Here is a 144179-nt window from a genome sequence, read left to right on the forward strand (position 1 = left end):
ATTGCTTGGCAACATGCCACACGGGCAGCCATGTGGTCGTCCGTCAGTATTCGTGGCACCCACCTGGATGACACTTTTCGCATTTTCAGGTCGTCATGCAGGATTGTGGGCACAGAACCCACAGAAATGCTAACTCTGGAGGCGATCTGTTCAACAGTCATTCGGCGATCCCCCAAAACAATTCTCTCCACTTTCTCGATCATGTCGTCAGACAGGCTTGCGCGAGCCCGAGGTTGTTTCGGTTTGTTGTCACACGATGTTCTGCCTTCATTAAACTGTCGCACCCACGAACGCACTTTCAACACATCCATAACTCCATCACCACATGTCTCCTTCAACTGTCGATGAATTTCAATTGGTTTCACACCACGCAAATTCAGAAAACGAATGATTGCACGCTGTTAAAGTAAGGAAAACGTCGCCATTTTAAGTATTTAAAACAGTTCTCATTCTCCCCGCTGGCGGTAAAATTCCATCTGCTGTACAGTGCTGCCATCTCTGGGATGTATTGACAATGAACGCGGCCTCATTTTAAAACAATGCGCATGTTTCTATCTCTTTCCAGTCCGGAGAAAAAAAATCGGAGGCCTTAGAACTTAAATGCACCTCGTAGGTAAGGTTTACCAATTTCTTCCTTTACATTAGACAAGACCTTGCTGAATATCTTACTACCAGAGCAGGAAACTCCATTCTGAACTCTGGGCAAGGAGGCAAAGTTTAAAATGAAAAGTATATTTGTTTGACTAAGTGACTATGTATATCACAGTTCTGTTAAAACAAAAACCATTAAGGATTAAAAGTAATCAGAAGTGAGTGTAAGTCTTCCAAGGTCCTTGAAAAGGTTTCTGAAAGGTAATGCAAGGTTTAAAACCTATGATAAATAACCCTTTCATGAAAAGCACATTAGGAAAGTCCACAGAAATTAGTTACCCGGTATCCCATTGAAAAGATATAACAGTATCTTCGAATTGTATCAAACTGGTTTTCAGTGTTTCTGAATTACTGAAGACTAGACAGTTTACTCACTAAGAAAAGGAGAGAGAAGCCAGTTATTAAGAAACAAACGTTGTGATCAGTACAACCATGCGTTTGCACATGTGCATGTGTTTTTAGGAGAGCTGGTTTTACATTTATTAACTTCAGTTATTTTGCATTACTGTTGCTTATGAATAAAACAAAACTTGAACATAGCAACCAGGCTGTCTTGAAAGATTAATTCAGCTGTGATGGTACTGCCAGTGGAATATTAACTGTAAGAAAATCAGCCTTTTTCATTAAAGACTACAGAGTTATTCACAAGTACCTCCAAGTAGAAGACTGTGTGAAAACTACAAGACAAAATAAACACACTTCTCTGGATACAACACATCTCCTAGTTTTTAACTCGCATTACAGGTGTTCAGTATGGGCACAATTTATGATGTGGCTTACATCAATAAGAGCATAAGAGCACATGCATGTAATTCACTCAATTCACTGCTATCTACTTGGTGCTACTTAGTGGTCGATATGCAAGCACAACTAATTCAATATGACAATATGGAGCAGATGACTTGTCTACATGGTATGATATCCCTGCTCCCTGATGGTGCACTCTGCAACATCACCACAGCTTGTATTATGAATTGAAACTTGGAGAGGTGTACCATTCAATTTCTGGTCAATACTTCCATTCAGGAGATGCCCTCGGAAGATAAGATGTGGTTAGCAATTTTGAATCAAAATCAGAGATTGTTACAGAATAAAGAAATACTGTATCTTAGTTACAATCAGTTCAACTGTTGCATACAGATGTACTCAAATCAATAACAATAAACATTTTGAATTGTTTCTTTAGGGAAAGAAGGAAAATAATTTATTGTTTTTACTAGTCTCTTTGTCATATAATATAACATTTTAATTCCAACAGATAAGTAAAATGATCATAAAACAATATCTCACAGCTCAAATAAGACAGCAGCAAACCTCACTGATGTTTGACCTTTTGATAACTATTTGTAGATTCACAATTTTTTTGTGATGCACTTCTTGCCTGGCATATTTTGCTTCATTTCATGCAGAGTCCTGACATGAAATTTGTTTGTGCAGATGGTGATGGCATGAGGTGAGTGTGTGTGTGTGTGTGTGTGTGTGTGTGTGTGTGTGTGTGTAAAAACATCCTTTGAGTTTTTTTTTTTTTTCATTCCTAAATACCTCTCCTAGCATTAAATAAATCAGAACGCCATCATTTTCATTGGACCATTGCTGCTGTTCCTAAAATGCCTGCTTTCATACTTATTTTGAATGCAGGAATACAGATAATGAATGATCTTTTACAACACTATCTTTTCTTTCACTTCCAAAAAGTTTATTTGCAGCATGTTGGTTTCTCTCTGCCTGCAGCAAGATTGCCAGGATTCAAAATCTTATGCTACACACAACTCAATATATGAGAATAACTGATAAAGTATAAATTTCAAAGGTCTACTACATTCATTATAGCAACTCCATAAATGCTATGCAACATTGCAATGTGCACTCCTCAATTTAACTTTCTTGAACGTGACGTTAAAATACGCTGAAATCAAATGTTAACTGAATAGTATTGCGAACATGTTTAACAATCAATAAATTAATAGTTTTAAAAATTATTATGTGAAGAAAAACAAAGTTTGTCAGACATTATTCTGCAGTTGAAAAAGGAATGGATAATGATTAGTTACTGAAATAGTGAAAGACAAATGTGCAAAACACATATTTTCCTTCACTTTTGAAATATATCCATTGTTAAAATCATGACTGTGGCTCTTCAAGTGCAGATTTTTGTATTGGTGGCACATAATTTGGTGACAAAGCTTTTCCTCTGTGACTAAACACATAAAATGAAGGTATATTTCTCAGAGTTTCCCAAGATTTATTCTCCAGATCAACTGTGGCTCTTATTTCCTTGAAGTCTCCAGCTATATGTAAGACACCATATAATGTCACAAAGAGACTCACAATTCCTTGTATCATTATCTGAAAAAAGACAGAAAAAGTCTGCTGTAATTTAAAATTGTCTACACTTTACATATGTAAATGGAATATAAGGCATTAACATTATACAAGTAAACTATAAAATGTCCTATATACAGAGTTTTTTTACAAGACACCGTACTATGATAACAAAACATGGAGAGTTCCTTGCAAAAGAGGCAGCCAAGTTTAATATGAAGTTTAACACAGAATAAAGAATCCAACTGCAATACGAATCTAAAGTTGAAATTTACATCAGAACTAAAATTGATGGAAGTACTTGAAGCATGTTCAGTTGTTTATATCATTACTCCAAATCAAATAAATATTTCCCAACAGAGGTTTCAAAGTGAAAACTTTGATATCTCCTGAAAAAAACAGTGAACTTCACCACCCCTTTGTGGACAAGCATGCAGAGGTGAGGTTTTTAACTCTCTTAATAAATCCTAGACAAATGTTGTTATATTATATACATAAATTAAAACATAGCTAAAAATCACACTCACTAACTTCTATAAAGGGCGTTCAAAAAGAAACGAGCCGGAGGCATAATTACAGAAATCAGTACCTGTATGTTAGAAGTACTGACCCTGGCTGTTGAGAGACCTGTCCCACTGTGACATAAGATGGTGAACAGCTGTCTCATAAAATTCCCGGGGCTGCGATGTTAACTAGTTCCACACGTACAGCAGGATGTCGTCGTCCTTTTTAAGGGGACTACAAATGGCCTAATCACAGGAAGAGAGGCCCGGATGTATGGAGGTTGGCCGAGAACCTCCCATCTGAATTTCTGCAGGAGTGCCGCAACTGTGTTGGCCCTATGAGGCTTGGCACTGTCGTGGAGCAGAATGACCCCGTGGGTGAGACTGCCTGGTCATTTTGATTTGATCGCTTGGCAAAGGGCGGTCAAGGTTTGCGAGTAACGCTGGCTATTCACTGTTGCCCCGTGCTGCAGGAAGTGAATCAGAAGGGGGGCATTTTGGTCAAAGAAGAACGTCAGCAAAGGGGAAAACGATTCACCTTGGACAACGTCCAGTTGTACGTGTGGAACTGGTTAACATCACAGCCCCAGGAATTTTATGAGACAGCCATTCACTGTCTTGTGTCACAGTGGGACAAGTGTCTCAACAGCCAGGGTCAATACTTCTAACATACACGTACTGGTTTCTGTAATTATGCCTCTGGCTCGTTTCTTTTCGAAAGCCCCTTATATCTTCACTCTCTTGCACCAGAGTTAAACTGTTTTCATTGTGGGTCCTGAAGACCAAGGAGAGAAGGTGGCTAGGGAGTTTAACTGCATGATCAGTGAGAGTCTCACACTCTAATGCCTCTTGTAGTGGTAAGTTCACAGAGCACACTGTTATCCTTAGTGGCACATAAATGTTAACAGCCACTGTTTTAGACTTTCATACCAAGGGACGGCTGAGAAATAGTATGTCACTTTAAAAAACATAATCATCCCACACTTGGCATTGTTCTGACATAGTCATAGTCAGCGGAGGGTGTAACTCCTTAGTGCAAGAGCATAAGTTTACAAACTGAGTCCTCCAAACACAATCACAGAGGTCTTTGTTGTCCACAAGCCATCTTCACAACGCATTACACCAAAAGGGAACTGTATCTCATGATACGGAAAAATAAAAATTTCTTTAGGCAAATCAAAAATTTATTTCTCAACATATTCTTCACTCTGTTCAATGTATTTGTTCCAATGCGATTTCTTCCCCCCCCCCCCCCCCCCCTCTCTCTCTCTCTCTCTCTCTCTCTCTCTCTCTCTCACACACACACACACACACACACACACACACACACACACACACACACACACACACAATGTAAATTTATTGTGAACTCCGCATAATCTGTCCTTACAGCAAAGATAATCTCTTCACTAAGTGAAAATCTCATCCTTCTAAGCAATTTTATGAGATTCGGAAAAACTGAATTTATGTGGAGCCAAAACTGGGTAAAAGACTGGGTAGGGAACAGTTCAGTTCTAGATGGTATACAGTGTGGTTAAAGCCTTTTGGGTCAAATTGAAGCAATTGGTAGTGGGTCCACAACTTATTATATTGAGACAGGTAAGAAGTGGTCAAAAATGCATATTTACTTGTGTTAGAGACATACACAGCAAACATCGCATAACAGCAATGTAGCTCATAGTAACTGTTCAAAGTGACAAATGGCAATGACGCATGAAGTTCTGCCACACTCTCTCAAATCCCTGGTGTCTGTTGTACAAGGAGACAGGCAGCTTGCACCCTAGCAAGTAGGTCTTCATCCTTTTCTACTGAGGTTTCATGCACCAATATCTTGATGTAAACCCAGAGGAAAAAGTCCAGAGTTGTGAGATTCAGTGACTGTCTTGGTCATGAGACAAGATCTCCCCTTCCAATCCAGCTATGAGGGTACATGTCATGCTCGTGGACATAAACACTGAAACTGGCCAATGCACCTTCATGCTGAAACCACATCCTTTAGTGAACAACAAGGAATACAGTTTCCAAGAACCGTTGCAGCACATCCCACAGAAACACCAAGTAATGTGGATTAGTCAAACAGGCAGCAAATAAGGTCCTATTAGGTGATCTTGGACAATGTCCGTCCATACACTGACAGACAATTGTTTCTGGTGGCCACCAATGTGGGTGGCATGGGTATTGTTTTCACTTCAGACATGTCTGCTGAAAACACTATCATAGGTGAATGAGACCTTGCTTGTGAACAATACAAACTGTTACAAAGTTCAGCACTATAGCAGTACAGTGGATAATCCATTGACAGACATGAATGTGGGGTTCAAAATCCTTTGATACCAGTGCTTGCACATGTTCTTTATGATAGGGGTGTTCCAACAGTACTCTTCACACTATAACCCTTCACTGGCAGCTTGATGGCTGCTTATTTCTGGGTAGCTGAAAACATGATTCAACAACATTTCCTCAAAATCTGGTGTTCTCACATTTTCTTGGCGGGATCCTTGACCGGTTCTATGTGGTTGAATGACTCCTCTTGTAGGCTGGTATCCATGGAGATAAACTTCTTCCAATTAGGACAGGCCTGTTTGGAAAACATTCTCTGTACATTTGTGCCACTTTGTGGGCACTACATCTTGCTGCACCATACTTCCCAAATGCATGTCTACCACCTCATGTGACAAGTAAGCCTGCCACCTCATGTGACAAGTAACATTGCACTGTACACACCAACACACCATGGACACATCACAAGCTGTCTCATGAGATGGACAGCTGACACTAGGAATAGTGTTGTGCATGCAACAGAGGTTAAAGCACTGGTGTGATGCATGTGGTCATAACATGACACATGTGCTATGATCTAAGTTGTGTACAGTATGTCTGTTTGCTGGTCAGTGCTGTATACTGTTTTATAACCTGCTGCCTTTTGCAGTATACAACAGACATCCAGAATCTTTGTGAGAGTGCAGTGGAACTGCAAGCGCTGTTGCAGTACATCCGCAGACTGGTGGTTATTGCTTTGAACAATTACTATGTGCTACCTTGTTTCTTGCAGTGTACACTGTTTACATCCATAACACAATAAATATGCATTTCTGACCACTGGTCTCCTATCTCAATATAATCCTTTATAGTCCCACTACCTGCTGTTTCGATTTGACGCAAAAGGTTTGAGAGACATGTATTTTTGCCATTGAACCAAAACACAAGATGTGAGAAAGCAGTGAAAGAACAGTTTTTTGTACACATGTATTGGAAACTTCTGCTTCAATTCATATGCCAACAGTTCAATTATCTTGGATAATGAGAGAGACAGTCACTTTTCTACACTTGCCTATGCAGTCAACCACAATGATATACTTTGAGAAAGAAAGAGAGTTAGTCAACACTACATTTCATATCAACACAACTGCATTTGCCATTTTTGCTGAAGTTTCATATACATAAACACATTGTTTTGACTTTAATTGTGTCTCCAAAGTGTAATGGTGGATTCACATTTTGTCTACTGACCCATAAGAATATCAGGGGACACTGCATAATACTTAAGATCTACATCATGTTTACAAACTCAAAGTTGAAAAGTTCTTCCATGTACATCTGTGATGTCAATCAACAAATATGCCATCCATCACAACCTCAGCTCCTTCATTCAGAATACTGTGTGCATTATTGTGTGATATGCATACTTCCTCAAACATTCACAAGTCTAAATTTGATGATGTTCAAGAGACATTCCAATCAGAAGTCCAGATTATGTTTAATCTGTAGTCCCCCCCCCCCCCCCCCCAATGTCCCTCTCCTGTTTTCCTCCTTACTTCCACCATTTCCTGGACATCCACCTTCTGTTATGCTTCCCAAACATGGTGGATAACATACTGTGGCTGGTTCCTGCACTCCTACTAAAAGAATCTATACCCTACATTTTCAAACCATTACCTGAAGACTATCTATCTAAAAAACGTGAACTACTTTCCTGCACCAGCTCTAAACACTTCCTGTACCTTTATCATATAGCAATCATCTTTTTTTTGTTAATGACAACTTTCTCTGCACCAGCTAAATGTAATAACTGTGGTCCTGCTAGCACTTAAAACTACCTCACCCAGTGATTGACTGATTCCAACTGTTGCCACTTCCTTCCTACTAATCAAGAGTGAACTACACCCAATAACTCACTATCCTGGGAACACAAACACCTATTCCAAAATCTTCAGAGCTCATCTACAAAACTCTTCTTCATTAACTATAACCTTAAAACTGGTCCAGATTCAGTAATGAAATATTTATGATCTGCATTTAAGTCACACACATCCCACTTCCCCACCTTATTCTTCCAGAATGTCAACACTCTCTCTCCCAAACATTTCACCTGGTCCTCAACTTCATAAGAATCTCTGATCTCTGTTCACACAAAAGCCACTAATCCCAACAATGTCATCATTTCAACAGTTCCACAGAAAAACATCTCTCTCATACAGCCTGACCGCCTACCGCTGCCACATCTTCAGTCATGAGTAGCACTCTTCCAGTATCCCAAAGAGCTTACAAAGTCCTGTGCAGATCAACATTACCTCCTCATCTAGTCGAGAAACCCATCTTCCTAGCCTAACCCCACCCCCTCCAACTTCTTCATTTTACAGCAGCACTTATGCCCAATATTCTCCATACCAGTTATTCCATGATGTCTTAGTGCATGAAGTCCATAATTGCAGATCCAGTTTCAAAATGATGTAGAAAGAGAATCACTGCTCAGAAAGACATTTAATTTGAACAGCATATTATTGAGCTGTGTGGTTGTTCACTCCACCCGTGGACTGTATAAGCTGCTGGCTCCTTCAAGCTGACCTAAGTTGGGGGATTGCCTCTTCAGTCGTTCTGGGTTTCGGTAACATCTCTGTGGTATTTTGGTTCGATTCGGCCACATTGAGTTGTGGGCCTTAGTTTCTGCCTGTTCTCTTTGAACCCCTGGAAGCCTGGCTTTTCCAAATTAACTGTGGTTTTACAGGCTCACTGTGCTGTTTCGCACTGGACTTTTATTTATCTCCTGTGTGTATTTATTGAAACTACTTCTCAACCAGTGGTATGGAACTGGCCATTAACACACTCCTTATTGCGTTCTAGTCTAGCTGGTGTGAGGGCCACGTCTTGTAGAAGATGCCACCGATCTTATGGGGTGGAAGGACACCAAGACCTGTGACAACCAAGGGATGGTGGCTCAGCAGTTGGCTCACTGAATCAAGAGTTAAGTGAAGCATTATACGTAGTTAAAGGCTTGCCTTGATGTACCTTGGCCAGAGCTCTAAAATTTGTCCTTCTCCTTTTCTCAAATCATTAAGATTTTAATCATTTTCTTCTTGTTTAACTGAAATTTGTAAGATTTTGTTAAGTATGGTGGCAATCATACACGCGAGGGCGTTTGAAAAGTCCATGCAAATATAACAACTACTTACACGTTTGGGGTAAACCTTTTTTATTTTTCGACATCGTTTCCTTTTAGCCTTACACACTTCATCCAACGCTGTTCTAATTTGTTGATCCCTTACGAATAATAGGAATTGTCCAAGTCTGCAAAATAGCTATTAGTTGCTGCAATTACCACCTCGTTTGAATAAAATCTTTGTCCCACCAGCCATTTCTTCAAATTGGGGAACAAATAGTAGTCCGAGGGACCCAAGTCTGGAGAATAGGGGGGGATGTGAAAAGAGTTGAAATCCTATTTCCAATAATTTTGCGACCACAACTGCTGAGGTGCATGCTGGTGCATTGTCGTGATGGAAAAGAACTTTTTTGCAGTCCAATAGCCGGCGTTTTTCTTGCAGCTCGGTTTTCAAATGGTCCAATATTGATGAATAATATGCACCTGTAATAGTTTTATCCTTTTCCAGATAGTCGATGAGGATTATCCCTTACGAATCCCAAAAGACCGTCACCATAACCTTTCCGGCTGAAGCAATGGTCTTCACCTTTTTTAGTGCAGATTCTCCCTTGGCAACCCATTGTTTAGATTGCTGTTTGGTCTCAGAGTATCGTAATGTAGCCGTGTTTCATCCACAGTGACGAAACGACACTTAAAGTCCTGCAGATTCTTCCTGAACAGCCGCAAACCATCCTTGCAACACTTCACACGATTCCATTTTTGGTCAAGTGTGAGCAATCGCGGAACCCATCTTGAACATAGTTTTCTCATGTCCAAATGTTTATGCAAAATATTATGTACCCGTTCATTCGAGATGCCCACAGCACTAGCAATCTCACGCACCTTAACTCTTCCGTCATCCATCACCATATCATGGATTTTATCAATGATTTCTGGAGTCGTAACCTCCACAGGGTGCCCAGAACGTTCAGCATCACTTGTGCCCATATGGCCACTCTGAAAATTTTGAAACCACTTATAAACTGCTCTAATTGAAAGTGCAGAGTCACCGTAATGTTTATCAAGCTTCTCTTTAAGTCTCCTGAGGCGTTTTGCCTTTCATAAAGTAATGTTTAATCACCACACGAAATCCTTTTTTGTCCATTTTTTGACAATCACTCGACTTCCTTGATTTACATGAATGCCAAACACAAAGAAATAGAGCAATATGGCTGGAACATGGTGTGCGTTCTTTCCAAAGATGCTATTAACTAAACATGACCTCGAAACTTGCCGGTGGTGCCATCTCTCAGACTTTGCACGGACTTTTAAAACACCCCTCATAACTGAAGTTTGCTCTGAATGTAAATGTGACCAGTCCCTAAAATAGTTGTTTTCTCTTAAATGGTTGGAACCCTTTTAGAAAAAGTGGTTGCTTTAAATTGCTGAAAAGGTTTAAGTTTCATGGTTAACATTTCTCGTAATAATTGGAGAATTTCATTAAGATTTTAACAGCTTTCTTGTTGTGTTTTTTCCTCTTAAATGTTTGAAACATTTCTTTTTTAAAAGAAAGAAAAAAAGGTTGTTGCTTTAAATTATATTTCTTAAAACCCCAGGGAAATTTTTAACTAAAAAATCTTGGCATGTTTAAATAAAGTGTTTTACTAAAAGGCAAAAGATGTTTTCCCTGAACTTTTCTAGCTGTTCCACATTCCATTGGGCTTACTTTTTTTTTTTTTTAAATTGCTACTGTATTCATTTGGCCATGAAAATTGGCAGCAGTGTGTGGTTTTTATTGCAGGGGAGGGAGGAGATGGGAGGGGGAGTGAGGAGAGGCAAACATTTAAGTATCTTTCACCTTGATTGTTTATATAGTGATGTAATAGTTAAGGTAAACTATTGTTACTTGTACATTTGTGATTTTCAGGCCACAGTTTGCTATGGAGGTGCAGCATTGCCTAGGGCTCAACTTGTTCAAGAAATTTATGAAGCTAAGATTAGCTCTCAAATTGGGGAGGGAAGTGTTACCGATCTTATTGCATGGGTGAGGGTGGCATTGGATAAGCCACTCGTCGTTATCGCAGACTGTTGGTGATGCCCTGGCACATTACACTGCTGTGTTGGCCAGTTTAGAGCCGAGCACTGATTTTCTTGACAGTGCTCCTCCCATTCGTTAACAACTCGCTTGCCTTCAGGCACAGCTTTTCCATTGGGAAAATTGGGTTAGTGATCTTGGCCGTCTTAGGGCGGATGATGAACAAGTCCAAGTTATCTGACAACAGCAGGGTCAAGCGGCCAAATTTTAAGATGTTGTAAATCAGTTTGCCTTAGAGGATGTAGCAAATTCAAGTGGGGACCAGGTTTCTGATATCCAAGTTGGTTTGAATAATCTTGGTCGGGCACTTACTTCGCCTCAGTGTTTTGGTATGAGGAATTTCTGTAAATTACCACACCCTATGGGAATTTTTTTGAGGGAAATTGATAAATTATCCATTGAGTCAAGGAGTACTGTTGAGGAAGTTTTATGGCTTTCGGTTAAATTTGAGCGTCATGCGGATGTGTTGATTTTGCCTCATAATCAGGATCTTCAGTTATTGTACCGGTTAACTAGTGGGACATCAAGTCAAATGTTTGTTGATATTTTGTGCGAGGGAAAAGGGTTGAGGTAGTTACATCAACTGGTGATCAGTTTAAAGCTGTCACTCCATTTGAACAACAATTTGCAGTGTAAGTATTACTGGCGGGTGAAATCAAGTAGTAATGAGACCTTGAGTAAATATATAGAATGGATCTGAATTGCTGTTTTGGCCTTAGAACTGCAACATATTGATAACATATTGTAAAGGATGGTGCCATAGAATCAATCTCAAATCACCTTTGCTAGTAAACCTGCTATCCTTGATCAATTAAGTGCTTCGGATTCAGCATTGAGGCACTTAGTTACGCTGATAACCAGTGGGTTCAGTCATCTTTTGGTTGCTTGGTAGCCAGTGGCTGTTCCGTGCAACCCAAATTCAACAGTGACCCATGACAGCAATCTATGGACTGTTTTTGTTGCCAGCAGGTAGGACATTTTGTTCTTGAGTGTCCGGTTCAGTGTTGTAAGTTGGGAAAGGAGTCTATACATTCCTTTCCCAGGTACTGTCGTCAGACCAGGGGCATTGTGCACGAGCCCTTCCCCTATGTGTTTTCCCACTGGAATCGATAGCTGCTGGACTATCATTGGTGCCTGGAATATTGGTCTTTATGTAAGTTTTCTCCTTTATGAGCTGCTTCTCGGAAATGTCGACCTGCTAGTGGCCATCAGCTGCTTTTAGTGGGTGAGTTTGTGATAAGTTTGAGTATTGAGAACTTTTCCTGGCCAGTTAGTAGTTAAAAATTTGTCTGTTAATTTAATCTTGGGCTGTGATTTTGTATACCACGCTTTATTAATGTTTGATGGTCTACAACGCACTATTTATTTTAAATTTTGTCCTGGATAACAAATTGGTTTAAGCTCACGTAGAATCTCATTGCCGGTATGTTCTGTTTTGCCTGCTAAAGGGACCACTTCTTGTGAGTTTCAATAAGTTTCTGAAAGTGCTCACCAATACGCTTGGCATGACTAATAAAATCCAATACAAAATCAGGTTGATTGATGATGTTCCAGTTCCGCAATCTCCTGACAGTTTATCACATGTCTCCCCCCCCCCCCCCCCCTTTCACCCTCATCAAGATGAAGAGCCTGTGTGCCCTCATAGATGGTATGTTGTGTGCAGGGATTATAAGACCTTCTACTTCCTCCTACACATCACATATGTTCTTGGTACCCAAGGGTAGTAAGGGAGAGTTCTGACTGGTAGTTGATTACAGGTTGGTGAAAGAAAAGGTTATACTGGAGTCTATACCTTTGCATGATATTCATCATTCTGCACATGGTTCTCTGGAGCAAAATATTTCACCATTTTGGACCTGAACCAAGCCTATTACCAAATTCTGCTGTCACAGGAGTCCAAGCACATTACTGCATTCTGTACAGATTGGAATCTCTTTGAATTTAACAAAGTTCCTTTCAGCCTGTCAACAGGAGTGGTTGTTTTATCTATGTCATTGAATCGGGTGCTCGGTGACTTAAAATTTAAGTGTGTATATAACTGCTTGGATGACGATGTTATCTATAGCCCCATCTTTGAGGAGCACTTGTAGCATTTGGAGAGATTTAGCGAAGGAGGATTTACCATGAAACCTGCTAAGGTCAACTTGACGCACTGGCAGATTTCCTTTGTAGGCCATTTAGTTTCTGCCGAAGAGGTTAGGATCAATCAGGAGCATATGAATGATCTCCAAAAATTTCCCCCTCCTGTAAATGAACAGGTATTTTCTAGGTTCACTGGGATGGCCAACTATTTCCACAAATGTGCGCCTAACTTAGCATAATTGAACATCTTGTTTAGGCATTTGTAAACTGCATGTACAAAAGTCACTTTGACTTTAGTATATGGTAGAGCTGCTGTCGATGATAGTTTAAGATCGAAACTGGTAGTAGTATAAATAATATTGTCACAGAGAGCACAGCTTTATGCATTTTTAAATTTGCACAACTGGCCGCCCCTCTTAAAGAATTACACAGGAAAGGAGTTAATTTACCAGGCATCCTTCGAAGCTATTAAGCATGTTGCTAGTAACCCACCCATCCTGGCTATACCAAACTTTGAGTTTCCCTTTGTGGTCCAAACTGATGCCTCTACTTGTGAAGTAACGGCAGTCCCCATATGGGAGCAGGAAAGGGAACATAGACCAGTGGCCTATGCATCTAGAAGGTTATCCAGCAGCACTTAAGTATTCTGTCTAAGAATGGGAGGTGCTAGAGGTGCTTTTCGCTTTAGAAAAGTTTAGCTTTTATCTTGAGCACCACAAATTCTTGCTTGAAACTGACAATCAAGCCCTCAGCTGGGTGCTGGCACACCCACGTAAGACAGGTCATATAGCTCGCTGGGCTGTCCGAATGTCAGCTTTCCAATTAAAGGTGCAGCATATCCATAGCACCTATAATCAGGTTGCTGATGTCTTGAGTCAGATATCTGAGTTTAGGGTTCAGCATTCTGAAAGTATTCAGTCCGGAGGATTGTGTAGGCACGATATTACCCAAAATTCCAGAACTTTTTGGGGACCTCAGGCAAAGAAAGGACAGTGATCCAAGGATTATGGCCATTAAGGATAAGCTATTGAATGGTGAACAGGTGGCTGGTCATCTCATCCATAAAGGCCTAGTTTGTCATGGTGGGGCAAATTCAGGTGGTTTTAGGATCTGTTTGCCCTATCAGCTCGTCCAGTCTGTGTTCCGGTACTTCCATCATATGGTGTTTGGGGGCATATAGGCATCCACAAAACTATCACTAATATTAGGCACCATGTGGTTTGGTCTTCCTTACACAAGGAAGTTCAGTGGATGGTGAATGACTGTGGAGTCTGCAAAAGATCAAAGCCTAATTCTAGCCCTGCTAAAAGTCTTCTCCAATCCAATAGGAAAACTTATCCCATGCATACCGTATTTACTCGAATCTAAGCCGCACTTTTTTTCCGGTTTTTGTAATCCAAAAAACCGCCTGCGGCTTAGAATCGAGTGCAAAGTAATCGGAAGTTCTGAAATATGTTGGTAGGTGCCGCCACAACTAACTTCTGCCGTCGAATATATGTAGCGCTACACAGGCATGCTTTACAGGCACAAAGATAAATACTGGCGCCAAAACCTCTGCGTCAGTAAATAAATTAAAAAAAAAAGATGGAAGACGAGCTTTTTTCTCCAACCCGAATTTCGACCACTGCATTTTCATACATTATCCAACGAAGTAAATACAAATTCCGTATTGTTCAATCTTCGAATGTAGCAGCTTTTCAATGCACTACGAAAATCCGACTGGCAAGACCGTTTGCGATGTTTGTCAGTATGGCCAATTCTACGTTCTGATTTTTTTTCTACCTGTGAGAAGAGATGGTTGCTAATGGGAACTTTTGTGAATTCTGAATCACATGCAGTATTCTCTTCACCATAAGAATAATAAGAATATAAACATTTTGCCATGTATTCTTTCGTGTTTGCTGCTATCTCATTTAACTCCTGTCTGCCTAATAAACTATGAAACTAGAGTGAGACAACACAAACGCGGATGTCATGTTCATATTCGTATTATTCTTATGCCTAATAGTGATACAGTCAGAAATGAAGGGCAATTGACTAGATTTTTAAATCTAAGGTGACTCTAATTTCTGTGCAAAAAATAATGTACTAAAGAGGCGTCTGCAAAGATTTTCAAATGGAGAAAAATTGTCGCTAAACTCTCGTTCAGAACATCTTCTATCATACGCAGTTTATTATTTGGTTCTTGTTGATCATTATCAAAGAAAGCAGCAGTGTAAATAACAACAAATAGCAGTCTCTTACCATTGTTACGCTACTGAGACAATTACTCTCTTTTTTTTTATTGTAAGCGGCGGTAGGACGCACAAAAGCAAACCATGCCGCGAGCGGCGACAGGTCGTGAACATTCATTATCGGAATGCGACAAACAATGCATGACACAGTACAGTAATGCATTTTCAGCTTAGAGTCACGAAAACACCTATAACAAAGAGAACGGCAATTATCAGATCAAAGAAAAATAAGCAATCAATTCAAACCAGACGAAGCACGTGAAAAACGAAGGGTACCCGTATAAATAAGGACGGAGCGCCTGACACATAGCAATGGCTACCTGGTAAAGCTTAACTGCTAAGCTTATGGCTCAAACCAAACTACTGTAGCTGTATCGTCATTCATTCGACCTGAATTGTGTCTCATATTACAATGGACCAACTTTGTTTCGATTTGGAGGTGCGGCCTAAAACTTTTCTCTCCCCTTGAATTTCGAGTCTCAAATTTCAGCTGCGGCTTAGATTTGGGAATTTTTTTTCCTTTATTTCGAGTCTCATTTTTCTGGTGCGGCTTAGATTCGAGTAAATACGGTAAGTGGTTTATCAATTATATTACTCCTTTGCCACACACTCACGATGATAACCAGTATGTGCTCGTGGTAGTGGACACCTTGTCACACTTCTGTTGGTTAATGCCTAGTCATGGGGGTTATGGCCCGTACTACTATTCGACACCTCTTGGGGATAATTTCCATCACTGGCCTGCTCAGGTGTATGGTCAGTAATAATGCTCCAGCCTTTAAATCTAAGGGCTTTTAGAAGATTTTGTTTTGAATAGGTTACCCACCACGTCACAACTATCCCCTATTATCCTCCGCCATCTTTTGTGGAACATGTTAACCTCAAATGAAAGGGGTTCTTATTGCCTTCCACAGTAATTCGCAGAGTACATGGGACCACTTGATGGGGTGGCTTAATTTTGTCTTTAATATGGCCCAACATGAGTCACTGAAGGCTGCCCCCTGCTTCCCTATGTGGGGCTATCAAGTTAATTCACCTCTGGCCAACTTGTGGTCAGTTAAGGATTTTATCCTCTGAGTGTATTGATGCTACAGCACTCCAGGAGAACTGGAGGAAGACATGCCGAAATATTCAGCGAGCCCACCAGAGATCGGCCAAGGGGCATAGAGAGTTTGGGGGCAAGGTAAGTGATCAGGTTTTTGTCCACAATCCCCATGTTAACCAGAAAGAGAGGGGGGCGGGGGGGGGAGGGCTGTTCTAGTAAGTTAGTACCCCAGTTTTTGGGTCTTTTGAGATTGTCCAAGTGTTGGATCCAGTCAACTTTCTTGTGCACAATATTGAATTGGGTAAGCTGTCCAGGGTTCACATCTTCCAGTTTAAGGAAAACTAGCCTCCTCCCCGAACACTCAACACATCAGGAGGGAAGGGAGTTTCTGCAGGTTCCTCCAAATTCCCAGGTTCTGAGACGTTCTGGCTCTAATGGAGGGTCTCACCTCACAGAGACAGCTTGATTTTAGTGACAGCAGTCGCAAGACGATGCAACTGGCAGTAATGGTGGACTGAGCGATTTATGCACAGAAGTGAGGTGGCAGGAGGAGATAGGACATGATCGCAAACAGGAGATGGTCTCATTGTTTTTCAGAACTAGGACAACAGGTGTTGGTGTCTGGTGCAAGGGGATCATCGCCAGTCCTGGTCGTTTTTCCATTACTTAATGACCTTCTTTAATTTCCTTTATTTGGTGGAGTGGCCATAGTGCTGTGATCTGGGACACGCGTTTTGATCCTAGTTAGCAACTTGATTTATGGCTGGGCTGTGTGTTCTTGGAAGAATACACCTGGATAATGTCACCTTGCTGGCAGTTTTTATATTTATCCAAGTGATCTGGAGGCCAACCATGTGTTCTACTGTGGATACATCCCAACATCTTTGGAGTAATGGGTGTGTATCATTAACTCCTACCGTGGACTGTATAAGCCGCTGCCTCCTCCAAGTTGACATAAGTTGGGTGATTACCTGGTTTAAGCTGTTTTAGTTCGATTTGGCTGCATTGAGTTGCGGGCCTTAGTTTCTGCCCATTCCCTTTGAGCCCCTGGCAGCCTTGAATTTCCATAATGGAAATTTACAGAGGCATTGTGCTATTTTGCACTGGACTTGTATTTCTGACTGGGGATTTCAAATTTGTTTTCCTGCTTTTCTCAAATTGTTAAGATTTTAATCATTATCTGCTTGCTTTTCTTTGAAATATTTTATTAAGTATGGTGACAAAAGTACATAATTGAAGCTTGTTTTGAATGTAAATGTGGCCGGCTCCTAAAATGGTTGTTGCTTTAAATTATACATGGTGTACATAAGGTCAGGGAACACTTTCAATTAGTTACTGCACAAGAACCAAACACTGAACACATATCATACATATGTCATTTTGAAGAGAAACCCTGAATGTTTATTTTCATGTATACTGCCACAGCATAGTTTGGTAGTTTGCCGATAGTCAGCTCTAGTCACAAACATGGTGAGTTCAGGTGTGGAGCGAGCTTTCTATGTGTTGGAGTTTAACAAAAACAAGTGTGCTACAGCTGTTCTACGGATGTTTAGAACCAAGTATGGTAAGAAGCCACCAACAAGGAAGGCCATTCACCACTGGCACAACAAATTTGTTACGACAAGTTGCTTGGGCCTGGCAAAAAAAAGAGAAGCGGATGTCCCAATGTGAGTGAAGTGAATGTGCAGCACGTACAAGAGACATTCATAAGGAGTCCAAAGAAATCAGTGCATCGTGCATCCCGTTAACTAGAAATGGCTCCAATGACAATGTGGATAGTTCTAGGACAGAGGCTGTCTATGAAACCATTCAAATTGGAGCTAGTGCAGAAGCTCTATGACTATGAAAAAGACAAGCGTTTTGAGTTTTGTTCGCAGTTGCATCAATTGAATGAGGATGGGGATGGCATTGCTGATCGCTTAATGCCATTTTTCACACTAATGGGAAAGTGAACAGACATAATTGTTGAATCTGGGGTACAAAGCATCCACATGAATGACTTGAATTTGAATGTGATTCCCCAAAGGTAAATGTTTTTGTGCCTTGTCACGTCGAAAACTGTACGGACCGTTCTTCTTCACTGAGAGCACTGTTGCTGGATATTCCAACGTGAACATGTTGTAGCAATGGTCGAGGCCTCAAATGCAAGTGGACTCTCCATTCATCTTTCAGCAGGATGGGGCTCCACCCCATTTTCACTGTGAAATTCGTGAGTACATGAACATGGAGCTGTCACATCGATGGATCGACCTTGGTACAGAAGCGGACAGATGTTTCATGAAATTGCCTCCCTGATCCTCTACCATGTGGTGTAGCAGAGCTCCAGGAGAGAATACAGGAAGCGACTGCCACAGTCAACGATGCCATGCTGGGATGGGTATGGCAAGAATTCAGTTACTGTATTGATATCTGCCGGGTTACTCGTGGTTCAGATATCAAATGTTTGTAAAATAACAAAAAAACTTTGAGAGTTTCTCTTCAAAATGCAATATGTATGGCATCTGTACAATGTTTAGTTCTTGTGCAATAAATAAACGATAGTGCTCCCAAACTTTATGTACACCCCGTATTTCTTAAAACCCCGGGGAAATGTTTAACTGAAAAATCTTGGCTTGTTTAAATAAAGTGTATGACTAAAAGGTGATGCTTTTCCTGAACTTTGCTTAGTCGTTCCATGTTCCATTGGCCTTGCTTTCTAAAAATTGCTATTATACACTCCTGGAAATTGAAATAAGAACACCGTGAATTCATTGTCCCAGGAAGGGGAAACTTTATTGACACATTCCTGGGGTCAGATACATCACATGATCACACTGACAGAACCACAGGCACATAGACACAGGCAACAGAGCATGCACAATGTCGGCACTAGTACAGTGTATATCCACCTTTCGCAGCAATGCAGGCTGCTATTCTCCCATGGAGACGATCGTAGAGATGCTGGATGTAGTCCTGTGGAACGGCTTGCCATGCCATTTCCACCTGGCGCCTCAGTTGGACCAGCGTTCGTGCTGGACGTGCAGACCGCGTGAGACGACGCTTCATCCAGTCCCAAACATGCTCAATGGGGGACAGATCCGGAGATCTTGCTGGCCAGGGTAGTTGACTTACACCTTCTAGAGCACGTTGGGTGGCACGGGATACATGCGGACGTGCATTGTCCTGTTGGAACAGCAAGTTCCCTTGCCAGTCTAGGAATGGTAGAACGATGGGTTTGATGACGGTTTGGATGTACCGTGCACTATTCAGTGTCCCCTCGACGATCACCAGTGGTGTACGGCCAGTGTAGGAGATCGCTCCCCACACCATGATGCCGGGTGTTGGCCCTGTGTGCCTCGGTCGTATGCAGTCCTGATTGTGGCGCTCACCTGCACAGCGCCAAACACGCATACGACCATCATTGGCACCAAGGCAGAAGCGACTCTCATCGCTGAAGACGACACGTCTCCATTCGTCCCTCCATTCACGCCTGTCGCGACACCACTGGAGGCGGGCTGCACGATGTTGGGGCGTGAGCGGAAGACGGCCTAACGGTGTGCGGGGCTGTAGCCCAGCTTCATGGAGACGGTTGCGAATGGTCCTCACCGATACCCCAGGAGCAACAGTGTCCCTAATTTGCTGGGAAGTGGCGGTGCGGTCCCCTACGGCACTGCGTAGGATCCTACGGTCTTGGCGTGCATCCGTGCGTCGCTGCGGCCCGGTCCCAGGTCGACGGGCAAGTGCACCTTCCGCCGACCACTGGCGACAACATCGATGTACTGTGGAGACCTCACACCCCACGTGTTGAGCAATTCGGCGGTACGTCCACCCGGCCTCCCGCATGCCCACTATACGCCCTCACTCAAAGTCCGTCAACTGCACATACGGTTCACGTCCACGCTGTCGCGGCATGCTACCAGTGTTAAAGACTGCGATGGAGCTCCGTATGCCACGGCAAACTGGCTGACACTGACGGCGGCGGTGCACAAATGCTGCGCAGCTAGCGCCATTCGACGGCCAACACCGCGGTTCCTGGTGTGTCCGCTGTGCCGTGCGTGTGATCATTGCTTGTACAGCCCTCTCGCAGTGTCCGGAGCAAGTATGGTGGGTCTGACACACCGGTGTCAATGTGTTCTTTTTTCCATTTCCAGGAGTGTATTTGTTTGGCCACATCAATTATTGACACAGAGGAACGTCACAGAATAAAAGAATTCAGTGATAAATTGACCAATAGATGGCACTGCAAGTGTTAGAATATGCTCCCCATCAGACAAGTGGCACATGGCTCTTCCTCAATTTGCATCTGAGACCTACAACATGACTGTCTCCACGAAGGTTCGCATGGTGCACACGTAAAGCTCTTTTACAAGAACAGCGACTGTGCGTCAAGTAGCTCTGCAGAAGTTGCACGCACTGAAGGGTATGACAAAAGGCACTGATACAATGTCTGCTAAGGGTCTGGAGAAAATGATTACAAAATTCTAAAAGACAGGTTCTTTTGAAGTGCAATGAGCCAGAGGGAGGAAGGTACCTGATCCACCACACGCCAAAGATGTGGCCACAGCATTTCAGGAGAGGTCGAGCAGTGGTGAGCAAACATGCAGTGCACAGGAAATTGCCTGAAAGTTGGATATGTCTGCAAGCATCATGCATAAAATCCTACGAAACATCATACTTTGCTATCTATACAACATCACCCATGTTCAGGCATTGCTTCCAGTTGATTAGCCGGCAAGACAAACATTTCTATGGAATTCCTTGTTCGCATAGAAGTGGACAATGAATGGCCATGGAACATTCTATGGGCAGATGAAGATAATTTCCATCTCCAAGAGCATATCAATCAGCAGACCTGCAGAAAATGGACGTAAATCCACAAACACAATAAACGGTACCACTTCATTCTGTAAAGATGACTGTGTGGTGCAGGTTGACAGCATTGTTTGTTGTAACATTGAATTTTTTCAAGGAGATGAGTCCTGAGGATCCTGTTACCTGTACCACCACTAGTAAACGCAATGAGAGTCTTTTGTGTCTCAACGTCATTCCTATACTTCAACAGCGTGGATGTGTGGGTAGGATCATTTTTATATAAGATGGCGGCCCTCTGCACATTGTACAGCCAGTGAGGTGGCTACTGCAGAGGCATTTCGGAAATGCTACAACTATCGGCTGTTGTTTCTCTACATCTTGGCTGTCCAGGTCACCTGATTTGGCTGTGGGTTTATCTGGAAGATGCTGTGTTCAGTGCTCCAATTACTGATGTACCTGAATTGAGGGCACACATTGTGTAACTGATTCTGAAAGTGACCCTCAAGGCACTCTGATCGGCAGGATAAGGAACACGTCTTGTGCCGGTTCCACAACATTTAGAAAGTGGTGTCATTTTGTTTATGCAGTTTTTAGCCTCAGAACAATAAAAGATGTTTTTTTCCCATCCGCTTTGGTGCTACCTTGCTGCGCTGTGGGTTACCTAACAGCACCACAACTGTTGACTTAAAAGCATTTTTCATTACATGCAGGTCACAGCTACCTAAATTAAGCACCTTTTTATTGAGCTCTTGATTTAAATTTCCTTGACTCACACCGAATGGTTTCCAATTAATAGCTGGGCCATTCATTGAAATCTGAATTAACTCTCGTTAAGTCCAGTTTATTTGTTAAATCATAAAATGTTTTCATAGCATCCTCGGCTGTACTGTGGCCTAAGTAAGCAGAAGATAGATATCGTTTTATCATCCCAATAACGTGTGTGTAAATCCATTTGCTTGGTCTATAAAGATTTATTTAATGCTTTGCTTCATCAAAGCATAATGTGAAACTATACGTATTATTAATTTTATCAAACAGTATGTTCATGAAATATCATGCTACCCCAAAGCTGGCCAAGTATGCACACTTAGTTGGTCCACATGAAAACTGTTTTGCAATGTCACTGTCTGGAAACATTTGCTGAAAAACATTACCGATATCCTTATGAGACTTGCTTGAAAAATTATTAGTCACACATTTTATGGACCAAATTATTTCAGCATCTAACACCAAATTTTTAAAAACTTGTTTTCACAGAGTAGCCACCTATTCTAATGTTAATGTTTTTCTTTTTTTGTTTGGAAACTATAGAGTTGAGGTTTTTTTTGTGTTAAAATGATTTTAAGTTCACAGCAGCTGTCAGTATGGCCGTCATTAACATTATATGTTGAATGTAATTTTCATTAGCTACTGTATGTATATGCAATTTCATGGGAGGAAAGTTAAATTCGGGTAAACATTTAGTATTAAGGTCCTTTCTGAAGGACCATACAGTCCAATAATTTCATCAAATTTCTATAGTAGAGTACAACTTCTCAAATCTGGACTCAGGCTGATGATCACATAGTGCAATTATTACAATGTCCTCTGTACACTGCCGCTGAATTAATAAATTCGATTTCGTACTGTCCATAAGAGAATACAATGAGATTTACAACCCCCCACCGAACATAAATTTTAACGACGCAGTTTGCAGTTTCATTTGCTAGGGGCCCAGTTCTAGCGTCATTTGAACCAGGTGTATTCTTCTTGGCTTTTGGTTGCTGCCAATCGGTCATATTGCGAGCGCCGCTTCGGGGTCAAGCAATTTGTGCCCTCTTTCACAGTTTCCCTGACTCAGAAACTTGGTATCAAATTTTGCCTTTCAAATGCATCCGATGAATCGAACGTACTCACAAAACTGCTTGTTTTGAGGCATAATTTTAGGCGTAGCAAGTTATTAAGTGTGGTGTCGGAAACCGTAACGCATACCTACTGGACAAAGCAATTCTACCGCTGCGGCCATACCTGCGTCTATTGTGACGAAGCAGTGCGTGTCGAAGCTTCCTATATTCTGCTACTTAAAATGCGCGCTAATGCGTTGTTCACATTAGCGGCTTAATAATTGTATCCTGCAATTACTAATGATGGCCGCAATACCATTTCCAGGCTTTTGTCGAGTTTCTTCACTTCTACAAGTGTACTAACAATTATTTCAGGCATGTATGAATGTAGTACAATAACTCCTTTTCATTTAGTCGTAACGCGTAATCAATCACAGAACAACAATCGAAATGAGAAACGCTAATCCCTGCACGTAGCAGAATATTTAGCGTGCTCAGCCACTACATTATTGCCAGCAGGGCGATAGCTGGTACGCCGCCCGAATATTCGTGACGATAGCCGATAATGGCTGGTTACATTTCGTGTATCGTATTATTGTGCGAACCTTCGTGACGATATACGCAGGTGTGGCTCCAGCATTATAAAGGTTTAAAGAAAATAAACCTTACATCTAGCCACGAAGTCATGGTGTTTCAAAGGATTTGAGGGAAAAGCTGTCCGTATACCAATATTAAAACAATTCTTGTTGTATCTCTTAATGTGAATGGTTGAGATATTACAGTGGTGCACGTCTATTGCTTACTAGTTCGTTTACATTCTAGCATTAACGAGAACAATTACAAATAAAGAAAAATATATTTCTATCCAGTCTTTCTATCAGAAACCTGTGGAAAAGAAACTAGCATCTTCCAGAAAGAATACAAATGACCTCTTTAAATATTCAGATTGTCTTATAATAGTGTGACCAGCGTGAAGTACGAGTGCCAGAATAAGAATTGCTTACGCGAACCAGAAACTGTACAGATCGGTATTTTAAATAAAAAAGACGACAATGATTTCACTTACTTTCTGTTTGCTTTGTTCTTCGTAATGTATTTCAAGAATACTTATGAGCAAATGTAAACAAGCTAACACCAACCAAACTATGCGCGATGCCTCGAACGGGATATCTCGATACCCTCGTTGTCTGCGGAAATACCTATGATGTTTATAGTATAACCTATGATGTTTATAGTATCAAATTGAAGTGATATTTTGGGGAATCTTTTTCTAATCTTGAATTATCTGAATCACATAATCGGTGAGCACCAACCAGTACCGGATGTGAGAGGTTTTTCTATATTAATCATTTTTTCACAAACTTATTTTGCTGTAAAGCATTATTCACCATAATCAAATAAATACGTATGGAAAAATGATGGAAAATGTAAAGCTATGTCCACACGATGCCGTTTTCGTCGTGCGCAATGGCAGACGCACGGGGATAAAGGGGCAAACACGAAGTATTATGGAAAGAACGCATGTACATATGGGAGTTCTCGTGTCCACACGTTGCCTCATCGTGCAAAAAAATGGCTCTGAGCACTATGGGACTTAAGCCTCATCGTGCAAACATTGTGCTATGAACCCACTTCTTTGCTTGGGAGCTCTTGCCGCGTTTATTGTGATGAAAAGATGATAAAGAAAAGAAAACACAAAAGGAATAGTAGGTGAATAAGTATCTAAATACCAGAGGTACGAGAAATACGAGGTAATGACAATATTTTGTCTGCAAATTTCAGATGAGGTCACAGCGTGATTTTAGATTTTCTGCTCGGGAAACTGCGGCAATAAGGCTAGCAATAAAATTTCGTTGGTGAGTAAATTGCGACTTAAATACCATTTTGAACTATTTACTTTTTTTTAAGGCATTTCAATGAGCATTCCTTGAAACAGGGAAATATTGATGGGAGGTTCTTAGTCGTTATGTGAAGGTTAATTAACTTTCAATGCCTAATTTGTATTTTGTTTATACAATTTTAATCATGAAAGATGTTACATGGATTAACATCCTAGCACTCGACAAATTTGGGAATTTGATAGACGCCAGAATCCATTACAATGCAGGTCGTATTTTTTTAATTTTGTTTTTCTTTCATCATCATTGTACTTCATTTCAATTTTAGAAGTTTTTTAGGAGCTAAACATACCCCATCACTTCTTTTGTTAAAATGTCAGGCTACCCACATGTTGTGGTTTAAGTCACCATAGCACAAGTGTTTGTCCACAATTTTCATATAAGCCTACACTTTCCTTAAATGTTTGGCTTATTCTTCTCAGTTTTTCTACTTCTAAACTTACAGTGGTGGTGGTGGTGGTGGTGGTGGTGGTGGTGGTGGTGGTGGTTGTTGGGATGTTTAAGGGGGACTAAACAGCTAAGGTCATCAGTCCCCCATTCCAAAAACAGGCGAGACATATATGCACGAAGCAAGTAAAACCCCAAGGGGAAGGAGACTCCCCCCAGGCCCTAAAAGAACACAAATGCGGTAACGAAAACTACAGACACGAAGAGTACAGATGAACACCAGACAAAGAAAACAGAAGAAAAGGAGACGGCCGGAGACTGGTTGACTGGCCACGACTACAAAAAAGGGAAAGAGTCAACCAACCGACTACACACTAAAATCTGCAACCAAATATGAGAGACTCGATGACAAGAGACACACAAAGGGAAAGGAGCTGGACCTCCCTAAATGGAACCATAAAAAGGACTACCACGGATAAAATGTAACACGTCATCAGCCACGGAGGCATTGTCGCTTAAAACCAAAGGCAAAGTGCCCGGGAGATTAAAAGACTGCCGGAGGGTGCGCAGTCGGGGACACTCCAATAAAATGTGGACGACCGTCAGCCGGGACCCACACCGACACAGGGGGGGATCCTCCTGACGCAAAAGATGGCCGTGCGTCAGGTATGTATGGCCGATGCGGAGCCGACACAGGATAACAGAGTCCCTGCGAGAAGACCGCAGGGAGGAGCGCCACACATCGGTCATCTCCTTGACAGCCCGCAGTTTATTAGGCGCTGTCATGCCTCGCCACTCAGCAGACCACATCCCAAGCACCTTACGGCGCAACACCAGCTGCTGATCGCGAGCCGTGAGGCCGATTTCCAAAGCTGGGGCGTCGATCGCCCCTTTGGCCAGCCTGTCGACACGTTCGTTCCCCGGGATGCCAACATGACCTGGCGTCCAAACCAAGACCACCGAACGACCAGAACGGGCAATGGCGGAAACAGACTCCTGAATAGAGGACACCAGAGGAGAAGAGGGATAGCAGCAGTCGATGGCCTGAAGGCTGCTCAGGGAGTCACTGCAGATGACGATGGACCTACCTGAGCAGAAACGCATATGCTCAAGAGCGCGCAATATGGCCACCAGCTCTGCAGTAAAAATACTGCAGCCAGCCGGCAAGGAGCGCTGCTCAACATGGGCTGCGTGAGCAAAAGCGTAGGCAGTGCGACCATCAACCAGGGAACCATCAGCGTAGACAGTCTCACAGTCCGAAAAGGGGGCGAGGAGCGCAAGAAAACGGCGACGGAGGGCCACAGGCGGAACCGAGTCCTTGGGTCCCTGTGCCAAGTCCAGACGGACGGACGGACGGGACAAACACCAGGGAGGCGTAGGTGCACGGACCCGGAAGGGAGGCAGAAGAGGGAATGACCCCAGTTCCGACAGCAGGGACTGGACGCGGACAGCTACGGAAAGCCCAGACCTAGGTCGCCGTTCGGGCAGATGGAGGACCATGGCAGGGAAAAGCAGGCGACGATTTGGATGGCCTGGCGAGCAATGCACGTGGACAGCATAGTCGGCGAGCAGTCGATGGCGGCGAATTCGCAGCGGGGGAACCCCGGTCTCCACCAGTAGACTATCCACGGGGCTTGTACGAAAAGCGCCAGTTGCAAGCCGAACCCCACAGCGGTGTATGGGGTCCAAGAACTTCAACACTGAGGGTGATGCAGACCCATAGGCGAGGCTCCCATAATCAAGCCGGGACTGCACAAGGGCTCTGTACAATCGCAGCAGCGTGCAGCGATCTGCACCCCAAGACGTGTGGCTAAGGCAGCGGAGGGCGTTGAGGTGCCGCCAGCATTTTTGCTTCAGCTGAGTAATATGAGGAACCCATGTGAGCCAGGCATCAAACACGAGTCCCAAGAAGCGGCAAGTGTCCACCACTTCAAGCAGGTGGCCGTCGAGGTAAAGTTCAGGATGAGGGTGGACCGTCCAACGCCTGCAGAAGTGCATAACTCGAGTCTTGGCTGCAGAGAACTGAAAACCATGAGTCAGAGCCCATGATGCTGCCTTGCGAACGGCGACTTGCAAAATGCGTTCGGCGACTCCCATAGTCGTGGAGCTAAATGAGATGCAGAAGTCATCGGCATACAAAGAAGGAGACACCGACGACCCCACGGCTGCAGCCAGACCATTAATGGCCACTAGAAATAAGGAGACGCTCAACACCGAGCCCTGCGGGACCCCATTTTCCTGTATATAAGATGAACTAGAGGCGGCACCGACTTGCACCCGGAAAGAGCGGCGCAATAAAAAGGTTTGAAGAAAAGCCGGGAGCCGACCACGAAGACCCCACTCATACAACGTGGCAAGGATGTGATGCCTCCATGTGGTGTCATACGCCTTCCGCAGATCGAAAAATACAGCAACGAGATGCTGACGTCGGGCAAAGGCCGTACGGATAGCAGATTCCAGCCGCACCAAATTGTCCGTGGCAGACCGGCCCCGACGGAAGCCACCCTGGGATGGAGTGAGGAGACCGCGCGACTCAAGGACCCAACACAAACGCCGCCCCACCATACGTTCGAGCAATTTGCACAAAACGTTGGTGAGGGTAATGGGACGATAGCTGTCCACCGCCAGTGGGTCCGCACCGGGCTTCAAGATGGGGACAATAACACCCTCTCGCCATTGCGACGGGAACACGCCCTCACTCCAAATGTGGTTAAAGATGGTGAGGATGTGTCTCTGGCAGTCCCTGGAGAGATGCTTCAGCATCTGTGCGTGGATGCAGTCCGGTCCTGGTGCTGTATCAGGGCAATCGGCGAGGGCAGCGAGGAATTCCCTCTCGCTGAATGGAGCATTGTATGTTTCAGAACGACGTGTGCGGAACGATAACGGCGTCTGCTCGGCTCGCTCCTTGAGAGTGCGAAAGGCGGGGGGATAAGTTGCAGTCGCAGAGCTCTGAGCAAAGTGCGCAGCAAGGTGTTCAGCAATGGCAGCAGCGTCCATGCAGACAGCGCCATCCAAGGAGATCCCAGGGACACCCATAGGGGTCTGGTGTCCATAAATCCGCCGTATCTGGGACCACACGAGCAAGGGGGAGACACAGGAGCCCAAGGATGAGACATACCGCTCCCAGCATTCCTGCTTACGCCGTGTAATAAGACGACGGGCGAAGGCGCGGAGCCTCTTAAAGGCGATGAGGGTCTCGAGAGATGGGTGCCGCCTATGACGCTGGAGGGCCCGCCTACGGTCGCGAATAGCCTCAGCAATCTGGCGACCACCAGGGTACAGCCTTCCTCCGAGGGAGTCCAGAAGAGCGGGGGATGGCAGCCTCGGCCGCCGAAATGATTGACGTGGTTAAGACACGGACCACCTCGTCAATGTCACCCTGTGGGGGAGACTCAACGGTTGCCGCGGAAGTAAAACTCGGCCAGTCAGCCCTGTGGAGAGCCCAGCGGGGCAGGCGCCCAGAGGAATGACACTGAGGCAGTGACAAATAGATGGGAAAATGGTCACTACCACACAGGTCAGGATGCACTCTCCAGTGGAGGGATGGGACAAGTCCGGGGGTGCAAAGAGAGAGATCGATGGCCGAGAACGAGCCATGGGCCACACTGAAATGCGTGGGAGCACCGGTATTCAAGAGGCTAAGGTCGAGCTGAGCCAACAAATGCTCCACGGCACGACCGCGGTCATCGGAGACAGTCCCACCCCGTAGAGGGTTGTGGGCATTGAAATCGCCCAGCAACAAGAAAGGTGGCGGCAGTTGGGCTATCAGAGCAGCCAGGACATGCTGCGCGACAGCACCATCCGGTGGAAGGTAAATACTGCAGACGGTAATAGCCTGTGGCGTCCACACCCGAACAGCGACAGCCTCTAAAGCTGTTTGTAGAGGTACAAACTCGCTGTGAAGAGAGTTAAGGACATATATGCAGACGCCACCAAACACCCTTTCATAAGCTGCCCGGTTCTTAAAATAACCCCGATAGCCACGGAGGGTGGGGGTTCGCATTGCTGGAAACCAAGTTTCCTGCAGAGCAATGCAAAGGAAAGGATGAAGGCTGATAAGTTGGCGGAGCTCAGCTAGATGGTGGAAGAAACCGCTGCAGTTCCACTGGAGGATGGTATTGGCCATGGATGGGAAAGGCGTGAAGGGACTGGGGAGGCAGATTACGCCTCCTGGGCCCCTGCTGCTACTGAGTCACCACCTGGACAACAGCCATCTATTGCGTCCGATGGACTGGAGAGATCCATGTCCTCAGCGGACGCCAGGATCTCCACCTGATCCTCAGACGCAGAGCTTGTAGGAAGCGGTGGAATGGGTGCCACCGCAATGTCGGTAGCCTTGGGGAGTTTCTTCTTCTTCTGCTTCTCGCGCTGTGCCTTTGGTGGTTCAGGCTGGGAGGGCGGCACTGGGTCAGTCTCGGGGACAGACGATGACCGTGTGTCCCGACGACCAGGGACCGGCGGTTGTTTAAGCCACTTGCGGCTGTCGGCCTTGGTACCAGTCGGAACTTGAGAAGGGAGGTCCCCAAGGGACCCCTTCCTTACGAGAGTAGCTGAAGAAGTCTTACGCTTCTACAGCTGGGAAGGGGGAACTGATGTCCCCGATGGTTGGGGGGGTGTTGCTCCTGAAGTAGATGGAGCAGGAGCAACAGTGGGTTTAGTGCCCCCCACCATCAAGGGGGCAGGTGTGGGACTTCGACTCTGAGAGCTGACTGGAGCGGATGGAACTGTAGCAGGAGTGACAGTTGCGGCATAAGAAGCTGTCATGCGCACTGGATGAAGCCGATCATATTTCCGCTTCGCCTCAGTGTATGTCAGGCGGTCGAGAGTCTTGATTTCCATGATCTTCCATTCCTTCTGCAGAATCGGACAGTCTGGCGAGCAAGGCGGATGGTGCGCACCACAGTTCACTCACACAGATTGGAGGCGGGGCACAGGGATGATCAGGATCACGACAGACGAGGTCAGAAGCACAGCGTGAAGACATATGGCCAAACTTCCAACACTTGAAGCACCGCATCGGGGGAGGGATATATGGCTTGACATCACAACGGTACACCATCACCTTGACCTTCTCAGGTAACGTGTCACCCTCGAAGGCCAAGATGAAGGCACCGGTGGCAACTTGACAATCCCTCGGAGCCCGGTGGACGCGCCGGACGAAATGGACACCTCGGCACTCCAAGTTGGCGCGCAGCTCGTCATCGGACTGTAAAAGGAGATCCCTGTGGAAGATAATGCCCTGGACCATATTCAGACTTTTATGGGGCGTGATAGTGACGGAGACATCCCCCAGCTTAGTACAAGCGAGCAAGGCCCGCGACTGGGCGGAGGATGCCGTTTTTATCAATACCGATCCGGACCGCATCTTGGACAAGCCCTCCACCTCCCCATACTTGTCCTCTAAATGCTCTACAAAGAACTGAGGCTTCACGGATAGAAAAGATTCCCCATCAGCTCTGGTACAGACAAGATATCTGGGCGAATACGTTTCACTGCCCTTCGTTCCTCCCATGGTGTGGCGAGGGAGGGGAACGATTTGGGGTCATAAACGTTACCTTTAAAATGGGCCCTCGAATGCTTAGAGACTGCTGGTGGCTGGCCACCAGCAAGAGAAGATGTGCCACGCTTCATTGCGTGTCATCCACCCTGATGCCACCTACTCCGACCAAGGGCCCTCCCCACGGGCGCCACCCAGCCACAGCAAAGGCCACCTGGCAGGATGGCCATTGCCGGGAGTCCCGATGCCCCAGGGAGATGGGCATCTACTCCTTGGCATACGTGGGGAGTTAACGGCGCAGGCATCAGTAGAGCGATCCCTGTGTTGTCAGGGGGCTACAACCAACAGGGTACATGGCGGCCCCACCACAACGGACTGGCTACCGTGCTGGATCTTAGGTGCAAGAAGGTCCAAGGTCGTCGTCACAGTGAAAAGCAACACTGCAGAGTGCAGTGTGGTAATCGCACCCAGGGACGTATCCTCGCCCAAGAGATGGAAAACGAGCCGGACACCACTGCAACGACGAAAAACCCGGCTAAAGGTGTCAATGCACGACGGATACAGTGCACCATGTAAGGCGCCCTTCCCCAATTGGCTCGCTCTTCAGATTAATTTAGAAAGATGGAGGTCAAACCGGAGAGGGGACCATCACATAAGGCCGAAACAGTTGAGACACCTTTTAGTCGCCTCTTATGACAGGCAGGAATACCGCGGGCCTATTCTAATCCCCGAACCCGCAGGGGGGTAAACTTACAGTATCTTATTCTTTACATAAATATGATCGGAGACCTTTTACATAATACCTGACACTCAAGGCAACAGATCTCGAAGTTTTATTGAAATTATCTTTGGAGGGGGCACTACATATGACTTTCGTCTTGGTGTGTAATCATCTACGAACTTAAGCAAGCTCCCTTTGGAATCCACAGACACTATTGCGCATGATTTGCATCACACCACAACCTCAACACACTACACAGTCAGACTTGGGCCTCGGCTACCTGTCGTATGCTAAAAAGCGCAAAGATTTCCACCGAAGGTGGGTAGCAATGCATTTTGCGCACAGCCAGGAAATTACGCATGCACAAATGCGCATGCATGTAGTTGTGTTGTTGGAAATTTATACAGATTACATTTGATTACAGAAAGAAGGTGCCTTGTACTTTGTGTAATGTTGATGTGTTTCGTTCCCTTCGTGTCATCTGTCCTATATTCCCCATTCTAGCTATTTGCCAAGCTCTGCGATCTAACAATAGTGGGTGTTTGGGATCGTTGAATTACAACAGCCTTAATTTAATTTGCTACAAAAAAGTGCGATATCGCGTCTGACGCTTACCATATATATAATGCTTGCGAACAATACATCCCAGCTTCTGTATGAAAAGAGGTGCGCACATCCGTAGGTTGCTTGAACTTGCCCTTTAACCGTCTGGCCCTTACATCCTATTTCCCCATATAGTATCCACCTGCCTTCTTATTGTAGGCAAATTGCATATGGACGGTAACCTGTTGCTTTCCTCCCTGGCTGTTGTCTCATATATGAACGTTTATTTCCGCAAGTATAATTGTGAGAAAAAGCAATGAATCTTTTAAAAAGGGCTTTTATATAATTTTTAGGGCCTTAAACTTTAAAATGTGGACTTTTTTGGGGCCTCTACAAAGTATTTGTACGCAGCAAACACATTTGGTCCCCGGCTACCTGTCATATGCTAAAAAGATGGATGTAGAGTCTGGACTCCAGCTGAAACATGAATTTTCTGATGAAGATAAATTGGAGAATTGATCCGAAGAAGAAAAAAAATCAGCATCAATGTAAGTCGCTCAAGTGGCTTTGTCACAAGATTAGCCAACTGGTTCTTTCCTTCAGTATGTTCCAACATAATTTCACCATTCAGAAATTTTTCACCAACGCAAGAGTGTCGGGCCTCAACATGTTTTGACTGATGATGATATTCAGGGCTTTTTGCTAATTTTAATGCACTGGCATTGTCAACATAAAGCATTGGTGGTTGTCCCAGAATGTCAACCGATTTGCTTAATAAACAACATAACCAAATTAATTCTCTGTCTCTTTCACTTTCTGAAATAATTTCTGCTTCAGTTGTAAATGTAGCCACAACATTCTGCAGCTGACTTTTCCATGATATTGCACCAGCAGAGCACTTTTCCACAATGCTAGTTGTTGAACGTCTTGTCCGCTTGTCGCCAGCAAAATCAGGATCACGGTAAATTCTCAATTTTTCTTCTCTATCACAGATAATTCCATAATTAAATGTACCTTTCATACACCAAAATATGCATTTCACATGATTTCAATCCTCAGTGGCTGATTTTTTCATAGCTCGAGCAGCCTTATTCACTGCAAAAGTTATATCTTGACGAGCTGCTATAGAGAGATACATAAGACATCCAACTGCCTCATGATAAGGGACAGAGGATAAAACTGTGTCATTGTGATCAGTTTCTCCATATCCAATGGGAGTTGAAATCCTGTTGCATTTGCCACTCAAAAGCATTCCAATATTTGTTGTGTGTGTTTTTCGTGACTTATCAAAATCACTCCATCTTCATTTCACTTTATTTTTATGCCAAGGAAATTTTCAAGGATTCTAAGTATTATATCAAATTCATGTTGTAAAGTGTCCCGAAAAGCTGCAATTTCTTCTTTGTTTCTGCCAACAATTAGACCATCATCAATGTAAATTGCTGTATAAAGTCTATTTCCATTGTATTTACAATAAAACAAACAAGGATCTGACACACCGTTTTGAAAACCCACGTTAATCACAACTCCCATAAAACGTTTGCTCCAGCTGTGCGGTGCTTTCACGAGACACACTCAATATGTAGTATCTCCGGAGCTTTCTGGTTGTTCCATACACATTTCACCTTGAAGTATTCCATTCAAAAGGCCATCTTCACATCAAATTGTTTTAACACCACCTTCTTTGTAGTAGCTACCATTAGCAAAACTTTAATTTTGTCATAACATGCAATAGGACTATATGTGTTTTCATTACCTACTTTCTGCTCCCTGAATACACCCTTTAGCAACTAATCGGGCTTTGAAGAGAGTGTTTCCATCAGCTAAACATCAAATTGTTTTAACACCACCTTCTTTGTAGTAGCTACCATTAGCAAAACTTTAATTTTGTCATAACATGCAATAGGACTATATGTGTTTTCATTACCTACTTTCTGCTCCCTGAATATGTATTCAGGGAGCAGAAAGTACACCCTTTAGCAACTAATCGGGCTTTGAAGAGAGTGTTTCCATCAGCTAATAACTGTAGTCGTAGAACACAGTGATTCTGCAATACTTTGGCATTCGTGGGACATCCAATTAACATCCATGTATTGTTTCTCTTTAGCGCTTCTATTTCTTCATTACTAACTTGTGTCCATTTTTCCTTTTTATTTGACTGCAATACATTAGTGAAACAGCTTGAATCCTTATGTTTGCCAACATTAATTTTTGTTTGCACTTACAGTTTTCTATCCAGTCGGATTTGCTTCATTGTCTTCAATTCTCCAATTTATCTTCATCAGAAAATTCATATGTTTCAGCTGGAGTCCAGACTCTACATCCATCTTTGTCATTGACATACCCAACAAGATGACCAAAAACAGCCTTATCATCAAACCTTGAACAAAAATGTTTGTTTATGTGAACATAGCAACCAGTACAAAAAATTCTGAGGTGATCAAGTTTTCTGGAATACTAAAGAATGGGATACAACATGTTGGCTGTGACCAATGACGTCACAAGTTACCAAATATGATGTATTGCACAGATATAATGACATAGATGAACATTCATAAACAAAGGAATGCAGGACAGAGAACAAAGATGGTGGACATACATCACATACATCCTAATTTTAAATACAATTTTAGATATATCTCTGTTTTGAATCCTAGTATCCTATTCTTCAGTTGACCTATGTAGTTCAACTGAAGAATAGGATACTAGTGCAAAAAAGAAAACAGGGACAAAGTAACATTAGCATGGACTGTATCAGTTAATATATATGAGTTGTATCCAAAACTTCAGTTGATCTATACAGGTCAACTGCAATATGGGATATAAATTTTACGTTATGTTGATTTTTCACTTTTGCTAGCTACAGTATCCTGTTCTTCAGCTAATCTATGTAGATCAACTGAAGTATGAGATACAAAGTTCACACTTGTAACTTTTTTGCTATCACTAGTATTACTGTGATATTTTTCAGGCGATACTATTACTATCGAAGGGACAAGACTGACATGTAAAACGTGTCACCCATAATTCAAACTACCTATATCGGTCAACTGAAGAATAGGATACTAGTGCTAGTGCCGATGCAAAAACCAATGTATGTAACACTGGTGAGCTGTGTCTCAGTTGAACTACAAATGTAATGCCCCGAGCAAGACATAATTTTTCTCACCTTCATTAGCACTAGTATCCTATTCTTCAGTTGACTGATGCAGGTCAGCTGAAGTCTGGGATACAAATTTTACAACTGTCGCTTTTTCTTTTGCCTTTACTAAATTATGACAAGTGATAAAAACTGTACACTAATTTCTAGCCCTATCTTCCAAAAAACACATTCATGAAATTTGTCTGGAACCAAAGACCTTCCAGTTCGATTTAAAATATAGACTGCTGTATTGCAAGCTTCTGCCCACAATCCTCTTGGTAGTTTGCTTGTGTTCAGCATTGAACATGCAGCTTCAACAGTTCTATTTTCACTTTCAGTCAAACAACTTTGTTCAGGAGTATAGGGTGGAGGTATCAGTAATTCTGTTCCCTTATCTATGAGCAATTCGTTAACTCTGTTGCTAGTAAATTCTTTACCTCGATCACATCTGAACTGTTTAACAGCATGGCCTTTGGTTTCCCAAGCTTCTTTTTAAAACTGTTAAGCACATTGTACACTTCTTTTTGTGCTTCAATAAGAAAATTCAGTGAAATTTACTGAAATTGTCTGTTAAACTTATATAACATCAAGCACCTCCTTTGCTCCATTGATATCTACATGGATTAATTCATCAGCAGCTGTGGAACGATTTGCTCGTTGTCTGAATGGTAGTCTATGTCTATGCATCTTTCCTAATGCACAACCATCACAAAATTCATCCTTACAACCTTCTGCAATTATGTTAATTTTTTTTGAGATATTCTTGATGTTTTGTTTATTCTGGTGACCAACTCTTTCATGGTGCATTTGTAATGTTTCAGATGATGTCACGAAGTTCACTTGATTACCTTTTCCTGGCCAAACAACACACATTCAACACATACAGCTCATTTTCCACATAGCCTGTCACGACGATGTTGCCAATGGCTCTTTCCTGAATCCTAACACTTTTGCTGCCAAATGTTATATTGAAGCTGTTACAAGCAGCTGCTCTGGCTGAGAAGAAATGAGTACTTGCATTGGGGACATATGAAACATTTTCCATACTAGCATTGTACCATTTATTTTTTGTCTTATTTCGATAAAGACTGTACCTTGACCACAATGTGTGCACATTTTACCTTGCTTTCCTAATAAAACCACTTCAGGAACATCAAATTCACTGCACAAAATGAAGTACTGATTATTCCAAATGATATGCTTCATAGCACTGCTATCAAAATATCATTTATTTACGTCAATTCAATTTCTACTAGGCAAACCCATGGCGCATGAAATAAATACAGTATTACAACTCACCTTCTGTTCTCACCGCGTGCATCAAGAGCATCCAGTGGACACCCCGCTGCCCACCCCTCTGCCCAGTGACCTAGTAGTTCACATTTACTGCATGGAAATTTTTGTTCTGCTCGCTCTTCCAACATCATCATCTTCCGTGCGTTAGAAATGAACAAATGCAATTATGTCCATTGCATTTTGTTCACGCAATTCAATGGTACAAAGTTTTTCGATAAGTAAGTAGAAACTCTGATTTTCCGCTGGCATTGTCTCCCAGAGATCTTTAAAATTATCATATTCCTTTCTGAGCATAAATAAAATTCAACCGTTTAATATTCTTTTAGACAATTTGTTCTCTTCATGTTTGATTAAATCATTTAGATCTACAAATAACTTCTGCAGCTTAGTCACGTGTGTGCTTCTCTCTCATTGTGTTCAATCCAAAAAAAGTTTTCAATTAACATGTTCAAACATTGAATGCTGCTATGTTCAAATTGGGCATGTAGTTTGTTCCATATTTCTTTAGCATTTTTGCACATCTACACCAGTTCACCAACTGGTTTGCTTAGTACGCTTGCCACAAGACTTGCTGCTTTCGCATCATTCTTTTGCCATTCTGCATATGCAACCTTCTGTTCAATAGTAGAACCCTGAGGCAACACAACAGGTTTGCGCATACCAATAACACTGTCTGAGTTCATATGAATGGAGCACCATAGACATGTACCACTTACATTTTGCCAAATTATCAGGTGCTTCAAGTTTATCAATATTCACTTTATCACCTCCAATTGTACCCATGTTCCTACTGAACATATAGTTTCAACAAAAAATTCTTCTGTCGGCACACACTGGATTGAATCAAATATTTTTCTAAAAAGAACTATTTTGTTCTTTAGATGTGGTCTTGGCCCATAACCTGTTGTAAATTATAAGGTCTGAACAACACAGTTTTAGTTATGAATGGTATGTATTTTTTTCCCTTCTTCAGGATAGAGCTTTACTTTGTAACTTCAATGAACATTATATAAAAACAAAAATATTTCATAACATATCTAGGAATAACACTTTACAGTAAATGCTAAAACTTTTTCCTTTCATCACAACATTAATAAATGTGAACATGACACTTTCAATTTATCCAGTAAAACATGCTATTTAGGCTTAACATTAGTGTTTCTAAAATCACACAAAACAATGTGTTAACATACTGATACTCAGGAGGAATCTTTAAAGTACTTGTCTTTGCTACTTAAGTTCGATTACATAATAAAACTCACATCAAATGGCAAGGTGACAAACTCCTGCTCAGTGATTCGAAGGTATGAACGATCTGAAACAAAGTGCAAGAATACTTATCATTACAAGGTTTTTTTTTTATTATTTCATATACTACAGCTTATCAGAAGCAATACAGAATATTAAACGGAGATATCATAACTTCCTGGCAGATTAAAACTGTGTGCCGGACCGAGACTCTGCAGCGCACTCTCCCCTGCAGAGTGAAAATCTCATTCTGGAGAAATATCATATTTCTTATAATAAATAACTAATTATAAATTCTATATGAGTAATATCTCCTATGCATTACATTATCTCCTTCGTGGCAACACCACTACATCCTTCTTGCTCTATTATACAAAGAGAAAAAAAAGAAAAACATTAAGTATAGTTCACGATACCACATGAAAACAGATGATTACACACACAGCCATCCACTTAACATCAGGATGTTTTACCTGTAGTGCTACAAGTAGTGACAATATGTCATGGAGTGCACTCTGCAAAGCTATGTCATAATACATAGTGACAGCTAGCATCCATAAAGTCTAATTTGAAATTTTCAAGATAGTTAAATTACTGAAGACGTGCTAATTTGGAGACATATCACGCACATATACACAATAAAGTTCTGGTAGAATGTAAATATTTTAGGAGTAAAGGAGACCCCTCATTAAAAATCAGAGGTGTTGAGTCGTCGACACACACATTCTCTCTCTCTCTCTCTCTCTCTCTCTCTCTCTCTCTCTCTCTCCCCCCCCCCCCACCCACCTCTCCCTCCCCAGCAGGTGGACTGGTTTGGATGGGGGTTGCATTGGGTGGGATGGATTGGGGGGGGGATGAAGTGAGGGCAGCCTGTTTACCAAGAGAGAGGGATGCCAGGGGCCTGGGCTAGGCAAGTGATGTGTAGGTATCGGAGCCAATGCTGAAGCTGATGTCGGGATGCAAACTGGGAGATGGTGACAGGGTGGAGGAAGGGGAAATAGTTCAGTGTAGCGTGTGGGTACAATGGGTTACTGAGGATTAAGGCTTGGATGGTTACAGGAGCAAAGGATGTGTTGTAATTATAAGACTCATTTATGTTGTTCGGATGAGCTGGTAGTGGAGGGAAGGACACAAATGGCCTGGGTTGTGGAGCACCTATTAAAATTAAGCATGTTGTGTTCAGGTGCATTTGTGCCACCAGTCGGTCACCTTTGTTATTGGCAACAGTTTGGTGGTGGCCATTCATTCTGGTGGACAGTTGGTTAGTAGTCATACTGACATAAAAAGCTGTGCAATGTTTTCAGCAGAATTGGTATCTGACACGGCTACTTCCACAGTTGGCCTGGCCTATGATGAGGTAGGACAAGCCCATGACAAGCCTGGAGTAAGAAGTGCAGGATGGGTGGATTGGGCAAATGGATGATAGTGGAAATGGCATAGGGATGGAATACGATGTCGTGTAGGTTAATGGGCAACAGAACACCACTTATGGAGGGGTGGGAAGGATCTTGGGTAGAATGTCCCTCATTTCAGGGCATATTTAATCAAAGCCCTGGCTCAAATATGACTCAGTTGCTCCAGTCAAAAGTCACAATGGGTGATACGGGGAATGTGCTGCTTTGTAGCCAATTCTTGGGGATAGTGGGAGGATTAGGAGTGTGTGAGAAAATGGCACAGGAAATTTGTTTGCGGACTAGGTTTGGGAGGGTGGTGCCTGTAAGTGAAGGCTTCATGTGCCCTCCATCAAATTAGGCAAGGAAGTTCTCATTACTAAAGACATGCTATCCACAGGTGGTCAGGCTTTATGGGAGGGATTTTTGGGTGTGGAAGGCATGGCAGCTGTCAAAATACGGGTAATGTTGGTGGTTAGTGGGTTTAATGTGGACAAACCTCCACCACTCTGATGGCTCCATCCACACCAATGTCCACATTAAACCCACTAACCACCAACAGTACCTGCATTTTGACAGCTTCCATCCCTTCCACACTAAAACATCCCTTCATACAGCCTGGCCACCCATAGATGACATACACGCTGTGAAGAGAACTACCTTGCCCCGTATCTGAAGGTTTCACAAAGGCTTCCACAGATGGGCATTATCCTCTAAACCTAGCCCGCAAACAGATTTCCCATGCCGTATCCTCAAACATTCATAATCTTCCCATCACCCACAATAATCGGCTACAAAGGAGCATCTGCCTAGTCTCCCAATATTGTCCTGGATTCGAGCAACTGAACCATATCCTTCATCAAAGCTTTGATTATATATCATCATGCCCTGAAATGAGGGATATCCTAACCAAGGTCCTTCCCAACCCTCCTATCTCCTAAAGTGGTCTTCTGGCACTCACTCAACCCACACAACATCCTAGTCCATCCCTATACCAATCCAACTCCCAGCCCCTTGCCATAAGGGATCATATCCCTATGGAAGACCTGGTGCAAGACTTTGCCAATCCTCCCATCCAGCATTCCTACTCCAGTCATGACATGTGCTACCCCACTAGAGATTGGGCCACCTGTGAAGATAGTCATGTCATAAACTGGTTCTAATGCAAACACCATACAGCTTTTTATGTTGGTATGAATACTAATCAGCTGTCCACCAATATGAATAGCCACTGCCAAACCGTTTCCAATAACAAAAGCTGTCCACCCAGTGGAACAACATGCAACTGAACATAACATACTAAATTTCGATGGCTACTTCGCGACCCAGATCATATGGATCCTTAGCTCCACCATCAGCTTCTCTGAACTACACAGATCGTAGTTATCTTCGCATTAATCTCCAGTAACCCACACCCTCCACCCAACATACTATCAACCCCTCCCAATTCACATTCCCATGTAATCTTTAGTGTGCACCAATCCCCATTGGCTCTGACACCCATGCATCACATACCTACCCTGTGCACCTGCCACTCCGCCATCCCACATTTCTAGCTGGCGAACCAGTTGTCTCCTTCCAAGTTGCTAGCCACCCATTCCCCAACCCAGCCCCTCTCCCTGTTTTTGATTTCTCTCTCCCTTTATCCACCCTAACCGACACAATTCCACCTATCAAAATACAGTACTGGCATTGTGCATCCAAATGGCGCCATGCAGGGCACAGGCATGTATATGCATGCATGCATCTCCTTTTCTGTGTATCTGTACTCTAGTTCAAGTAGGGATTACTCCAAAAAGCAGCAAGTGTTCTTTATTTTCTGCCTTTCAATGAGGGATTTCCTTTAGTATTGAAATACTTACAGAGAGAATAAAGGTTTGTTAATGCTGTTTTCACAAAAAATTATGTTCCACGAAAATTGTTTCTTACTAAGTAGAATATCCTAATTATCTCAGCAATGTGTGTTTCTGTACATTATTATTTTAAATGCTATGTCTGGCAGGGGAAAATTGTCTAATAACCTCTCTCTCTTTTTTTCTTTTTTGAGCTGTAAAGGATTTATTTTCTTGTCTGTTCTCAAGTTAGTCAAATTTGCAATTTCTCATAGACATTTGGTGAATCTGAAGTTCAAGGTGAATTTATTCTGAGCAGATCTTTCAATTATGAAAGTTAAGTGGAGCATACTCACATGAAGAGAGTATTTTCCATGTTTGACTATTATTATTGCATAAAGAGATCCAGAGTGTACAAGGAGCTTGTTCATAAAGTGTATCTACAGTAAATATTTCAAATTATGCTGACAGAATCATCTTTCAACAATTCTATTAAAATATAGCTTCCTGCTGAACCATAAGGTGATAGTGATAAACATGGACTAAAATCTGCAAAGGAATACTCTATATGGGTTTTGTGACTCTTTGTGTAACATTGTACTATCATTGACACATTACAGAACCTATATTATATCACATGATAGAAATGAACTATTGCACCCGTTTTGACTGCCTTTTCAGATAAGTTAACTTTGCCACATTAACTTTCAAATTTGCTGAGACATGTACAGTCAATCATAATTTTCTTCAGTGCAGCATTAAGGATTCATTGGCTCTCATTCTAATCAAATGAATTAAATCTAGTACCATATTGCATACCTTCACATAATTATAGTATGTTTGTTTAGGCACACAACAATGAGGTTTTTAATCTTATCTCACTGGACATATTGCTAGATGATGGCTAACTATTGATATGCTGTACTCCATCTACATCTGGCAGGGTCGTTGTGAATGGGAAACCATAAAGCATCTCTGGCCCGCAGGTAATGCAAGCCCACTAGCCAGCCAATTTAAGATCAAGGGGCTGCTGGCCCAGTTTCACTTTTGTCTGCAAGCCCTGCTAGCTATTCAAGCCTGCCAACTGTTTAATGATATCCTAGAGGACAATGACATTTACCAGAAGTGGTTAACACTATGTTACCAGACAAGTCACATCAGTGCCTGAAATGGGAGAGGGCAATATTGCTATCCAGCAGCCTCAGTTGTATTATGTGCAGAAACTGGCCCCATTTTTGGAACCTTCAGTTATTGATTTTGGACATTTATGCTTTGTTAGCAGAATATACACTCCTGGAAATGGAAAAAAGAACACATTGACACCGGTGTGTCAGACCCACCATACTTGCTCCGGACACTGCGAGAGGGCTGTACAAGCAATGATCACACGCACGGCACAGCGGACACACCAGGAACCGCGGTGTTGGCCGTCGAATGGCGCTAGCTGCGCAGCATTTGTGCACCGCCGCCGTCAGTGTCAGCCAGTTTGCCGTGGCATACGGAGCTCCATCGCAGTCTTTAACACTGGTAGCATGCCGCGACAGCGTGGACGTGCACCGTATGTGCAGTTGACGGACTTTGAGCGAGGGCGTATAGTGGGCATGCGGGAGGCCGGGTGGACGTACCGCCGAATTGCTCAACACGTGGGGCATGAGGTCTCCACAGTACATCGATGTTGTCGCCAGTGGTCGGCGGAAGGTGCACGTGCCCGTCGACCTGGGACCGGACCGCAGCGATGCACGGATGCACGCCAAGACCGTAGGATCCTACGCAGTGCCGTAAGGGACCGCACTGCCACTTCCCAGCAAATTAGGGACACTGTTGCTCCTGGGGTATCGGCGAGGACCATTCGCAACCGTCTCCATGAAGCTGGGCTACGGTCCCGCACACCGTTAGGCCGTCTTCCGCTCACGCCCCAACATCGTGCAGCCCGCCTCCAGTGGTGTCGCGACAGGCGTGAATGGAGGGACGAATGGAGACGTGTCGTCTTCAGCGATGAGAGTCGCTTCTGCCTTGGTGCCAATGATGGTCGTATGCGTGTTTGGCGCCGTGCAGGTGAGCGCCACAATCAGGACTGCATACGACCGAGGCACACAGGGCCAACACCCGGCATCATGGTGTGGGGAGCGATCTCCTACACTGGCCGTACACCACTGGTGATCGTCGAGGGGACACTGAATAGTGCACGGTACATCCAAACCGTCATCAAACCCATCGTTCTACCATTCCTAGACTGGCAAGGGAACTTGCTGTTCCAACAGGACAATGCACGTCCGCATGTATCCCGTGCCACCCAACGTGCTCTAGAAGGTGTAAGTCAACTACCCTGGCCAGCAAGATCTCCGGATCTGTCCCCCATTGAGCATGTTTGGGACTGGATGAAGCGTCGTCTCACGCGGTCTGCACGTCCAGCACGAACGCTGGTCCAACTGAGGCGCCAGGTGGAAATGGCATGGCAAGCCGTTCCACAGGACTACATCCAGCATCTCTACGATCGTCTCCATGGGAGAATAGCAGCCTGCATTGCTGCGAAAGGTGGATATACACTGTACTAGTGCCGACATTGTGCATGCTCTGTTGCCTGTGTCTATGTGCCTGTGGTTCTGTCAGTGTGATCATGTGATGTATCTGACCCCAGGAATGTGTCAATAAAGTTTCCCCTTCCTGGGACAATGAATTCACGGTGTTCTTATTTCAATTTCCAGGAGTGTATTTCTACTAAAATGCATAAGGTTGCAGCTCCACCAGAATTTTTGTAACAGCATAAATTAGACTTGGTAAGCTATGCAGCAGAGCTTCAAAGAAGGAATTAGAAGTGTAGATTTGTGTGTGCTTTTGGCATGTTGTATGCAAAAAGTTTAAATGAAGATGTCAATTGTTATCTCGCTTGTAATAGAGGTCAGATCCATAGTTACCAGAGGTATTGCATATAATTTGTGCTTCATTTTTGGTTACTGTCAAGCAGTCCTGACTGCTTCACTTCACACCACTGAAACAGCTCTCACTGGCTGAGAAGTCAAAGAAAATCTTAGTCTTATAAACACATTTGGCCTTTACCAGTATACGAGGTTACTGTCCTAGATCACAAGTGCACCTGTTATTTTCCAAGGGATGTTTAGAATAGCTTATAGCATATATACCCCCATTTTGACAACTGCCTTGATGACATCCTGGTTATAGGCAGTACAAAAAAAGAACATCTACACAATCCAAGTCAGGTATTCACTGGTATGTCTGAAAAGCATCTCAAGTGCAATTTTTCTAAATGTTTCCAGAATGAGATTTTCACTCTGCAGCGGAGTGTGCGCTGATATGAAACTTCCTGGCAGATTAAAACTGTGTGCCCGACCGAGACTCGAACTCAGGACCTTTGCCTTTCGCGGGCAAGTGCTCTACCAACTGAGCTACCGAAGCACGACTCACGCCCGGTCTCACAGCTTTAATTCTGCCAGTATCTCGCCTCCTACCTTCCAAACTTTACAGAAGCTCTCCTGCGAGGAGAGCTTCTGTAAAGTTTGGAAGGTAGGAGACGAGATACTGGCAGAAGTAAAGCTGTGAGACCGGGCGTGAGTCGTGTTTCTAAATGTTGATTTTTTCAATCTTCTGTCACTTATCTACAATATGTCCTTAGTAAAGAAGGGTTATAGCCCACAGAGGGCTATGTCAAGGAGATCAAAGATACACTTTCCCAGATCTGTAAGGATCTCCAGATGTTTCTCGGGAAGATTACCTATTATGCCAGTCTTGTAGAAGATTCCATAGCTTATCTTTTATCGTTTGAATTAGTTGCAGTGAAAGTGCTTTCATTTTCAATGGTCCACATTTCTAACTTTGGAAACTTGCCTACAGTCTGCCCATTGTTTAATAATGTATCAGCCTCAGTTACAAATGGATGCCTCTCATCATGACATCAGAGTCAGCCCATCCTGTAAGTTTCAAAGTGCCTACAGCATTTGTTTCCAAATACAGCTGAAGACCCTGTTGAATAATAGTCAGATGTTGGATCACCTGACTGTGAATAGAATCATGACCCAGGGCCATATCATAAGATGAGGCAACAGTCTGGACCAATCCCCAGAATGCTTCATTATCCAGGCGGTCCCAGGAGGATCGGTCAATATTCAGAGAACCACACCTTAAGAGCTATGAGCACTTTTTCATCTTTGCTACTATGAAACACATCTGTTCTAATGAACTAGTGCTCATAGCTCTTAAGGTATGCTTTTTGGAGCTTATGTTTACTACACTTTTTAGCTTCAAATGATGACTCCTGTCACATCTCTGAACACTGACCAATTATACTGGAGACCCAGTATAATTCAGCATGCCAAGGTGAAAAGGAGAGTGAGACTCTTCAAGTTTTCACTTACACATCTGGAAGGCAGCCACATAAGAAGAGGACATCAAGGCCATCACAAGGTGGGTAACAAGGTGTTCAGCAAGAGCCAAGCTGTCAGTACAAAGACCACCTCGAAGAAAGATACCTGGCACTGTTCTGGATTATTGGCTGCCCAGAAGACTACAGAGTTTGGCCCACACCTGGGATGAGGAGGCATACATTCTCTAGAAGGAGGCATAGTGCTCCCATCATCCCTTGTTACTGTATTCAATTAGATGGCAAGCCTTAGCATGAAGTAGCTTAAAAGAGGTAAGGTTGGTTTGCAAAGGATTTCACTTGAAATGTTGTAGGCCTCTTCAATTATCTTGAACAGCTATTACAATGTTTCTGGTCCACCATGGCACTGGTTGGTGATGGAGGGGACCTGTAGAAAGTAGCCATCTTAGGTTGTTTGCAAATGATGCTGTCATTTATTGTCTAGTAAACTCATTAGAAGATCAAAGCAAACTGCAAAACAATTTAGAAAAGATACCTGTGTGGTGCAAAAATTGGCAATTGATCCTAAGTAATGAAAAGTGTGCAGTCACCCACATGAATGCTAAAAGGAATCCATTAAACTTAAGTTACATGGTAAATCAGTCAAATCTAAAGGCTGTAAATTCAACTAAATACCTAACAATTACAGTTATGAATAATTTAAATTGGAAACACACACAAAATGTTGTGGGGAGGGCAAGTCAGAGACTGCAATTTACTGACAGAGCACTTAGAAAATGTAACAGGTCTGCTAAAGAGACTGCCTACACTACACTTGACTGTCCTCTTTTGGAGTACTGCTGTGCATTCTGGGATCCGTACCAGACAGGGTTAATGACATATATTGAGACAGTTCAAAGAAGAGCAGCGTGTTTTGTATTATCACGAAACAGGGGAGAGAGTGCCACACTGACATGATGTAGAATTTGGCATGGACATTATTAAAAAAATGCGTTTTATGTTGTGTCGTAATCTTCTCATGAAATTTCAATCACGAACTTTCTCCTCCAAATGTGAAAATATTTTCTTGACACCAACTTACATAGGGAGAAATGATCATCATAATGAAATAAGGTAAATAAGAGCTCAAAAGGAAAGACATAGGTGTTTGTTTTCCCACACACTATTCGATATTGGAATAATAGATAATTATTGTGCAGGTGGTTTGATGAACCCTCTGCCAGGCACTTAAGTGTGATTTGCACAGTATCAATGTAGATGTAGAAAGGGGAATAGCAGGTCCACTGACATAGGTGATTGTGTCAAGTCATCTTGCAATCTGACAGAGAGAGGGAGAGAGAGTGTAAAGGTAACAGCAGAGGCGTACAACTGCCAGTTGGCTTCAAAGCATCTACTGTGATAGTCAGCCCATCTGGCAGTGGCAAGGAAGAAAGAGGCCCACATCACCAGAGAGTGGTCATTGTCACAAACTGCGCCATGTAGTGAGCACTGTAGAGGAACTATGAGATTAAGGAAAGAGACTGTTAGGTCAATAGCTGAAAATGTGCCTTGGCTGACACTGAAATGGGTAGAGGTGTTAGGGGTATCATCATTGAGGAGACACAGAGCACGGTCAGTAAGAAGCCGATAAATTGGAAGGCCAGTGATACTCCCCACCTCCTACCCTCCGACAGGGAGTGGTGCACACTTAAATACCCAAGTAGCAGAAAAAGAGAGAGAGGGGGAGGGGGGAGGGAGTTGTTGGGCTAAGGTGGTCAGCACAGTGTAAGTAAGTGGCCTGCTTGGAGCAAATAGTGATTGCTGAAGTCATTTGCATCTGCACCTCTATTGTTTCCAAGGGGAATCCACTCACTGATGACATCTGTGTGAACCAATTTATATACTCCTCCAAATGCCCTCTTGGGGCCAACACAGTTCTGACAGAATTTCTGATAACTATAGAACATTGATGAAAAAGGCGTTTTTTGTTGTGGCGGAATCTTCTCATGAAATTTCAATCACGAACTTTCTCCTCCAAATTCGAAAATATTTTCTTGACACCAACTTACATAGGGAGAAATGATCATCATAATGAAATAAGGTAATTAAGAGCTCACAAGGAAAGAAATAGGTGTTCGTTTTTCCCACACACTGTTCGATATTGGAATAATAGAGAATTATTGTGCAGGTGGTTTGATGAACCATCTGCCAGGTACTTAAGTGTGATTTGCACAGTATCAATGTAGATGTAGAAAGAGGAATAGCAGTTCCACTGACACGTGTGTGTGTGTGTATGTCAAGAGTCATCTTGCAATCTGACAGAGAGAGGCCAGCACTGTTCTGACAGAATTTCTGATAACTATAGAACATTGATGAATGGTCATCACTGAAGCACATTTCTTGTAGAAAAACACAAATTGCAGAAGGGGAAAAAATAAGGTGCTGTAGTTATGGCATGTGACAGTAATATCCATTATAGTTTCACTGAATGATAACATTATACGTATCAAACTTAGGTGTGAAGAAGGACCAGTCATGCCCCAGGATCAGTGCCTGTAACCGATGGGAATGGAACCACATAAATAAGCATTGGTTCAAAGTCTGACTGCATCAACGGAGGCTGGGGGTGGGGGTTGGATGTGTCCCCTCCACTGTCATCAGAGTAGCCTTGTCCTGATTCTCATTCTCCTCCTCCTCGTCCTCCACAGCCTTTGGCGATCTGGATTCTTGTGAGGGCCCATCCATGCTGAGTGTGGGGACGGATGAAGAGCAGGCAGCCTTGACAACACAGGCCACAGTTCCTTCGGCCATCGGCTGGTGTCAGTCCTCGAATCCAGGGAGAGGTTGGCCCCAAGAGGGTGCGGTCACTGGTACACACTGGAGGAGGAAGCTGCTTCTGACTAGTTCAGAAATTTAAACTTTTTTCCTGCATCTGGTTTGTAAATGGGTGGATTTACCTAATTTTGGGGTGCTGAATACACTGGTAAAATCAGTTTTTCTCTATGATGTCACATTTCCTAGATACACAGCAGAATAAAAAACGGTAATAGCGAAAACTGACACAATTATGTCAAACAAAAACACACATTCAGAACATTAGAAATCAATACTATTTTGTATGTACATACGGGCATGATGCCAAGAAAATGTCCAAATTAGTTCAGAGGATATTTTCACCTTTAATCGTCTTTGGTTTTTGAAAAATTTGACGACAGAGCTCTTCTTTTGTTTGCAGTTTCATCACTCTCCCTAACAAGACCCCAGAAGTAGTCACCCATCATCAAAGGTTTCTAATAACCATGGTAAGAATGTCTTGTTGAAAGCATACACCATGCTCATCACTTACGGCTCCCAAATTTTCCAGGAAGAAATCAAGGTGAGAATGCAAAAAGTGAATTTTAAGCAACATTCTACACCCCATGCTCTTATAGTTGTCCATGAGATCATTCACAATGGTTACATAGTTTTTGTCTTTTCTATTACCCAAAAAGCCATTCACAATTGCTCTAAAAGAAGACCAAGCAACTAATTGGATAGCTGTGAATTTGGTATCAAAGGTTGGATTTTTCAGCAATTTTCTTATTAGTGGTCCAACAAATATACCTTCTTTCAACTTTGCCTCACTTAACTTGGAAAACTTTTCTTTTAAGTGATTGAAGACCTCACCTTCTTTATCCAGAGCTTTTACGAAGTTTTTGATAAGGCCCAACTTGATATGAACGGGAGCCAAAATGATTTTATCGGGCTCAACCAATGGGGTATTGTTCACATTTATGTTTCCAGGAACATATGACTTCCTTGTAGGCGATTCTTTGATTGTACGGTGGTTCTTGGTGTCATGGCTGCCCAAAGGCACAAAAAGCAGCAGTATTTCATGAATCCAGTCTGTAAACCTGTAAGGAGTGCAACAACTTTTAAATCACAGCAAAGCTGCCATTCGTGATCCTTATATTTGATTGTCTGTAGCAGCAAAGACATGATTTCATAAGTTTATTCCACATCTACTGCGTAAGCCAAAGGTACCGATGGAAATTCATTGCCATTATGCAGTAGTACTGCTTTCAAGCTGGTTTTACTGGAGTCAACAAATAGCCACCACTCCTATGGATTATGTTGTGCTCCTAGCTGCATCATCAGACCATTGACATCTCTACATACACACAGAGAATTCTGCATATCGAAATACTGAGCGAAGGAAGCACCTCTTGATCTGAAACAGGAAATTTTTGTCCCTGGAGCTAGAAGGTTCCATTGTTGCAGTCTCAACCCCAAAGTTCAGCTTGCTGTTTCAAAAGTTTTAGATCACAAACCAAATTGTTCAATTCCTTTTGATTAAAGAGCTGAGGAGAAGTGTCATGATACTGAGGGCAGTACTCTTCTATATGTTCAATACTTTCTGATTCACTTGACATGGTGTGTGGTTCTGTGGCTTTCAAGTTACAGACAGGAACAGGCAACCCCTCATCATGGGGCACAGGCAAATGCACTGAAGATATATTTGGATACTTTATTTTATGTCTAGTTTTGCCTGACTGTCCCGAAATATTTTTAAGACAGACATAACAGTCTGAATGATGGTCTTTAGGCTCACACCACACCATCAGAACAGCAAATGGCATGGCTCGGCGTTTTCCTTTCAATCACTTGGTTAAGGTTGTAGTACAGGTTACACAGGCAATATGAGGTGCAAAATTTTTATATTCATCACCAACAGGACAATCAAAATACAATTTATATGCCTTATTAACCAAACCAGTGGTTGTTTTTCTTTGGGCTTTTGGAGTGAATTTCCCACACACACAACAAAAGTTGTCAGTGTGGTTTAGACAACAATGAGATTTACTAGTTGCCATTTTTATTAGTGTAAGTTTTAAACACAAAAAGTTTCCACTATCTTTCACAGGAAACACTCTCTGAGGATTTCTTTCACACCACTGGATTACCACACCAACCATTTACAGACGATTTGTAGATCTTCTAGCTCTCCTCTGCAAATCAAAAACAAACATTAAACATCAAAACAGAAGAACAGCAAAAAGCAAAATACTGAATATGAAAAATAAAAAAAAACCTTTAAACACTCAAAAATGGCATGTGCTAGAACATTTTGAAAGGTATATTCGGATTCTACACACCAAAATACATACTAGTTGATGTATCACATCCCAGATGCAAAATGGCTGTTGACTAATGTAATTGGTCATCATTTGAGCACGATGTGACTGTTCACATTTTCCTCATGCCTCAGTGTATGACAGGCAGTTCAATCAATTTATATTCCTGTATTTTCTTTTCTTTCTTGAAGACTGGACAAAATGATGAATGTCGATGATGACTATCTGTGTAAATGACACACACAAAGGTGGTTATTCACAAGAGCTACCTTAGTGGAGAGATCGTCCACAGTGTCCACATTTTGGGCCCAACATGCAGCATATGATGGAAGTGTACGCATAGGAAGCACCTCATGGGTGATGAGACTTAAGTGTTCACATCATGCCTGTATATCATGTCCAACAGGACATTTCCTTCAAACACCAAGATAAAGGTGCCTGTATCTGGTCCATTATCCTTGGAACTTTTTTGGATGTGTCGAGCAACATGTATGCCACTCGAGATTAGCCCATAGCTCATCGTCTGTCTGGGGCACAAGGCTTCTGAAAGATGATTCCATGGACCATACTCAAAATTTTGTGCTAGGCAATGGTCACTGGTATGTCACCTAGATAGCTACATGCCTGAAGATCTGTAGATTGTGCAGCAGAGGTGGCTTTAATCAATAGTGATCCATGGTATATTTTTCCCAAAGACTCAGCTTCTCCACCTTTATCTTCAATATGTTCCACAAAAAATAACAACTTTGTCACAGTCAAGGTACTCCAGCAGTTTGAGTACATACTTAGTATTGGATAAATTGCTACACTCCCAAGTATCTGTCTTGTCCCTCTTTCTATAGGGTAGCCAGGGTAGGGAAAGCAGTGGTGTCATAAGAGTCTGCAATGAAATGTCTAGACCTATCTGACGAGTGGCCAGGATCAGATGATCAATGTTTTAGTGTAATTTGATACATTTCTGTACAAAACATCTGGTGGGGAGCTAGCTGCTCAGGCATCAGAAGTGTGATCCCTGTGTTGTCGGGGGCTCATCTGAAAGGGTACAACACCCCAATGATGAGTTTTTTAAAGTATTTTTGATAGAATTTGATGACAATATCCCCATAAAGAAATACGAAATAACTGAAAAAGGCTTCAAAATTAAGGCTCCAAATAAACAAAATCCATGGTATACTGAACAGCTGAGAAATTTCAAAAATCACGAGTTATATTGTTGTACAACATATTTCACAGTCTGAAGACTGACAATGCCAGATTAGCCTATGTTGATGCAGGAATGAGTATAAAAAAGCCATCACTGAAGGGGGGGAAAAAACCAAAAAACACACACACAAAATTGCAGCAGTATTAAGAATTCCACTAATAGTTGCACAGCCAAATGGAAACTAATAAACAGAGTTGTAAAAGATGCAAGAAACAAAAATATTAATATCTGTCCCCAAAAATTCAATTATTTTTTATTAAATCAGTTGAAGACATGGGAAATGCTGTTATAAACCCAATATCAATTCATTAGTTTCACAGATGTGAAAATTACCGAACTATCAGTTTAATAAGTCACAGCTGCAAAATACTAACGCGAATTCTTTACAGACGAATGGAAAAACTGGTAGAAGCCGACCTCGGGGAAGATCAGTTTGGATTCCGTAGAAATGTTGGAACACGTGAGGCAATACTGACCTTACGACTTATCTTGGAAGAAAGATTAAGAAAAGGCAAACCTACGTTTCTAGCATTTGTAGACTTAGAGAAAGCTTTTGACAATGTTAACTGGAATACTCTCTTTCAAATTCTGAAGGTGGCAGGGGTAAAATACAGGGAGCGAAAGGCTATTTACAGTTTGTACAGAAACCAGATGGCAGTTATAAGAGTCGAGGGGCATGAAAGGGAAGCAGTGGTTGGGGAAGGAGTAAGACAGGGTTGTAGCCTCTCCCCGATGTTATTCAATCTGTATATTGAGCAAGCAGTAAAGGAAACAAAAGAAAAATTCGGAGTAGGTATTAAAATTCATGGAGAAGAAGTAAAAACTTTGAGGTTCGCCGATTACATTGTAATTCTGTCAGAGACAGCAAAGGACTTGGAAGAGCAGTTGAACGGAATGGATGGTGTCTTGAAAGGAGGATATAAGATGAACATCAACAAAAGCAAAACGAGGATAATGGAATGTAGTCAAATTAAGTCGGGTGATGCTGAGGGAATTAGATTAGGAAATGAGACACTTAAAGTAGTAAAGGAGTTTTGCTATTTAGGGAGTAAAATAACCGATGATGGTCGAAGTAGAGAGGATATAAAATGTAGACTGGCAATGGCAAGGAAAGCGTTTCTCAAGAAGAGGAATTTGTTAACATCGAGTATAGATTTAAGTGTCAGGAAGTCGTTTCTGAAAGTATTTGTATGGAGTGTAGCCATGTATGGAAGTGAAACATGGACAATAAATAGTTTGGACAAGAAGAGAATAGAAGCTTTCGAAATGTGGTGCTACAGAAGAATGCTGAAGATAAGGTGGGTAGATCACGTAACTAATGAGGAGGTATTGAATAGGATTGGGGAGAAGAGAAGTTTGTGGCACAACTTGACTAGAAGAAGGGATCGGTTGGTAGGACATGTTTTTAGGCATCAAGGGATCACAAATTTAGTACTGGAGGGCAGTGTGGAGGGTAAAAATCGTAGAGGGAGACCAAGAGATGAATACACTAAGCAGATTCAGAAGGATGTAGGTTGCAGTAGATACTGGGAGATGAAGAAGCTTGCACAGGATAGAGTAGCATGGAGAGCTGCATCAAACCAGTCTCAGGACTGAAGACCACAACAACAACAACAGTTTCACTTTCAAAAAAAATTATATTCCCAGCTTTCTCTAAAGTATTGATTGACTGATTAATTGAGAGGGTTTATGTGACCAAATGGCGAGGTCAGCAGTCCCACAATTCCAAAGTGACTCACAGAAGAAAGATTGTCTGCTAAAAGTGGACAGATCAACCCAGGGGGGTCAAATTATAAAATAGTGGTCATTGATCACACACAGTAAAGGCATAAAAGGTGAGACCAAATCTAAAAACTGGAAAAAAGGGGGCAGTCATGGGGTCACAGACCAAGAGGACCGTAAAAGAAGTCCCAACCACAACCAACCTGCCCCTGCTCCAAGATTAAATTAGAACCTTATATCCGGAAATAAAAACCACTTTCACGGAGGATACTGAGGGCCAGTTCAAGCATCCATGGATTGTCTAATTTTAAATTTAAGGTATCGGGAAGACCATACTTAACAAAAAGGGCCGAAAGAAGGGGACATTCCACCAATATGTGAGATATCGTCAGTCTGGCTCCACAATCACATTGTGGGTGTGGGTCATTACGTAAGAGGAAACAATGGGTAAGCCGAGTGTGACCATTGTGTAAACAGCATAAAACAGTGGACTCCTTCTGAGAGGAGCGGAAGGAAGAGCACTAAACTGCAGTAGACTCCTTGATTGTGCGGAGTTTATTACTATGAGCAGTAGCACTCCAGATGGCATTCCAATTTTGGGCAAAGAGAGATTTGACATTTGATGCCTGCAACTGGAATCATGAAAGGAAATTGGGGGGGGGGGGGGGGGCAGTGGTAAATATCTGCTTCTCAAACCAAACGGTCAGCCAATTCATTCCGTGGCATGCCTACATCCCTTGGGACCCAGAGAAAGATGAGTGACTGAACAGGAGGCATGCGCTAGGGCAGAGAGGTCGTGGATAGCAGACACCAAAGGGCGACAAGAGTAGCATCGGTCAATAGCCTACAGGCTGCTCATGCAGTCTGAACAAATTAAAACACTGTGGAGGGAGGCCTGAGAAACAAAAAGGAGGGCCCTGGCTAGAAGCTCTGCTGTGAACACACTACATGATCCTGGCAATAAATGGAGTTTGAAGCCAGTAGGAAATGTGAAAGCATATCCCACCTTATGGACTGTCTTAGAACCATCAGTGTAAAAGATGGTGGCACCCTGGAACTCTGCAAGGATGGCTCATACAAGACATCAGTAAACAATAGGACTGACAGAGATCGTAGGACCCTGGAACAGATCGGTCCTAATCTGTGGTCTAGGCACCATCCAAGGGGCGCGGGGGTGGGGGTTGGGGGGTGGGGTGGGTGGGGTTATGGGAGGAAAGACACGGGGTGCAGTTCAGTGAGTGAAGATGGAGATCCCGACAGGGGGAAGTGAGACACATATCAATCAGAAATCCCACCCACGGGCGGGTGCTAGGATGAAGACACCCCTCACTGGCACAGAGCACAGGGTACACAGCATGGTCAGAGAATTGGTGAATGGCGATTGCGTAAGAAACAAGGAGTTGGCTCCGTCTGATGTGTAGAGGGGGAATCCCTGCTTCTGTGACGAGACTATCAACAGGGCTAGTGCAAAAGGCACAAACAGCCAGATGCACCTCACAATGATGGACAGGGTGGAGGAGTTTCAAAGTGGAAGGAGCTGCTGAACCATAAACGTGACTACCATAATCTAGTCTGTACAAGACCAGAGCACGGTAAATATGGAGAAGAGTTAAACAGTCTGCACCCCAAGATGTGTGGGCCAGGAGGCGGAGAGCATTAAGCTTCCACATAAATATAGTCTTTAGGTGGCGAATGTGGGGCAGCCACGTCAGCTTGTTCTCAAAAATAAGGCCCCAGAAACAGGACTGTGCTACAACATCAAGGACCTGGTTGCCTAAATAAAGTTATGGGTCGGGGTGTACTGTGGGTCGACGACAGAAATGCATAACCCGCATTTTGGAGGGAGATAACTAGAAGCCATGGGCGGTGACGCACGCAGAGGCCCGGCGGATGGCACCTTGGAGCTGGTGCTCAGCAGATCCTACCGAGTAAGAGCAGCACCAGATGCAAAAATCTTCAACGTACAATGCCAGGGTAACCAGAGGCCCAACAGAGGTCACAAGCCCATTGATGGCAATGAGGAAAAGTGTGACACTTAGCACAGAAACCTGTGGGATACCATTCTCCTGAATCTGAGGGGTGCTGAGTGAAGTGCCAACTCTAACCCGGAAGAGCCAGTGGGATAGAAACTTGCACATAAAAATCAGAAGGGGACCCCAGAAGCACCAGTCATGGAAGATAACTAAAACGTGATGGTGCCAAGCCATGTCACACACCTTATGTTGGTCAAAGAAGACCACAACAAGGTGCTGGCAATGAGTAAAAGCCTGTTCGATGGCTGATTCCATGAGTAAATTGTCAGTTGGAGATCACCCTGTCCGGAAGCCACACTGATACAGAGAAAAAGGCCCTGAGATTCGAGTACCCAACATAATCTGAAGCTGATCATCCTTTCGAGCAGTTTACAAATTACATTCGTCAGGCTAACTGGGTGGTAGCTGTCTAGAGACATTGGGTTTTTCCTGGGCTTAAGGTCAGGGATAATTACAATGTCTCGCCATTATGACAGAAAAGCACCTGTGAGCCAAATGTGACTGAAGATTTGAGGACCTGTTGCCTCTGGGGAATGTCCAAGTCTTGGATCATATGGTTGTGGAAGAAATCCAGGCCTGAAGTGTCGAAATCATGGTGTGGTTCCAAAGTTTGCTATGGTTGTGCATCATATTAATTTTCCTGCCGCCAATCGCATCAAGCAACGTGCTGGTATAGCTCTTGTTCGCGAAAGGATCCACTATATCGCCATCAATTAGATTTTGTTTCTAAGGAATTATTTCAGCTTCATTTAACGATGGTGTCTAATGTTTCTGAATTTTCTTGGGATTGGATGGACTGTGCCTCTTGGTCGCAGTCTGACTGGGAATTTCAATCTGTAACTGCTCGTCATTCGGCGAAGTTTGAACGTTTCCTTAGCTCAGTGTCTAATTCTAATTCTCGACGTTCTGTGATCAACCTCTTGATCACAGAGAGAAAAAGTTTGACAACGCAGCTTTGTGCTGGGGAAAGGTTTGAACTTCGCACCGACGCCTAAGAGTTTGCCGGTCATTGATTTTATTAGTTCTTATCAAACAGGCTGTTTATAAACTACCTTCCGAGGCTGCGGAAGAGGTTAGGAGGGAAGCTTGTTGTGTGTTGACTGGGGCCCGTCCATCCAAGTGTAACATTACAGCAGCTGAGGCGGATTTACGTTAACTTAGAATGGATCCTGATATTGTTATTTTACCTGCGGACAAGGGAAACGCCACCGTTTTGTTGAACAAGCACGATTACATTCAAAAGATGCAGTGTCTACTTTCTGATTCGGCATATCGCAAAATCAGTGCTGACCCTACTAAGTGTGTTGAGAGAAAGACAAATAACCTCCTGAAGAAAAGTTCTTTGTCACAGGAGACTATCAAGAGTCTTAATTCTTACTGTGCTGTACCACCTAGATTATATGGCCTTCCTAAGGTCCATAAAGAGGCTGTCCCGTTGAGGCCTATTGTTTCTAATATTGGTGTTCCGACATATCGTGTAGCTAAACATCTTGCTAGTTTGTTGAGCCCACTAGTAGGTAGGTGTGAACACCACATTAAGAACTCTGCAGATTTCTTACGTCGATTGCAGGGATTGCATTTGAATGACTCTGATATTTTAGTCAGTTTTGATGCGGTTTCTCTTTTCACTCGCGTTCCTCTCTCCGATTCATTGCAGCTAATTGAGGTTAAGTTTGGTGTCGAGTTAACAAATTTGTTTCGACATGTGCTGACTTCCACTTAATTTTTATTCAATGGTCAGTACTACGAACAGACTGATGGAGTTGCAATGGGAAGCCCGTTGTCACCTATTGTGGCCAATTTGTTTATGGAGGACTTTGAGGAACGTGCATTGGAGTCAGCGACCCTGAAACCTGCGTGTTTTTTTCAGATATGTAGACGATACTTTTGTTGTTTGGCCTCATGGTAGTGAGAATTTAAACCGGTTTTTGGAACATCTGAATTCAATCCACCCGAAAATTCAGTTCACTGTGGAGGTGGAAAAGAATGGATGCCTTCCCTTCCTTGATGTGTTGGTCAAAAGGAAGACTGATGGTACGTTGGGACATTCTGTTTATAGGAAGCCCACCCACACTGACTTGTATCTGTGAGCTGACAGTTGTCACCATCCACCTCAGCGTGAAGGAGTACTTCGCACCTTGGTTCACAGGGCCCACGTTATCTCAGACCCTGAAAGTTTGGCAGCTGAGCTATAACATCTCGAAGTCACCTTTCGTCAGAATGGTTATAGTGAGAGGCATATCAAACGTGCGTTGCGCCATCGGCCTTCTGTTCAATGGGTGAGTGATGACAGCAACGAAGTGGCATCTAAGTCTACGGCCTTTTTGCCTTACGCAGGAAGCATTTCCAACAGGATTGGCCATATTTTGCAGAAATATGATGTGAAATGTGTTTTTCGACCACCTTCTAAGATTAAGGCCCTGTTGGCGTCTGTAAAAGATGATCTTGGTTTGCATAAGGCTGGGGTCTATTGTATTCCTTGCAGTTGTGGCATGTCATATATTGGTCAGACAATCAAGACTGTGGAAGACCGGTGTACTGAACATAAGCGTCACACACGCTTACAACAGCCGAGCAAATCTGCTATTGCAGAACATTGCCTTGACACCGGTCATCCTACAGAATACAACAACACGGAGATTTTGGCTTGCACGACCAGCTATTGGGATAGTCTTATTAAGGAAGCTGTTGAAATCAGACTATCAAGCAACCTTATTAACAGAGATGGTGGATTTTGTTTAAATGCTGCTTGGAATCCGGGTCTGTCTCTCATCAAAAAACAGAGGGACAGAATTACTGCTACCTCACTTGTTGATTAATAGTAACTATCGATATTTCTGATGTTGGTTATCTTTGTTTGTGTTGACACATGTTCTGTTGTGGTGTCTTTCTTGTTTCTCCTCTGTGAACCGAGGTATTAAATTTGCTTGAACATTTCTTCTTCCTTGCATTTGTGCCTTGAGAATGGCAGGGTGTGCTCCTGTCGAAATATCGGCGGTGTTCGACGACATCACCTGGCAGCAAACCCATAAGTTATTTGTACAGCTGTAATTTTTCCCGAGGGCTTGCAGCTTTATTGTGTGGTTAAATGATGATGGCATCTTCTCAGGTAAAATATTCTGGACGTAAAATACACACCCAGTTGGATCTCCGGGCAGAGGACGTCGTTATCAGGAGAAAGAAAAGTGGCGTTCTACACATCGGAGCGTGGAATGTCAGATCCCTTAAACCAACAGATAGGTTAGAAAATTTAAAAAGGGAAATGGATAGGTTAAAGTTAGATTTAGTGGAAATCAGTGAAGTTCAGTGGCAGGAGGAACAAGACTTCTGGTCAGGTGAATACAGGTTTATAAATACAAAATTAAATAAGGGTAATGCTGGAGTAGGTTTAATAATGGAAAAAAAAATGGAGTGCAAGGAAGCTACGATGAACAGCATAGTGAACACATTATTGTAGCAAAGATAGACATGAAGCCCACACCACCCACTGTGGCACAAGTTTATATGACAACTAGCTCTGCAGATGAAGAGATTGATGAAATGTATGATGAGATAAAAGAAATTATTCAGATAGTGAAGGGAGGCGAAAATTTAATAGTCATGGGTAACTGGAATTTGATAGTAGGAAAAGGAAGAGAAGGGGATCAGGAATGAAAGAGGAAATCACCTGGTGGAATTTTGCACAGAGCGTAACTTAATCATATCTAACACCTGGTTCAAGAATCATGAAAGAAGGTTGTACACATGGAAGAGGCCTGGAGACTGGAAGGTTTCAGATAGATTATATAATGATAAGATAGAGATTTAGGAACCAGGTTTTAAACTGTAAGACATTTCCAGGGACAGGTGTGGACTGACCACTATCTACTGGTTATGAACAGTAGATTAAAACTGAAGAAACTGCAAAAAGGTGGGAATTTAAGGAGATGGGACCTGGATAAACTCAAAGAACCAAAGCTTGTAGGGAGTTACAGAAAGAGCTTTAGGGAATGATTGACAAGAATGGGGGAAAGAAGAAGAATGGGTAGCTTTAAGAGATGAAATAGTGAAGGCAGCAGAGGATCAAGTAGGTAAAAACACGAGTGATAGTAGAAATCCTTGGGTAACAGAAGAAATACTGAATTTAATTGATGAAAGGAGAAAACATAAAAAATGCAGTAAATGAAGCAGGTCAAAAGGAACACAAACATCTCAAAAATGAGATTGATAGGATGTGCAAAACGGCTAAGCAGGGATGACTAGAGAACAAATGTAAGGATGTAGAGGCATATATCACTAGTGGTAAGATAGATACTGCCTACACGAAAATTATAGAGACCTTTGGAGAGAAGAGAAACACTTGTATGAAAATCAAGAGCTCAGATGGAAAAACGGTTCTAAGCAAAGAAGGCAAAGCAGAAAGATGGAAGGAGTATATAGAGGGTCTATATAAGGGCGATGTACTTGAGGACAGTATTAGGGAAATGGAAGAGGATGAAGATGAAGATGAAAATGGAGATATGATACTGCGTGAAGAATTTGACAAGGCACTGAAAGACCTAAGTCTAAACAAGGCCCCGGCAGTAGCCAACATTCCATTAGAACTACTGATAGCCTTGGGAGAGTAAGCCCTGACAAAACTCTACCATCTGGTGAGCAAGATGTACGAGACATGCGAAATACCCTCAGACTTCAAGAAGAATATAATAATTCCAATTACAAAGAAAGCAGGTGTTGACAGATGTGAAAATTACCAAACTATCAGTTTAATAAGTCACGGCTGCAAAATACTAACATGAATTCTTTACAGACGAATGGAATAACTAGTACAAGCCGACCTCGGGGGAGATCAGCTGGGCTGTAACACTTGAGGCAATACTGACCCTACGACTAATCTTAGAACATAGATTAAGGTGAGGTAAACCTACATTTCTGGCATTTGGAGACTTAGAGAAAGCTTTTTACAATGTTGACTGGAATACTCTCTTCCAAATTTTGAAGGTAGCAGGAGTCAAATACAGGGGGTGAAAGGCTATTTACAATTTGTTCAGAAACCAGATGGCAGTAATAAGAATCGAGGGGCATGAAAGGGAAGCAGTGGTTGGGAAGGGAGTGAGACAGGGTTGTAGCCTATCCCCGATTTTATTCATCTGTATATTGAGCAAGCAGTAAAGGAAACAAAATAAAAATTCGGAGTAAGAATTAAAACCCATGGAGAAGAGATAAAACTTTGAGGTTTGCGAATGACATTGTAATTCTGTCAGAGGCAGTGAACGACCTGGAAGAGCAGTGGAACAGAATGGACAGTGTCTTGAAAGGACATAAGATGAACATCAACACTAGCAAAATAAGGATAATGGAAAGTGGTCGAATTAAATCCGATGATGCTGAGGGAATTAGATTAGGAAATGAGACACTTAAAAGTAGTAGATGAGTTTTGCTATTTGGGGAGCAAAATAACTGGTGATGTTGGAAGTAGAGAGGATATAAAATGTAGACTGGCAATGGCAAGGAAAGCGTTTCTGAAGAAGAGAAATGTGCTAACATCAAATATAGACTTAAGTGTTAGGAAGTCGTTTCTGAAAGTTTTTGTATGGAGTGCAGCCATGTATGGAAGTGACACATGGACAATAAACAGTTTAGACAAGAAGAGAACATAAGCTTTCGAAATGTGGTGCTAGAGAAGAGTGCTGGAGATTAGATGGATAGATAATGTAACTAATGAGAAGATAATGAACAGAATTGGGGAGAAGAGGAATTTGTGGTATAACTTGATGGAATTTGTGGCACAACTTAACTAGAAGAAGGGATCAGTTGGTAGGACATGTTCTGAGGCATCAAGGGATCACCAGTTTAGTATTGGAGGGCAGTGTGGAAGGTAAAAATTGTAGAGGGAGACTGAGAGATGAATACACTAGGCAGATTCAGAAGGATGCAGGTTGCAGTAGGTACATGGAGAGGATAGAGTAGCATGGAGAGCTGCACCAAACCAGTCTCTGGACTGGAGACCACAACACAAACAACACACAACACACGAAGCAACAGATGCATTTATACTCCATACCATCACTTAACAGCTTGAAATCACGTAACAGCTATGAACTCAGGGGGAAAAAATTATCTAATAAGCTTTCACAAGCTCTACAAAATTTACCAGAATGAGCATTCAACAAACACTACACGACTAGTTAGTAGCCCACTTATTTTATGACATAAAGGAATTTAGCAACTCGCCCATTTAGGATCAGACAGACGTAACTACATTTTTGCCACTTTTGAGTTGTTGGTACCATAAGGTACAAGAAATCAAGACCTATGTCACAATCAAACAAGCATAACTCTATCTTATGTGGTTTCCATTTTAGTTGTTAACATATCTACATTTCACAAAAAATAGTAAGAATCAAACAGACGGAAGAGCTGATCCGTCTTTAGACTACTGGACGCAGTGTTAATTTGTGAAACGGAACAGCTCTTATGTTTCTCTGATCCTAACAGAACTGTTAGAAGTTGCTTTTCCTGCTGCTTCTCTTTAGCAGCATTGTCGCTGTCACTGTGTGACAACAATGAAATGCTACTTCCTGGAAAGAAAGATAAATATTGTTGCAGTTGTGAATGGGTTTACAAGAAAGTAGGAGCGCTATGGAATACAGAGGAAGAAGGATGGGTCAAATGTGCCTCAAGAAGAAACAGAATTTAATGGAATTTCAATAGAAACTGTTTCTTAGAGTATATATTTCGGTAGTAAGTACTATTATTATTATTATTATTATCTTTTTTTTCCTCAGACTTAAGTCTGGTTAAAAATGGAACGTGACGCGGACCTCGGTCAAGCGTGACTTCCTTGTAACTGTATGGTATATGTTATATTGCATTTAGGAACTTTCGGGTCATTGAACATGTATCAATAATTACAGATTTTTGTAGTTGTATATATATGTTTGGATGTAGCTGTATTGCATTGATGTACTGGTGGATATTGTGAGGTATGACTCCTGTAGTTGATAATATAATTGGTATAATGTTGACTTTATCCTGATGCCACATGTCCTTGACTTCCTCAGCCAGTTGGATGTATTTTTCAATTTTTTCTCCTGTTTTCTTCTGTATATTTGTTGTGTTGGGTATGGATATTTCAATTAGTTGTGTTAATTTCTTCTTTTTATTGGTGAGTATGATGTCAGGTTTGTTATGTGGTGTTGTTTTATCTGTTATAATCGTTCTGTTCCAGTATAATTTGTATTCATCATTCTCCAGTACATTTTGTGGTGTGTACTTGTATGTGGGAACGTGTTGTTTTATTAGTTTATGTTTTATGGCAAGTTGTTGATGTATTATTTTTGCTACATTGTCATGTCTTCTGGGGTATTCTGTATTTGCTAGTATTGTACATCCGCTTGTGATGTGATCTACTGTTTCTATTTGTTGTTTGCAAAGTCTGCATTTATCTGTTGTGGTATTGGGATCTTTAATAATATGCTTGATGTAATATCTGGTGTTTATTGTTTGATCCTGTATTGCAATCATGAATCCTTCCGTCTCACTGTATATATTGCCTTTTCTTAGCCATGTGTTGGATGCGTCTTGATCTATGTGTGGCTGTGTTAGATGATATGGGTGCTTGCCATGTAGTGTTTTCTTTTTCCAATTTACTTTCTTTGTATCTGTTGATGTTATGTGATCTAAAGGGTTGTAGAAGTGGTTATGAAATTGCAATGGTGTAGCTGATGTATTTATATGAGTGATTGCTTTGTGTATTTTGCTAGTTTCTGCTCGTTCTAGAAAGAATTTTCTTAAATTGTCTACCTGTCCATAATGTAGGTTTTTTATATCTATAAATCCCCTTCCACCTTCCTTTCTGCTTAATGTGAATCTTTCTGTTGCTGAATGTATGTGATGTATTCTATATTTGTGGCATTGTGATCGTGTAAGTGTATTGAGTGCTTCTAGGTCTGTGTCACTCCATTTCACTACTCCAAATGAGTAGGTCAATACTGGTATAGCATAAGTATTTATAGCTTTTGTCTTGTTTCTTGCTGTCAATTCTGTTTTCAGTATTTTTGTTAGTCTTTGTCTATATTTTTCTTTTAGTTCTTCTTTAATATTTGTATTATCTATTCCTATTTTTTGTCTGTATCCTAGATATTTATAGGTATCTGTTTTTTCCATCGCTTCTATGCAGTCGCTGTGGTTATCCAATATGTAATCTTCTTGTTTAGTGTGTTTTCCCTTGACTATGCTATTTTTCTTACATTTGTATGTTCCAAAAGCCATATTTATATCATTGCTGAATACTTCTGTTATCTTTAGTAATTGGTTGAGTTGTTGATTTGTTGCTGCCAGTAGTTTTAGATCATCCATGTATAGCAAATGTGTGATTTTGTGTGGGTATGTTCCAGTAATATTGTATCCATAATTTGTATTATTTAGCATGTTGGATAGTGGGTTCAGAGCAAGACAGAACCAGAAAGGACTTAATGAGTCTCCTTGGTATATTCCACGCTTAATCTGTATTGGCTGTGATGTGATGTTATCTGAATTTGTTTGGATATTAAGTGTGGTTTTCCAGTTTTTCATTACTATGTTTAGAAACTGTATCAATTTAGGATCTACTTTGTATATTTCCAATATCTGTAGTAACCATGAGTGGGGTACACTATCAAAGGCTTTTTGGTAATCAGTAGGGACCTTTTTGTTTAGTTTTAGCTTGATATGTCACCTCTGTATCTATTATCAGTTGCTCTTTACATCCTCGTGCTCCTTTGCAGCAGCCTTTTTGTTCTTCATTTATAATTTTGTTCTGTGTTGTATGTGTCATTAATTTCTGTGTGATGACTGAAGTTAATATTTTGTATATTGTTGGTAGGCATGTTATGGGGCGATATTTAGCTGGGTTTGCTGTGTCTGCTTGATCTTTAGGTTTCAGATAAGTTATTCCTTGTGTAAGCGTATCAGGGACTGTGTATGGGTCTGCAATGTAACTGTTAAATAATTTAGTTAGATGTGAATGCGTTGAGGTGAACTTCTTTAGCCAGTAATTTGCTATTTTATCATTTCCAGGGGCTTTCCAATTGTGTGTAGAATTAATTGCTCGGGTGACTTCATGTTGCAAAATTATCACTTCAGGCATTTGTGGTATCATCTTGTATGTGTCTGTTTCTGCTTGTATCCACCGTGCATGCCTGTTATGTTGTACCGGGTTTGACCATATGTTGCTCCAGAAGTGTTCCATGTCTGTTATGTTTGGTGGATTGTCTATTTTAATGTGTGTGTTATCTATTGTCTGGTAAAATCTCTTTTGGTTTGTGATGAATGTCTGGTTTTGTTTCCTTCTATTTTCACTTTTTTTGTATCTTCTAAGTCGTTTGGCCAATGCTTGCAATTTCTGCTTTTTTTCATCTAATTGCTCTATTGCTTCTTGTTGTGAGATTTTACCTAACCTTTTTCGTTTTTTGTCTGATATTTCATTTCTTATAAATTGTGTTAGCTGTCCGATGTCTTTTCTCAGTTTTTCTATTCTGATCTGTAGCCTGTGTTGCCATGCTGGTTTTGTGGGTTTCTTCTGTGTGTTGGTTGGTTCTGATCTCTGCCTAGTGTGTATATTTAGTGTAGTGAGTGCTCCTACATAAACCAGTAGTTGTAACTCTTCCATAGTTGTGTTTTCATTTATTTTGTTGTGTATGATTGTGTTGATAGTTGTCATTGTTGTTTCGACTTGTGGGTTATTTGGTGGTCTATGCAAGAATGGTCTAATGTCTGTATTTGTGTCTTTGTATTCTATATATGTCAGCTGAAATTTTTCTTCTATATCTAACATGTGTGTCACTTCGTGTTCTATTTGTGCTTGTTCTGGTGGCTGTCTTAAGATGTCGTTTTCCTCTGATTGTTTAATTGACGCGTTTTGTTCTTTGTTTGTTTTCTCTGGGATGATTGAGTCCGTTACTGTATTTTCTTCTTCTGATTGTACATTATTTTGTTCTAGTATTTGTTGTACTTATTGTTTGATGTTTTCTAATTCTGGCTGGGGTATCCTGTTATTTTTGATTGTTACACGGATCTGATCAGCTAGTCGTTGTTCTGTTAAAAATTTTAATTTTCATTCTGGGTATCTGGTAATAAATGTTGTGTATACTTGTGATCTGTATCCAGTTGTGTTGGTTCCTAGGTTTGTTGCTTGGTAATAACAGAACATGAGGTGTCGATTAACTTCATCTGACCATCTCATCCTCTGTCTTTGTTTTCCTTCTAGGATGGTTGCAGGAAGCATATCCTGCAAAACACCTCTATTTGGATTTAAATCATTTTCCAGTTGGCTAGCAGTGTCGTTACCATTGTGGGTGGATATAGGGTTCAAGCGTCGTCCCCGACCATGACGGCACTTGTCCGAGGCTTCTTTAGTTCTGTCCTGAACCAAGTAATCACACTAAAAGGGGGGTTAGCCCTATTAGTGGTTTGTTCTTTTCGTCGCCTTTTACGACTGGCAGAACATACCGGAGGCCTATTCTTTTCCCGGGCCTCCACGGGGATTATTATTATTATTATTATTATTATTATTATTATTATTATTATTATTACTACTACTATTATTATTACAGCTGTTGTCATTATTATTATTATTGCTATTACTGCTGTTGTCATTATTATTATTATTATTATTATTATTATTATTATTATTGATAATATTCATAACTGAGGAAAAACGTGATGTGGAGATGGTCAGGACATTCATTGGTTCAGATAAAGATGATGATCCTTCTAATGAACTGGACAACACTACAGATTCTGGCGAGTAGCCAAATAATTACTAGACACTATAGCAATTCCAGTTAATTTTCTTTTCCCATCCTCTGAATACCAGTCATGTTATTGTTACAGACAGCAGTACTGAACATGGAACATCTCCTGTACAGAATGTCACAAAAACTGATGAGGATGCAACTAATGCACAAGTAAATCATCACCATCAGGAAGGGGAAACTGCAGATGACAATACTGGTACTGAGAATAGTAACAAAACAAAAAAATGAAAAAGGGTAGCGGATAAAGAGGAATGGAAAACGAAATCAAAGAAAACTCAAACGACAGCATGGTAGGGCATATATTTCTATGAAGAATTCCAAAGTTCTGCAAGAAATGTGAAGCCAAAAGATTGCTCTAAATGTCCACGACAGTGCATCAGTAAGTTTACTGAGCAAGACAGACAAAATATCCATTGAGCCTATTGGGGTCTTGGGTCAGTTGAGCTACGAAGGCAGTACCTAAACAAGTTAGTGGAACAAGAAGAGAAACGAAGTGTGAGGACAAAATTGGATAACTCACGAAGGAAGAGGACCAAGAAATTCTATCTCAAGATATTTGACATTTCTAAAACCTTTGTAAGAAATACTATTAAAAAAAAAAAGAGAGATGACCATCATGTAATTGAGAAAGAGCAAAGAGGATGTCATGAGCCAGGTATAAAGAGATCCGAAGAAAGTAAAGAGGCTATAAGGAAACACAGTAAGTGTTTTTCTACCCTTCCTTCTCATTACAAGAGGAAAGAGTGTATAGCAGATTATTTACCTGCTGATGAGTATTAAGATAATGTATGAGTTACATCAGGAACAACACTGTGAGGAAGGACAGATAAACAAGAAATTATGGCTGTATAGGAAGATATTCACAAAGGAATTTAATCTGAAATTCCACAGGCGATGAAAAGATATGTGTGATAAATGTTTAAAGTTTTCACACCTTTCAACTGAGAAAAAGGAAGGCAAAGATTTTAAAAGGGATCAGGAAGAGCACCTGTAAAGGAAAGAAATGGCACAGGAATTTAAGAACATTAAGAAAGAAAGTGCCAGAATTTGACTTACAAGTTGTGCTTTGCTGCCCTAAAGTGAATGCAAAGGCAGTATTCTATAAAAGAATGCTCTCCGTGTGCAAACTCACAGTTCTTAATGTAGGAGACAACAAAACTGACTGCTAAATGTGGGACGAGATAACAGCAAAAAGGGGGTCCATAGAGATGGCTTCATATTTGTGGTATTTTTTGAAAAATCATGCATAAGGATAACCAATAACCTTGTTTTCTGATACATGTGGGGGCCAGAACAGGAATGCCAACAAGAGCACTAGGTTTTTGCATGCAGTAAATACAATGGACATTCCAACTATCGACCAATGCTTTTTTGAGCCAGGACACACACAAATGGAAGTAGAATCAGTGCATGCGAGCATCAAAAGATAAAGTAAACATGTGGATGTTTTCAATCCCACTGGCTGGTATACAATTGTAAGAATGACTTCCAACAAGTACAGAGTAACAGAAATGGACAACACTCAAATTTTAGATTTCAACCAGCTTCAGAAAAAAATATTCAGAATAGGAAAACTGCTGAGAATGGACAAACTGTAAAATAGCTTAAGATTCTTTGGATGCAATATAGAAAAGATCAGTCTGACATGTTTTTCAAACTTTCCAACGATGATCTTGACTTTCAAGTTTTGCACACAAAGAAATGACCTGGCCTACGAAATTCTTCGAATTCAGGACCTGAAGACAATACTCTGTGCCTAGCATATGAGAGTCCTCTCTGCACAAGTAAAGAAAAGAGAAAAGATCTTTTAGATTTATGTAACAAGGGTATTATACCTCCCAGGTATCACACATTATATCAAGGACTCAATGCTGCTAATGATTCAGAAAAATGAGGAAAACATGGAAGAATCACAGGAATAGACTTCATGTTTATTTTCTGATTTTGTCTCCTTTATTATTGTTGCTAGTTCATCACCTTAGCTATTTCATGTAAACCACTAATTTTGGTTCATTTAAATGTCTGTGTTGTATTATTTTTGAAACAGTATTCCATGAACAGAAAAACAGGTCTGAGGGAACACTGTGTTTTGTTAAAATGATTTTTCTTATGTTTGTTATGTCAAGATTAGAAAACAAGAATATCATTTCTGTTACCTATAAATTATTATTATTGTTGTTGTTGTTGTTGTTGTTGTTGTTGTGGTCTTCAGTCCTGAGACTGGTTTGATGCAGCTCTCCATGCTACTCTATCCTGTGCAAGCTTCTTCATCTCCCAGTACCTACTGCAACCTACATCCTTCTGAATCTGCTAAGTGTATTCATCTCTTGGTCTCCCTCTACGATTTTTACCCTCCACGCTGCCCTCCAATGCTAAATTTGTGAACCCTTGATGCCTCAGAATATGTCCAACCAACCGATTCTGTCTTCTAGTCAAGTTGTGCCACAAACTCCTCTTCTCCCCAATTCTGTTCAATACTTCTTCATTAGTTATGTGATCTACCCATCTAATCTTCATCATTCTTCTGTAGCACCACATTTCGTAAGCTTCTATTCTCTTCTTGTCCAAACTATTTATCGTTCATGTTTCACTTCCATACATGGCCACACTCCACACAAATACTTTCATAAACGACATCCTGACACTTAAATCTATACTCGATGTTAACAAATTTATCTTCTTCAGAAACGCTTTTCTTGACATTGCCAGTCTACATTTTATATCTTCTCTACTTCGACCATCATCAGTTTTTTTTTTCTCCCCAAATAGCAAAACTCATCTACTACTTTTAGTGTCTCATTTCCTAATCTAATTCCCTCAGCATCACTGGACTTAATTCGACTACATTCCATTATCCTCGTTTTGCTTTTGTTGATGTTCATCTTATATCCTTCTTTCAAGACACCATCCATTCCATTCAACTGCTCTTCCATGTCCTTTGCTGTCTCTGACAGAATTACAATGTCATCGGCGAACCTCAAAGTTTTTATTTCTTCTCCATGGATTTTAATACCTACTCCGAATTTTTCTTTTGTTTCCTTTACTGCTTGCTCAATATACAGATTGAATAACATCAGGGAGAGGCTACAACCCTGTCTCACTCCCTTCCCAACCACTGCTTCTCTTTCATGCCCCTCGACTCTTATAACTGCCATCTGTTTTCTATATAAATTGTAAATAGCTTTTCACTCCCTGTATTTTACCCCTGCCACCTTCAGAATTTGAAAGCGAGTATTCCAGTCAACTTTGTCAAAAGCTTTCTCTAAGTCTACAAATGCTAGGAACGTAGGTTTGCCTTTCCTTAATCTATATTCTAAGATAAGTTGTAGGGTCAGTATTGCCACATGTGTTCCAACATTTCTACGGAATCCAAATTATTCATTCTAGTTCAATGATACTGCAGAAAAATAATGCAAAGTGAAAATAATAATGGCTTTTATGTATTCTCCATCATAAACTGTTCATAAACATCCTGGAAAACAGTTCTGTTGCTTATAGTTCTCATTGAAAGCACTAACACACATTCCCATAACTCGTTCCGCATGAATTGTATTTATAAATATATTAATAACACAACTGCAGTAATCTTTAATATGATATTATCGCTAAAAGCTGTATATTATTTGTTTGGCATTTATATGTTATACAGCACCAGCCATTTATAAGTTAAGGATCGGACAAATGTAACTGCATGCATAATTTCATTAAATATTTCATTAGTGTCAATCGAGTGACTAAAATATGTAACACCTAGTAGAAAACAACAGTCAATGAAGTATACTTCTTATTTACCATAGAAAGGTTTGTGAAAAGCTATTAGTAAATACTCAGTTTTTCAGACAAAACTTTCAAATCGAATTATCTCAAAACACTGTTTTTGTAGTTATGTTTCTTTGATCCTAAATGGGTGAACTGTAACATGAAACTGTAATGTTAATAACTAGCTTGTTGCTTCTTTCAATTATCAACTGTATTATGTTATGTGTGTGATGTCTATCACCCCTAATGTCTTTGGGTCATGCTCGGTACATTATAGTGACAGTCAGAGGTGGTCAAGAGGACCTGCCTTGCTCACAGTTTTTATGACACTCGCAAAATGGAACACTGGCCCTATAGAGCTTGAACCTGAGACTTGGATATTTTTGTGACCAGCTAGGGTGTGACGAGCTGGGAATTGAGAATCTTATGGTTCCCTAAATGTGTCAGGGCTGCACTACAAGTCAGCGGCTGCTACCTGAGTGGCTGACTGTGTAGAGTGCAGAACTTTTCTTTTTTACTTATGTGTCTCTCCATACAATTTAGCTGTAGGAGACTCCAAAACATTAGTGTAAGACCAGATAAACTCCCCCCCACAGGCCCAGAATGTGAAGCAATTCTAAAAAACAATCGAAGTCATGCAGTACTAGATACAGAAATTAACCTAAAACTTGAATTTGACAGCTGTGAGATTTTTATGGTAAGCCTAAGTCTATCTCAAAAAAATAGGCTAACTGTAAATTGAGGTGATGTATTTTTTGCAATTGGAAAAAAACTCAGATCCATGAAGATGCAAAACTGAAGCAGCATGTGACGCTAATTAACTAAGACTCATTATCAAGGATGGATATAAACTTATACATAATTGGGTCTTACTGACCACTGGACTCACCCCAGATGTAATCAAAAACTTTTGAGAAACTTGCAACTCACTAATTTATATGTCCCCAAATCATACTGACATCAATGGAGAACACTTTAATCATCCAACAAATTACAGTTTTGTAATTGGTGGGTATGACAACATCCTCTGAAAGCTACCTGGAATATATAGTTTGGAAGCTGGCTCATAATGGAATTATGTTAGATATTTGGCAACAAAAATATGTAATCTCTTTGATGATGTCCTTGTTGAAACTGCTACCACTGATCATAACACAGTTGCAATAACAGTGATTCCTGAAGTACCAAAGGCACTTACAACCAATGTAAAGATTTACGCGTTCAATAACCTACATAAAGAGGTAGTCTTATCACATCTCAAAGATAACTTGAAACATTTATCTTATGCCAGGACAATTTAAACGAATGGTGGCTTAAGTTTACAAGGGTAGTTGATGAAGCAGTGGACAGATATGTACCGATTAGTCAGTGACTAACGGAACTCCCCATGGTATACAGTCATGGTAAAGAAACTTCTAAGGAAACAATGACTACCCCTTAATAAATGTAAAACAAAACATATAGCTGTAGCTAGGGGCAAGCTGAATGAAATGCCAAGTCACTGTTAAGAGATAAAAGATCTTTCACAAAACACAAAGCAATTCTGGGCGTATGTAAAGACTGTCAATGGCACCAAAATTAACATATAGGCGCATATGGATGACACAGGAACCAAAACTGACTTAACTAATGAAAAAACACAATAGTTCAACTTAGTTTTTGTTCCTGGCATAGTCCATATCAATTCAGGCAGGCTAGGAAAAGATCTTACCTCCATAGTTTTGGATATTATCGAATTCAGCATATGTTATAATGAGAGTCTAAGTAAAGAACACTTATTTTTTGTTTTTTCCAAAAAAATTTCTGCTCTGAAATACAGCCCTCCAAAGATGACACTGCGCATACCATTTAAAAGATATGAATTTTGGAAAACATCTTAAAAATCTTAATTTCTGGAACAGTTCTAAATATTTTTTTTTATTTGCTTTGTGATTACAAAGAAATCCTCCATTTGGACTTATCTGTCAAAGTTCTTTTACTATATCGTTCCAAACTTTTTTATAATTTTTGGGAAAAAAAACTTTTTTTTTTAGGTTGAACAGGTTTTATAAACAATTGAAATTTTTTCCAGAAATAAAACTTGTTTTATTACCACATTATCAAATAACAGGCTCATAAAAATCAAAACCTACCCTTATTTAACATAATTTTAGTTTTGAAAGATGAGTACGAGACTCATGTTCTGTACTGAAATTAGCCAGTCAATGAACTAAAATTGTGTTCCACTGCTTCAGTATCTTCTTCTGATATAGAGTGATGCTTCCTGCTGATCCAATAGGAACTGGAGCACTTACAATCTTCAAAACATCGTGAACAGGAAGTGAGGACATATGGCGTTGTTGCTTTCCAGCTGGAAATCTATATCCAGCAGCTGGTCCATGTGGTAGCATAAAGTTGACTACAATTTTGTTTAACTCATAGCTGGTGTCTATAATCTCTGCAATCCACCAATCACACAAACACCAAAAACATCCCCCATCTCAGGTTGCGAATCTGAATATTATCCTGCTGTTTCTGAGGTGTTGGCCAAACAAATGAAATTTCTTCTTTCTTGCTCTTTAAAGTGTGTGCAAAAGGAGTTCGCCCATCACTTTGAGTCCAAAAATGTGTCTTCTGAATTCCTTTCACAGTAGTTCATTTGGACTATTCTTTTTTTCTGCTCAAGGAATTCTTCGATTTCCTCTTTGGACAAAAGGATGAGGGAAGTGGCTGTATAAGATTTCACGACTCTCATTGCAGATTCTTCAGATGGTGGTGCATTACTGATTTCACTGACAATTTACCAAGTTCACCAATGAAACTGTGAAAGGCAACAGTTTCCTTAATTAGTTTATTCCTGCAGAGTTATCTGCTACATCTTCCAGGCCAAGTGTCTGTAAAGATAGTCCTCCCTTTCCAAGGCAGTCACCACATTCTAGAAACACTCATCTCTCTCTTTACGCCACAAACTACACAAACTACTAATGACTTCACATGCCTGACCAAGATGTCATATGTCACGTGCAGTGATTTCTTCAAAATTACCCCACAAAGTTCAGAATTCATGCAATACACACTTAAACAGACATCTCTAGGTGGATGTGGAACTACCCACTTAGCTCGTAGTGCATAAAATTTTGATCTTCCAATATGTGAAGTTGCATAGTTGCTCTTATAAATTGCAAAAGTTTCTTTATACTGCGAGTCATGTACCTCATCACTTTCACAATTTTTTGACCTTCGACTGTTACAGTTATAGTGTCTTTTTTTTTGTTGGCACTCTGGCGAGAACAGTCCCACTTATCTTCCAGATAAAATGACTACTATTTGAACTAGAGCTACTTCTACAGGATGACCATAATAGGGATTTGGTCTTCCAAAGACTCCTCCTACAGTTCTCACATTTCTTGATTTGTCTACCATGTACTTTGATACTGATTGAATGTGGTTCAAAATTGTTTTCTTTCAAAATGTCTCTGGAATAATAGTTAAAACTTGCACCTTTTCACTGTAGGATGTAGAATATTCAACAGCTGAAGTGATATTTGTGAAAAATTCCTTGCAAAAAGTGCACGAGTGCTTTGGTTCATTTTCTTCTGAAGATAGAATTTATGCTTTGAAGAGTGTGGTCAGTTTTGCTGTAGTGTATTCATCCATAGCTTTAGTAATTTCTCTGCACTTTCTTGATGCATAGAGCTTATGACTTGACTTCACTCACCACAGTTTCTTAACAGGGATAATACCTACCTACGTAATTGACTGATTCAGGGTATTTAATTCTTCCTCTATTGATGCAAAATCTGCATCATCTGCACCATGGGAGGCTTCACCTTGTTCAGATACCATCATTGTTGTTATTCTGTCAAAACATTTAGAACACAAAAAGCCATCACTGGAAACATCTTCACTTTGAAACTGAGTCCTCATATGAGAACATTTATACCCAACCTGAACAAAGTCTGTTTTTTTTTTTGTTTGTCTTATATATCACTCTTTTATGGAGATGCACTCTCCTGTGGCCCAAGCTAGATGACATTTCAAACAGTCCTTTTCACAACACACACTGCAACTGTGTTAACTGGCAAATTCCTCACAAAAACACAGAACTCACTGGATGGTCTCCGATTCCTTTAAAGCCTCTTCAGTAAATAAATTAGCACTGAGCAACTAAAATACAGAAACCTGAAAAGAACAACCACAACAAAGAAACTACAACAAAGTGTAAGAAATATCTGCACCCTTGAAAATGAAAAGAAATAACTGTAATGAAGAAAGCAATAAGAAATAATGCAACAAAGACAATAGAAATAAACATTGTAACAAAGAAATTAGTAAGAAACAACTTCAGTGAAGACATTCATCAGCCTTGAAAGTTAAAGAAAAGGGATTTTTTAAAATAAAACCTGTCCAACTTAAAAGTGGAAGCTCTCTTTCACAGAGAATATAGTACTACATGCTCCTAATCAACATAAATAAATCTAATTTTTCTGGATCATTGATATTATTGGAAAAAAAATTTCTGTAAATTATTAAAAAAAAAAAAAAAAATCGAAAGGTGACGGTAAAAGAACTTTGACAGATATGTCCAAACGGAGGATACCATTGTAATTATAAAGCAGTTATCCTTCAAAGAAAAAAAAACCTCCAACAAAATATCTAGAACTGTTACAGAGATACAGCATTTTAAATTTTTTTACAAAACTCTGATCTTCAAAATGGTGTTCGCAGTGTCATCTTTGTAGACCTGCATCTAGGTGCAAGATTTTTTTTTTTTTTAAGAAAATAAAAAAAAGGTCTTTCTTACTTGCTCCTAAATTTTAACATATGCTAAATTCAATAACATCTGAGACTATGAAGGTAAACCCTTTGCCAGAAGTGAGATGGATTACACCACCTTTATAACAGAAGATGAAGAAGTAGTGCCCAAGTTAAATACTAAAACAAGTGCAAAAATAGGTAAATATGTAACATAGATTTTAGTGCCAGTAGTGTTGAGAAACAGTTTGAATTGCTAAAATTAAACAAGGCTCCAGGGAGCAAAGGAATCTTCATCAGATTCTACACATAAATTGAGGCAGCGTTATTCTTATTTTAATCATACTATATTGGAGATCACTCAGACAGAAAACTATGCCTAGAGGTTGGAAAAAGAAAACTGTGCCTACAAAAATGGTAGCAAAAGTGAACCATAAAGCAATGTGTATAGGTTCTTGGAACATAATCTGAGCTCAAACATAATTAGGTGTTTTGAACAGAATGACACTCTTCGTGCCAGCCAACAAGAATTCTGAAAACCTGAATCATATGAAAGCCAAATTCCTCACAGGACATTCTGAAAGCCATGTATCAAGGCAAGAAGCGAGACGCAGTATTTCTTTAGTTCCAAAAAGCACTTCATTCAGTACTACTCCAAAAGCTATTACCAAAAGTACAATCTTATAGGACCAAGAGTACCATCATATAGGGTATCAAGCAAAATCTATGACGGGTTTAAGGATGTCTTGGGAGGGAGCACAAACCATGTAACCTTGCATGTGTAGACATCAACAGAAGTATAAGTAATTTCTGGTGTGCCTAAAGTGTTTTGGGACCCTTCTAACTGTGTTGTATATTAATTTTCCATGACAAAGTGCTATCTATGAAAAGCTGCATAAATATCCAAGTATATCTTGAACAATTTCAAATGGGACAAAGACTGATAACTTGCTTTAAACATTGGGAAGTGTAAACTGTATGTTTCATAAAACATAGAAAATTTGAATCCAGCGACTACAATGCCGAGGAATCACAACTGGCATTAATTTCTGATCTTAATACCTGATTGTAAGAACTTGCAGGGATATGAAATGCAATGATCTCATTAGCTCAGTCATAGATAAAGCAGATGGCACGATTCACTTCATTGAGAGGGTTCTAGGAAAATGCACTTTACTAAGAAGACTGCAATACATTAATGCATCTGGTCTTACGATATTGCTCAGGAGTGTGGGACTCTCATCAAATACACCTAACAAGGGATAGGGAATGTATTCAAAGGGCAGCACAAGTGGTCACAGTTTTCTCTAGCTTACGAGAGAGGATCACTGAAATGCTGAAACTTGATATTCCACAAAAGCCTGCATATAAAGTTTCAAGAACAAGTATTAAGTGAACAACTTTAGAATGTACTTCAGCTCCCTATGCATTGCTTATATAGGGACTGTGAAGACAAGATTAGACTAATTACATCCACAAAGTGGCATTTAAGCAGATATTCCTCCCATGCTCCTTATGTGAAAGGAGGAAAACCTAAGTACACTCTGTCATGCACTTCACAGCAATTTGCTGAGTATGTAAGTAGATGTAGACTCTTTTAGGGATGGTGACACACTCATGACCATACAGCAGCCACATTACTTTTACCTTCATTTTACAGATGGTGTTACACAGTGATTAACTGTGGTCAAACTAGTAACGAGTTAGAGCTTTCCAATAAAAAATACGCTAAGTCATCTGGAGTGTGCAGGAAATCCTTTGCACAGTTTACATAAAGGCTAGTGACACTGTTAGCAAACTTCATAGCTAATAGTCAGATTTTACTTCCATGGCTGAATCGCATAGCTATATTTAACAGAGTGCAAATGCAGACAAGTTTACGACAGAGCAAACATCACATGTATTTTTTTTAGGGAGTATGACTGGATGAACTGTTAAGGTGGGGAAAATACACACAACAGTTAAACAAAAAATACGTCAGTATCGTCATGGCCAAGGACGCTTAAAAATTAATGCAGTACTGACACAGTGTTGTGTATCTACTCCGCACTTGCACACAGCATGGCATAGTGTTTTGAGGGAATACCAGTCTGCCTACTTCAAAAAACAGCTATTAAAAAAATTGGAGGATCATACTTAGAGAATCAAGTAAGTATTTCTTCAAGGAATTTAAAATGAGGAAGTCTAACACCTAAGTACACTTGTGAAAGTATATGTTTTCTGAAGATACATCAGGAATCCTCAGCATTAAACAGTCAAGTCTATAGCTATGAAGCAAGAAATAGGGGAGATTTTCATAGGCCTAGTGCAATACATAGGCCTGCAAGAGTCATGTAAGAAAAAGTACCCTATATCAAACAATAATCCAATTTAGTGCATTACCAACGATATGGTGATCGGAATTCCACACACAGCTTATTTTCTTTGTTAAGCTACTTGAAGAACTCATTTTTTAAAATTATAATTGTATTTGGCCACCCTCGAAAAACTTCTTTTGCTTTGCTAATGTGTGATCTCAACTGTGATGTGTCTCGCTTAATGTTGTGTATAGGCCTACGAATATTTAATCAGGTAACATAAAATATAGTTATAAAATTGCTTCGTGTACTATTTTATCAAGTAACAGTGACATATAATTTTAAAATTGCTTCATAAACTATTTTATCAAGTAACAGTAACATAAAATTATAAAGTTGCTTCGCGCAATATCAGCTACAACAGATCCTACAACAATATATATTATGAGATACAACGCTGCTAATAAATCGAACTGAACTGATCTGAAACGACTCAAGTCAAAATCCAGAAACTATCTAAGGTATTATTATTTTATTTACAAGCACCAAGGTCAAAATTTTACAATTTACGAAATACTCTCCTGAAAATAAAACAATAATGGCCCATCAAAACATTATTTAAAATTCCTGTCGCTTTCACAGTAATATCAGCAATTAAGAACTTCAAACAATGCAAGTGTAGATTACTACTTACGTTGTGCAGCAGAGTACGCCGCATGTAATAACGATAACAATCCAAACGAAAGAATTAATTTGTGTGTTAATGATGCCATATTGTAATATCACTTCCGACTCTCCCTGATATTGTAACCTTAGACCTTACTATTACGTGTATTGTGTACACTGCACAACTTTTGCAGACGACAACAACATAAACAATGATCTTCCACGGTAGGCAACATTGAAAAGCCAAAACTTATAGCGATTTGATTTGAGGGAAAAATAATTTTATTTATTTATTTACCTTTGTATTTGGCTTTCGACGCTGTAGCACAAAAAGCAATCTAAATTTTCAGTACAAAATGCGTATTATACGTGGCTTAAATATTAAAAATGGATTTAAGTTAAGGTAATATATACAATAAATCTGCGAGGTTTAAAAATATTTGCAAAACATTGAAACTATTTATGTCAGCTATCTGTCAGGAAACGTTTTATTCTTATTACCTGTAATCATCTAATCAATACGTTTGAGATACAGTAGGCCTGCTGCACACCGCGCACAGCAGAGCAGAGGCACGGCAGTGCAGAGCCTCCACAGTTCAGCGCATATCTTGCTATCGCGCAGCAAAGCGCTCCCAGTTTGAAAAGAAACCGCAATTTTACATCTATCTTGCAGCTGTTGACGGGAAACATCTTACACTGAGAAAACTTCTGCTATCTGACTCCTCTTATTTCAGCTATAAACAGAGGTCCGTCACAGGACCTCTCGTATTCCTTATTTGTGTCAACGATCTTGACTGTGACAACCACTTGTTACAGAAAACTTCTGCAATCTGACTCCTCTTATTTCAGCTATAAACAGAGGTCCGTTACAGGACCTCTCGTATTCCTTATTTGTGTCAACGATCTTGACTGTAACAACCACTTGTTACAGTTTTCTGATAACGCCACCCATTTTGCGAAAGGAAAAGCTGCTGCACAAGCTCTGCAAGATCTTTTGGAAACATCAGAGAATGATTCATCAATAGTAAAATGAAAAGGAACGAAGAAGAAAGACAACATCTGAAACGTTGGATACCACAATAATGTGGAGGCTGTCAAACTGCTGGGATTCATGAATGGCAGCAAACTATTAGTGGATGAGCACACAGTGTGTGTATGTATGCTACAGCTCTCCTGTGTATTGCCTTCTGAAGAGACTAAAAGGTGTATTAACTGACCCACACCTTACGGAAATGTATTATGCACTATTTGATAGCCACATGCGTTATGGTCTACTATTTTGGGAACACTCCAAGTTGCAAGAGTTTATTAATGCTACAAAAGAAAGCCATCAAAATCGTTGCACCAAGCAAAAGACTGGAGCACTGCAAGGCTATATTCACCCGCTTAGAAATAACGACAATCTTCCGCCGGTACATGTTTTTAGGCGTCACCTGTGGGGAAAAAAAAACCCAAGTGATTTTCAGCATGAGACAAGATACACATAATCATGACATCTGCAGCGAGGGGAACGTTGATATACCAAGATTTCGACTGTTTGGAACACAAGATAGTTTTCCAATGGTCGCTCTGAAAATGTTCAACTCATTGTCCTGAGAAGTGCAAAATATATATACAAGTCACCTAATTCCTGTAAATTTCTGGGAGGGAAGGCAATGGATTCTGACGCCATGTTGACTCACATCCCAGATGTGTTGTATTGAGTTCAGATATGATGAACTGGGAGGCCAGCACATCAAATGGAACCAGAGGCGATTCTAGATGTCAGTCAAGTGGGGGGGGGGGGGGGGGGGTATGAAGTATCGCTTAACAAAAGGAGAGTTGGGCTCCTCCACCACCAACAAACTGGTAAAATTTGGTTTTGTTCAAAGTAGTTTCTGGTAACTGTTTTGGAGTTCAGGGTAAAAAATATGTATTAATAAAATATAAATGACCTTTTTAAGTTAAATGATATTTATTGGTTTAGGTAGTAAGCTATTTGCTGCTCTTATTCTTTTGTTAAAATGTGTTTGAAATACATTGCAACCTATATTGCTACATAATTATAAAAAAAAAGAATGAATATATTGTAATATATTCGATGATTTCTGAAGTCATTTTATCCAGCGTAATATGATGCTCCATTGGGGGGGGGGGGGGGGGGGAGGGTCTATAGCCCCCATAGCCCCTGACTGGAACCTGGGACTCACCACTGTGCTCATCAGACCACTCCATCACACTCCAGGCCTTGTGACATGGTGTATTATCTTGTTGAAAAATGCCACTGTTTTTGCGAAAAACGATCACCATGAAGGGATGTGTGTGTACAATAGTCCTTGGATGTCATAGTGCCTTGCACAAGCTCCACTGGACTGATAAGTGCCCACCTTAAGGTTCCCCAGAGCATAATGGAGCCATCACCAGCTTGTTGCTGGCCCACAGTAAAGGTGTCAAGGAGCTGTTCACCTGGAAGATGACAGATTTGCACCCTCCCATCGGCACGATGAAGAAGGTAATGCAATTCATCAGAAGATGTAATGCTCTGCACTGCACCAACGTCCAGTGCTGATGGTCACATGGCCATTTCAATTGTAGTTGCCAATGTTGTGGTGTCAAAATTGGCAGAAACATATGTTGTTGGCTGCAGAGGCCCATCGTTAGAAGTTTTTGGTACACTGCATGTTGAGACACACTTGTGCTCTGCCCAGCATTAAAGTCTGATGTTAGTTCCACCATAGTTTGTTGCCTGTCCTGTTTTACCAATCTGTCGAGCCTACAATGTCCAATAGCTGTAATTGACGGTGGCTGCCCAACCGCACAATGTGTGGACATGGTTTCACCTTGGTTTCATGATGTGTTGAAGACACTCACCACAACACTCCTAGAAGACCTGACAAGTGGTGCATTTACCAAAATGTTCATCCCAGGCCTCTAGGCCATCACAACCTGCCCTCAGTCAAACTCAGATAAATCACATGCCTTCCCCATTCTACACACGGATAGCACGCTCACTGATACTAAATGCACCGTGTGTGTGTCTGACTAGCATTCATTCCCTGTCAGGTAATGCTGCTATCACCTGGATGGATTTGTAACAATAGTAGGTCAGTCATCATGATGTTCTGGCTAATCAGTGTATTGTGTATATTAGTCTTTACATGTATGAAAAACTGTAAATAACTCTTATTTATGTATGTAGTCTTGATGTAGTCTGACCAGTGATGACTGGTAAATGATGCAGATCTAGTAATAAAATAATAAAGTAACTGTCGATGCTCATTATAGATTTACTTCTATAGATGTGGATTCAGTGGGCAGATTCAGTAATGGAAGCATTTTCTTGAATTTGCTATTAGAAAAATAAGCTCATTGTTGGGACTCTAAATATCTCGGAAGGTTAACCACTTTCTGAACAAAAGAATGCAACTCCTTATGTTCTCATAGTTTATGAGGCATATCCATTATTAAATATCTTCATGTGGCCCTACCCTAAGTGTAAAGTCACTGATAATGAGAAAAAAATTACCTATAGGTTTTCGTGTGCTCGTCAAACAGTAGAATGTGCATTTGGAGTACTGAATTCCAGGTTTTGTGTGTTAAAAAGACCCATCAAGTGTAAGCTTTACACTATAGATAGAACTGTGACTGCTAAATACATACTTCATAATAATTTGAGGACTCAAAACACTACAACAAGTGATCTCGCTGAGGGTGGCATGAAACCAAAGAATACTAACCAGCTTCTTTTGCCTGCTCCTTATAGTGCGGAAGCACAGATAAAGCTTTTCTTATGACAGAAAAATTCAAGGAGTGTTTTAGTTCAGCAGAAGCCTCTCTTTCCACTGGCAGCCAGCAGCTTTAAAAAGAGGCAAATACTATTGTCAGTTGTAGTTCATGTGGCTTTTCTGGGGGGACTTCATTGGAGGATGGTGTATGATGTTCCAAATAATTAATATAAAAAGATTAAAAATGAAAAACAATTGCTGTATGGAAATACACATATGATGAATGTTTACATGAAAAATCTATTCGCCACTCCTTAACAGCAGTGACTGTTAATGAAATGTTCACTGAAGTCTATAAGACAGCATACAAAGTCTTTCTCAATGGAGAGTGCTGCTACTGCTGTTAGCTGCTCTTGAAGCATAGTACATAGCAGAAAAGATTTTGTTCTCTTCCAGGTAGAGGGAGATTGTTCCACTTCAGACCATGTCACCACTCTGGGAACAGCCACTTTCAGAAGTTTGTCTTCATAAAAGGCTTCTGCAAATTATTTTTGAACATCACCTGTGAGAGTTCTAAACTCACTGCTTATGTGTAATATCTGAAGTGTTGTTCTGAACTTATTGCATTGAAGGAAAGCATCTATTTTGCAAGACTTCTGCAGCAACATTCGTGGAAACTGATTTCCACACAAAACAAATTTTTCAGAGTTAAATAAATTTGTAGCAATGAGATACCCTGTAAAGTCAAACTGTTCAAAAACCTGAGTGATAATTTTATCTCACATTTCTTTTCCATCGACAATAATCCAAAATGAGGAAAGGCAAAAATGTCAATGGATGAATTAGGTGTGAAACTCGTGGCAGATGGTCTTGAAGAAGATCACTGTGTTACTTGTGAGGAACTCTCTGAAGCCACAGGAATTCCCCAACATCAGTATTCTGTATTATGACAAATTATTTTAAAAAGAGAAAAATTCCTGGGAGGCAGGTCCCACACTATTTGACTGCTGAAGAGAAGAGAAATGCCTGGATATTGTAACCTTCCTCATACAATGATTTGACCATGAATATCAAGGATCCTTATGTTGAATTGTCACTATTGATGAAACAGGGATTACAGACTTTGAATTGGATTTGAAATCACAGCCCCATGAATGGAGAGCTTCAGATTCTCAATGTCCACAAAAATTTCAATGTGCTCAATCAAAGCTCAAGCAAATGATGATTTTTGCTTATGATCACCATGACAGATAGAGTCTCATGTGGAACAGATGTCACAGCAGTGCATTATTATAACTTCATGCAAAACCTGCGCAGAAAAATGCACAAGACTTGGCCTCAGTTACCTGAGGCTGGGCCATTCATTCTCCAAGACAATGCTTGCCCACATATCGACAATGTTGCAGCTTAAAAATGTGTGAATGTGAATGGGAAGTGTTTCTGCATCATCCCTACAGTCCACCAGACTTCAACTTGCTCCCGAAGTTGAAAAAACCTATGCATGGATGCTGTTATCTTTCTCTGGAAGAGCTTTCTACCACCTTTACCCAAGCCATTTGACAAATGAGCAGAAGTGGTGTCCTGGATGGAATAACAGGGCTTCCAAGATGAAGCTGTAGTTGTAGTTGTAGTTGTAGAGAGGCATAGAAACTATACTGAAGGACTGGAAAGAGAGACTCAATAAATAAAAAGCTAAATAAATAAATGTATAAGTAAATAAAATTGGTGTTCATTATTTATGAACTGTTCCTCATATTACTTCTGCCTAATTCAACATATCTGTGATTTACTTCTGTCAGCTGAAGGTTGAGTGCTGAAAAGTTTTAGAAGAATGGAAGCTGAAGAATCGGGGTCCCATTATGAAGGAAAATTTTTCCATTCAATCCACAAGAGATCTTGAAACTCATTCCCAAAACTATTGGAAAGAAAGGTGAAACTCAAAGAAACACTGGACATTTCTTTTCACTTATTTTTGTTTGATTTGGACAGCAAGGAGACAGAGCCACTTTGTCTTCCACATGATGAAAGCATTGCAAACGTTGATTTGGACAACCCTCATGATCCATTTTCCCATAAAATTCTGATGCTACTGCTGCATTACCTTCTACTTCTGACCATTCTGCTGTAGAAAATTTGAGATCAGAGAGTGAAAAATATCAGAGCAATGACTCTGACATAGATGACCATCTTTCAACTGATGACAATTAGGTTGAGCACAAAGCTACACCAATTAGAAAAACTGGTACACAGGTACCTAGCAGTTAAGTGGATGGGTTAAACAAAGGAGAGTTCATTGCTGTAATGTTTAATTACATTGGATAAATATCATAGGTTGTTCTGAAAACATTCATAGGGAAATATTGGCCATAAGAGGTTTCAGAGTGGAAAATTAATTTATAAGGAAGTCTCAAAAGCAGTTGGACATTTTTGTCTTTCCATATGAACAAGACATTCAAGAAGTCTCTGTGGCACAAATTTTGTGCAGTCTTGTTCCCCTCTTTTTTTGTTGTTGTGATCATTACTGATTCCCGTATGAAATCACAGAGTAAAGTGAACAAATATCTGGTTACTCTCATGTAAAAAACAACACAAAACATTTTATTTTTGTACTTTTATATGTGAAACATTCTTTTCAGACAATATCATAAAAAACTTATTTCACTTCTTTTGTTTTCACTTTTCAACATTTATTTTAATTTTAATATATCATAATTTTGATTGTCCCATCTTAAAGAACATTATAATTGGTGTCAGATATTTAAAATTAAAGAATACTTCAATGTCCCAAGTCATTCTTTGGTGAGATGAATGCGGTTTTGTAGAAAAAAATTTGGGTGTCCCAAGTCATCCCACCCTGCAGAGTGATGTTGGACACCAACAAAAAATGGATAAAAGACAACTTTTAAGATAAAATGAGATGTGTAAATGTAATTTACTGACCTAGATCTACATTTTGATATACACATTCTTTTCATACATTGCAAGAGTCCTAATAAAAGCCAAAGAAACATAAAAAGTGTCCCAAGTCACCTTGTTTTAGGGTAGCGACAGCAGAAAGTCAGACATTCACATTTGTACACATATGTCTACAGCTGGACATAGAGTCAACAAATAAATCACAATAAATAGAGTGGGTGGTCTTTTCTAGATGCCTGAAGAAACGAAGAAGAACAAGATGCAGTTGGCACTTACAATCAACATGAGAAGACACAATGTTGGGAGATTATACCTTTTGAGGACCTTAGAAATGATTGTGATAATCTTCAACTATTTTAGGATTAGTATGTAAACTTTTGATGACCTGCATGTAAGAATAAAGTATTCAGTCCAACACCATAACACATCCTTCAGAGAATGTATCCAACCTATACACATGTTGCTAGTCGCAATCAGACAATTGAAAAAATGAAATATTTTAAATTTTATCACAATTCTCATGCCCATTTCAAGCGAATGTGATAGCATTAAGTATTTGAAAGATTTTTAAGAACCAAATACATATTTATCAAGGTGCCTTGGAATTTATATCAAAAAGTCAAAGAGTGTTTGTATAATGTTCTGTGGTTTGTGGTGTCATAAGGATTGTTACAGAGACAGATGAAGTGTGTATTGTGTAGAGACTCCTACTTCATGTCTTGGCTCTGCATGAGGCAGCACATATGTAATTGTATGGGTGTTTTGTCATTTCTGACATTTATCTTGAAACCAGATGGCTTGGGGGAGCTTGTACAGAATAATTGTTACTGTGGGGATAAGAGTTGAAAATATCTTGTTGTTGAACTGAAAAGATTCTACAAGTACGTGATTTATTTCAAGAATAGAGATTGGTTAATATTATTCTCTTTAACCTGATACAGTCTTCGGAGAATAACTAAACGGTTAGGGCGATGTAGCTGATGACCCAAAGAAGAGGATCGGCTGCATGCACAACATATGAGTCAACTGGAAGAGACATGTGAGTCATGCAACCCAACACAGAACTGTCTCTTGTCGTCCAAGAAAGCGTTAGACTGTGGTTCTACAGGGTAAAGGCGATAACAGTGGCAAATAATCGCATAACCTGGATACAATGTAAAACACTTTTATTATCACAAAGACAAATGATTGACTGCAACAAAACCATAAGTCACATTGACTGTCAGAATGTTTCTGCCCAGGATTTTGGTTGACTAACACTAGTGCTGTTTTCAGTGCAATGAAAAGTTGCCCCCCCACCCTCTTAGTTCAGAGCACTGTGAGGGAGGCTGCATGGATCACATTGCAGCAGTACTGCACAAAGATGGATAGGCCTATCATGTGTGTTGTTGTCTGCCATCATATGTTAGGTGGCATACAAATGGTAATCGTGGAGGCTGGTTGGCTTGCAGTGGGGCGTGTGTCTGGGGATGGCAGCGTGGAGGGTATGTCACTGGAGCTGGGTAGCAGTGGCAATGGTGACTGGTTCAATAGAAGTAAAGGTGGCACCAAGATTGTGAGGATACCCTCACTGGAAATGTGGGATTTGAGGGGAGTGATATTGATGTCATATGGCAGTTTGACAGTCTTGCAGAAGTGCCATGTGATGGAACCATCTGGAGTCTAGTGATTGCCATGGTGACCTTTGATGAGGAGGTAGCTGTCCACGAGCTTGATGTAGAGGGCCTCAGGAAAGAAGTTGTGAACATCCAGTTACAACTTGAACGTGTTCAGTACAGCATCAATAACAGAAGAGTTGGGAAGTGTCAGTGAGGCGGTCAGTTGGCACATGCTGTAATCTAGTGAGGTGTCCTGTAGTGTCCACACAGGTTTGAACTGACTGATGGACATGGTTATATGTTTTACATTTAATAATATGTGGAATGTTTGATCATTTCTTCAGAGCACTCTGTGGGGCCTGAGCAGGAGGAAGTGTAAGGCTCTCTGTAATGCGTCATCTCTTAACATTATGGTGTCTCAGTCTGTGAGTGCTTTGTGAACAAAGACTTTAGGCACCAAGTGTGTGTGGGGTGATGGTATATGACAACATGCTATGTGGTTCTTGTCACACCTGACTGAATATGGTAGGTCTGGGGGTGAAGGTGATGGCTCTTCAAGCACTAAGTCTTCTGAGAGAGATAGCGTCTCCCTATATAAAATTTCAGCCAGTGAGGCTTTGAGGTCGTGTTTTTGAACTGTGCAAACTCCTAGGAAGTCTCACAGGAGAGCATTGGTCCACAGTCCTCCATGGCACATGGGTATTGCCTTTAACATTTGGTGCCACCATTCGACCAGTCTTACTTTGGGGATGGTATACTGTGGTTCTGAAATGCTTAATGCCTGTCACATTGCATAATTGAGGAAGAGCACAGATTTTTGCTGTCCTGATGAGCATGGGCAACCATAGTGTGAGATTCAAATTTCAGTAAACACTTTGGTGGTAGATTCAGCTGTTATCTCTTTTAGGGGTGTTACTTCAACTCAATATGTTACCCAGTCAATTGCCAAGAGAAGATAGCGGTAGCCATCAGAGTCAGGTAGAGGGCCAACAAGGTCAATATGACTGTGTTGAAAGAATCCTTTTGGGATCTTTAAATGGCCTACAGGTGGTTGCAAGTGATGTGAGACTTTGCTCTTCTGACACTGAGTGCACGCGAGGCCAGAGTTTATAGCCCTTCTTGATGTTAGGCCACATGAATCTGCCCATCACTAAGTGCATCATTGGGTGAATGTCAGGGTGTACCAAATTTGGGAGCTGTTTGAATATAGGATGGCAGAATTGTTGAGGTATGAGAGGGTGTGACTCATTTTGTGAAATGTTGCAGAATACAGTGTGCGTCACCCCCAGTACAGAACAAGATTCAATCCTTATATTCACAGTTGGGTTGTGAATGAGGGCTTGTAACTGTTCATTGTGCTGTTTTTCGTCAGTGAACTGATCATAGTTGAGGGTACACAACAAGATGCTGATGCATGAAAGATATTGGATAGCAAAAACAAATCAAAGGCATTATGGTCAGTGATCAAAATTGAAACAGATACCACAGGTAGAGGCCATGATATTTCTGAAATGAAGATAAAGGATGAAATTATTGTAAATCCTGTTCAAATTTCTGAATTATTTAATAAATTCCTTATAAATGTAAACAAATGAAACATCAGTGTAGATGATTACCCAGAGGAGGTAAATTTCTTCAACAGTGAGTAATCTGAAGGTGAATTTTTCAGTACATTTACCAAAACTACTGTAAAAGATATAGAAAATGTGATACTATCACTAAAAAGCAAAACATCAGCAGGATGGGATGGGTTACCAACAAAAGTGTTAAAAACAGTCTCTAAAATAATTGCACCATCACTTGTTACTCAATTGTTACTCAATCCCTTCAAGAAGGTTATTTTCCAGACATATTGAAGTGTGCAGTAGTTAAGCTACTACTCAAAAATGACACAAAAATATGGGAAACTATCACCCAGTCTCTCTTCTTCCATCACTATCAAAAATATTTGAAAAGGCAGTCACCATACAAATTCAAAATTTCGTAGCAAAATTTAAAATAATCTCAGGAATTCAGTACAGATTTCAAAAAAGGCAAAACCACAGTACCTGCTATAAATAATTTTGTTGATAAAATTAGCTCATCCCTAGACAACTCACTGCATGTCACAGGAATTTTTTGTGACCTGTCAAAGGCCTTGATAGTGTGACTCACTCCTTGCTACTCTGTAAACTGGAAAAAGTATGGAATTAGGGGCACGGTATTAGGATGGTTTAAGTCCTATCTAATCAACTGAAAACAAAAAGTAGTTGTGTCATCAGAGAGAGGAACTTATACTTTAAGATGGAAAAACCATTTCACATGGAGTACCCCAAGGTTCTGTCTTAGGTCCCGTTCTGTTTCTGTTTTTCATAAATGATCTGCCACTTAATACTGAGTGTTACTTAGTTTTATTTGCAGATGACACATCTGTAATCATTGAAAGTAACAGTACTGATCATATTCCACAAACGGTATTAAATACTTTAGAAAAATTAGATACCTGGTTTCATTTAAATAGGTTAAAATTAAACAACGAAAAGACTCAGTTAATGCAGTTTAAAAACAAAACAAGCAAAATTAAATGATATTCATGTCAGTCATAGAAACCATGATTTGCAGGAAGCGTGGCTGTGTGAAAGTCTTAGGAATGCAACTAGATAAAATTCTATCATGGGTATCACATATATAATACCTTGCAAATAAATTAAATAGTCTGGCATTTGCAATGAGAAAATTGTACAATGCTACCAGTATGGGCATAAGAAAAGTAGTATATCACAGCTGCTTTGAGTCAGTAAAAAGGTATGGAATTGTATTTTGGAGTAACTCAAACCATATGTGTCGAATACTAAAACTTCAGAAAACCAAATTAAAAATATGCACAATGTAGGGTGAAGAAAATCATGTTGCCCACTCCTAAAAATTTAAGTATATTAAGTGTTCCCTCACTATACACATATGAGCTGATTATCTTTGTACACAGTAACCCTGATTTATTTGTAGTAAATAATTTTCAAAGTGATTACAACACCAGAAATCAAAATAATTTTATGCTGCCCATCCACCATTTAAATCTTCATTCTCAAACTCCACACTATATGGGCATGAAAATTTATGACAAAGTGAAAGAAAGACAACTGCTCAGCATAAATTTAGAAACACTGGAAAAATCCTTATACGAGAAACTGGTGTAGAAATGTTATGATTCAAGTAGAAGAATTCATAAATGACAACCTGAAAATTTGAACAGGAGAGAGCAAGTATTTAAGACTGTTAATTTTTAAAAGTTTGTTACTTTTGAAGAAAAATTATTAATTTCTTAATTAAGTAATGATTCAGTACCATATATTATCTCACAGATATTACAAGGAAAATTGTGAACCAGGTTTTGTGTTTTGATGAGTCTCCTGTATATTAAGTCAATGGCTAGAAATTGTATGTTATGAGAAAAATAAACTTCAGTTCAATTCTATTCTATTCTATAATATGGCATACATTCTCCACACCTTTGAGGTGGCAGACACACATTGTAAGCTGGGCAGCATAGACTAAATGCCAAAACTGTCAGGGGCATTTATCCTCAGATGGATTTGAAATAGATTCAACAAGTAGATGATGACTGGTGTACATAATCAGTGGACATCCTTCTACATCCTTTCTGAAGTAGCATGCTGTTTTGTAAAGTGCCAGTAACTCCCTGTCATATGCGGTCCACTTGCCTTGTGACAATGATAGCTTGTGTTAGAAGAAACAGAGTGTATGCTGCAAAGGTTCATGTCCCCCACTCCCCTCCTTGTTGTCGCACAGCTCCAATAGTGGTTTCACTCATGTCTACTGTTATGAATAGCTGTGCATCAGGGAGGGGATCTGCAAAGATGATAGCCTAGGTAAGGCAGCCCACAATGCTTTCAAGAGTGGATAGCATCTTGCTCATCCACGTGAGTTAGTTTTTCCTGGTACTATTCATGCTGGTTAGAGCTTGTGTTAGCAACACTTGCAGGTAGGCTGTATGTAGAAGATGTCTTCTGTAGAAATTTATCATGCATAAGAACCAGAATAGTTACTGTTAGTCCTGTGGTGGAGGCAGTTATTGGATAGTCTGTGTATGTTGTGGTGTGGGACTGATGCTCAATGAATTGATAATCTGTTCAACAAAGGCAACTTCTTTGAGTCAAAGTTGACATTTGTCATTGTTGATTGTGATACTGTTGTGAGAGAGGGTGTTTAATATATTTTTTTTGTGGTATTCAAAAAATTTAAAACCTCTCTCACACCGACCTGATTTAGCTTCACTGATCAGGATAGTAAAAACATGCGTATGTTAAGGGAATTTTCATTCACAAAGCAGGCTTATCACATTCACACAGTTCAATACTGTTCTATCCTGATTAAATTGAGCTTAACTTAAATTCCATAAGGCAGTGAAGCAATTTTGAAGTCTTGGTGCGACGAAAATTGTCAGTCGATCTCCTGAAAACATTTGTAATAATTATTAACTTTCGGTGATCACATGGGGAAGACTGGAGATCTGCTGGTAAGACCGTGTTAGCCTATTTATTTGAAGTAACTGGATATCTTGAGCATACAAAATGGCAGGTTCGTCCAGTGTAAATCAGACGTTCCCCACTGATCCCGTGCAACACAGCGTAGTAAGCAGACACTGTCAATAATAATCAGTTAAATAATATGCGAACACACTTACTTTAGTTTAGTTCATGTACTAAATTCCTTCTCATACAGAATCTCATCAAGATGGTGACTAGCTCAACAATACATCCTTCTTTCACGGCTAATTGGCAAGCATTGCCTCATTCTTTTCATAAGAGAAAACATATAGCAGAGAAGCTATTCCATGGAGTAAGTGGACACTCCAAGGAATAATAGGGCTCGAAACTACTTTGCATTGATAATCATCGTATATTAAAGATTAGGAATCAGTAAGATAAGAAGAGATATTTCAAGATATGTACTGAGTTATATAATTTATAAAATTTCTGAAAATATCATGGAGAGACCGCTGCAAGAGACATTACAGGTGTCAAAAACTTGTCTGAGGTGGTTAATGTGAGATTCCTTGCCTGGAAAGAAAATTAAAATGTCAGCAAGATAAGTGTAATAGAATGGGAATTTATAGAGTAAATGATCGCTGAAGCATTGCCATGTTTCAAAATCAGTACTGCATCAGTGTAAATCTGAACAAACCACAAAACATAATAATGGCTGTTTTGTGAATGTCATATAGGTATTTCTAAGTATGTCATATTACAGTCAATAACACTAAAAACAGAGGAATTCACCAAATAGTTGATGAAGTTCTGACCATTTGGTACTGGATAGCTGTCCATGATGATACAAGCATAGAGGATTCTGTAATCACTACACAGCCTGAGAGATCCACTTTTTTGGGGACCAATTTTATGGAAGAAGCCCAGGAACTGTTGGAGGAGCGAACTATCCGTGCTTGTCAGAGCTTGTCCATTGCCGCTTTGGCTAAGTAGGTCAAACAGTAGCCAACATAGTCTGTGGCATACCAGGGGCCAGTTTTTGTGATGATCTTATGGACTGTTCCATTCTTAATGGCACACTGCCTGAATTGTTCTGGTGGAAGGTGCATCAAGTCTCAACACAGGGTGGGCAAGTGAGCAGTGTAGTACTGACCTTTGTTGGAGTAGCTGGAAGCAGTGTTGTGAGCTTTTCCTTGGGTGTCTTTTCCTTGGGTGGGTCGGGTCAGGATAGTCTAGTAATGTTAGTGAGTTGGAGGTGATGGATGGAGGTAGTTAACATAGACAGTTGAGAATCTTGTCATGGTGCATTGAGTTCCCTTTTTCCTCTTGGATCTTGTATCTGATGATGTAGCTGCCATGTTTTAAGTGAAAGTTCATTTCAGGTGTGTAAGATGGAGTTGTTGGATGTGCTGAAAATGGTCGATGGTATGGAGGCATCTCTGGAGTAGCTGATGATCATTGGTTACATTTGCGAGAAGCAGTGGTAATGGCATGGGATGAGCTGTGCTGTTGTGCTGGGCTACTGAAGGTGTGTGGTCAAGTACACCAGAACAGAAGCAGCCACTGGTTGTGTGAGTTAGTACACAATTAGACAAGTCAGGTGAAAGTGTCAGAGAAAGTCTGCACCAATAACTGGTTCTGCTACATCTGCAGTCCAAGTGAAATCTCCATTGAGAACAAGGAATAACATGCAGACTTGTGAGCAGTAGATATGGATTGTCAAGTCATTTGCTACATGGAGATGAGTAGTTGTGCGGGATGTTGTTCAGCTTGGTGAGGCAGGTGGTGAAGTTCTGACCACTGAGCCCGCGTCAATGAGGTATAGCCAGCCATTGATGTGGTCACATACAAAAAGTCTGTTATCATGAAAGAGACAGGTGGTTGTGATCCATTGTTGTCATTGTGGCAGTTGATGTGACTTAAATATCCTGCACAGTCTGATGCACCTCCAACAGCCATGAATGTTGTTTGGGAAATTGCTTGAAGGATGGCAGTTGTGGGCAGTTGCGATCCATTGCATGATACCAGTAAACATGATTCTGTGTAGGTGCAGTGTGGCTGGGGGTATGTTACACAGGAATAGGTGATGGGCTTGACCATTTTCTGCACATGTGCAGGCCTGGTACAGATGGTGGGGAAGAGGGGGGGGGGGGGGTTGTTGATGATGCCTGGAAATCATCACTCTGGCCAGACATGGTGACATCAGTGTTGGTAAAAATCATGCAGGATCGGCTTGGTACATTGTTGCCAGGCCATCACTTGTACTGTCATTGAGGTTGTGAGTCTTGCCCACCATCATTGTTATCAACATTACTAACATCCAGTCTGTGTTGTATGATGGAGTATCTTTGATCAGCATCTTGAAAGAGTACACACAAATGTTCATGCTGATGGATGACCATGGCTTAGTTGGACTTGTGGTGGGAATTTCACAACCCACATGGTCCATAACATATGGCTGTGCATTAGATGAAAGTTGATCTGTGTGTGGAGGAATCATCATAACTGCAATAGAGTCTTGTCACTTAAAATTTTGTCATAAATGACATGATGGATTCATTCCTCTGGGGAAAGGGTGAGGTGGCAAAGTAATGCTGCTTTCACAGTCTCATACTTGTTATGTGCTGGTATCAGTTATTATATTGCCATAGCTGGAGCCAATAATGTATATAAAAATGATCTCCACAGTGCAACATGAAACCTTAAGGCAATACTAAATTCAACAGAAGAGAAATCAGTTTTTGTAGTCGGAATTACACATAGGCATGACCTTTTGGTATGGTCATGTGTGAACGTGGAAATCATAAAAGCAAACAGGCAATACTCAACGATTTGCAGGGCCTACCAAAATGCATATTTTATAAGTATGGACTCCTTGCAAAGAGACTGTTACATGAGACATGGCATGCACCTTAATAACAGAGGCAAGAAGATTCTGTGCCAAAACATCAGCATGATACTGAAAGCATCTGACAACCAAGGAGTAATTTATGCTCTTCCAGTTCCTTGCTTGACACAAGCAGAGCCTGAAGAAATGGTTACTTCTATTGCAGCAGTAGAGGTGGAAGCAGCAATTGTACCTACACACATAACAAACGCTGCAGCAGCAGTACCTACCACACTTCATCTACAGGATTCAACAGCAGCAGAAGATGAAGCAACATACAAATCTCCTCAGTCACCAGATGCCACAACAGTGCCTCCACACACCATAACAGCAGTTCCATCAATTCCTGTAGTAGCAGCCTCATCTACAATATCATCACAAGGAGGGAAGAGTAGGCATACGGCAGCAGATGTGCTACCACTCCAAGTGAACAATTTTTTAGTAAAAGGCAAAAAGAGGCAGAAATCCAAAAGATAAGCCTTGTAAAATGTTTGAAAACCAATCACCATAGTGGTCATTGTGTAAGCAATAAGAGCATGGATCTTAAAATATGTTACCTTAACATTCAAGGACTGAAAGATAAAGAACTTATCATAAACGAGTTTGGTCTCGATAACCAGTTTCATATTTTTTGTCTGAGTGAACACTGGGCTAATGAGAATGGACTTGCAGTTACCAAATTTGACAATTTTAGTATAGTAAATAGCTACTGTAGGAAAGAGCACATTAGAGGTGGTGTGGCAATTTATTCCAACCAGTCACTCAATTGTACAATAACCAAACTAGACCTAAATTCCTTGTGTGATGAACAGCACTTTGAAGTTACGGGTATATTCATTAATAGTCATAAGCTAATAGTAGTATCCATGTACAGATCACCAAAGGGAAGCATTAACATATTTTTAGAAAAAATGGACATGCTTTTGAGTGAATTAAGTAATATTAAATGGCTACACTATGATACTGCAATTAGAGGTGATTTGAATGCTGATTTTGATGTTAATAAATGTAAGGGTAGTGTTGCAGATCTGGAAAACTTACTAAGACAATACAATTTACATCATGTCAATAACAGGCCCACAAGAAACAAAGCATGTTTAGATAACATCTTTGTAAACTTCAAGACCACTGAAAACACCTGCGAAGTTGTAGTGTTCCCATTCTCTGACCATGACTCTGTATCTCTAAATTATGCAAGTAAAATTCCCCTCAATAGGAGCAATGCAAACAGACCTGTCCCAACAGTTGTGATTACCAGACCCATAACTGAGGATAAAATTAACACATTTTGTAATTCCCTTGCTGACAGAGACTGGATTGGCCATTGTAGTGTCGATGGACATTACACATCAAGTAATGACCTGCCAGCCAAAATAATATATGATAGATTTTTTAATGCATTCTTGACCCTACTTAACCATAGTATTCCCATAAAGAAAATCAAAATAATGGACAGCAGCCACAAATCCAGATCTCAAAACAGACAAAATATATAGTACACTAAACAGCTGACAGATCTAAAGAAACAAGGTTTGTTACTGTACAACATATACAATAGTGTGAAGTCTGACTATGCCAAATCAGCCAATGTGGAATGCAGGAATGAATACAAAAAAGCCATCCTGCAAGCCATAAAAACCTACAATGCCAACAGCATACATAATTCCACCAATAAATGCAAAACCGCTTGGAAAGTAATTAACAGTGCTGCCACAGACACTAAAAAAGACAAAATTAATATCCCCCCTCAAACAGTCAATGAGTTTCTTATTAATTCAGCGAAAGAAATAGGAGACACAATTATCAAACCAGACATTAGTCCATCAGAGTTACTCTCCCAAAATTGGGGTAGACAGTCACTTAATACAAGCATGCTAACCTTCTCTGAAGTATCACCTAGATTTGTACAAGGGGTCATAAAACAACTGAAATCATCTGATAGCTTAGATATATATGGCATATCATGCAATCTGCTAAAAAAAGTGTGTGACTGCATTATGTACCCTTTAACCTGTTGCGTAAATAAGTGCTTACTTGAGGGATATTTTCCCGATGAGTTAAAACTGTCTAGGATCGTCCCAGTATACAAAAAGGGAGATAAAGACTCTCCATCTAGTTACAGGCCTATTTCAATAGTACCCACATTCTCCAAGGTAATAGAATGCATCATGTACCAACAATTGTCATCTCACTTTCAGAATCTAGGAATAATTAATGCTACACAATACAGGCTTAGGAAGAATCTGTCGACAACTGATGCAATCAACACAGTAGTCAGTTACATCCTCAAAGTTTTTGAGAACAAAGGCTTTGCTCAGGTCTCATTCTGTGACCTAAGCAAGGCCTTCGACTGTGTTGAGCACATGGCACTACTAGAGAAACTAGAATTCTACGGCATCAAAGGAAACAGTCTCAGACTATTAAAAGCTTATCTCAACAACAGTAGACAGGTAGTTTGTGTTGGTAAGGGAATGTCAAACATAGAAAATGTTAAAGTAGGTGTGCCTCAGGGATCTGTACTGGGCCCCTTCCTGTTTCTGATAATGGTCAATGACCTCCCCTCATTTATTAGATCCACCACTGTATTGTTTGCAGATGATATGACTTTTCTTCATAGCAGTAAGAATCTTAATGATCTTTTTAAAACCTGTGCTGAAAATACACTCACTCACGCAGCATATTGGTTCAGAGCAAATGGTTTCCTGCTAAATGAAAATAAAACTCAGCAGATAAATCTTCACTCTAAGAGACAAGCCACTATCTGATGACCCTAGTTCTGTTAAATTCCTGGGAGTTTATTTAGATGAAAAGTTATCCTGAGGCCAACATGTAAACTATATTAGTAGTAATCTATCTAGAGTAATTTATTTACTAAGACAACTCAGATATTGTGTACCTGAAACATACATCAGATCATCTTATTTTGCATTTTTCCAAAGTATAATATCCTATGGCATTATCTTGTGGGGTAACTGTAGTTATATACAAGACATCCTATTATCACAGAAGAAAGCCATTAGGATAATTACAGATTCTTCACATAAGGCTCACTGCAAACCCTTATTTACTAAACAACAAATTATGACAGTAATAAACCTCTATATACACAATGTCTTAATCTTTACGAAGAAGAACCTACAAGATGTGAAACGTAGAGAAAATGTACATTGTTACAACACAAGAAGCATCAAACACATATACACGCCTTACCACAGATTATCAAAATCAATAAATAGCTATGAAGTCACAGGGCACAAACTATTTAATAAGCTGCCACATGATATACAGGATCTTCCTGAACATACATTCAAAGAAAGACTGCATGAATGGTTTATTGCCCACCCATTCTATGATAGCAATGAGTTCTTCAACTGTAAAATGCAGTAATCCAACAGATGACCCACTGTACATTTATTGTAATATAAACTAAAATATTTCAGTAGTCAATACCTTATCACACTGTATTATAAATTGTAACTTCATTTGACATTGTCAATTGCTGTAATGGCCTAAAGACAATAAAATCTTTATTATTATTATTATTATTATTATTATTATTATTATTGTTATTATGTCTGCATGTTCCCTGAAGTGGTTTAATAAAATAACAAGTTTGGTACCATCACTGATCATGTCACTTTATGTGAAAATACTATCCACAATGGTGAATCATAATATTGGATGGTCTGGCCAGAATGGTGGTAGTCTGAGAATTTTCCTGCAGCCAGTAGGTTTTCAAGACAATGTTTGTTTCAGATTTATGGTTAAGCAAGTATTGTTCATGTACAACATGGCATGATGCAAGGTGGATGATGTGAGGGGCAATGCAGCCAGCTGCATTATGTTTTGAGCAGTCAGATTCATGCGCAGTGTGGTTGATGTCCCTTGGAAAGTGAGTAGATTTAAATTCAATTGGTTGGGTTGCTGTGGCTCAGATGTAGCCCACTTTGCAAAAGGAACAGGGTATCAAGTGTGATCACAAAGTATATTGTTTGTTACATTCCATTGTTCAGCAGGGTTAACACTAATGTGAAGTATCATTGTCACTTTTTATCATATGGCTGCATCTGTCATATCATCCTTAGTGTCTGACATCATGGCATGAAAAATGCTGAAACTGCATGCAAACATGGTAGTCAGAGATCACAAATGTGTTTCTATAGTGCACAGACAATGATGGAGTGAATAATCACACAACCGGGGTACATTGTAGAACACTTTTATTATAGCACAGAGCATACACAAGACAAGTGACTGAAGCCGTAAGCCTCACTGACTGTCAGAGAGTTCTGGTTGACTGTCAGTGATGCTGTTTGCCAGTGCAGTGTTCCTGCATGATACTCAAGAAATTTTTTTATATATTAGTTTAGAAATCAAATGAATCAAGTGATGAGGCTTCAGAGTGGTCTGAGACACTGGGGGAATCCAAAATGTCTCTGTGAAGTCTTGGTAACAGTGCTGTAAGGTAAGGTACTGGCTACCACATGCTGAATGGTATCCATGGGATGTTCAAGAATAAGCTACCACACTTGCATTTGCTAATGTTTTTTGTGTTCTTTTTTACCTCATAAATGAACTGTAACACTGTCAGCTGGAATTCCACTTCTTATTCATTGTCTAACTGTCAAAGGACAGAATTATTCTGATCTGGCTTGTGCTTCAAGATGCTAATTACCTCAAATTCAGCTGAATCTGGTTCCCTTTTTCTCATGTCGAGTAATGCTGGTTTTTTAAAGGTTTCAACTTCTTCCCTGAGTGTTTTGGTTGTAGTGGGATGATGTATTTCTTCACTGTAAAAATGTTCAGTAAGTGGTAGATGACTAGTGTGATACCAATTTGTTTTGTTTTATTCAAAAATATAACAACCTACTGCACAACCACTTTATGTTGTCTGTTTGAAAAACATTACGTAAATTTTATTTCATGTTAATTTGGAATGTTTCTTTCAGAGAAATGGCCACCAGTTATACATTTACAGATCTTTAGCACAGTTAGAGATGTGCCATTTTTCTTTGATTTTCACCAATCTCTTCACACCCATTAGTCAATTATTTGAATGCCTGTATCCAAGTGCTTCTTCTAATGATTCTAGCCTTCCAAAAATCTTGAGTCTGTCCCATAAAATGAACTGATCATGTACTAATGTAATTAGTACTTCCATGGTGATAAAACAGATAAGAACAAGTTTCATTTCACATGAAAGACTACACAAGCAGAGAACACTAGAACAACAGACATCAATACCACTGGAAGTGAACCACAACAAGTCCTCACAGCCACCTCTTCATTGATCAGTTTGATATGCTGTCACCGACAGTCAGCTGGGACAGTCGTGGCTGTTGGCTTCTCAGAGCAACAGCATGGCAACTGTGTGCCAGTTATCTGGTGCTGAGTAACTGTGAAATGTCTCATATAATGTATCTCCCAACAACTGTATACTGTGCCATTTAAACAGCACCCAGACAAGAGTAAAATGATGCTAAAACCTTTATGTGGGTTTTCCCTCTGAGAAAGCATATCTGATAACTATAACAAACTGTGAAGCTGTTGAAATACCATTGTCTTATCTGTGATAGCGAATACAATATCAGTGGCAGTAATTTCCTGTCTTGCTCAGTTGTGGTAAAGCTCCAGCACACAGGAAAAAATGTGAACATGTTTACTTGTTCTTTTGAAAACAGTAGACTTTAAAAGTTGAAAACTAAGCACAGTATCAAATTCAGCATGAAATTTAGAAGCTGCTGAAAATTTCTGGATTTGATGACTCACTGCATTCATTGTGTCCACAAAGTGTGAGCTCAGAATTAAAAGAGTACATAAAAAGATTTGGAAATCCAATATTTGTGTCTTTCAATCAATTGCCCATAAGCACTATCCAGCTGTTGTCCAATATCTTGCTTTTCTAAAGTATTGTACTATAGCTGTGCAGTCATATGTGATCTGGACTGCTAATTTTTTTTTTTTTATCTTGTATGATAAATGTCTGAGATCATCAATAGCTCTTAGCATCCAAATCATTTCACACCCAGCATACTCTTTTGCAGACAACAAACACAGAAACTGTATAATTTATTTATGATAGCACAATCACATATCCAATCTACTTTCTCATATATGTCATATTTGAAAATTCTTATAATTTCTTTACATTTGTTTTCCTTAACTAATTTGATTTCTGGCCCAATTCTCCTTAAATCTTTGATACAGAGCTTATTTCAGTAGACATGGAAAACAAACCAGTTTCCCTAAATCTCTGCACTGATATATCACACATATTGACTTCTTATTGTAGTCTCTGCACACTTGTCAACTCTCATCTTCAGACTCACAACTGTATATTGAACACTCTTGTGTGACAAACAGAAAAAGTTGGTCACAGTACTGGTAAATGAAACAAACAAGAGAAAACTCCTGCTTGTTGTTGCTGACTAGACTCTGCTCACAGGGATTATTGAAACAACAGATACAGATGATGATGATGATGATGTTTGGTTTGTGGGGCGCTCAACGGCGTGGTTATTAGCGCCCGTACAATTATCCAATCTTTGCTCAGTCCAATTTCGCCACTTTCCTGGATGATGATGAAATGATGAGGACAACACAAACAACAGATACAGGTTACTGAATAGTGTAGCTATGAATTATATTCAAACTCTGCTATTTATGTGTCATGTTGTCAGAATGACTGAGGAGGAAGAGGAACCACGCTCTGATGAGGTTCAACAGCAAGAGGGGAAGCAGATGCTCCAGCAGATATATACCAGAGTGTTGCCCCAATGCTCAGAATAGGAGACATATGCTACTCCCATTCTCTTCTTCACCCCACACTGTCAAACTCGGCAGCTGCACTGTGTTTTCGGGGTGCAGAACTGGATTTTGTGCATCGGTCAAGCTGAGGTGTAAGAGCTGACTGTCAGTTTCAAACATGACTGTAGATGTCATTGGGCAGGTTCATATATATTATTAAATAATTATCTATCAGAGAGGGAGGAGAATGGATGATTTTAAATTTAAGATCATGTACAGAAAGATCTGACTGAGAATTATAAATAATTCAGGAATTAAGGAAATGACTCACTGAAAGGCAGGGGGTGCTGCATCGTCAGTAGCTACACAAATAAAAGATACAGACATTCACCAGCTTTCAGAATAGACTTCTTTTTTCAGACTTGTAGGAAAAACATGCATGCAAATACACACACACTCTCTCACATGCACATGCCTGTCTCCCTACATTGTGCTCAGTCGACTGTCAACTGCTTCCTTTTTCCAGTAAGGTGCGGTAGTGGGGTGAGGTGGGGGGGGGGGGGGATGGAGGGAGGAAGGAGGCAGGGAGGAGGTTGGGGGGAAGTGTCTAGTGGCTCGTGAGAGAGTGGGGAGCCATCTGTGGACTATCTAGTGGTGTAGGTGGATGCGCAGGTGGTAGACGGCTGGACAGGTGATTTCAAAGACTAGAGCATGAGCACACAACCCCTAGCTGATGTGCGGACACAAACTGGGTAGGGATAATTGGGCAGGGGATATCTCCCTTCTGCACAGCTCAGAAAAGCTGCTGGTGGTGGGGGGATCCAGATAGCATGGGTTGTGAAGCAACCATTGAAACTGTATGCTGTGCTACTGGGTGGCCCACCTTGTTTTTGGCAATGGTTTGGTAGTGGCCATTCATTCTAGTTGACAGCTGGTTGGTTGTCATACCAATGTAGAACGCTGTGCAATGGTTGCAGCATACCTGGTGTATAACATGGTTGCTTTCAGAGGTGGCCCAGCCTCTTAATGGGGTAGGATAAGCCTGTGGCCAGACTGGAGTATGTGGTGCCGGGTGGGTTTATTGGGCAGGTCTTGCATCTGGGTCTTACACAGGAGTATTATCCCCATCACAGGGGATGGGAGAGGGAGTGGCAAAGGGTTGCACTAGGATGTTGTGGAGGGTGGATGAATGGTGGAATACCACTTTGGGAGGGGTTGGAAGTATCTTGGGTAGGATTTTCCTCATTTCAGGGCATGATGAAAGATACCACAAGAATTCAAAAATCTTAGCAGTAACCCACCTGCTTTCAAATCAGAACTGAAGAGTTTCTTCATGAGTCACTCCTTCTATTCTGTCCAGGAGCTGATTCTTGTTTTATATTGTTGATTGCATTTACTTAAACTTATGGCAAGACTTTTTTGGGTTCATAAACATTTTATTTTTATCTTTTATTTCTTTTATGTTGTAATTTCATGTACTCACACGTTCCATGACCTTGGAGATTTGCCCCTCAGTTTGGTTCTATGGAACTTCATGTGTAAATAAAAATAAATCAAAGCCCTGATAAAGTTGTTACATTCCAGGGTTGTATTAGGTGACAAAGGAAGTGCTTCTTTGTGGCTGGTTTTTGGAATAGACCTAAGGATAAGTTGTGTGTGAGGCTATAGCATGAGAGATCTATTTGCAAATTAAGTCTGGAGGATATTGCCTGCAGATGTGTCTACCATGGGTGGCCAGGTTGTAAGGGAGGGATTTTTTGGTGTCTAAGGGGTGGCAGCTGTCAAAGTGTAGGTACTGTTGGTGACTGTGGGTTTGATGTGGACTGAGGTGTGGATGGAGCCATCTGATAGGACAAGAGCAATATCTCAGAAGGTGGCATGATGGGTGGAGGAGGACCAGATGAAATGGATGGGAGATTAGGTGTTGAGGTTATGGAGGAATGAGGATAAGGCATCCCGGCCTTGGGACAAATTATAAAGACATCAGCAATAATATTGAACCAGACCAGGGGTTTGGGGTTTTGGGAAGCTAGGAACGTTTCTTCTATGTAGCCCATGAAGAGGCTGGCATAGGAAGACGCCATGAGGGTGCCCATGACTGTGTCATGAATTTGTTTATATACGTTCCCTTCAAATGTGAAGTAGTTATCGGTCAGGATGAAGTTGGTTAGTTGTATGAGTATTGAAGTAGTAGGTCTGGAATCTACAGGGAATTGGGAGAGATAGTGTTCAATCACATCAAGGCCATGGCATGGACATGAGGGATGTTGGTGTATAGGGAGGATGCACTGACAGTGATGAGTATAGGGATCCAGGAGGTAAGGATGTAGAGGGATGGTAGAGAGGTGGTGCAGGCAGTGGTTGGTATCTTTAATGTGGAAGGTTAGGTTTTGGACAACTGGTTGGAGATGTTGATCAACAAGGACTGGGGTTCTTTTGGTGGGAGCACTGTAACCACCCACAATGGGGTGCCCAGGACTGTTAGATTTGTGAATTTTGGGGAGCATGTAGAAGACAGATGTGTGGGCTGTTGTTGAGGTGAGCTGGGAGATGGATTCAGGAGAGAGGTTCTGGGAAGGACCTAAAGATTTCACCAGGTATCGGAGGTTAGGATGGATTTCTGAGAGGGAGTCACTTTGGTAGAGCTTGTAGATGGAGGTGTCAGATAACTGGCAAAGCACTCTGCGAGGTAATCGCTCCAGTTCATCACAACAGTGGTGGAACCTTTGTCTGCTGGAAAGATGATCAGGTCAGGGCCCATTTTTAGATTGTGTAGGGCAGTCCTCTCTTCTCTTTTAAGGTTGTTGCTCTTAGGGAGGGCCCTGGGGAAGGATGGTGAGGCCAGGTTGGAGGTTAGGAATGACTGGAAGATGACCAGGGGATGGTTAGGTGGGAGTGTGGGAGGGCCACAGTTGGATGCTGGTAAGAATTCAGATAGGTAGGGTTCGATGTTGGGACTGGATTGGCTTCATTGGAGGAGCCATTAGCAAAGAAGTGTTTCCACTGTGGGGAGCAGGAGAACAAGAATAGATCTTTCACAAGTCCAACATGGTTAAATCTGGGAATTTGAGGCCTTTGGATAGGACTGAAACTTCTGTGGGGCTGAGGATTTTGGTGGAGAGGTTAACAACAGTGTTCTGGGATTGTTTCAGCTCTGGGTTTCGCGGAGTGTTGGTAGGGGTTTTTGGAGGATCATAAGGTAAGGGAGGCAGGGAGTAAGAAAAGATAAGCACTTTGATCATAATTTTTCTTTTCTTTTGTACTGTAGTGAAAGACAGTATTGTAGGTCATGTGGAAAACTTTTTCTTTAGGGTTGTGAAGTGTTTTTGCAGAAGTTAAAAATGGCAAATCAGGCTGAAGTAATTAATAACAGTTTAGTACCAAATGATGGTTCAGAACGTAGTGATAGCCACAGTGAAGTGGATGAAATTTTGGACAATAATAACAAACTAGATCAAAGTTGGGAAGAAGAAAAAATAGGCGAAAATACTAGTATGTTTGCAGTTGGGGTTGGGATCAAAGGGAGCTTTTGAAACCAAATGTTGATGGTGTGAAACAGATATTGACATGTATGTAGGAACAGTTTAAAAAGCAATAGAAGAATTTCAAGCAAACAAAAAATAGGTTTCAGGCAGCACATAATGAAATTGATGCAACAAAAAGTAAACTAAACAACAGATTAGTGCAAACAAATAATGACTTGGGCAGTACAATTGAAGAGTCAAAATAAATGAACTGAATAATGATTTGGGCATTAAAACTGAGGCTACAAATTCCAAAATAAAAGAATGAAGGAGCATATTTTTAAACACTTATGTTAAAGTTAATGAAGTAACATACAAACTGAGGCACAAATTGGTACTGTAAAAGGCTAAATATCCAATTTTAAAACAAATTTCACAGAAACAGTTCAGAGAATTAATAAAAGTTTTGAAATACTCCATGAGATCAAAAAGAATGGAAGCCATGTGTTATGATCAGAAATAGGTCAAAATGATCAAAATTATGAATGTAAAATCAACAACTTAGAAAGTAAAACTAAAAATCAGTTACTTTTGACTAACAATAAAGTAGTTGAAGTAGAAAAAGCTGTAACTAGCAGTATAGATGCATGTATGCAGGGAATGTTTGCAAAAAATTAGCTGACCTGGAAGAAAGATTCACAGCTAAAAGTTTCAACAGTATGTTGTAACAGGGTGCAGGTTATATCATAGCTACTCAAAAGTTCACACTCAAATCAGAGATGACAGAAATTTTTGGTCATTGATTTCTTGGTACATGATCAGCTGTGTGCAGAAATGAAGTGGCAATGGGGTCAATGTGAGATTTTTCAGATCTCTGTGATTGGGAACAGTACAAAATGAGTTGAATGTTAGGCCTGATAGATGTGGTGACGATAGGTGAATAAAATTTTGGGTTGGCTTACTGATCTGCTTTATGGAATGGTAGAAACAGAAATGATAACAGGCCACATGACAATAGGAACAGGCTTTAGGGAGAGGATAATAGACCATTTAACCACAACAGATATGAAAACAGAAATAATAATCCAGTAAAGTAAATATTTCTGCATTGGGAACCTGATAGTTTTTGGTGAGCAGAAACAGAAGAAATTAGGTGAACTATTATAAAACTATTATAACATGAATATTGATACCCTTTGAGAGGAGAGAAAATTTTGAACCATGTTGTAAACAGAACAAAAATAGGAATAAATGTAGAATGAATAACTTATGTTCTGACTGGGAGTTCTTGAAGGTTATGAATATAGATATGTTTGAAGAAGATCAGAAAAGGTTACTCATAGTGTTACAATAGAACCAAATGGAGAATCTCTAGCAAATCTTTACTGTGTATCAAGCAATGAAATTTCAGTGGGAGATGAGGAAAATGGGGGTCAACAGAGGTGTCCAATCCCACCTGTTGGCTTCGACCTGTAACATAGGGGTGTTATGGTGTGTGACGTCACGACGGCATGGAGTTTAGTTTATGAGTGTGTTGTGTTTGTAGATGTCATTTTGTTGAGGTTGGTGGTGTCTTCTGGTGGTGTGTTTATGGTTCGTGTGTTATGTGGTGTATTGGGTTCATTTTGGTGTTGCTGCTTGATCTGTTCAGGTGTCGTCTGTGACTGGTCTTTGACAGAAATTGGTTTCAGTGAGTTAAGAATTAAGTTTTTGTTGTGTCGAAGTTATTGTAGTGCTGTTTTCTGTGTGTCAAGTGATGAATCGTTTAATTTAATTTGTTGCTGCTTTTGTTAGGTATGGATATGATGGATAAATACAACAGCTCTCATTTGCGAGTGGAAATGGGTGATGATATGCTATCCCTGATAAAATTCTTACAATTATTTGGTCTGTTGGCTGAAGTGGTGAAGTGCGGTGTGTGTCGGCAGATCATGCAGTTGGCCAGAGTTCTGGCATCTCAGGCCAGGGACTGCTACATGTGGCGGTGCCTTAGGGACAACATATGGCGCTCCTTAAGGGGTGGTACCTGGTTTGAGAGGTCTAGGTTGGGCATGCAAGAGATAGTGTTGATGATGTATTATTTTTGTTATAGATCCTCCCAGAGTTTTTGTGCACATGAGACTGGTGTTAGTGAGAGGATGGTGTATGACTGGTTTTTGTTTTGTAGGGAAGTTTGTTCTAAATATATTTAGTACAGGAATAAGTTGGGTGGGCCTGGGGTAGTCGTGGATGTTGACAAGTCACAGTTTGGGAAGAGGAAGTATGGGAGGGGTAAGTTTCCGGTTGGTTTATGGGTGTGGGGAGCTTTTGTATCTGGGGGTGGTTTTTCAGTGTGTGATTTTAGGGTTTTGGAGGGGTGAATGAAAAGGGAATTGGTGGGATTAATTAAGGAGTTTATAGAGGAGGGTAGCACAGTAGTTTATGATGCTTTTTTATCTTAAAGGGGATTGGACCAGAGGGGGTATGATTATTTAGTTGTTAACCATAGTTTAGAATTTAAGAATTATGAGACTGGTGCATGTACAAATATGATAGAGGGGTTTTGGGGGGTGGTTGAATCAGTTATTGGGAGGGGAAAGAGCTGCTCTTCTAACCTTCAGTCTCATTTATATGAGTATTGTTGTTTTTCGGCTTTTTTTAAGGGCTATTAGTAAAATGTATAGGCCAAATTGGGCGAGAGAGGGGTGGGATGTAGTTGTTGGTAATGTTTGCGTAGGTAGGTGGGTGGGGGGTGGTGGTTGTTTTATGATTATGTTATGTAGTATGCGATTGAGAGTTGTTTATTTTTTGGTTTTTATTTGTTGATGGATCTGGGTGGGAGGGGGGGAGGGGTTGGTAGGTTCTGGGTGGGTTGAGAGTTTGTTTTGGTTTGTTTTTTTTGTTTTTGTGTGTGTGTGTGTGTGTGTGTGTGTGTGTGTGTGTGTGTGTGTGTGTGTGTGTGTGTGTGTGTTTGAGGATGTGGCTTTGTGTTATTGTGGTGTCTGACCTTGTGTGTACAGCCAGAATTCTTTCCTGGTAAGTAGTCATGTTTTTGGGTGTATTTTATGTATGTTATGATGGTTGGTGGAGTATTTCTGTGTTGTTTGGTCAGTGGTATTTTCTGTGTGTGTTGGTGGTTGATGTTTTGGTATTGGCACTTGGGGTTGATTTAGATATCTTTGGGGAAGTACTTGATTTAAATTTTTTTGGTGTCATTAGTTGTTTTTGAGCTTTATAGGTAATGGGAAGTGATTGATATCAATATGTTCTTATAGCTATGTGTGTGTTTTGGTATCGTGAGCTGCTGTTGACCTATATATGTGAAGGAAGTGTCTCATTCCAATACACAGTCATAGTTATGTATGTTTTGGTATTGTCATCTGCTGTTGACCTATATAGTGTCCGATTCCAATGCATGGTCATAGCTATGTGTGTTTTGGTATCATGAGTTGCTGTTGACTTATATAGGTCAAGGGAAGTGTCCGATTCCAATCCGCAGTCATAGGTGTGAGGTGTTTTGGTATCATGAGCTGCTGTTGACCTATATAGGTCAAGGAAGTGCCTGATTCCAATGCACGGTCGTAGCTGTGTTTATTGTGGTATCGTCAGCTGCTGTTGGCCTATGTAGGTCAAGGAAAGTGTCCGATTCCAATGTGTGATCGTAGCTGTTTTTTTGGTATCGTGAGCTGCTGTTGACCTATATATGTCAAGGGAAGTGTACGTTTCCAATGCACAATTGTAGCTATGTGTTTTATCATAGCGTCAGCTTCTATTGACCAATATAGGTCAAGGGAAGTGTCTCATTCCTGAGGATTTTGTGTGTGTAGCGGAATTTGAGAATTTTGTGTTGTTGATTTATGTCGTTGTTTTGCATGGTATGGGATGGTGGTGTGTGTTTATATCTGTTTATAGTTAGTTTGTCCCCACACATAAACCACAAATTTCCCATGCTTGTCCCATTAGTTTGATTATATTTTTGGAGGAAGATGTGTGTGTTGGTTTTTTGATCTATTTTCATGTTCGTTGCCATACTTATGTAATGGCGTCATAGTTGCCATATTGGAGTCATGGTGAATGGTCATTTCCGCCATATTGGTGACGTCATGGGTCAAAGCAGACGGGTGGAATCAGACGTTTCTGATGAATTTGGTTTATGTAAGGGAATGACTGAAGACGTATTAGATGTAGATGGAGTATTTACTGTTTCTGATGTTGATGTTGTTGAGGTTCCATGGATATTGAGAACATGATAAACTTGTGCACATTATATAATTTATTGTAATGGTTCACATTGGTACACTTTGCTACATGTTAGCTTAGACACACAATTAGACGAACTGGGAATGACTGGGAACAGTATGTAGGGACAAGGATGTAAAACACAGTCAGAGATACATATACATACACTCCTGGAAATTGAAATAAGAACACCGTGAATTCATTGTCCCAGGAAGGGGAAACTTTATTGACACATTCCTGGGGTCAGATACATCACATGATCACACTGACAGAACCACAGGCACATAGACACAGGCAACAGAGCATGCACAATGTCGGCACTAGTACAGTGTATATCCACCTTTCGCAGCAATGCAGGCTGCTATTCTCCCATAGAGACGATCTTAGAGATGCTGGATGTAGTCCTGTGGAACGGCTTGCCATGCCATTTCCACCTGGCGCCTCAGTTGGACCAGCGTTCGTGCTGGACGTGCAGACCGCGTGAGACGACGCTTCATCCAGTCCCAAACATGCTCAATGGGGGACAGATCCGGAGATCTTGCTGGCCAGGGTAGTTGACTTACACCTTCTAGAGCATGTTGGGTGGCACGGGATACATGCGGACGTGCATTGTCCTGTTGGAACAGCAAGTTCCCTTGCCGGTCTAGGAATGGTAGAACGATGGGTTCGATGATGATTTGGATGTACCGTGCACTATTCAGTGTCCCCTCGACGATCACCAATGGTGTACGGCCAGTGTAGGAGATCGCTCCCCACACCATGACGCCGGGTGTTGGCCCTGTGTGCCTCGGTCGTATGCAGTCCTGATTGTGGCGCTCACCTGCACGGCGCCAAACATGCATACGACCATCATTGGCACCAAGGCAGAAGCGACTCTCATCGCTGAAGATGACACGTCTCCATTCGTCCCTCCATTTACGCCTGTCGCGACACCACTGGAGGCGGGCTGCACGATGTTGGGGCGTGAGCGGAAGACGGCCTAACGGTGTGCGGGACCGTAGCCCAGCTTCATGGAGATGGTTGCGGATGGTCCTCGCCGATACCCCAGGAGCAACAGTGTCCCTAATTTGCTGGGAAGTGGCGGTGCGGTCCCCTACGGCACTGTGTAGGATCCTACGGTCTTGGCGTGCATCCGTGCGTCGCTGCGGTCCGGTCCCAGGTCGACGGGCACGTGCACCTTCCGCCGACCACTGGCGACAACATCGATGTACTGTGGAGACCTCACGCCCCACGTGTTGAGCAATTTGGCGGTACGTCCACCCGGCCTCCCGCATGCCCACTATACGCCCTCGCTCAAAGTCCGTCAACTGCACATACGGTTCACGTCCACACTGTCGCGGCATGCTACCAGTGTTAAAGACTGCGATGGAGCTCCGTATGCCACGGCAAACTGGCTGACACTGACGGCGGCGGTGCACAAATGCTGCGCAGCTAGCGCCATTCGACGGCCAACACTGCGGTTCCTGGTGTGTCCGCTGTGCCGTGCGTGTGATCATTGCTTGTACAGCCCTCTCGCCGTGTCCGGAGCAAGTATGGTGGGTCTGACACACCGGTGTCAATGTGTTCTTTTTTCCATTTCCAGAAGTGTAGTTAACCACATATCAATATAATTTAAATAGGTTTAGCCACCTTAACATCCCCACTTCAAAACATTTAAATGATTTTCTTAAAAAATACCTGGACCTATACAGTCCAAAAAATCATAATGATTTTCTTTTTTCAATCCCTTTGTCATTATGTCAGCATGCATGTTATCTGTTTGTAAGTAAACAGTTTTTACAACTTTATTGGACACAACTTCCCTTATAAAATGATGTCGAACATCAATGTGCTTCATCTTTTTATGATTGGGAGTATCTACAGATAAGTTCAGTGCACTCTGAATATCATTGAATAATGTCACATACTTATTATAACTTATCAGTTCATGTAACAAGTTCCTTAAATAAATAGCCTCCCAACAAGCTTTTGAAAGAGTGATACATTCAGCTTCTGTGTTAGAAAGAGCAACAGTTTTTTGCTTAGCACTCTGGCATGACATTACAGGCCCACATAATTTGAAAATAAAACCAGCATATGATTTTCTGTCCAAAGGACAACTGGCCCAATCTGCATCTACATAACCACATAATTCTGAATCTCCTTTCCCAAACTTTAGACCACAATTCTTAGTTTCCTTCCGATATTTCAAAATTTGCTTAGCACATATCCAACTGGCTTAAGTAGCTCACACTGAAAAAGATGTCAGGTCTTGTAAGTACTAAAAAATACATTAAGCTACCAATTAAGACTTGATAAGGTACATCACTAGTTTTAGTTTCTTTTTCATTTAGAAAATCAAACTTTGTTTCAATAGGAGTCTTTACAGTTTTACAATATATTATGAACTTTTTCAATAACTGATCAATATAGTTCTCTTGACTTAAAGCTAAATGTCCATTTGCTTTATCATATTTGATTTCCATCCCCAAAAAATGTTTAGCCATTCCTAACTTATTTTTCAAAAATTCAGTCTCACTTAAAGTCATCTGAAAAAATATAAGCGTCATCCACATATAAAGCTACCATAGCAACTAAGCATTTATCTGTATGTTTTATAAAGAAGAAAGGTTCTAAATCAGATCTTTTTTAGCCTATACTGCTTAAGACATAATTTACTCTCTCATTCCATACTCTGGATGATTGTTTTAAACCATTCATAGCCCTTTTTAACTTCAAAATCTTTCTTTTATCGTTTCAAAGATTTACTCCTTTAGGTTGTTGTAAGAAAATATCCTCTTTGAGAATACCATTTAAAAAAGCAGTTTTAACATCAAGATGAATAATGTTCAAATCTAGTTCAACAGATAAAGCCATTAGAAGTCTATGTGTTGAATGCCTCACCCCAGGAGAAAAGGAGTCATCATAACCAACTCCAGGTTTCTGAGCGAATCCTTTTGCCACTAGTTTAGCGCGATGCTGTTCTTCACTTTCACTGTTGATTTTTGTCTTAAACACCCAGTTACACTGCACAACACTTGCACTTTGTGGAATGTTTACTACTTCCCAGGCATTGTTGTCTTCAAACGACTGTGTCTCTTATGTATAGCACGTTTCCATTCTTCTGCATCAGGTCTGCTAAGGGCCACCTGCACGGTTGTTGGATCCTCAAGCTGATCTGAAGTTCCAGCAGAAAAATAAACCTCATAATCACCAAATCTTATATTTGGTTTGTGTTGCCTTTGTGATCTTCTGATATTTTTCACTTTAACTTCTTGCATAACACATTTTTTATCATCAGTTTCTTTCTCTGATGTGACTGCTTTTTTTGAGACATCATGTAAGTCCTCTCTTAATACACTATCAGACTTCTCATTTTCTTCATCATCCCCCACTGAAATGGTGATTTCTTCACAATTCTTTATTTCAGTTTCTGCATCACTTCCAATTTCCATTGTAATCACTTCTCAGCTTATGACAATATCATTTGCTTCAGGGTGAAAGAGTCTATAGCCATTTGTAGTGTTGTTGTATCTCACTAATAACATTTCTTTTGCCTTTTTATCCCATTTTGATCTCTTGACTTTGGGAATATGCATCATGACTTTGCTTCCAATTATTCTGAGATTACCAATGTGGGGTTTCCTGCTGGTCCATAGGTCATAGGGTGTTTTATTCCCTAAACTTGAACTCACTGACCTGTTTTGCAAGTATACTGCACTATTAACTGCTTCAGCCCAAAATCTTTTTTCAGGTCTGCCATCAAATAGTAAACGTATTGCCTTTTCCACAACAGTTCTATTTAACCTTTCTGCCAAACCATTTTGTTCTGGTGTATAGCTGTTGGATAACTGATGTATAATACCATGTTTTTTCAACAAACTGTCAAAATTCACACAAAAGAATGCTTTTCCATTATCTGTTCTTACTGTTTTGATTTTCCTTTCTTGCTGATTTCCACCATTTTCTGAAATTCTTGAAATTTTTCTGAAGTCTCATTCTTTGTCTTCAGAAAATACACAAATCCCATTCTGGTGTAATCATCTTCCAAAATGAAAAAATACTTTGCACCACTTGATGACATAACCTCCATTGGTCCACACAGGTCTGTATGTACTACTTCAAGTGGTTTAGAGGCTCTAGTGCCTCCAAGTGGAAAAGGCTGCCTGTGTTTGTTTACCTTCATTGCATATTACACAGTTTTGCTTGCTAATGTTGATGCTGATGTCTTCACAAACCATTCCTTCTACAGCATCATTTTTTATTTTAATAAGTTTCTTTGCATTTAGGTGACCTAATCTTCTATGCCAATCAGATGTTGTGATCATTCCCAAAAAAATCACTTCTTCTGTCAACATTTAGGTTGTACACACCATTAATCAGATCTGCAGTTGTAACCAGTTCCTTATGCTTGTTATAAATAATTGCACTGATCACTACCAAATTTAACAAACTTTCCTTGTTCAATTAACCTGCTCACAGAGAGCAAATTTGTAGTCAGTTCTGGATCACACATAACATTTCTTACAGTAATATCAAAAAAGTTCTTCCCAACCACTGTTGTTGAACCAACTTCTCCAGAGCACAACACTGGGATTTCTGTCGGATTTGCAGCCATCATCTATTGAATGTTAACATCATTCACCTTGTTTTGTATCTGTTCTGCATTTGCTGTGTGATGCACACTAGCACCTGAATCAACACACCAGTCACTCCTGTCAAAAGAGCCACTTATAAATACTGCACTGAAAACATTTGAAGTTTTGTTTTGTCTTGCATCATTTTCACTGTTAGGGCACTTAATTTTAAAATTTCCTGGTTTCTTGCATTTATAGCAAACAATGTGCTTCCTATTTTGATTTCCAACTGTATTTCCATTTCAGTGAGAGAACTTTGGTTTACTTTGCCAACTTTTGGCCCTAAAAGCACTACCAGTCATGGTGACCTCTTCTTCCATGTCAAGAAGCTTACTTTTGATTGTGTCCATTGCATTTGCATTCTTGAGTGCTCAATTGCCATTATCATGAGAGAATATTTTTCTGACAATCCTGCTAGCAATAATGAACCATTGCATTCATCATTAATAGCAAAACCTGTTCCACATAATTTCTGATCATTATCTACTATCTGGTTCACATAGCTCGTCATTGAATCACATTTTTCTAGATGTGTTGATATCAGAGTTCTCAATAAATTTATTCTTCTCACAAAACCAGAGTCATCAAACATTGATTTCAGTTTCTTCCACAAGTCCACTATCGTTTTTGCTTCTCTTATGTGCACATATAAAGATGGATCAATCATAAGAATTATCTTTGTTTTGGCCTTAGAATCTTCTGATGAAACTACTTCTGAGACACACTTCGCTAATCCATTGAGAATAAGCACATTTTTGATAGTGAACACCTAATCTCAGTAGTTCTCACATCCCTTTAGCTTCAGCACATTAATTAGATAATTTGTCACCATATTTGTGGACTCAAATGATTCTTCTTTGTGAACAACAGCACACTCGACTTTGGTATCATGAAACCTGGGTTTCAAACAGTGATTCCTGATACTTTTAATGATCGGTTATCTGTGTATCTGGGCCCATAACCTGTTGAGGTTCTATGGATCTTGAGAACATGATAAATTTGTTCACATAATATAATTTACTGTATTGGTTCACATTGGTACACTTCGCTACATGTTAGCTTACACACACAAGTAAATGAACTGGGAATGACTGGGAACAGCATGTAGGGACAAAGATGTAAAACACAGTCAAAGATACATATACATAGTAACCACATATATCGATGACAAAGCAGGTGGATTCCTTCCAAGTGTTAAATTTTTCTTCCCGCTAAAATTATTATATTTTTCAAATTTTGTGATATCTTCAACTTTATCATTTATGTGACAAACACAGCACCTTAAATCTTGAATATTACTCAGAGCTTAGCCAACTTTATCGTCTGTTACATTCCTTTGGATATCAGGAGTTAATGAAGTAACTAGTTCATCTAAAAACTGTGCTAATTACAAAACATCAGTAATTTTAGATTTTGTTGTGTCTGTTCATGTGTAAACATATACCCAATTACTGACTTCCTGAAAAAGTAGATTGAAAAGATATAAAGGCAAGTATTCTAACAACTAATGACACAAACATATTTGCGACATTTGTGCTCATTTAATTCTGGAATAATTATGACCTTAAGCTAAAATATTGTTACCAAAATAGAATTCCATATTTAAGCAAACTAGCCAGAATAGTTGAACAGAAATTATCTTTGTATCTAATAGTTTTTTAAAAAAGAAAATCATTGCACTATTTAGTTAATCAGAAATGTAAATCTTTAATCATAATTTATGAAAATACAGCAAACAACAGTAGCTAAATTCAGTCATAATTATTGTAAGGTTATAAAAAAAAAGCTTGTTAGAGCCATAGTAAGTCATTCCATGGTGAGTTTAAATGGAACAAAACCTACATGTTTGGAAACATGGGCTGATGTACTGCAGATGATGTAGCACACATTTCAAGTCAGAAAGTGTACTGTACTGGAAGTTATCTAAATTTTGCATCTAGCAGATTACCCAGTGATTCCACGACTGTTTTTAATAATTGACTGTGAACTTATAATTATTCTTATCAACAGCGTTAATCTTCTAATAATGTCTACTGCTAACTGTGACAATAGAATCAGACTATGGTCATTTTTACCCCCAGTAGTTACTTACAGGGCACATCGTTTTTGTATTGGAATGACTGGGTCAGTGAATTTTATTAGGATATCAGTGCAATATGTAGCTCGCTGTTTATCCATGCATAATTTAAGCAGATGAGACATGAACTGGCAAGGGCAAGCATTTGAACTGCAAATCTGGTGTAGACTACATTACTGACAATAGCCTACTTACAAGAACAATTTTTCAACCAGTTTCAATGGAGATGCAGCTACTAAGAGCACATTTGTGTAGGTAAAGGCGGTAGTACAATTTAACCACTAGTTTTCAACATATATGACTTGTTTTCTGTGTAGTGACAGAGCTTATCACTTCTGTATTGTACTATATGGATTAAACATTTCTGTAGTGAAGTTTATAACAGATTTAGATTTTATTATGGGAAAAGAATTACTTGCTATATTGATAATATATGCACATGATATGTTAATAACTTATAAAAGTTGGGAAGAGCAGTCTGAATTATTAAAAGAGCTAGGGAAAAGTTAAGGAAAGGAGGCACGTCATTAAAGTTGAAAAAATGTAAATTTACTATGAAACAGTTGAAATTTCTAGGTCACAGCATTACAAAGGAAGGAATTTTGCCTGACAGTGATGAAATATTAGTCATAGCAAAATTTCCAGCCCTTAAGTCAAAGAAGGAGTTAAAATCATGTTTTGGCTTAGCTGGTTTTCACAGAAAATACATAAGAGCTTTGAATGCACCTTGTTTGAATAATATTTTTAGGAAAAATGTCATGTAGAAATGGAGTAAGGAATGCCAGCATTTTTTAATGAAATAAAAAAGGACAGTTATGTGATAGCAAAATTCTACAATGAGCAGATTTGACATTACCATATTGCCTAATGACTGACAGCAATGACAGTGGAGTGGGAGCTCACTCATATCTACATCTACATCTACATCTGTACTTAGCAAACCACTGTGAGACGCATGGTAAAGGGAACATATCATTGTACCAGTGATTAAGGTTCCTTCGCATTCCACCCATGTATGGAGTGGAGGGAGAATGATTGTGTCAATGCCTCTGTATCTGCAATAATAATTCTAATCTTATCCTCAAAAGCCCTAGGTGAGCAAGGTGCAGGGTTCAATCCCTATGTGAGCAAGATATAGGGGATTGTAGTATATTTCTAGAATCATCATTTAAAGCCGGTTCTTAAAACTTTGTTAACAGACTTCCTTGGGATGGTTTACATCCATCTTCAAGAGTCTTACAGTTCAATTCTGTAAATATCTGTGTGACACTCTCCCACAGACTAAATAAAAACTTTGGCCATTCATGCTGCCCTTCTCTGTATACATTCATTATCCCCTGTTAGTCCTATTTGGTAGGGGTCTCACACACTTGAGCAATATTCTAGAACTGGTCACACAACTGATTTTTAAGCAATATCCTTTGTCGACTGATTGCACATCTCCAGTATGCTATCAATAAACTGGAATCTACCATCTACTTTACCCATGACTGAACCTATGTGATCATTTCAAATCCCTAAAAGTGTTACACCCAGGTATTTGTATGAGTTGGGCGATTCCAACAGTAACTCATTGATATTACGGTCATAGGATATTAGATTTTTTTGTTTTGTGAAGTGCATAGTGCTATATTTAGGAACATTTAAAGCAAGTTGCCAATATTTGCACCACTTTGAAACCTTATCAAGATCTGACTGAATATTTCTGGAAATTCTTTCAGATAGCACCACATTACAAATAACTGTATCATCTGCAAAAAGCCTGATGTTACTATTTATGTTATCTGAAAGATCATTAATATACAAAATACTAACTGTTCATATCCTGTATGTACTTATGATAATCATTATGGCAGTAAACAGTAACAAAACACTTAATAAAGATTTACGCGATCACAATACTAGAGGTAGAGAGAGAGCCCACAACATCTCTCATAGAACAACATTTAATGAGGAAAGCCCTCACTATGCAGGCATAAAACTACTGAATTATGTCTGCAAATTGCCTATTACAGAACTAAAAAGGAAATTAAAATTATTGCTCCAAAACAGTTCTGCGTATTCAACAGACGAGTTTCTAGATTTAGTAAATCCGTATGATGGAAGACCATCTATCTAAAAATATATGAATCTCAGATCTTATACTGTGCCATAAACTGTAAATATTTGAATCTCAGATCTGAAGACTGTGTCACAAAGTGTAAATTCCTTAATCTATGTATTGCAATAGCAAATTATTTTATGTATAGTCCATATATGTAACATTGTTCTCTCAACTAAATTTAGAAAAAGTTGTGTAGATAATATGTAACTTTAGTAAGTAAGGCTATGACTTATCCAGAAGACTGGAACAAAAAAACTTTTTTGTAAATAGTTGATGTTGGACCAAAATAAATAAATAAACATGAAAAGTAACACACTTCCCTGGGCCACACTTGAAGTTACTTCTACATCGGTGATAACATTCCAACCAAGATAACATGCTGCATTTTCCCTCAGTCCAGTCACAAATTTCACTTGACATTCCATATGATTGTACGTTTGAAAATAAGTGTTGTGACTCGCTGATCTTTCAAACTGCCGCCGCGCAGTTACGCGTGTTCTCTACATGCAGTGCTCTCTGCCAGCCAAACAGCAGCAGCCGCTAGACTCGGACTCAGTTATGATTTGACTGTTAAAGAGTACACACATCTTACTCTGTTTAATTGATCTGTGACTTTCATGTATTGCATATTCCGTGAAATATATTTGTTTAACTTGAAGTTATAACAATTGGTGACGAGGTAGTGATTTTTCTTATCCATCGTTGACCCACATGTTTCCATGGCTACTTTAGAGCAACTATTGCAAGGTCTCATAGAACAGCAAATGCTTCTCACAAATGCGATTTGTGATTTCGTCACGGCATCAAATCTCGTCGTTGTTTCTACCTCCTTTTCCTCCTTACGACGAGACGGCGGAAGACTGGTCTGATTACGAAAAATGTCTTCGACAGCACTTCTTGGCATTTCATGTCACGGATGAACAAACATGTAAGTCTCTGTTCCTTTCATGGATTTCACCTCAAATGTATCGGTTGTTTTTGCAATTGGCTCCTTTGAAAGATCCTGTGTTTTTGTCCTTTGCTGAAATCTGCTCACTTCTGTTCATCTATTTTCAAAAGCAAATGCATGTGGTAGCCTCTCCTGTTGCCTTTTATCATTGTCAAAAACAATCAAATCAATCCTATCGCGCTTGGGCTGCTGAACTTCATGGCCTCAGTAGAAAGTGTCAATTTGTTAGTGAAGTTCACAAAGAATCCTACGCCGATTCCATGGTACGGGATGCTATTATCTGATTGGCGCCTGACAAAGAAGTTAGGCAAGGCACCTGACAAAGAAGTTAGGCAACGTGCCTTTCAGTTGGCAAATCTGACTCTAGATGAAGTCCTATCAGTCGCTCAGTCTTTTGAAATTTCTCACGCTGCTGGAGTGCAAATAGAGGCATGGGACAACGTCGGGGAAATACAACCTCTGTGCGATGTTAACGAAGTGTGTGGCATGTCCCCACCGGCCGTCGTGGCCTCAGTATGCTCCCAAGTGCAGCCTCGGTCTGCCCGTAAACAAACCTCTAAGAAACTGCAGCAAAATCCATGGCAACTTCCTTCATGTGCACAGTGTTTTACGAAACATTCACAAGAAGATTGTCCACAGCGTTGGGCCGTGTGTCACAAATGCAAAAAAAAGGGTCATGAGTCATCTGTTTGCAAATCCAATCACATACATGATGTTCATGAACATGACGCTGACTCTGATTCTGTGTTGTCTGTCAATTGTACTTCTTTGCTTTCAGGGAAGTTATTCCTCACTGTCCAAATACTTGGTCGAGATGTTCGCATGCAGGTGGATACTGGTTCTGCTGCCACTATCATCAATTCTCAGACGTATCTTCAGTTGGGTTCTCCAATCCTGTCACCTGTCACTAGGCAATTATGGACTTACAATAAACAGAAGATTTCTCTCTAGGGACAATTTGATGCTGAGGTATCTTACAAATCTGTCATTTGCACTGTTCCCATATTTGTGGTCAACCATAGTAACGCGGAGAATCTTTTTGGTTTCGATGCCTTTCTCGTATTTGGGTTCTCCATAGATGACTCTGTCAATATCGTCTCTGATGCTATTCCTTATGCTCAATTAGATTCCTTGACAATGACATTTTCGTCCCTTTTTTCTCCTGGGTTAGGCCGTGCAAACGACTTTGAAGCTCATATCACGCTCAAACCCACTGCTCAGCCAAGTTTTTTCGAGCTCAGTCCATTCCTGTGGCCCTTCATGATCAGGTCAAATGGGAGCTGGATCGTCTCACTGCTTTGGGGGGTCTTGCTTCCTGTCACTTCCAGTGACTGGTCCTCTCCTGTCGTTGTCGTTGCTAAGCCAAATGGTGATATTTGTCTCTGTGGTGATTTCAAAGCCACTGCAAATGCTCAATGCCTTATCAACACTTACCCTATGCCTCAACCTGAAGAATTGTTCAGTAAACTTGCTGGAGGCCAGTATTTTTCTAAACTTGACCTGTCAGAAGCTTATCATCAACTTCCTCTCGACGCTGCTTCCTGGCAGTTTCTGGTCCTTAACACACCTTTCAGCCTCTATCAATACCAACGATTGCCATTCGGGGTTGCCAGCACCCCTGCTCTCTTTCAGTGATTCTTGGAACAATTATTGCTCACTGTCCCTGGGAGTATAAATTACCAGGATGACATTGTTGTCACTGGCTCCACCACTGACGAACATCTTCAAAATCTCCACACACTTTTTCATATCTTACAGACTGCCGGTCTTAAGTGTAATCTTCAAAAATCAAATTTTTTTCAGGCATCTATCACATACTTGGGGTTTCAACTCTCTCGGGATGGTATTCGTCTGCTTCAGCAAACTGTTGTTGCGATCAATGCCCTTCCTTGCCCTACATCTGTTAAGGAACTGCAGGCCTTCTTGGGGAAAATAGCATACTATCACAAGTTTTTACCATCTGTTGCTTCTGTGGCTCAGCTGTTGCATCGCCTGTTGCATAAAAATGTGCCTTTTCACTGGTCCATGTCATATGATGCGGCTTTCCAGAAATTGAAGACTACGCTGAAACAGGCCCCGTGCCTGGCTTCTTATCAACCGAGCCAACATCTTGTTCTTGCCACAGATGCCTCTCAATATGGGGTCGGTGCAGTCCTTGCGCACCATTTTTCTGACGGTTCTGAACAACCCATTGCTTATGCCTCCAAAATGCTCACGGATGTCCAACAAAAGTATTCTCAAATTGAATAAGAAGCTTTGGCCATTATTTATGCTCTTCATAAGTTTGGTGTTTTTCTCTATGGATCCAAATTTCATCTTGTTACGGATCACAAACCACTTGTTTCCTTGTTTCATCCATCAATGTCACTTTCCGACAAGGCTGCACACCGCCTCCGTGTTGGGCTCTTTACTTGTCTTGTTTCAATTATGAGACTCATTTCTGGCTGATGGCTCAACATGTGAATGCTGATGCACTGTCTCGCCTTACCATGGGTCCTGATCTGGCGTTCGATAGGGACGAACTTTTGTGTTTCAACCTGGATGTTGCTGAGCAGCGGGTTGTGGACGGGTTCCCCATCACCGGGGACTGGCTGGCGGCTGCTACGGGTTCTGACCCTACCCTCTCCCAGGTTTTATGCTGTATTCAGAAGGGTTGGCCAGATCGTCTGTCTGCTAAGACTTCTGATCTGTTGCGGAACTACTACGCTTTGCGTTACCGCCTCACCGAAAATGCTTCGCCACATGTTTTGGTACCTGCGTCTTTGCGTGCTTCATCTTGCGCCTCCTTCACCAAGGACACTGGGGTGTCTCTCACACAAAATCTCTGGCTCGCCGTCATGTGTACTGGCCTGGCATCAACTCTGAAATCGCACGCATGGTCCCTGCCTGCGGCCCTTGTGCGTCACAGGCCGCCGTCCTGAAGTCATCTTTGTCACCGTGGCCTTGGCTTGAGAAGCCCTGGGAGCATATTCATGCTGACTTTGCGGGACCTTTTTTAGGTATTTATTGGCTTCTTGTTATTGAAGCCTACTCTAACTTTCCTTTCATTGTCTGTTGCACGTCGCCTACCACCGCGGCAACCACCAACGCTCTAGCTTGCATTTTCTCTTTGGAAGGCCTTCCCTCTACTCTTGTTCCTGATAATGGTCCACAATTTGCCTCTTCTGATTTTGCGAATTTTTGTGCCCGTCACAGCTTCATGCATGTCACGGCCCCTCCATTCCATCCACAGTCAAACGGTGAGGCTGAACGACTGGTCCGCACATTTAAGGCTCAGATGAGGAACTCCTGACTTCTTCTGCTGCTGATGATGCGCTTCTCCAATTTCTGGCTTCTTACCATTTCACCTCCATGGGCGACCACAGCCTGGCTGAGCTCTTACATGGCCGACAGCCCCGCATGCTACTTCATCTTTTGCGGCCATCCACCTCACGGCCGCGGGTGCCTTCGCTTGGCCGGTTCACTGCAGATGACCTTGTAAGGGTATGGGGATATGGCAGGTGGCCAAAATGGAGTCCTGGCCGCATCTTACGACACTGTGGCCAACGCCTGTATGAAATCCAGACAGACACGGGTGTTGCAGTGCGCCATTTGGACCAGCTTTAGCTTCGTGTGCCGGCAATGCCTGTTCCGGGTGCCGCTACACCACATTCGCTCTACCTTACACTCGGGATACTGGAATCTTTCATTACTCACAATGCAGTCCTCTCGCCATCACATCGGTGCCAGCACAGGAACTGACACCACCAGGAGATGTGCCCATGCAGGAACCAGATGACCATCATACGTCGGAGCAACTCTACTCGCCTCCATCTCCTACGGACGTGGACACATCGCCCATGTCTCCTGTTATAACAACCGGACTTGCCACAATGGTCAGATTGGTGCATGGGGCCCCAGCAGATTCGAACCCCATGTCTCCTGTCATCTCGACCCGTTATCATTGGGGACACTTCCATCCGAACGGGAAGCCTCCTCCTCGAGACTTTATGGCCAGCCAAACAACACCTATGGACGTTAGCAATCTACAGGCCACCTCCATCAAGACCTGTGCAAAAACTTCAAAAGGGGGAACAGTGTTGTGACTCACCGGTCTTTCAAAGTGCCACCGCGCAGTTACGCACGTCCTCTACATGCGGCACTGTCTGCCAGCCATGCAGCAGCAACGCCACCTAAGCGGCCAGCGAGCTAGCAGCCGCTAGACTCGGACTCAGTTATGATTTGACTGTTAAAGTGTACACACGTCTTACTCTGTTTACTTGATCTGTGACTTTCATGTATTGCATCTTCCTTGAAATATATTTGTTCAACTTGAAGTTATAACAATAAGTGTAGGTGTGGTACTGTGACAAATGCTTTTTGGAACTCAAGAAATACTGCATCTATCTGACTGCCTTGATCGAAAGCTTTCAGTATGTCATATGAGAAAAGTGTGAGTTGGGTTTCACATGACATGTTTTTGGAATCAGTGCTGGTTGGCATGAAGGAGGTCATTCTGTTCATGATACCTCATTATGTTTGAGTTCAGAATATGTCCTAAGATTCTACAACAAATCATTGTCAAAGATGCTGGATGGTTGTTTCATGGATCACTTCTACTACCCTTCATGTAGACAGGTGGACAAGTTTGACCTGTGCTTTTTTCCAAGAACTGGGCACAGTATTTTATTCAAGGGATCTACAATAGATTATAGTTAGAAGAGGGGCCACAAATTCAGTATAGAATCTGACAGGGATTCCATCAAGCCTTGAAGCTTTGTTTAGTTTTAATATTTTAGCTGTTTCTCAACACCACTGACACTAATTGTGATTTCACTCATCTTTTCAGAGTTATGATGATTAAATTCAGGCAATTCTTCTGGGTTTTTCTTTGTAAAGAAACATTTGAAAATGTTGTTAAGGATTTCAGCTTTTACTTTGCTACCTTCAATTTTAGTTGTTGTCTCATTCCGTAGGGATAGAACACTAACTTTGGTGCTAACAGCCAGAATTTCTTTGGGTTCTGTGAAAGATCATTTGACAATATTCTGCTATGATAGTCACTGAAGTCACCATACATTGCTCTCTTGATAGCCAAACACATTTCATTCAGCAGCTCTCTATCCATAGCCCTACAGTTTCTTTTACACCTATTATGCAGTAATCTCTGTTTCTTTAGAAGTTTCTTTAAAGAGACTGTGTACCATGGAGATTTGCTCTCATTATGAACTGTTCTACTGTGTACATATTTATCCAGTGCATGATCAACTATTCTTTTAATCTTGAGCCATAGCTCCTCTACATGCTCCTGCCCTGTGGTGAAAGTTTCAAGTTTCTCACTGAGATATGAGACTACTGATTTTTTTATCTAGTTTACTTAACATATATATCTTTCTGCTTGTTTTAGTTGTCCCTTGTACTTTAGTAATCATTGTTGCCACAACTGTGTCATGGTCACTGATACCAGTTTCATTGTGGACAACCTCAAAGAGGTCAGGTCTCTTTGTTGCCTTTAGATCCAATATATTTCCATCATGAGTGAGATTCCTATCACTTCTGGATAGTTATCAGAGAAGGCATTTACTAATGTTTCACAAGATGTCTTAGCAAGCCCACCACTAAGAAAACTGTAAGTTTCCCAATTGATTGTCGGACAATTAATCTCCACCAGTGATGACAGATTACAGAAAGTAGTGAATGGGAAGGCAGAATATCATTCTATAGAATTTGCATTTAGAACCTTACAAAAACATGACAAGAATTACATTGTAACAGAAAAAGGATTACTTGGTTTCACCAAGTTTAGAAACTATTTACAGAGACATAAAGCTACAGCATATTCAGTTCATAAGGCTTTAAGTTATCTGTTTGACTGCAAGTTGTATCACAGTAGACTTATAAGGTGGGCACTACTCTTGGAACAATTTGGTTATTCAATAAAATATGTAAAAGGAAAGTAAAATATAACTGCTGATGCACTGTGTAGATTACCAGTGGGGACTGAATGTGTAGAGTGAGAAACAATGAAGGGATATCAGATTATGTACTTGAAGAGAGTTAAGTCTGAAAGGAAATCTATCTCCCTTTGTTACATGAAGGCTCTGTAAAATTGGAGGAGACACTCCTGTCTGCCCCCCATGAATTGTGGGTAATACATTTTAAATTGCCAACAGTCTTGTCACAGGGGTAACACTGGTTCCTGTCAGATCACTGAAGTTAAGCCTGTCGGTCTTGGCTAGCTCTTGGATGGGTGACCACCCAGTCTGCCGAGTGCTGTTGGCAAGCGGGGTGCACTCAGCCCTTATAAGGCAAACTGAGGAGCTAGTTGATTGAGTAGTAGCAGCTCTGGTCTCGTAAACTGACATATGGCCAGGAGAGCAATGTGCTGACCACATGCCCCTCCATATCTGCATCCAGTGACGCTTGTGGGCTGAGGGTGACATGGCAGCTGGTCGGTACTGTTGGGCCTTCTAAGGCCTGTTCGGATAAAGTTACACTATAAATTACTTACAAGGGAACCTCCCCATCACACCCCCCTCGGATTTAGTTATAAGTTGGCACAGTGGATAGACCTTGAAAAACTGAACACAGATCAATCGAGAAAACAGGAAGAAGTTGTGTGGAACTATGAAAAAAATAAGCAAAATATACAAACTGAGTAGTCCATGTGCAAGATAAGCAAGATCAAGGATAGTGTGAGCTCAGGAGTGCCGTGGTCCCGTGGTTAGCGTGCGCAGCTGCGGAATGAGAGGTCCTTGGTTCAAGTTTTCCCTAGAGTAAAAAGTTTAGTTAGTATTTGTTTCACATTCCCTTCTCTACCCAGCAGTTCCTACCCCTGTAACTGACCCTGCTGCAAAACCTGCCCCATGCATCCCCCCACAACCACCTACTCTAGTCCCGCTACTGGTAAAACATACACAATTCAAGGCAGGGCCACGTGTGAAACTACACATGTCATTTATCAGCTGATATGCCTGCACTGCACAGCCTTTCACATTGGTATGACAACAACTAAACTGGCTGAGCGCATGAACGGACACAGACGAATTGTCCGCCTAGGAGATGTCCAATACCCAGTAGCGGAGCATGCCCTCCAGCATAATTCTAGGGACCTAGGAACCTGCTACACCATATGTGCCATTTGGCTTCTCCCACCCAACACCAGTCCCTCTGAACTGCGGAGATGCGAATTTGCACTCCAACACATCCTTCCATCCCGCCATCCCCCTGGACTGAACCTACGTTAAACAACCTCACTACCATTTACTCTTCAGTCTTCTCCTCTTTCCCTTTCCTCTTTAGCCATTCACGCATCTTTTCATCCTACATAGTTGTGTTTATCTTTATACTATATACCTCTTTACTTCTGTATGCATCCTCTTTGGTTTGAAGCTGGCACAGTACTTACAGTAGAATATCTTTGGCTTCCCTCAGACAACCATGCCTCCATCCTTGCTACCCTCCCTATTTTCCTTTCCCTGTTGCTTCATAACCTGGATTGTGAGTAACTGAATCCACTTTCCCTTCTTCCCTTTCTTTCCCCTCTCTCCTCCCAGATGAAGGAACATTTGTTCCGAAAGCTAGGAACATAAGTTTTTGGTTCTGTTTTTTGTGTATCTATCGGCTGTACTGAGCTGAGGTAAGTACTGGCCAGCCCCTCTATCTCTTTGTTAGTATATGATCTATACAAAGTACTATAATGTCAATCTATGAGCATTATGAAGAGTTTGTAACTGGTTATGATTTTTTTGTGGCCCAACACCATTCAAGCAAAGGAAATATGTGAAAATACCACACCACTAGCTTGAAGCCCTGTAAACAAAAACAACAAAAACAATTTCCAGCCAACAGCAGTATGATGTTGTATCCTCAGTTGTGCACAAGACAGTTATACTTACTTGCAAATATAAAATCACTCAGACACTCATATACAGAGAGAGAGAGAGAACTGGTTTGGAGGTTCATTCCTGAGTTGAATGATTTGAGATGTGGAAGAGAAATATATTTACATAAACACTACATTTACTTATCACTATGGAATAGTAAGCTACGGAAATATGCTGTAAATGATACACATTTACATCTGATAATACCACTCCTGTTCTTTGTTTGGGCTAAAGGGTCTTTCATGCAAAACATTGTCAGAAATGATATTATGACAATATATGTCTATGCACCTAAAAGAGATGTGCAAGAGAAATATATTTACATACACACTACATTTACTTAATGCTATGGAATAGTAAGCCAAGGAAATACACTGCAAATGATACACATTTACAACTGATAATACCACTCTCATTCTTTGTTTGTGATGAAATTGTCTTCCAAGTGAAACCTTGTCTGAAATGATATCATAATATATGTCTATGCACCTAAAAAAAGAATGTCTTACATCACTGAAAGAAATCAGATGCCTACAGTTCAAACTACATGCACAGTCATCCTAATGAATCGTAGACAATTTGTAGTTTCTCATGACACTGAATAGGTACACTTTGAAAAGTTGTTGAACACACATATGGAATATTGTCATTTATGTTGAAATATATTACACACACACACACTGTCCTTATACAATGTACACACAAAAAGACTTTAAGAATTAATTGGCCACTTATTCAACTAATATTTTATTACTTGCAAACACAATCTATAAGAAATGCTCAGAAGTCTTAACACTTTGATGGTTGTACACCCACACAACTTACGCATGGGTTAAACACAGAAATTTATGTGTTTATATGAAATCATGACTCATACTATGTGAATATTTAGATTGTCACTATAGTTATTACTCATGTTACAAGCATTATGTACTTTGAAACTGCTATATCAGTTATAGACTGAAAATACATTACTACACTATTGGTTTGCAACTTTTATGAGACTGTATTTATGCTGAATCAAGATGGATTGTAAAGTCTGCAGATAAATAACTAACACGTCCATACCCATTAACAATTTTGTGAAGGTTTTTCCATGATTAGTTTTTGCCCACCTTCATTAATTTCAATGGCAAACAAATGAAGGAGATGTAAGGTTCCTTGAATGTAGATACAAGAGTTTTGTTACACTTGTGGAGATATGTGGAGGAAAGGAGAGAAATTTTGATATGACAAATGAACTATACCTTTGTAAAAGAAGAACTAACATAAGGTTACATGTGATGCTACATGTTTGAATTTTACTCTGACTTATGTGTATATGCCTTTAACCATTTGTACAAAAATGCCATGTATCTTAGCTGTGTATGGCGAATTTGAAATACAACATTTGATGACTCTACTACAAGACTGTTCAGAATGAACTATGAAACTATTACACTAACACTTATTTGTATGAAGTGCCATACTGGAAAATATTGGCTAGCACTGAAGCTGAGTACATGTTATTAAGAGTAAATGCAGTTTACACCTTTCCAAGAAGATGAAGTGATTACTGAAAGTGTAAATATTTGATTTTCATGATGATGATTTTCATGTGGAAGATAATATCACATAATGGATATGAAAGATAGAGGATGCAGAAAATACTAGTATAAGTTTATTCATAATTCTACACTGTGCTTACCTATAGATAAGTTGAAAAAGCACCAGAATTGAATTTAGTTAGTTTTACATTTCATTATTACCTCATTTTGTAAACTTTGGCTTCACATGACCTATGTGCACCCCCACTGCTGGAACAAAACATTCTATCATATGATCCATTTTGGTTGGAGAACAGAGCAGCTGTTTTCATAAATTGCACTGAAGGAAATGCTCTACTTATTAAGATTGTATATATGATATCATTTAGCATTATACCTGAATTAGTAGATAGTACAATTTGTTGAGCTAATTTAATTTTAATTTATACCATTCAAACTTGTACGATTTCAATTGTGTTTCAATAATTTTATAAATTATCTGTTGTGTTCTGACTGAGCTATTGGTTATAGAAACGGCATGTTGTTTCAGAGAAAAAGAAACATTCCGAAAAGACTCAAGAAGAAATGAGATTCCACCTGATGACATGTTGATTACAAATTCCCATTGTATTACTCATTCTACTCAGAAGAGAAACGACATGGAGGAACCACATTTGTGAAACAAAGTAATCTTTAATAATTTATGCAGAGACATTGTGTATATACTTGTTTAAATTGTTCTTTGTTTAATAAATTTATGTTATATGCTTAGCAATAATACATGCAATTTGCAACACAAATAGATGCAAACCTCACAATTAATTTACAATGAAGTAATGTTTAATAATTTAAGTAAAGACATTGTGTAAATACTTGTTTAAATTGTTCTTTGGTTAGCAGATTTATGTTATACGCTTAGCAATAGTACTCATAACATATATATACATTTGTTTATAGGCCTAATTCTTGTAACGTTTTTGGAGAATCAAAGTTAAAGTATCTCGTTTAATTGTCCTTTTTTTCATTCCATCGAGTGAAACATAAACTAAATAGCGTATACCTTCATTGTTTTAATACAGATCTCAGAAAAACAGCGGAATTTTAAATCAGAAACTTGCTTGTATACATTTATGAATAGGCTTAATTCTTGTAACATCTTTTTTGATTTTCGGTAATTTAATTGATTTATTCTAGCTAAAGTATTATTTTTGCCATGAGTGAGAAGTGCCTGACTTGCCGTAGAATTGTTAGTTCCGGGATTTGGTGTGATGGATGCAGTAGCTTTTTTTCACTGGGGGGACTGCAGTGGCGTGGGTGTCAGGAAAGTGGATCAGGCTCATCAGTGGTTATGCAGGATTTGCAGCAGAGATAGGAAGATAGTGGAACAGGAGGGGAAAATTGCTGCCCTTCAGGCTGAGCTAGATCAGGCTAGGGAAGATCTGGACAGGTTAAGGAGGGAGAAGGGCAAAGAGAGGTGGGAAGTGGCAACAGGTAGCAGAAGGAACAGGCCTAGAACTAAGTCTGACAGTTTTGTGGTGAATGTCAAAAATAAGTTTGACCTGTTGCTTCAGTTAGAAACTGATGAGCCTCAAGCAGAGGTAGGTGTAGACAGGACACAACAAACTTTCAATAGGAAATTGAAAAAGAATGTAGGAAAGACATTGAAAAGGAAGAAAGTTTTGTTGTTAGGCAGTTCTCATGCCAGAGGTGTAGGCCAACTTCTGCAGGAGGAATTAGGACCAGAATACCAGGTCACAAATTTTTTCAAACCAAGTGCTAGTCTGGATCAGGTGACAGAGGATTTAGGTTCACTCTGTAAAGGATTTACCAGGGAAGACACTGTGGTTATTGTGGGAGGGCCAGGGAACAGCATCGACAGAGATCCTGGGTACAGTATAGAGTGTGACCTGGTAAAGATTGCGTCGCCATTGAGACACACCAATGTTGAGTTTGTATCTGTCCTGAGATGCCATGACCGGCCTCATTTGAACTCTTCTGTTGGGAGAGTTAATTTGGAGTTGGAACGGCTGCTTGGGTCGGGTGCGGGGGCTCATATTGGTGTGGTTCCTGTTGATTCTCTCAGTGGGTGGGACTATACCAGGCACTGCCTACATCTCAACAGGAAAGGGAAGGGGAAACTGGCTGGGGTAATAGCAGGAAATTTAAGGGGGGGAGGCACTGCCATGAATGGTAAAATACCAGTGGTTACAGGTGTTGGAGCAGCACCTTTTTTAGGATAGGTAAGACAGAAAGATATCAAGTTCTACGAGAGGTCAGGATTGAAACAAATCTTCAGTTTAGGAAAGAAATTAAACAGCACAATTCTAGCACATTGGATCACCAATCACAGCTGTCAATTATAAATTTTCACCAATCACCAGAAATTTTATCTCCACCAAGTTGTATCTCAGTCCTAGGTAATTGCATTGATGAATTAAAGTCACCCAACCCGTTGACATAATCTGCCTCTCTGAACACCATGTGACCACTGGTATAGCAACTAGGCCTAAGCACAATGAGAAACTCAGACAGGAGAGTACTGCAAATGTTAGAATAAGGAAAGGTTCTCATAAAAGTATACCGTAATTAAAAATAATGTAAGTATATTTCATCAAAATATTGGGAGTTTAAAGAATAAAATAGATGAGCTTCTGGTTTGTTTAGAAGATTTAGAAGCTGAGGATGAAATAGATATACTATGCCTGTCTGAGCATCACATTGTTACTGATATGGATAAGGTAAATGTAAGTGGATATAAGCTCTCTGCACATGTAATGAGAGAAAATATGGAGAAAGGAGGAGTTGCCATATATGTCAAAAGTTATCATTGTGCAAAAAGTATAGAAACAAAAAAGTTCTGTGTAGAGAAACATATAGAAGCATGTGCCTGTGAGCTTAAATTAAATAAAGGCACATTTATAATTGTAACTGTATATAGGTCGCCATTGGGAAATTTTCATCTATTTCTGAAAAATTTGGACTCCTTGTTGTGCTATCTGTCAGATAGGGGGAAACAAATTATTATTTGTGGGGACTTCAATGTAGATTCTCTGAAAGAGGGTAATAGGAAAAATGACCTTGAAGTATTACTCGGTTCTTTCAATTTGACACCCGTTATTGATTTTCCTACTCGGGTGGTAAAGGATAGCAGCTCACTGATAGATAACTTCTTTATAGACCAAGATAAGTTTAACCAGATAAATGCTCAGCCTGTTGAGAATGGTCTTTCTGATCATGGTGCACAGCTAGTTACAATATATGACATAGCTCCATTCAGCGATACGAAACAGTCCTCCAAAGTAGTACGTTCAGTCAACGATTTAACAATTGCAAATTTCAGGGAAAGCCTACAGCAGTTAGACTGGGATGAGGTGTACCGTGAACCTGATGCCAATTTAAAATATAATTTATTTCATGACATTTTTGTAAATGCATTTGAAAACTGCTTCCCCAAGAAAATAGTTAAATATACTTGTAAGAAACCTTGTAACAAACCATGGCTTACTAAGGGTATAAAAATATCTTGTAACCAGAAAAGGGAAATGTATCTGACAACAAGAAAGAGTAGTGACCCAGAAACTATCAAACATTATAAAAACTACTGTGTTATGTTAAGAAAAGTTATTAAAAAATCCAGAAGTATGTGTATCATGTCTGAAATCAGCAACTCTGATAATAAAATTAAAACAATTTGGAATATTATTAAAAGAGAAACAGGTCAACCAAGAGCACAGGAAGACAGTATTACCATCAAATTGAATGAAAACTTTACGAACAAAAAGTCAGAAGTTGAAAATATTTTTAACAATCATTTTCTAAATGTTGTGGATATAGTAGGATCCAGGTGTTCATTAGAAGATGCTAGGCTGTTAATGGAAGAGGCCATACCTATGCAATTTGATACAATTGAAATCTCACCCACTTCTCCCTCTGAAATTAGGAAAATAATAAACTTGCTTAAAAGCAAAAACTCACATGGAATTGACGGCATTTCCAGCAAAATACTAAAAGCTTGTTCTCAACGGATAAGTAAGATTCTCAGCCACCTATGTAATAGCTCTCTGTAACAGGGCATTTTCCCTGATAGACTGAAATATGCTAATGTTATACCTTTGCATAAAAAGGGGGATAGATCTGATGTCAACAATTACCGTCCAATCTCCCTTCTAACAGCTTTATCCAAAATTTTTGAGAAAGTAATGTATTCAAGAGTAGCTTCACATATCTGTAACAATTAAGTACTAACAAAATGTCAGTTTGGTTTCCAGAAAGGTTTTTCAACAGAAAATGCCATATATGCTTTCACCAATCAAATTTGAATGATCTGAATAACCGAACACCACCCATTGGGATTTTTTGTGATCTCTCAAAGGCTTTTGATTGTGTAAATCATGAAATTCTGCTAGACAAGCTCAAGTATTGTGGCATGAGTGGGACAGTGCACAAATGGTTTAATTCATACCTAACTGGAAGAGTGCAGAAAGTTGAAATAAGTAGTTCTCATAATATGCAAAGATCAGCACATTCCTCAAACTGGGGAACTATCAAGAATGGGGTTCCACAAGGGTCAGTCTTGGGTCCTTTGTTGTTCTTAATATATATTAATGACTTGCCATTCTATATTCATGAAGAGGCAAAGTTAGTTCTCTTTGCTGATGATACAAGTATAGTAATCACACCTGACAAACAAGACTTAACTGATGAAATTGTCAAAACTGTCTTTCAGAAAATTACTAAGTGGTTCCTTGTAAACGGACTCTCACTGAATTTTGATAAGACACAGTACATACAGTTCCGTACAGTGAATGGTATGACGCTGTTAATAAATATAGACCTTAATCAGAAGCATATAGCTAAGGTAGAATATTCCAAATTTTTAGGTGTATCCATTGATGAGAGATTAAATTGGAAGAAACACATTGATGATCTGCTGAAATGTTTGAGTTCAGCTACTTATGCAATAAGGGTCATTGCAAATTTTGGTGATAAACATCTTAGTAAATTAGCTTACTATGCCTATTTTCACTCGTTGCTTTCATATGGCATCATATTTTGGGGGAATTCATCACTGAGGAATAAAGTACTTATTGCACAAAAGCGTGTAATCAGAATAATAGCTGGAGTCCACGCAAGATCATCCTGCAGACATTTATTTAAGGATCTAGGGATATTCACAGTAGCTTCTCAGTATATATACTCTCTTATGAAATTTGTTATTAACAACCAAACCCAATTCAAAAGTAATAGCAGTGTGCATAACTACAATACTAGGAGAAAGGATGATCTTCACTATTCAAGATTAAATCTAACTTTGGCACAGAAAGGGGTGAATTATACTGGCACTAAAGTCTTTGGTCACTTACCAAATAGTATCAAAAGTCTGACAGATAACCAACAAGTATTTAAGAAGAAATTAAAAGAATTTGTGAATGACAACTCCTTCTACTCCATAGAGGAATTTTTATATATATATATATATATATATATATATATATATATATAATAGAGGGAAACATTCCACGTGGGAAAAATATATTTAAAAAGAAAGATGATGAGACTTACCCAACAAAAGCGCTGGCAGGTCGATAGACACACAAATAAACACAAACATACACACAAAACTCTAGCTTTCGCAACCAACGGTTGCCTCGTCAGGAAAGAGGGAAGGAGAAGGAAAGACAAAAGGATTGGGTTTTAAGGGAGAGGGTAAGGAGTCATTCCAATCCCGGGAGCGGAAAGACTTACCTTAGGGGGAAAAAAGTACAGGTTTACACTCGCACACACACACATATCCATCCACACATACACAGACACAAGCAGACATTTGTAAAGGCCTGAAACTGAATTGAAAGACTCTTGAAGATAGACATAAACTATCTCAAGACAGTTCATTAATGAATCTTCAAGAACAGGCTGTGAATGATGATTTTAGGAATATACGACAACCCCCTATGTATCACTCACGTAGGGATAATGAGGACAAGGTTAGAATATTTACAGCATGTGCAGAGTTATTCAGCCAATCATTCTTCCTGTGCTCCTTTACAAATGTCTGCTTGTGTCTGTGTATGTGTGGATGGATATGTGTGTGTGTGCGAGTGTAAACCTGTACTTTTTTCCCCCTAAGGTAAGTCTTTCCGCTCCCGGGATTGGAATGACTCCTTACCCTCTCCCTTAAAACCCAATCCTTTTGTCTTTCCTTCTCCTTCCCTCTTTCCTGACGAGGCAACCGTTGGTTGCGAAAGCTAGAGTTTTGTGTGTATGTTTGTGTTTATTTGTGTGTCTATCGACCTGCCAGCGCTTTTGTTGGGTAAGTCTCATCATCTTTCTTTTTAAATATATATATATATATATATATATATATACCTAAAAACAAAGATGATGTGACTTACCAAATGAAAGTGCTGGCAGGTCGATAGACACACAAACGAACACAAACATACACACAAAATTCAAGCTTTCGCAACAAACTGTTGCCTCATCAGGAAAGAGGGAAGGAGAGGGAAAGACGAAAGGATGTGGGTTTTCATTACGAAATATCGTATTCATGATCCATGGAACTAGTATTAATCTAATCTAATCTAATCTAACCAATTTGCAATGCAAATAGATGCAGGCAACAAAATTATTGTATAACATACTCTTGCTTTGTTACATGCATACTGTGATAATGTCTTACCCATCATTCTTATGTGCAATAGCTTGGGTGTATGTTCCAAAGTAAACAGAATGCGATGACGCATAACAAGGCATGTGATACAGACTGTATAGTAGTAGCTGATACTAATTCCCAGTGTATATGCAAACCTATATAACTTAATAAGCACACAATGCGTCTATATTAGTTGACTGGATTAATGAAACTGACACACCTGGAGCTAAATAATAATGAAATATTGTAGAATATAGGTTAAATGTTGCTTCAGTGTAAAAATATGTGTAACAAATGCAAACCAACGATAAAACTTGTTTTTACAAAATTCGTACACAGAAACGTTATTCTAATTATTGTCCAAATGAGTGTAAAGGATTCATTTTAGTATCAAAAACAAACCTGTACTTAAAAAGTTATAAGCATTTCAAAATCAAACATTATTGTGAAAAAGTATTTCATGTAATTTGGCAATGATAACTGTAATATTTCAGCATGCTTATTATTCTGAAAAGACCATAACAAATTATAAATCCAGATTCCGTAACTTCTTTTGGAAAATCAATCAACTTTTAACTGTTAACTTCAAAATTATGGTTCTATATAATGAATGTACTTATTTTTCAATTATTGTAAGATATGCAAGGATCAGTGACAGCAACCCTGACATGGCTGGAGTTGTCTCAGATTTTGGTGAATCAATATTATGTGATCTTTGTGGTGCAAAGAAATAAGATACTACCCACACTTTTTAGTTTTGGCCACATCATTTAATAGACTTAATTAACCAAAATGAATTGACCCTGACATTACAGACAGCCTAACTGCCATGAAGAGATAAGAAACCAAATTATGATTATCAGTAAACAGCAAGTTGTCTATTCTTTATAGCCAGAGAAGACAGATACATTTTAATAAGAACTTCACAATCTGCACTTACTATGGTCCTATAGTAATTTATCACAGGAAAACTGCACTGTGGGAGTTCAATTATGTCAGTCCATAATGAGCATCACCACTTGTTCATCATAACACGGATCAGTTAAAATATTCATTAATTTGAATTACAGTAATTGCTCTAAATAATAAAGTTCTTGAGATTCACAGATGCCAATGTGTGTATTTTCATGAACAGAATGAACATGACTGTGGAGTGAACCAACACTGGGAGGGCACCTGAAATAATATGTAGTTGTGGGCTTCCTAATGGTGAACTGGAAGTGTTGTGATTGAGACAGTATTACAAAGATAGGCAAAAGAAAAAATTGATACTTTGAAACTACATAATGCTTTAAAAATGTTAGGTTGAATATAACTGTTTTTGATGCAATATAAGAACCAATAGAATTTTAGACAATAAAAAAATATTACTCATCATAAATTTAGAAATACACAAGGACACTCTGTACTTCACAAAATGAAAGAAACATAGTATCCTATGACTATAATATTACTGAGTCACAGTTGGAATTGACCAACTCAAACAAATATCTGCGTGTAACATTTTTTAGTGATGTGAAATGGAATGATCACATAGGCTCAGCTGTGGGTGAAGCAAGGGGTAGAGTTTGGTTTACTGTTAGAATAATGGTGAAATGCAATCAGTATACAAAGGAGATTGCTTACAAATCACTCGTATGACCCATTCCAAAATATTGCTCAAGTGTGTGAGACCCATACCAAACAGGATTAATGGGGGATATTGAACATATTCAGAGAAGGGCAGCATGATTTGTTACAGGTTTGTTCGACCCAGTGGAAAAGTTACTGTGATGCTGAAGAAACTGAATTGAAAGACTCTTGAAGATAGACATAAACTATCTCAAGACAGTTCATTAATGAATCTTCAAGAACAGGCTGTGAATGATGATTTTAGGAATATACGACAACCCCCTATGTATCACTCACGTAGGGATAATGAGGACAAGGTTAGAATATTTACAGCATGTGCAGAGTTATTCAGCCAATCATTCTTCCTGTGCTCCATATGTAAATGTAACAGGATGAAACCCTAATAACTGGCACAATGCAACATATCCTCTGCCATGCACTTTGCACTGGTTTGCAGAGTACGAATGTAGATATAAAACATGCATGAAAATCTCAAGACTTTATTTAGATTTAATTTCACTTAAATTTATTGTTCAGATTATCAGTTTTGTCATTATTTTTGCATTGACATAATTAGTTTTTATTACTGCACTTGTAATTTGAGAATACAAGTAACTGATGTCAGTATTACAACTTCCAACATGCTAAACCTTATGAGCTACCGGTAATTGGTATATTTGTGAAATATGACCTACACCAGTTGAAAGCTAAGCATTACACCTCTCCAGTAATGTTTCTTAAATTACTTGAAACTAATTATCTTCCAAAATAATTAAACTTGAAGTTCTATGCTACTAACAGTGTTCACTGCAGATTTTGGCCTAACCACTGTTAGATTCTGACTTTTGACTACTTTTCTGTGCAAAATGGTGTGTGTGTGTGTGTTTTTGATCTCATGAGTGCTCAACATCACGGTGATAAGTGCCTTTACATATATTAAAAGAAATGAATGTGGATAAAATAATTAAAATTGTTATCACACTGTGAAAAGGAAATGTTTAAAATGACACTCATTCACTCTCTCCCACCTCATTTGCATTGACCCACACAATTGCTCTATCACACCTGCCTTAATACAATAGAGAAGGGTGAAAGAAGCTAGACATGGGAGTAAAACAGAAATAAAACAATATAATAGCTAAAAAAGGCACAGGGAAGTGTGACTAACTGACTACTTACAAAAACATGGGTGAGCCAGTCAACCATTTAACAGATTAAGAACATCTCCCTAGAATTTGCAGTAACAAGTTGGACAATTCACAAAACTTTAAAATTCTAACCACACCCATTAACTGTCACTTAAAATAGAGAGCAGATGTGCCACCAAATCTGACACTGCCCTCTGATCTGAAAATAAAATACAGTCTAGTAAAATTTGGTGCACAATGATCTGTACACCCACACACCACATTTTTTAGGGTCATCGCACCAGGACAAGAACAAAGACTGTGGCCTATGTGAAGATGAGTAAGAAGGACCTCATCCAATCTTTGTGGCTGCGAGGAGATATGAAATGGCTATTAGTGGGCTTTACTAGATGCAGATTATTATCTGTCACATCCATCCATTTGTCTTCCAATTGACGCCTGACTCTGCACCTCAACAGCAAGGAGAGAGAATGCAGGGAGATGCACAGTGAATTAACTGAGGATCATGACACATGTTCTAGGTTACAACATCAGCCCTTTCACTCCCTACAATAACCTCTTGCCCTGGTAACCCATAGAATGACACCTCCCTCCCCAACCACTGCAGTTGGTGGAGGGTGTCCTGGATATTGTGGACTACTTTATCTGCTGAGTACAAACATTATAGAGAGTGAATTGCACCCAAAGAATGAGAACAGACAAGAAATTTATCACTTGAAGCACACCTCATCAGCTCCAGTGCCTGCAAGATCATATATAATCATGTATCGAAGACAGTAAAATCTTGAGGCAGTCAGGCTTTGAGGACATGATTAGGGAAAACAACAGAGCAACCAATGAAGACATGGAGTCCACTGTTTCAACCCATCTGTAAAGACAGCTACAGAGTTGTGGTGCTCAGTTAAAATGCCATAAAATAAAGTATCAAAACACACAGAGGAATGCAATCTCTCCTGTACTGTGTCGTGTCCTGACATAGGTGGGAGAGGGAGAAAAGGGGTTACTGGTCAGTCTGTGCTCCCAAGTGGTCCAGAGCAAAAGTCAGAAGGACAATTCAGAGTGAAGGCATTTGATTGTTTTCTTCTATCTGAGCCAACACTGGTACGGGTATTTACTAGAAATGCAGATGGTGAGAATTGGTAGGGAACTCGTTGTGGAGACTCTTGGACAAACAGGATTTTGAAATAGTTGTTTATTCCAGACAGGACTAACAAATACTCTGGAGGCTAGTTCTAGGTTAGAAAAAGCATGAATTACACTATTACAACAGAATCCAGTGCAGAAGTCCCAGGAGTGGATGCTAATCACAGTAGCAAACACTAGCAGCATCTAAAGGCAACAACTTAGTTGCAAAACAAAACATACTGAATGTGACACTGTACACTGAGGCACTCCAAGTGAGGGAGCAGACTTATGCAGAGCTGGACCGAGGCTGGAGTCGATGGACATGGATTCGGTTCCCAGATCATCTCACTGAGAACTCTGCCAAAATGTGGAATCTAGGGGCTTTAAAGAGTTGCATGGGGGCAGTGTTTTTCCCACTTAAAGTCAGCCAGCCAATCCCGCAGGTCTCTTGCAGGCGCCTGCCAATCACAGTTTAGTTAGGTCCCCACTACTGCTCCTAAGGTGGGGATGTTAATGCAGTTGCACTAAGTCCATATTTGGTATCAACATTGTTCAGCTGAAAGCAAAACGTAACTGCTCTGTCAAATAAGGCTTGCAAGATTATTGTTATACATCATTTAGCCCCGCCCCTCAGGCTCCCCAGAATAGGGACTACTAGGTCAACAGTTTTTTGACATTTTCACTCTCTTTCTAACCCTTGTGAGCCTACTGATGTTGCTGTTCTCAGGGCTGGTATCAAGCTGGCTTTATATGCTAGTACGTGCCTGTTGGTTACAAAGTTCTATGGTGGCAACCTACCACAGCATCTAGATGACATATGAAGTTACATGTTAATTCCTTGAAGAGTAACTAGTGCCATGGGACCACATCTGGGGGCGTCTGCATTCTTGCAAGGCTCTCCCCTTATGGTTTACTTCATATCTCTCCTAGTTTCGCCTGCCCCTGGCATCGTCTCTGCTTCCGCACTTTGGAGCGCCTGTCCTCCTTTCTCACAGCTTCAAGATAACACTACAGTAGCAAGGAATATACAATATACTGGGTGATCAAAAAGTCAGTATAAATTTGAAAACTGAATAAATCATGGAATAATGTAGATAGAGAGGTACAAATTGGTACACATGCTTGGAATGACATCGGGTTTTATTAGAACCAAAAAATACAAAAGTTCAAAAAATGTCCGACAGATGGTGCTTCATCTGATCAGAATAGCAATAATTAGCATAACAAAGTAAGACAAAGGAAAGATGATGTTCTTCACAGGAAATGCTCAATATGTCCACCATCATTCCTCAACAATAGCTGTAGTCAAGGAATAATGTTGTGAACAGCACTGTAAAGCATGTCCGGAGTTATGGTGAGACATTGGCGTCGGATGTTGTCTTTCAGCATCCCTAGAGATGTTGGTTGATCATGATACACTTGCGACTTCAGGTAACCCCAAAGCCAATAATCGCACGGACTGAGGTCTGGGGACCTGGGAGGCCAAGCATGAGAAAAGTGGTGGCTGAGAACACGATCATCACCAAACGACGTGCACAAGAAATCTTTCATGTGTCTAGCAATATGGGGTGGTTCTAATAAAACCCCATGTCATTCCAAGCATGTGTGTCAATTTTTACCTCTCTATCTACATTATTCCATGGTTTATTAAGTTTTCAAATTTATACAAACTTTTTGATCACCCGGTATTACAACTGCACTAAATCTACAATTGTCCAGGTGCAGTAAATCTAAAATTATCCTGGGCCTCTGTGGTAACCAGGGTGGCAGGCAGTTAGAGCCCTGGTTTGGGGTTGGACGTGATCCTCGCCAAGGGACTCCAGCACATGCTGCACTCAGATCCCAAAAGGTCTTGTTGTTCATGGACAATGGGGGAAAGGCATTCCAGAGGCAAACAACCTACAGTATGGCATGCAGATGAATTAGAGCTGCAAGGAATCTACATGCTTGATGCACCGTGAGGAGCTGCCACCAGATAATGAGTGGTGGCTCCCCATCCTCCACACAGAGACTGGGTACAGGGCTAGCTAGACCTATAAGCTTTCAGATCTCTCGGGTGTGGTAACCATAATAACTTGGAGTAAAAAATGAGGTTCAGAAACCATGCTGAGTCTTTAAATTGTAGAATGGTGTCCCTCAAATGCAGGTCAGGAAAATTAAAAATATGATGAGAATGATTAAAATGAACCCAAACAAAAATGAACACACACACACTTATCTGCAGAAAACTGCAAACTCGTCTTTGCAGCCAATTCTAACCTCCACACCTTAAGTTGCAACTCACGAGTCACTGTTGCAACACTTGAGGAGGAACAGAAAATGCAAAATCGTTCACAAATAAGGAACATTGTATGGGACTCCATACGGTAGATGTGAAACTATTGACACTTATGGCAAAGAGGATAACATTTAATAAAACACTGCCCTGAGGGACAACATTCTCCTACTCAAAATAATCTGACAGCATGTCACTGGCTTGGTACCTATAAACAGCTGAGACAGAAAAGACTATATGAAGAGGGGGAGGCCACAAAATCCCCATTGATACAGCTGTGTGAGAATACTGTGTCTTCAAGCAGTATCATATGCTTACTGATATCAAAGAATACGTCAGTTCAGAGATACTTATGTAGGAAAGGCAGCTGAATGGCCTCCTCCAGAGGGTTAGGTTGTTGTGGACTGAAATCTCCAGAACCCACATTCAGAGTGGCTAAGGAGCTGCCTAGTCTCTAACAACCAGACAGGACGACCATTAACAACTCACTCCAGGGTCTTTCCTACACAGCTCGTTAAGGCAATACTCTGGTAACAATGGGACACATGCTGTCCTTTCCTGGTTTGAGGAGAGGTATCAAATTTGCCTCTCTCCACAAGTTGGGGAAGTGATCTGTCTGCCACGTGAAACTAAAGCAGTTGAGAGGGATTTCCTTTGACACTGCTGGCAAATGTCAGTACCAGATTTGGTCGTGACCGGGTGCAGTATCATGAGTCTCAGATAGTGTTGATTCCAGCTCCATCATGGAGAAAGGGTAGTTGGAAGATTCAGAATTGTTGGATCTGAAGTCCAGCTTGCCCCCTATACAATGGTGTGGTAGATCCTGGCTGGTATTGACAGTAGTTTTTGCAAAACGCTCTGCCAGCATCTGTGCAATTTCTCCAGGCATCATTTGGGGACACCCATTTCAGCACTGCTGCTATTCGTAAAAGACTGTGTCTACCAGAAATCCTCCTGATGCCTTACCATACTTTTGTAGAAAAGTGGAATGATTGATTGAGTCCAGGAACACTTACCACGATCTTTTCTTGCCCTCCTTAATAACGCATTGAGTCTTGGCCCTTGTGACTCAAAATGCTGTTGGGTGGGTACTTAAACTTTCCAAGAGTTGCACACCTGATATGGATTGCTGAGCACCACTCATTGGTCCACCAAGGTACAGTGAGTCTCCTAAAATGACCTGAGGACTTTGGGATGGATAAGTCAGTGGCATGGTGGATCACACGTGTAATGTGGTCCTCCCATTCCTGGATGCTGTCACAGTGTTCAAACACAGCCAGCTGGCTGAACAGCATCCACTTAGCCCTGCTGACCATCCATGTTGATGGCTTCTCTTCAGGCAGTGCTCCATCCAGCAGGTGAATGCAGAGTGGGTATTGGTCACTGGAATGAAGGTTGTCAATGAACACCCATTGAGCAGAGTCAGCTCTATCCAGCAGGTGAATGCGGAATGGGAAGTGGTCAGTGGAATCAAGGTCATCAATGACCTCCTATTGAACAGTCTACAAGGGCTGGAGAGCAGAAAGAGTGGTTGATGGCTGAGAATGACCCATTAACAGTACAGAAATGAGTGTGAGTACCTGTGTTGAGGATGCACAGCTCATGAGCTCATGAGACATCAGAGGCTCTTCAAAACCCAACCCCAAGGGCAAGTAGAGGTCAAGCCCCACAAGACATGATGGGCATTGAAGTCTCTCAGTAGGAAAAATGGTCACGGGAGTTGTCCCATAAGATCTGTGAGAGTCTCAGAGTCTATTGCATCTTGCAGAGGTAGATACAGTGAACAAACAGTTGAACCTCCCCAACACATGAATTTTAACAACTGCTTACATGTCAGTAACCAGGAGGAGAGCAGAGGAGTGATATGCATTGTTGACAAACACAGCAACCCCTTTGTTGGCTCTGTTCCCAGTCAGATCATCCTTTCAGTGAAGGGTATAGCCCTGTAGCACAGAAGCATCAGTGGCTTTAGAATATGTGTCTTATAAACACAGTGACAGGGGATGATCCTGTGCTAGCACTTTCAGTTCCACCACACGTGTCCTAAACCCATTAATGTTCTACTCTAATATGGGAGCCATCTATCATATGGATTGCACTTTCACCCCGTCTTTCCAATGGAGAATGGAGCCTGTAAAGGGGGGTGGGTTTTCAGATAAGATGATTACCCCAGTCTGAGATCAAGGTCCATTAGCCCTACAAAGGGTCAAGAGAGACATCAGATAGGATTATGTCAACATCATCAGACTATTTACTTCCCAACTCTGTCAGTGATGGATGCTTGGCCTTTGATTTTTTGCCCTGGATAGGATTCGGAATGACAACCATGGCAGTGGTAGTGGCAGTGCTGGACAGTGGACCAGACTGAACCTTTGGAGGAGCAGGGAGCTCCACAATGTTAGCAACCATGGCCTTGTCCGATATTCTGGAAAGAAGTGTAGGCTTTGAAGGAACTACAGCAAGACAAGTGCACTGGCAAATGCAGGTACTAGCACTGGCACTAGCAACCTCCATTTGTGTAGCAATATTGGTCTTTTGAACTGGCTGTTTTAAGAACAGACGCAAAGGAGATGACAAGCTTTGGGGGCTGCACAGCCTTATATATCTTTTTGGCCTCAGCATACAAGGTAAACTTAGTTGTTTTGATCTCCTATATCTTCCTTTCTTCAAGGAAGACATATAGTTCCTACTCAAGACATGATGATTTGGAGAATATGAACAACTGACACCTTCATGGGTGGCCTTACCATGTTTCCCACAGATGACTTCTCCCTTACAACTTGGTGTACCAAAAGTACTGGCATGTAAAACAGTGCATAGGGTTAGGAAAATAAGGCTGAGGGAAAGAAAACCATTCTTAATGTGCTCTGGAAGTTTTGTGCTGCTAAAAGTCAGCGTAAATGAGTCCAATTTCATGAGATTGCCATACACCCACATCATTATGTTCTGTACATCAACGATGCCTTTCTGGGACTACTCAGCTTTCAGTTCTTCTTTAGGAATATCAATCACATCACTGCAAGTCGCAACACCTTTGCTAGAGTTCAAGATGTTGGGCAGTTCACTTTCTATTGCATATTCCCTGAGGCATTGAGCTTTCTGGATGTTCTTCACTTGTTGGGAATCAGATGTTTCTCCCAACAGGGTCACATTTTGCAAGTGCTTGACAAATTTTAAACTTCCAGCAATTCTTTCTGAAAGTTTTTATACACAAAAAGATAAAACTTTCTCAACACTGCCCTCTTTCCTTTTTATTATAAGAAACACATTCTGGCCATCAGCATGTGTGCTGTTACTCGACACTGAAAAAGTCTGTGTAATCTCCAATTCTGGAGGACTGACACATGATGCCCCTTGTTTTATTGGGTGTTGGTACCTATCAATGGCCCACTGTTTCCATTGGGAGGAAGAACAGAAGATTTTGAAGGATCTACCCCAGTCCCATAAGCAGCTAGGGCAATAAAAGTCCACCTAGACAGAGCCTTGCATGCATAAGTAAGCCTTATACAAATGAGGTGCGTAAGTTTCCCAAGAGGTGGCCCGCTAATGTCTATTCCAAGTCAACAGCAATGTCTCATCAGTGTGCAGCACATTTTGAGATTGAGGGGATTTTAATAGATGTTTTTACCATCCCCATGAACTGGATAGTAAAGCCTAGATCCACATTCTTCATGACATGCAAACTTCCACTGGTGTGCCACAAGGTGGTCATTGAGGCATGACTAGAGCTTTCAGTAACAGGGGACTAGTGACACTTACCAGCCCCAGCTCAGGAACCCCAGTATCACCAAGCCCATACCAAGCAAACAAATGCTTAGCCCCTGTGGGTTCAGCCTTAATTAACTCACTAATTATTAATTTCAAATAATTAACTGTAATTTGCAGTACCCTGCTTATTCATGTAAACAAGAGGTTTCATTTTGTGAAGTACACAGTTTCACATTTTTGAACATTTAAAGTAAGTTGCCAATCTTTCCATCACTTTTAAATATTATCAAGATATGACTGAATATTTATGCAGCTTCTTTCAGACTTTACATAATTATAAATAACTGCATCATTTGCAAAAAGTCTGAGGTTATTTTTAATATAGTCTACAAGGTCATCAAAATATGACATGAGCAGCCAGAGTCCCAACACACTTCCGTGGGGCACACCCAAAATCACTTCTACACTCCTGGAAATTGAAATAAGAACACCGTGAATTCATTGTCCCAGGAAGGGGAAACTTTATTGACACATTCCTGGGGTCAGATACATCACATGATCACACTGACAGAACCACAGGCACATAGACACAGGCAACAGAGCATGCACAATGTCGGCACTAGTACAGTGTATATCCACCTTTCGCAGCAATGCAGGCTGCTATTCTCCCATGGAGACGATCGTAGAGATGCTGGATGTAGTCCTGTGGAACGGCTTGCCATGCCATTTCCACCTGGCGCCTCAGTTGGACCAGCGTTCGTGCTGGACGTGCAGACCGCATGAGACGACGCTTCATCCAGTCCCAAACATGCTCAATGGGGGACAGATCCGGAGATCTTGCTGGCCAGGGTAGTTGACTTACACCTTCTAGAGCACGTTGGGTGGCACGGGATACATGCGGACGTGCATTGTCCTGTTGGAACAGCAAGTTCCCTTGCCGGTCTAGGAATGGTAGAACGATGGGTTCGATGACGGTTTGGATGTACCGTGCACTATTCAGTGTCCCCTCGACGATCACCAGTG

The 144179-nt window shown here is 40.5% G+C and overlaps 1 protein-coding gene across 1 annotated transcript; it reads right to left on the reverse strand.

Annotated features, from left to right (window-relative positions):
* Positions 1 to 2104: 2104 nt before the first annotated feature.
* Positions 2105 to 77697, reverse strand: LOC126161456 (ER membrane protein complex subunit 5). The gene is made up of 3 exons (XM_049917276.1): positions 77508 to 77697; positions 37649 to 37701; positions 2105 to 2997 (listed from the first exon to the last, which is right to left on the reverse strand). The coding sequence occupies exons 1-3, from the start codon at positions 77584 to 77586 to the stop codon at positions 2773 to 2775; spliced, it is 357 nt and encodes a 118-aa protein (XP_049773233.1). The 5' UTR covers positions 77587 to 77697; the 3' UTR covers positions 2105 to 2772.
* Positions 77698 to 144179: the final 66482 nt, after the last annotated feature.

Source organism: Schistocerca cancellata, chromosome 2 (genome assembly GCF_023864275.1).
Source record: "Schistocerca cancellata isolate TAMUIC-IGC-003103 chromosome 2, iqSchCanc2.1, whole genome shotgun sequence".
Lineage (NCBI taxonomy): Eukaryota > Metazoa > Arthropoda > Insecta > Orthoptera > Acrididae > Schistocerca > Schistocerca cancellata.

Excerpts from the sequence above, each read along its gene's own strand:
- LOC126161456 (XM_049917276.1), bottom strand. The coding sequence starts at position 77,586 with ATGGCATCATTAACACACAAATTAATTCTTTCGTTTGGATTGTTATCG. Across the intron at positions 37,702-77,507 it reads GGCGTACTCTGCTGCACAAC|ATCGTTCATACCTTCGAATC; the intron begins GTAAGTAGTAAT and ends ACTTTGTTTCAG. Across the intron at positions 2,998-37,648 it reads TTGTCACCTTGCCATTTGAT|ATAATGATACAAGGAATTGT; the intron begins GTGAGTTTTATT and ends GTCTTTTTTCAG.